A 116,412-nucleotide genomic window follows, 5' to 3' on the forward strand; every position below is an offset into this window, starting at 1 on the left:
CCCTATATAGGCTTAGGAACAAATAGGTAAATTTGAACCTTAAAAGATATTGACTCGGGTAAAAGTACCGTGGAGGCCTTTGTACTAAGAGTGAGATTACATTTTACCCCCTTACTCAAAAATTAGAAAATTAGTCCTTGTAAATTAGATAAAAGAGCAAATTGATCCTTCTATTGAAAATCTCATCTATTTCTACTGTTAAAAACTAGTAATTATATGTTAGAATGAGGTATACGTAGCATACCATATGTAAATGTATAGTTATTTCAACAGCTATATTGTTTTTAATAGTAAAAATGGATACAATTTTTAACAGAAAAGACTAATTTACTCTTTGATACGATGTATTGAAACTAATTTACTTATTTTTGAGTAAAAGGTACAAATTTAACTCCTAGTATTTACCTATTGACTCGTCATGTGCGTGCGAACAAAAAAGAATAAGCAACTCAATCATTATCATGTTTTAAAATATTAACTTTTTTGCACCTCACATGATAAAATCAGCATTTTAAGCATTAAAATTTATTACTATTTGAAACTTTACCTCTTTGGTTCAAAATTAAATGTATACAGATTAATTTGTTCTTCAGATCTGTCAAGCAGTTTAGCCAATCTTTTCCTACGTAAATCAACACAAATGGAAAAGAATTTAGCTTCTTACTAAGGAAGAAAGTTTCCATTCGATGTTTGCTCTAAGCAGCTTTACTTGGTGTAAACGCCAAGAAAACAAAGTACATACATATATCTTGGAGTGAAATGCCCGTATATCAATACCTTGTAAGTTATCACAAAATGATCATCAATGGATAATTCCAGTTTTTGCACAATGAGTCCCCACATCCACAAAACAAAAAGGGGGGTCATCATTTAGCAACCAACCAACACAAATACATGAATTTTGAATTCCAACTTGTCTTGTTGCTTAGCTAAAAAGTTCAGTTCTCGTGACTGATGCTTATGGTTCATGTTTTTTCTCTTATTAAAAAAAATTAAAATGATGGGAGTTTTTGTCTTATATTGAGTAATGTCTCCATACAGGCAATAAAGGTGAAAAATTATCCCAAAAGAATTTTTAATAACTTTAATGGAATCCCAGTATATATATATAAATTTCCATGAAAAGGAACTTTGTTTCCTTGAATTATTGAATGATGATGACGACGAGTTGTTAAGCTTGGTCCGTGAGGAAAAAGGTACGACATGATATAAGGAAATGTTCACGGGTTGGCATTGGCAATGCCATTGAAGTTACTGACATGGTTTTACTATTTATAAAGACAGATTCTTTCAGGGTTTGTGGTTATTTTTTCTAACCATATTAATTTTAGTGTTTGAATCTGTGTTCTCTTATCCCGATGATTTGAGCAGCTCGAACACCGGTCCGATTCTTTTGAAGAAACATTGGCAAAGGGTGTTTATAAAGGAAATGAAATCGTCACATGTTTGAATTCTCTAAAGAAAAACTAACCATACCCCATGTATTAAAGGAAAAGTGAAAGTTGTTGGAAGGGGCTATGTGAAACTTCAAACTATTTGGGGGGATGTGAATTGTAATTTGTTGAAGGTTCCTTAATGCTTTAAACCTCGATCTCTATTTAAACTCCTAGGACCCCTCTGCCATAAGCAAAAAACCAATATTATTTTTATGGTTTAATGGAGATGTGGACAATCCAAAGAAGAAACCAGGTAACCAAAATAAAACTCTTTCCATTGTAGTCCTTACATTTCTCTATCCTTCTGAAATTTTTCCTTTGCTTTAATCTGCAGGTTCTTGATACCATACTTTTGCTTGGAATAGTTCTGGTTTTGATTAACATAAATGGTGTTGAAAGCAGAAAGTACAGTGCTTCATTGATAGACTTTGGAGGTGTTGGTGATGGAGTAACATCAAATACAAAGGCTTTTCAAGCTGCCATTTTTAACCTCAGCCAATATGCATCAGATGGTGGGTCTTTACTCTTTGTTCCACCAGGAAAATGGCTAACTGGTAGTTTTAACCTTACTAGCCATTTCACTTTGCATATCCACAAGAATGCTACTCTTCTTGCTTCGCAGGTTACAAACTCCCCATGCCAATATACGTTTTATATATACATATACACATATATATATGTTGAAGTGCTACCCTAAACTTATGCCAGGATGAGAGTGAATGGGCTGTCATTGATCCTTTACCATCCTACGGTCGAGGAAGGGATGCCGATGGTGGACGATATATCAGTCTTATTTTCGGAACCAACCTCACTGATGTCGTGATAACAGGTACCGAGAACCGTAATCATCTATAACAACTTTATAGTTTCATTCAAGTACTATAATATGGACTGTATGTTGCAGGTGATAATGGCACTATTGATGGTCAGGGTGTTACCTGGTGGAACAAATTCCATAAGGGAGAGTTGAAATACACCAGGCCTTACCTTATTGAGATCATGTATTCAAATGAAGTCCAAATCTCTAATCTCACATTGATGAATTCTCCTTCCTGGAATGTCCATCCTGTTTATAGCAGGTTTATTTGCCTGCTTTTGTTTGCTAGTTTACAGTTTCATGTTCCTCAGTATGCTGATGTGTTTATATCGTGTTCTAACATTGCTTGTGATTAAAATGCAGCAATGTTGTCGTTCAAGGATTAACGATCCTCGCACCAGTAACTTCTCCAAACACCGATGGGATCAACCCAGGTGAGAAACCGGACATTGAACCGGGCTATATGCATTTGAAGCTTCTTCATTGGTGTTAAAAGGGTTCTTGTTTTTCTTCAGATTCTTGCACGAATACCCGGATCGAGGACTGCTACATTGTTTCTGGAGACGATTGTGTAGCTGTTAAGAGTGGCTGGGATGAGTACGGTATCAAGTTTGGTATGCCAACGAAGCAGCTAGTGATCAGACGGCTCACATGCATTTCTCCATTCAGTGCAGTGATTGCACTAGGCAGTGAGATGTCTGGCGGAATTGAGGATGTTAGGGCCGAAGACATAACAGGCATTAATTCCGAGTCGGCTGTTAGGATCAAAACCGCTGTAGGAAGAGGAAACTATGTCAAGGACATATATGTAAGAAGGATGACTATGAAAACCATGAAAATGGTGTTTTGGATGGCAGGGAACTACGGTTCTCACCCCGACAACGATTATGATCCTAATGCAATCCCTGTTATACAAAATATCAATTTCCGTGACGTCGTTGCCGAGAACGTAACCATGGCAGCTAGGTTGGAGGGAATTCCAGGCCATCCATTTTCTGGGATTTGTATATCCAATACAACCATCGGATTAACAAAAAAGCCAAAAAAGATTCAATGGAATTGCACTGAGATTGCTGGGGTATCAAGTAATGTTAGACCTCAGCCTTGCAATCTGCTGACTGATCAAGGGCCAGATAATGCCTGCAATTTCCCAGAGGACAGCTTCACGAGTGCCATAGTGTAAGTCTAGATGTGTTTATACAGAAAATTTGTGACAATATAAAGTCAAGATATTAATTTCTTTTATGTAAAATGAAATTACATAATTTATGTAAGAAACAATGATAACTGGAAGGCTCGAGTTAAAGAAGTATCTAAAATCAACCTAAAATAAAACCATTGATCAATACAACATTCATTATCTTTGCACTGAGCTCTTGAATTTCCATTACATATATCAAGAAGGAAGTTCTATGTCTGTCGTTGATAATATAAGAACCTAAAAGATCATCCTCCTTGTACTTTAGTTATGGTTCGACTCAACTGACAAGGACTCCCATGAACAATGAAGAACAATGTCACATAGGGAATTCTGCGGAAAGAAGCCTTTCCCAGTATATTTCTACATGGGAGATTGATTTCTCTTAATGGATTGGATCTGGATTGAATTTTACAGATTCCCTCCAAATAAGCTCTTTGATGTGATCTTCACTGCATGATAATTGCTCAAAATCGAAAATAAAAGGCCTGGCACAAACAGGTTCGTCGTTGATATCATGAAGAGATGCCAAGTATGGGTGGCTAAGTGCCTCATCAACTGCATAATAGATTTAAGAAAATAATCATAAGTATGTAGAGGTTGAAAAGTGGGGGAACCATAAAGAACTCTATTTCTTGGTTTGTACCTGTAATTCGTCGGTCGGGGTCAAATACAAGCATTTTTTCTAGCAAATCAACAGCACCAGCTGACATATTTGGGAACCTAGCTGAAAACTGTTGTTTCCTACACCGTGGAAGTTGTCTGACGTACCTACGGGCATTATCACTTCGGAGAAATCCAAGACTAGCGTCATCAGGTGAACCTATCAACTTTTTTTTAAAAAGAATTACAATTTTAAGAACATTAACGAACTGAATTTTACTAAATAAATGACAGCATTAAAAAGAAGGCCAGAGAGGCTGCTAAAAATATGCAAGAAGGTACACGATATATAACCTATGAAGACTTTGACACCATCAGGGTCATGCATGAGCAGAGACAATGCCTCTCTAGACTTATATTCGATAGGAGACTATGAGTCACTGATGAGAAACAGCAACCAGAGATGAAATGCTCAAAATGACTTTTAGGGAGAAAGAAGGATGTAAAACAAAATTTTAAAGCACGTCAGCCATTGTTTTGCATCTTGAAGCAATATCATAGATCACATAAGGCCATAGTGAGATTACGTCGGCAGAAGTTGACTACCTCTGTGATGAGTCTCAGTTGATGAACATAATCTTTGCCTGGAAATAGAGGTTCTCTCGTCATGATTTCACCAAGTATGCAACCAACAGACCAAATATCAATGGCAGCAGTGTATTCTGAACAACTAAGAAGCAACTCTGGTGCTCGGTACCATCGAGTGACAACATATTCTGTCATGAAATCTGTTTCAGATGTTGTTCTTGCCAATCCGAAGTCTCCAATTTTAAGGTCACAATTTGCATTCAACAGCAGATTGCTTGGCTTAAGGTCACGATGCAAAACATTGGCAGAGTGCACATACTTCAGCCCTCGTAACAACTGATATAAAAAGTACTGTAGAGGTTTCATTCAGTATCAGTGTCACGCTTTATGCATTGTCAAACAAAACCAAGGTATAGTAGACATGCAGAAATATTTCAATTGCAAGTAATAGATAAGTGCAACAAATTTCAGGGCAGAAATTCAGATTCTATTTCTTTTTTAAGGTTTCTGCATATATCTAGTCAACAGCTGCCATGCAGTATTGTTGTTTCCTCCATTTGATTTCAAAGCAATCAAGGTTTTCGTGGAAGAATGATAATAAATTTGTTAAAAATTCCATGCAAACTACATCAAGTCCCCCTATCTGATGAACCCTTTACAAGAAAGAACTAGTTGGTTAAGTAATTAAAGAAGAAAAGATATATCAGTAATATAAATGCCCCCCAAAACTGTTTCATTCAAACCTGACAATGATCGTCTGTCAATGGTTGATCAGAGCGAATTATCTGGTGAAGATCGGTGTCCATCAATTCATAAACAATGTAAACATCATTGAAGGCATCCTTTTTTGGTGGTCGAATGATGTCCTTGATGGCAATAACCTACAGGAAGAGAATTGATAATAGTTCCAGGCATGATAAACATACAGATGATTGCTACAAGAATAAACTGACTCGCAGTAAGTATGTTCACTTGTGCAGATCAATTCACTCAATTAGAGGGGACATATAGTTCCCATTGAACATGTCCTGTTTTATATGTAATTAAGAAGTTATTTGTTATTAAAATGCTAAAAGAATAAACAGTGTAATCATGTTAGCTCCAATTGCAAATCACAATCCCTCCCTTTGATTTCCAAACAAGCAATCCAGATATAAGCACCATAATTCATGAACACCAACATGAACGCTGGCTAATAAATAGCTTTCATGCTGCATTAGATAGCCAACTCATTACCAACAAGTGTTAGGTGCAGTAGTAAGGCACATTGCACTCCCAAAGGAGAACGCAAGTTCGAACCTTGGAGATGACATTATTGAGAACATGGAGCGTAAAATAGACAAGGAGAATACCCAACAAAAGAAAAAAGATAGCCATCTCATTAGTTGCTAAGACATTATCAATAGAATGCACATTGTGTTCCTAAGTACTACAATGTCAACAAAAGAATGCCAGAGAAAACAATGCAAGAAATGCAAAGGAAATGCAAACCGTGAGTCATAGAAACCAATTACTTATAAGCTCCATTAAAGGGGGAGCCGGGAAGTGGGAATACAAAAGATTTACTCTTTCTTAATTTCCTATTCTCCAAGGACATGTTAAAGAAAGGGATGGCAACATTAGAGCCTGTCTTACATTTTCGTGGTCCATATGACGAAGAAGCTTAATTTCTCTCAACGTCCTTTTGGCATCTATCCTATTATCGAATGCATTGCCAATCTTCTTAATAGCAACCTCCTCGTGGGTCTGTGAATTAACAGCAGCACTGAAAAGGACAAAAGAAATAGAACTCACATAATTCACCGCCACACTAACAAAGTATCAAAATGACGAGCCATATATGGAAACACAAGAAAGTTCTATAAGATGCTTTCCAGGCATAAGCAAAACATCATTTCATTGTTTTCTCTTCTTTTTTTTTTCCCTTAACTACAACATGGCAGAATACTCTTTGAAGCGTCCCAAAACCTATAAGTTCAAAATCTTGCTCTTAAACCACACTCACTAAAAAGTCAAATTACATATAACAGACACTTACAACAAGAACTATGATGAACATAAATAAATTAATTTATGCTATAAGATTAGATATGCTACCTATTTATTCATAAAATCAAACTGATTCTATCATGTGCCAACTAAGATCAAAGAAAGAAAATCATTAATAATAATAATAATAAAGGAATCCCCCAAATCATGCCATCTATTGAACAATCATTAGCCAGTGAGTTTAGCAACTACATCAAGGACAAACTTTAAGCTTGCTACGAAAGAATCTTAATTTTAGCTAAAAACCCAACTTCCCTAACATTAAAAATCAGCAGATTAAGAAGAAAGATATTTACTTAACCATAACTACACAAAACATATTATCCACAAAACCAAAACAGGAAGGGAAAAAAAATAACTTTTTTATGATTCAACAAAAGGATCAATTAACCAGAAAAAGAACAGAAACCCATCAAATATTTCAAGAAAAAACATTAAAACTAGTATAAACAAATAACTTTCGAAAAGAAAAAACTTACCAAACAATGCCATAAGCACCTCTACCGATTGGACGAAGAGGAGGAACGTACTTACTGGAAACCTCAAATAAGTTACCGTATACATTGTACTGAACATATTGACCTCCATGAGTGTGCACGCCCTTGATGTTACTTCCCTCTGAACTTGACTCTTTTGTACTTGCCATTTCCTTTTCAATATTTTAACCCCTTTTTTCCCCTCTTTCCGCCTCACCCACCTACTAAGCTTGAAACCAAATAATAATAAAAAAACACTCGTTTGTTTCAAAAACTGGGTTTGTTTTATTTCAGCGTTATACCTGAAGAAGCATTGTCGGCTACTATTGTTGTGTTTCTAATTACTGTTTGGTTGCCAAATATTGGGTTTTTAAGCTTTTTTCTTGTTTTCCTGGCTTTCTGAGATTCAGAGAAGAGTGGGGTTTTTTTGAAAATTTTTGTTTTTGTTTGAAAATCCGTGAAAAAAAGTAGGACTTTTCTTCAAATTTTCAAATAAATAGTTTTTTTTATTTTGTAAAAAGAATAAGGCTAATAGTTTTTTTTTTGGAAAAAAAAGGCTAATAGTTATTTTAGTAGAGAGGGACTGATTTTTTTATTTCTTTATTATCTTTATCATGCCAGTGATCTTGTGCCACGTGTACGGTTGCGTGTCATGTGTCCCGTACATTTCCTCTTTTTTTTTTTTTTTGAAGTAGTGTGCCATACATTTCATTAATTGCCAACTAACGCTCCTTAATTTATAATTAAGGTTTTGTTGACTTTTTTATTAATTAAAAATCCCTAATAAATTATAAGATAAATGGATTTTACCAAAAAAATACAAAATAATGCGCGAAGGATTAGAATAAAAAAACAATAGAAACTAAAATAATATATTAAAATATTATTAAATTTTTAGAAGTAACAAGTATAATTCGATAAATTTTTAATGTTTTATTTTAGTTTCTATTGTTTTTTTTTCATTTCAGTCCTTAAAGTTTTTTTTTACCCATATCAATACTTTAGAATTAATTTTTTGGGTGATCAAAATGAAATCGGCCTAGAAGTTTAGTGACAAAAATAAAAATGTAGACATAATTTGGCGTGTGCACTTCTAAGTGTCTCATTCAAAAGAACATTTGGGTAGGCCTTGAGTATGTTGAACATGTGTATTGTTTGGGGTTGCCTGCTAGATCTCGCGGCCCCCTACATACGAACTCTTCTGGTATATGCGAGTTGGGATCGTAAACTCTCCTTGATTCGTGCAAGCTGATATTACGAGCTCCCGTGACTATCCTTTCGTTGTATGACTCGCACATACCCATTTTGTAAGACCTTATCCGGGTTTCGGGTTGGTAATTATTGGTGTATAACACCGATAAGGGTTTAACGTTTGGATGACTTAGATGAAAGTATTGTCTAATGACAATGATGAAATTACAATGATTTTTTTAAATAACCAAAATGAAAGGGCTTTTAAATTTGAATAACCAACTAGATAATTTATCACATTCTTTGCTTAAATATGAAACAAGTAAAATTTTAGGCCCCTAAAAAATATATGCCCAAATCCCCATATATATATATATAAGTCATAATTAACTATTGAATAGAAGTTTGGACATTTTTTTTTATTTCAAGTTGAATAAAATTTATGTATATTTATTTATATTTTCTATATTATTAAAAAAATAAAAAAAAAACTTGTGACTTTAATCATGCTATATTGGCAGTTTATAAAAGAATATATTTTTGAAATTTATCTAGTTGGCATTGGCAATCAACTTTTAATCATGTTATATTATTCTAACTTTGAAGTTATATTATTAGTTTATAATTAATCATTATTGGTTTATTTGATTTTTTTGTTGTATAATTAATTTTGTACACGCCCAATTTGTAGGTCCAGATTAAACCAAATGACCCACTAAACCCAAACCTAATACCTAACCCTAACCCAATTAGCCCAATACCCAAAACAAAACAAAAAAGAAAAAGAAAAAGAAACCCTAAATCACCTAATTCTACTGCCTTAGTTGCATTGATAGTACAAATAGCACTTGCCTCCACCACCGTTTGTCTGCCATACAAAAAGAAGAAAAGACATTAAGTATATATATATAATAAAGTTTGTAAATGGCTATAAAAAGGCCATACTAAAACCATTGTAAAGGGAGAAGAAATTTTTTTTTTTGGAGCAAATACAAAAAAAAAAAGCATTTGACAATTTTTAGATCTAAGCACAAAAGAAAGCAGAGATCCAAGCAACACCAAAGAAACAGGAAAATAAAAGTTGAAATATCAAGAATCAAAATCTAAAACAAAAGGTGATATTACATTATTATTATTTTCTTTCTATTTATTATTTTTTTCCTTTTTATTTTATTTTCGAATTTGCTTACCTCTACATACCATATATCATAAGGACATAAAAAAAAGCAAAAAACGTACCTTCGGAAATCCAGCCATCGCGTGCAGTGGCCGGCGACGGCGACCGGCGGGGCATATGGCGGCTTGTTCACCGGACTTTAACTCTGGCTAGGGGGCGAGAGAGAGGGAATGAGAGAGAGCAACTGATTTCTTTTCAAATGAAGATAGCAGAAATGAATTTTGCCCAAAAACTTGGCTTTCATAGCCTTAAAAAACGGCAGCGTTTTGGGGTTCCCTTCCTAGACACAAAACGACATCGTTTTGGGGAGGGAACTCGCGATCCGACCCGCCTAGAAAGAGGATCCGCGCATTTTTTTAGCGGAAGGGCTATTTGCACATTTAGCCCTTCCGCTTTTTCATGTCTCTATAATCAAGTTATTGCTACTTTAAATTCGGCCCTGGAATATGTCCCGTTTTTCAATTTGGTCCTCGACCACGCATTTTTAGGATGGGGAATATTGTGTTTTCAGTACTTCTAGGATATGCGCATGCTGCAATTTGGTTGTTTTTCTTTTTGTTTTCTTTGAAATTCACCCCAAAATTCGTTTTTGCTTCGATTTTCGTCCCTCTTCTACTCTTTCTCATTATTTTACTTTAATTTTAATTTTATTCATGCTATTATATTTTAATTACTGTTATATTTTTGTTATACTTATATATATGTATATTATATATATTATATAGTATTATTAATAATTTTACTATTATTGTTTTTATTTTTGTATGTCACCTATGTACTCTATAAATATACATGTATTATGTTCCATATCACACATATTTATATATCAATATTATATTATGTATATTTCTTTTTTTTAAATACTATATATATATGTATGTATATATTTAGATATTATATGTATGATATTTATGTTATGTACATACTTTTAATATTATCATGTATTTATTTTTTTACATATATCTATGTAATATCATTAATAGTTATTTTTTAATATTATTATGCATATACTGTGTAAATATTTTAAATATTGTATTTTTATTATGTATATATTTTTAATGCGGATACATTTTTTATTACTCGTATATATATTTTAATATTATTTTTATTGTTATGCATATACTTTAATACTATATCATTTTTATTTTTATTTTTCATATCATCTTATGTTTATGTTTTTCAAACTATATCATGTATATATATTTATATAGTTATTAATAGTGTTTTTTTTATTATGATTATTTCTAATATGTATGTGTTATTTATTTACTTCTAATACTATGTATTGTATATTCTTACTACAATCATTATAACCATCACCATTATTTTTATTATCATATTATTGTCATTTTTTTATCATTCATTATTTCTCATCCTTTATATATTATTATTGTTATTAACGTACATTATTATTATCAATTTACTATTAATTTTACTTTTATTATTACTACTATATTATTTATTATTATCATTATCATTATTATTATTATCATATTTATACTTATATTTATTTTATCCTAATGTCATTTTTTTATTATTATATATATACATATCCTTTTACTACTGCTTTTATATACATATATTTTAAATATTATTACTATTTTTTATTTTTTTATTACCATTATTGTTATTATACTTGTATCTATATGTATTTTGTTTTAATACCATTATTATTACTACTTCCATTATCTTTTATCTCTAACTATTATTATTATTTTATATATATTATTATCTATATTATTATTACTATTATTCTTTATTGTCATGGTTAATATTTTATAGCTATTATTTTTATTACTAATATTACTATTGTTATATCTAGTATTATTTTTACTTTCATTATAATTACTACTATTATTATGGAGTTTTTAACATTTTTTAATTTATTCGGTCATTTTCAGATTAGCATTTTTACGAAGAGGGATCGTATTTCAATGTCTTTCAAGCTTTCATTTTTTTCGACACTAAGACACTAATTAATCAACTAGGTACCAATTTTTGGGCGTTGCGAGGGTGCTAATCCTTCCTCGTGTGTAACCGACTCCCGAACTTGTTTTCTTGATTTACGTGGACCAAAATCGTTGTTTAAATAAATTAAACCATTTATTAAAAACAACCACTTTTACAAGGTGATCCAATCACACCTAAAAAGATTTGTGGCAACTCCCGTTTTCATTTTTCTTCAAGTTGATACCCGTTTTCCAAAAAAATGGTTACGACAAATTTTATTTGATTTTTTTTGTTGTTGTAAAATTAATATCATTGTTTATATTATCTTTTAATATATATTGAGAGAAGGCAGATGTCAATTAAAAATGGGATAAATTTTAAAAGTACACATGAACGTAGGATTGTATATATGGTGTAACACCCTTAATCTGTATCCGTCGCAGGAATAGGGTTATAGAGTATTACCGGAGTTTATAGATAAATCGAGCCAAAAATTACTATTCACATTCGATAATAATCATATAGTCCCTTAAATGGACCCTCGAAGCCCAATATAAACAGTAGAAATGATTCAAGACTAAATCAGAAACCTTAAGAATTTTTCGCGAATTTACAAAATTTTCCTTATATACAATGCCCACACGCCCGTGTGGTCTAGAGGCACACCTGTGTGATTAGACCGTGTGGCTCACATGATCATGTTCCTAACCCGTGTAACTCTCTGACTTATAAGGCATGAAGAAATTTAGGTCACACGGCCAAATCACACGCCAGTGTGCTAAGCCATGTGGTTAATTTAATTTTCATAAATTAGGTGCAGTTTTCACACGGCCACGTAACATGCCCTTGTCCAAGGCCGTATCACCCACACGACTGAGACACACACCTGTGTCTCCGTCCGTGTACTCAATTTTGAGCATTCTGTTTTTCATTTTTAAGGTGCGGGGGACATACGGCCAAAACACATGCCAATGGGATAGGCCGTGTGTCACACATGGCCTAGACACACGCCTGTGTGTCTACCTGTGTGGACAAAATTAGGTCATTTTAAGGCCACTTTTCTCACCCTTACACAACCAACCTGCACCAAACATATTCATACAATAATATATATCAACCAAACAATCAATTCAAGCCAAAATCAAGTTTTATAACTATCATAAGCAATCACAAAATTCAATTTGCATAAATTCACTATTTTAACTTCATTCATTAATTATTATAAACTACTAATTCTTATATGCATAAAACATTTACTTATGAATCATTTATAACCTTGTTTCAAAATTTAACTCTTTCAATTCCTATACATGCCATATAAACCTTTAAATACATAACAAGGTCTACCGAAGATGATCTGGATAGTGTGCCTCGTTGTGATGATTCGATCTTCCAAATTCACTTCAATCTAAAAAAGATATTAACACACACAAGTAAGCTTATAAAAGCTTAGTATGTTCATAAGTTTAAAGTAAATCTTACCAAACATTATATATTTCAAAAATATAATAGAACATTTCATTAATATTTCCTGCCAATCACAATCTCAAATGATTAACTCACTTGATTAAGCTCAATATCAAAACTAATTAATTTCTATCACTTTAATTCATTTATCACTTACAATTTCTTATCAAATTTAAGAAACGTCTTACGGAATTGAGTACGTTGTTCACTTGATGCTTCATTTCACTTTGATCTTGCACACTTTCTATCATGGTCTTGCCATGGTTGCACACTTTATCACTTTGCCATAGCTTAGCTATGGTATTACACTTGCACATACTTATATAACTGCCATGATTTAATCATGGTCTTACGTTCACTTTCACTGTATCATATCTCAGTTATGGTCTTACATTTCACACTTTTCCATGATTTAACCATGGTCTTATCCGTCAATTTGTCACTGATCACTGATTGAATGTATTCAATTCTGCGTTTCCTTTAATTTGAATTTCCACTTCAACTTTCGCATTATCAAAATTTTCATAATCCAATAGCAAATTTTTATAAATAAAACATTATATAATTTATATACTAACAATTTATCATAAGAGTTCAACCATATGAACTTACCTGGCTAATATCGTTGAAGTTAAAGCAATTCAGAGACTATTCAACAAATTTCTCCTTTCCACGTTCGTCTTTGTATTCTTGATCTATAATATAGAATTTTTCCATTCATTAGCATTCATTTCAATTCTAGTTTACTTCAAAAAATTTTCCCTTCAATTTTTGAAATTACACTTTTACCCCAAAATTTATAGTTTTTACAATTTAGACCTTGATCAATTAACTCATTATTTGAGCTAATTTTTCTCAATTAACACTTTATTCCATCATTCTAAACTACTATATACCCTTTGGTAATCATAATTTCAACATCAAACCCTAATTATAAACTTTTTCACAATTAGGTCCTAAAAGTCATTTTCTATTAAAATCACTTAATAAAATTATCATATAATGAAATTAAAGCTTCAAATCCACGGTAATTTATCATAAATATTCAGAACTTATCCATGGAAACTTTCAATTTCACTCATAAAATCAAAAACTAATTAATTCAATAGTTGGACCTAATTGTAAAAGTCACAAAACATAAAAATTACAAAGAAAAAGCAAGAATTGAACTTAGATGGTGCAAAAATATGAAAAACCAGCTTGTTTCAGACCTCCTATGGCGTTTTTTCTGATGAATTATGAAGAGATCTCTAGATTTTTCAATTTAGTCACTTGTTTTATATTTAATTTTAACCAAATTACCATTTTGTCCTTAGTTCACATTGTTTTCTTGTCCATTTCTATACCCATACCGTCTAGCCCAAATTATTTGGGTCTAATTCCTTTTAAATCCTTCCTCATTAGACACTTAAGCTATTTAATCACTTTTGTAAGTTTTGCACCTTTTACAATTTAGTCCTTTTTAATTAATTAACTATTAAAATGTTAAAATTTTTTAACGAAACTTTAATACTAACTCAATAACACTCCATAAATATTTATAAAAATATTTATGGCTCGATTTATAGATTCAAGGTTTCGATACCTCGTGTTTGACCCATTTGACCTAATAAATTCTTTTAAATTCATATAATTCTCTAATTCAAAAATATTTCTAAATTCACACTTGACTTATTAATATCAATCTACTAAATTTTTAAACTTACTTGTTGGATTTAGTGAACTCGAATCACTGTTCCTGACACCACTAAAATTTAGGCTGTTACACATGAACTTTGATTTTGTATAATTTTATACATAGAATTTTGATTTGATCAAATTCTTGTAAATTATTAATACAATTATTGATATAACATCATTTTATGTTTATATATTGTATACATAAATAATTATATTTATACAATATAAAAATAAATAGATTTATTTATTTCTTTAAATGTGTAAGATTAAAACAAAAATAAAGCTTCAAGTATATATTTGAATCACAATTAGAGTTTCACGTGTACAATTGTACCAAATTAAAGTTCATGTGTATAATTACACATTAAATCAAAATTCATGTATAATTTTGAGATTTATCCCATCAAAAAATATGAATATGGTTATCCAAAACTCAAAGTGAGAGATGTTGAAGTATTAATAATGTAGATATAGATAATGATGAGATTTTGGAAGAAGTTGCAGTAGAAGAAGAGTTATTAGTTAACAAAAAAACACTTATGTTGGTCCTGAAGCTCACTATGAAGACAAATAAGTCGATAAATTAGATGATTCAATTCCTATGATTAGGGGTGTTCAATTGGTTAACCGATCCGAATTATCATTAACTGAATTAATCGACCATTTTAAACCTTAACCGTTAACCAAATCGAACTAAAATTTGTTGGTTAATTCAATCGTTTAACTGAATTAACTGGAATTTATATGTTTTTTATTTTTTATTTATGGTTAAAACAAGTATAAAACATATAAAAAACTAACCAAATTAACCTAAATTAATATATGTGGAATGTATATAAAAAATATAAATTTTCAGTTAATTAACCGATTTCGAACTAAATTAACTGTTAACTGAACTTTTAAAAAACTGTTAACCGACCCCTGACATAATTAATTGGGTTTTACCCAAAATTTGCACACCACTACCTATGACTAAAAATATTTGTAATCCAAGCCGACGGTTAGATATTGATACAAGCTTGAAAGACCTTTTAGTAAAAAAAGTTCTATTAAAGTTATTGATATAGATTCTCCCAAGGATAATTTGTCGAACGCTTTTCAACTACACGTTATATTCAAAAGTTAGTTTATTCCAAGTCTCGATCAAGATGACAGATCCATTTTCTGTACTATCTTAGTTTATTCCAAGTCTCGATCAAGATGACAGACCCATTTTCTGTACTATCAATAGGATTAATTATAACAAGTCACACACTCATATTCCGGAAATACAGAAACAAACAAATTTCGCGGTCGAACTACTGAAATAGAATGGGGCTAAAAAGTCCGAGAACTAAAAGTTTCACTTTTTGTATTGAAACGCGAGGCTTCGTGATTCTTGTGAATCTAATTCATTGAAATTCCATCCAATAAAACGAAAGAATTATAAATCTTCAAAATAATAGATACCAAAGACTTGGACAAAGTATTTTGTAGTTGTTATGATATGTTTAATGTTATGCTTAATACAAATAAACCAACTAGTGAAAGTACTCATTATTGGAGAAATATTAGTATAAAGCTTAAAAATATGAAATAAGTAATCAATATTACTAATGAGTTTATGGATTGATTTAGAAAACAAATTATTAAATCATTGATTTAGAAATAACTAATGCGTATATTATTAGGCCTAACTCTTAAACATCGGGAAACTCATATTTAAAGTGTCGAAGTTATAAGATTTCAAGCTTCACAAATAAAAGATGTTTTATTGAAATTAGTTGAAACTATTGAGGATCCTAAAGTCAAAAGTAAAGTTATGTTTAGCAACACAAGAGCTTGAAATTTTTTAGTTTTTGTTGAGCATGACTATTTGATATGAAATATTATTTACCGTGAACTCGGTTTGCAAAAATTTACAATAAAAATATATGCGAATTGATATAGCTATAAAAAAAATTAAAATATCTTCCTTCATTTTTTGAAAAATATAGGGAAGCTGATTTTCGAAATGCTATGACTTATACTAAAAAAATAATTATTAAGATGAAAATAGAGCCTAAATTTTGTTAAGAATGCGTTATTCATAAAAATAAGCGATTGGATGAGAATATTGATAATAAAACAATAAAATCTCCTCAAAAAGCTTCTAGAGTTGTTTATTTTTTTATACATAATAGATCAATCAATTTGTTCTATCCAAAATAGATTTGAACAATTTAAAATATATGAAGATATTTTTGGTAAAGTCACTAGAACATGAAATTTTGAATGTACCTTGTCTTAAACTTGAAAATTCACCGTTACTGCCACTCTACATGACTATACACGAGATTTTCACCTCATATGACTCATCTTTCAATTCTTTCAAAGTTATTGGGCCCTTTTTCTCGTTAGAGAATCTCCTCCCTTCTTCCACTCTATCCCGAAGAGTAACTAGAACAAATTTAGTCACGTTTTCGTGTTTCAATTGAACACTTGCCATTTTTTATTATTCTCAAAAGAGAAGATTTCTTTTACCAAACATCTGCAGATCCAATCACACAATCTTATTATAAGAACAAGAGATCTTTTTCGATCAATCTCTTTACCCCTCATGCTCCGAGAACCAAAAAGATCAATTTTTCAAGTTTGAATTTGTTATTTTGGAAACATAGAAATCACATTGGTATTGATCAATTAGATTTTAAAAGAAATTGGAAAATGACACTCCCATTGCATAATATTACATATATATATTTGGTTAACTATTCTAAATTCTGTTGTATCAGTTAAAAAATTTCCTCAAAATTAAAATTAATAAAATCTTACATAAAATCAACAATATCCCAACAAAAATAATTTTATATCACCCTAGAGAAATAAAATTTAAATATAATAGTTACTTAACTAATTTTAATTTCCTTAGAGAGCCACGTGGTAAACGTCGCCGTTTTGATCAATTTAGTAAATTTACCAAAAGAAGATTCTGGATCCACAGTGCTTCAGCTATGAATAAAGGGGCAAAACAGGGAAAACACTTAAGTTTAGAAAACGAAAGAGAATTCTAGAACCCCCGCAAAAAACCGATTCCAAAACCTTCCAGCTTATCTTCCCTCCTTATATAAATTTCACCTCTCTGTAAAAGCTTAGTTTATCATACGAATCCAAAGCCAAGTTTTAAGAAACAAGAAGAATCGATCGTAGTAATATTCTAGTGAGATCGCGACAGCATCTTCAATCGTGTGCTCGGTATCTCAATTCTTCTTTTCGCTGATCGTTTGATCTGAAAGTGATGGCGGACGTGCATATGGGAGGAGCAGAGTCGGAGACCTTCGCTTTCCAAGCGGAGATCAATCAACTACTCAGCTTGATCATCAATACTTTTTACAGTAACAAAGAGATCTTCCTTCGTGAGCTCATCAGCAACTCATCTGATGTAAGTATATATATCGTTTGTTTATTTTCTTCTTCTACCTTCTTTGTTTTATGTTTCTGTTTGCTCGCTGAGAAAAATATCAGAGGAAAAGAATTTTTATTAGGAATTTTTGCTTTTTATTTGATTACTGTTAGTTTCAAGATGTTTCGTTTTATTTTCGTACTTTGGCTTTTTAAATATGTGAAGTTTGAGCAGCAAGTTACCGACGTTTGTGTAATTTTTTTTTTCTGGCTATTGCATTAGATACCGAGAAAAAAAAGTGAGAATTCTGGTTTTAATATACTATTTTCTATTCTTTAAGTTTTTTTTGTTTTTACTGTGAGGGAGAAACCGATATATTATATCTAAGAATCATGATGTTTTGATTTATATTATTTCATTATTTTTCTCTAGATATATTTATTTACTGCTATTGTTTTATGTTTCTATTTGTTCGCCGAGAAAAAAATCAGAGGAAATTTTTTTTTTCTTACGGATTTAATTTCTCATTTTTTTTCGCGCCATTCATTTCATTTTTTTTCATAAACAAATTTTTAATGATACGTGAGCATCAAGTTTTATGTTTCGTGTGTATTTTGCTGGCCATTGTCTGCTTGGCTACGGTGAAAATAACGTAGAGAATTCTGATTTTGGTCTGTTGTATTTCTATTTTTGATATAAGAATCTGAAGAGTTTTGGTTTTGGTTTTTCATAGGCATTGGATAAGATAAGATTTGAGAGTTTAACAGACAAAAGCAAGCTCGATGCTCAGCCTGAGCTCTTTATCAGAATCATCCCGGATAAAACTAACAAAACTCTTTCCATTGTGGATAGCGGTATTGGCATGACCAAAGCAGGTATATAATTTAACATTTTGTTCGATCATTTCTATTGAACTACCTGTATTAATATATATGTTAATTTTCGTTAACATTGTTTTATTTAATCCATTCGAATTGGACTAGTAACTCAAATGTTCTTGCTCAGAATTGGTGAATAATTTGGGAACAATTGCGAGGTCTGGAACAAAGGAGTTCATGGAGGCATTGCAAGCTGGAGCCGATGTGAGCATGATTGGTCAATTTGGAGTAGGGTTTTATTCGGCTTATTTGGTAGCAGAGAAGGTGATTGTCACCACAAAGCACAATATGATGAACAATACGTATGGGAGTCGCAAGCTGGTGGGTCTTTCACTGTTACCCGTGATGTGAGTGGTGAACCTCTTGGCAGAGGTACCAAGATCACCCTCTTCCTTAAAGATGATCAGGTGAGTTGAAATTTGATGTCAGTTCTGTGGTACAATTTAATCTTTTTAAACATAGTTCTTGGTATTGATTTTTGTTTGTATTTCATATAATATAGTTGGAGTACTTGGAGGAAAGGAGGATAAAAGATCTTGTGAAGAAACATTCCGAGTTTATCAGCTATCCAATTTACCTATGGACTGAGAAAACTACTGAAAAGGAGGTCAGTGATGATGAAGATGAGGAGACAAAGAAGGAGGACGAAGGTGATGTGGAGGATATTGACGAGGACAAAGACAAAGACAAGAAAAAGAAGAAGGTTAAAGAGGTGACTCATGAGTGGCAACTCATTAACAAGCAAAAACCAATTTGGTTAAGAAAACCAGAGGAGATAACAAAGGAGGAATATGCATCGTTCTACAAGAGTCTCACAAATGATTGGGAGGATCACCTTGCGGTGAAGCACTTCTCTGTCGAGGGACAGCTCGAATTCAAAGCTATTCTGTTTGTTCCGAGGAGAGCCCCATTTGATCTTTTCGACACGAGGAAGAAGCTGAACAACATTAAGCTGTATGTCAGGAGGGTGTTTATCATGGACAACTGTGAAGAACTCATTCCTGAGTATCTGTCATTTGTGAAAGGTGTTGTGGACTCTGATGATCTTCCATTGAACATCTCTCGTGAAACGTTGCAACAGAACAAGATTCTTAAAGTAATTAGGAAGAATCTTGTGAAGAAATGCCTTGAGATGTTCTTTGAGATTGCTGAAAACAAAGAGGACTATGCCAAGTTCTATGATGCTTTCTCTAAGAACATCAAGCTTGGTATTCATGAAGATAGCCAAAACAGGAGTAAACTTGCTGACTTGCTTCGGTTTCATTCTACGAAGAGCGGTGATGAGATGACCAGCTTGAAAGACTATGTCACTAGGATGAAGGAAGGCCAAAAGGATATCTATTACATCACTGGTGAAAGCAAGAAAGCTGTTGAGAACTCACCATTCCTTGAAAAACTCAAGAAGAGAGGATATGAAGTGTTGTTTATGGTTGATGCTATCGACGAATACGCTGTTGGACAATTGAAGGAATACGATGGGAAAAAGCTGGTCTCTGCTACAAAGGAAGGACTCAAACTTGACGAAGAGTCCGAAGACGAGAAGAAGAAAAAGGAGGAGAAGAAGAAGTCGTTTGAGAACCTTTGCAAGACGATCAAAGAAATTCTAGGTGACAAAGTCGAGAAGGTTGTTGTGTCCGATAGAATCGTTGACTCTCCTTGTTGTTTGGTCACCGGTGAATATGGTTGGACTGCCAACATGGAGAGGATCATGAAGGCTCAAGCTCTTAGGGACAATAGCATGAGTGCTTATATGTCTAGTAAGAAAACTATGGAAATCAACCCGGACAATGGCATAATGGAGGAGCTAAGGAAAAGAGCCGAAGTAGACGAAAATGACAAATCAGTGAAGGACTTAGTGTTGCTGCTATATGAAACTGCTCTCTTGACTTCAGGTTTCAGCTTGGATGATCCCAACACATTTGCAGGAAGGATTCATAGGATGTTGAAGCTGGGTTTAAGCATCGATGATGATGACACTGGTGGTGCTGATGATGTCGATATGCCATCTTTGGAGGAAGAGGGCAATGAAGAAAGCAAGATGGAAGAGGTCGACTGAACAGTTAATAAATACGTAAACACTATAAAAATCTGTTCATTAGTACCTACAAAGCTCGTCGCTGAGTGTCGGATGCCGGTGGGTGTCTGGTTTTAGTTTTAGGGTTTAATGGGTGGTTTCATGTTGGGATGTTATATCTAGTATTAGAGCTTTTAATGAGTGTATTTTCAGTTTTCTAGCAGCCTAATGCTAGCTTGGGCTATGTCATTGGGGCAATAAAATGTTGGACCGTTTCAGACGTGGATTCTTACTTAATTTTTTTTTTGAGGTTTCAGTCTATGGAAGAGTTCAGGACATTGAGAGAGCAAATCAATCGACGCCACTATAAGCTCAATTGTGGAACGAAAAAGTACGAAACCCTACTTTTCAAGGGATATTCGTTTTCAACCGTGAGAGAGAAAGCTTTTGCTATGCACTAAAGTAGTGGGGTTTAACGTGTAATTGGATTCTTTAAAAAATTTGTTTCTTGAGGAAATCATATAGCAGAAACAAAATTTTCTTTTTGAAAAGAAAAAAAAAAACACACATCCAATTAAAGAAACCATATAGCAGAAACAACCTTTAAATACTTCATTATAATCCCTTAGAAACATTGCAATACTCGATTTCAACAGTATATTATCTTATAAGGCTCAAACTATCTCTAAATTATCGAATCATAACCCTATTAAATCTTTTACTAAGTAGAATAAACATCCAAATAAATGCACCTAATTACCTCACAAGAAAGTTAGTACCAAATGCTTAATCATTTAGCTTAGATCCATTATGACTAAACTCATTCTATTGTAACCTAACTATAAAAAACTTGAACAATTTCAAGGTTACTTCAAATTACACCATGAAAAAAAAAAGAATTCTTATTAATAAGAAAAACGGAATACTTCAGATTCTAACGACGCGTTGACCCTTTTAAATTTTAATTACTCCATTTTAATATTCAATAAACCACTATAAAATTGCATATTTAAAATTTATTAACTTTAACATAAATTAATCTCATACAAACTCTATTTTAAATACTTGATATGTATTTATATATAAACACTAAACAAAATTAATTAACTAATCCCTTCAATATAAATTGCATACTTTTGACAACAACTTAATTTTATCCAAAGATTAGTTTGTCAAAAATAATATAGTTGACTTCTTGAGGAAAGCAAAACTTCAAACAAAAGTAAATAAAAATAAGAATTTTCTGCATTTCTAGTTTGTTGTCTATTATCATCTCCAAATTCACGCAAAACAAAATGCCAAAGATGCCGATTTCATTATATATTATAATAATTAATGTTTCTTCCGAAATTGAGCTGCACAACTTCGGTATTTACTGTCTAATTGAAACAAAGAAAATCAATGCAACAAAAGCATCAAAAACAAGGGGGAAAAAAGAACATAGATAATCTCAACCATTTGACTGCAAAAAAGCACACCCCAAAATGAACTAGGAAGTGCCATTCAACCTAAACTGACAAACTCATGGAAGACCTGCACCGCTTGCGGAACTGGCACCACCATAACCTCCGCCTCCACGACCAAAAGCAGGCCTTGAACCAGGGCCCTGTGTATCCACAAGTTGGAAATTATATCAGTTTTAAGAAGAATAACCTCATTCATTTGGTCGATGCCTACGCATGACCACCAATATTGTTCAGCCACCTCTTCAAGTAAATGAAAGATCATTAGGGGTAAAAGTATCATAAAGGCTCTTGTACTAGGAGTTTGGATTGCATTTTGCCTTCTTTACTCGAAAAATGGACAAACTAGTCACTGTATATTATATTAAAGAGCTAATCCTTCTGTTAAAATTTCAATCCATTTTTACTATTAAAAACAGGCCCCTGTATGTTAGAATGAGGTACATATGGCACGTCATATGCAAATTTGATTATTTTGTCAGCTACACTAGTTTTTAACGGTAGAAATGAATGAAAGTTTTAATAAAAAGAATCAGTTTGCTCTCAATCTAATATTTGCTTCTTGTTTTAGTAGATAGGATAAAATGCAATTCAACTCTTAATACGAGGACCTCTATGGTACTTTTACCATCATTCAAGCAATCATGTTTGGAAGCTGCACTGTTCTAAGTGAAAATGAACTAGCTTCTCTTATGAAAAACTCCCATGACACTCAATTACAAGCTTATATTAGACATACATTCATTCAACAACTCAATTCCAAGACTTGCTTTTGATCAAATTCGAAACCGAGCAGGATTTAAAAGAACCATGGTAATATCAAAAAGCAAACAAATTATTCCACAATCCAACTATTGTAAACAACAAAAACCTTATACACAATCCAAAGATTGTCATTCAAATGCCATAACCATAACAAAGACACAATCAAGGATAATTGTTCAAAGCAAAACATTACCCTGAATGAAGGCTGATAATCAGCAGGCGCACCACCCTTATCACCGAAATCACCGCCTCCTCGTGGACCTCCACGGTATCCATCCCTGTCACCGAATCGCCTCTCACCGTCGCCAAAGCGTGGCGGACCACTGATTCATAACCAACAAAAACATTAACAAAGCTACTGATTCATTTGCATTTAAATCGAAGAGCAAAAAAGGAACCCCAAAACTATTACCGTGGGCGGCTATCAGAAGGACCCATGGGACGACCACCGCCGGGCCTAGTTTGCTTCTTCAAAGTAGCAGGAACAATCTCAGAGGGGAGATTAAGGTAAGTCCTTAAAAATTCAATGCCATCGTTGGTAAGGTACCAGTAATAATGCATCCAAGCAAAAGTTTCACGAACGTATTCCTTGGATTTGAAGCTTTGCATCAGCTTTATTACTTGAAGATTTGGAACATCGATTTCTGGGTGTTTTGCCAAGTTGTAATCTTTTTTGGCGTAGCAAACACCCTCTGATAAGAATACATAGAACCCAGATTTGTGAACCCAAATATGTAAATGAAATAACTGGTTAAATTGAAATTGGGGATGGGATTTTATTTGGGTTACCTTGAAAGAGGTACTTTGATATCTCCCTGCGGTTCCTTTCTGGGATGATCTAAAAAAAAGAAAACAATCGTATTAAAGACATGTTCTTGCAACAAATTTTCTGTAAAACCAAACACAATGTTAGAAACAGAAGAAAATCACCATGATTGCGATGAGATAAGGGGCGGCGGAGTGCTAAGATGAAGGCCTTTGTTTCCTTTAGTTCTCAGCTCTCTGATCGCTAATGACGAAGAATGGAAACCCTACTTTAAAGTTCTTATAGCGTTCATTTATTTGGGCTTGGGTTAGAGTCAATGATTTTGGAATTGAACTATAGTGGAATCAGTTAAATTATTGGTTCTTGGTCCGATCAGTCTGATCAATTCATCTAATCTTAATCGAACAGATTATTTAAAAATTTTAAAATTTTATTCATGTTCATTTATTTAAAATTATGTGTGTATATTCGCTTGTTCAATGTTTGCGAACAATTTTCATGAATGATAAACAAATATATATTATTTTTTAAAATATAAAATAATCAAATATAAATATTAATAATTATATTAATATATACAAATGGAACAATAAATAAACTTGTTCATGAATATAAAAGAACTATATAAATTTTATTCGTATTTAATTCATTTAATAAATGCTTTATTTATTTAATTTAATAAACAAACATAAATAAATAAAAATCGAACTGTTGATTGAAGGCTAGGTGTATTTATATCCCTAAGCTCAACATCTTTCAATTTACATTGGCCCAAGTTCCACATTCCAATAAGCATTATATATTTGATAATTTCTCTTTCATATATGTGTATATTTTGATATTTAAGAGAAATTAAAGGTTTAAAATATCAATCCTAATAAAAAAATAGGAATATATAGTGTTTTTGTTTGTGTGGTTTTCATGGAAATCAATTTCTTATTTATATGATATAGTTTCATGATTTGATGTATTAGAATTAGGTAAGTTCCCATGCAGATCAATATGTATCCTACTGTAGGGTGAACACGTGTTTCATGAGTAGGAGTTCACCTACGTGGTGAAGCGAACCCATCACCTACGTGGTGAAGCGAACCCATGTAGGCGAACTACATTGTGGTAAATTATATGTCAGCAAGTTGGACATGCTGGCTAGGTTGTGGGTTGGTATGGAAAACAAGTCGATTTGAGAGTCGGATAGAGATGAATACTGTAACATATAGGTAGGAAATTAAAGAGGAAAATGTTTGTTTTTTTTTGTTTTTTTTAATTGTAATACAATACAATAGGAGGAGGTTCTGATTATATCTGTCCTTTTTCAGATAATTTCTAGGATTACTCATAGTCACTCCTCAATCCATAAATAGGAGAATAATACACTTCAGTGCACTCGAACTCACATCCTCCTGCATTGACAACAATGTCCATACTAATTGAGTTAAAACTCAGTCGACTAATACCATTTGATTTTTATATTTTTATTAGTGAGTTTTACATTCCCTTAGAAATATATATCTTAAAATTTTATATTAGGAAGTTAAGAAAAAAATGTTTAAGATTTTAAACCCAACATATAAACAACAATCAATAAAAGTCATTTATTACTATTAAATCCTTGATTAATTGGGCATTAATTTGACATAATATTCTTGCCCATTGCTTCAAAAGAGTGAAAGGTCCAACACAACATACACCACTGTAAAATAATAATGATGATCATAAAAAAAAAAATCTCTAAACAATTAATAATTTCATTTGCTTCAACACTTGTATTAATTTATATTTGTGTGAAGATATATTTTTACCATATCTGCTCATTATAGGTTCTGATTATATCTATTTTTTTTACACAATATTTAGAACTATTCATACCTCCTCTCCAATCTATAAATAGGAAGATGATATATTTCAGTGCACTTGAACTTACGCTTTCTTACATTGACAACAATATCCATATACTAATCGAAATAAGACTCAATTGACCATAATTTTAAAATTCAACAACTTCAAAATTAATTTTTTTGAAAAATTTTACCATATTAAATGAAAAATAACAAATAGGGCATTGATGAATGATGAATATTGAGACAGCTTGTCTTTTCATTTTTCTTCTTTGATTGAAGAAGCAATTTATATATTAGAAATGATCCCTTTCCATTCCTAGGTGAAGAAAAGGAACATCTTTTAGTCATATCAATATATATATAGAAGGCCTTCAAGGTGATAATGGCTTCTTAATGGCCGACCATTTGTATTACAGTTTATGTTATCTATTAACCCTACTGCTCATCCACAGCTTTTTCCCTTCCACTTTTAGGCCTAAATATTATTCACAACTTTGGGATTTTAATCTCAATTATATGATTTTCTTTAATTATTCATTTCACGAATAGTATCATATAATTCAAAAATATATATAGTAAATATAAGTAGTCAACAATGAGAAAAAAAATTTTAAGGTATACGAATAAAAACTTTAGCCTGAACAAGAAAAAAATATTATAATCTGTTTGACAATTGATTTTATAACAACTTAAACACGATATATTTGGGTGAATTTAAATACCTAATTTGATAAGAAAATTAGTCTCAGGGGGTCCAAAATGACCGGCAAAGTTAGCAAGAAAACGAAACATCCACTAAAACTGAAAATGACAACAGCAAGTCCATTCTTAAAACATCAAGACAAAATCTTAAAAAAAGTTATTAACTAAAGAAAAATAATATAGTCCAAATCGAATCATGAACTCATTTATTATTTCGAAACATTTTAAAAACAGATCAAGGTGTCAATAAAAAGTCACCATTAAAGCCAACCCACTTTCTAATAAGCATAGTTGGTGGCTAATGGAAGTTCAGCAAAAGTAAATTAGGAACGCCTATCCATCACAATCCAAAAAAATAAAAATATTCACAAAATAAATATACAATTAAAAAAAAAATCAGACTTGAAGTGACAGAAATATAAACATGTCGATGGAAGATTAGATAAAGCAAAATAACAGTACTACGTTGTAGTATTATTACGTATGCAGCATTTGCAGCATTTACGAAGAAACATATGTCTATTTATGAAAATTATATGCTGACTTTGAACATAGTTTTCTGAAAGAAAAAAAAACAAACAATTTTTTTTTGTTGTTGAAAGCTATGATGATATCATGAAATTCTAAAAATCCAAAGAAAACTTCAATATATTGTGTGCATGTAGAGATCGTTATTGTTTTATATACAAAATGTGTGCAGTCAATATCAGTACCCAAATTTTCTATTCACCCAATATTAGTCATATATATATATATATATAATGTACATTATATGATAGGTTGTGAGTGAAATTTTTTGGATTTTATTAGTGGGTTGAGAGTTTGATATACATTATGTTTATTTCTATATATATTTATTATATTATATGGTATATTTGTTAAACCCTTCATTCACTTGTAGAATTTTAAAAAATTTCATTGGCGGTGAATCAAATAATTTTTCTATATATATTATGAATTATTATTTGATACACTAGTGGTGGTTTTTTTAACTCTACAAGCAGGATTAAGAGAATCACAAATGTCCTTAATTGACATTTACAAAAGGACGAATATTTGGTAATTTTTTTTTCCACAAACAACCTTAAAAAATTAACATATATATATATTTTTTTAAATATTTTTTTAAATATTTTACTATACTCGTATAAGGTACTTGTTAACTCCTAAAAATCTTCACTCATGGACCAAATATTTTCCCTTTAAAAAACTATATATATAAATGAGACACATGTTATCTCTTAACTCCGCTTGTGAAGTTAAAAAACTTCTCCGCCTGTGTATAAAATAATAATTCATATATTATATGATTCTTTAAGTGTAACCGTACAATAATTGTAAATATTAAAAAAATTTAAAAAACTCAAAATATATTAACCTCGAAAAAGTCTTGATCAACCGAGAATACCTTATATATAAAAAAAAATCCGAAAGAAATGAGTAAAAATTATCTAATTAGCTGTTACATTGCTTTTTATTCTTTCCTTTTCCATTTCTCCAAACACCGATAAGAAAGAAAAAAAATGGTGCATACTTAAATATGCAACATTCCCTCACATTTTCCACAAGCTCATGACCAATTAATAAAGTTAACAAAAGAAGCAAAAAAGAAAGAAAGAAAAACAAATCATCACCATTAATGATAATTTATAGAGACGAAGGGAAAGAAGATAGTGTAGTTCCCATATTTGATGATGATGAAGATGAAGGTGGTAATGGTATTGTTGTTCCTTCAACACTACCACCAATTTGTCCTTCAATAATATTATCCCACAACAAAAAGCTTGAACATTGTTGTGATTCAACCCATTCATTCAACTCTTGTTGTTGTCTCCTTAAGCTCTCAAGTGTCATTTCTCCACCACCTTCTTCATCCAAGCTAGTACAAGATTGGACTTCAATAGGCACCATGGTTTCCATATTATCTATCAATGGTGGCAAATAATTATTTGTGTCCATTGTGAAAGAAGTTGAAGGAGGGGGAAATGGGACTTGAAGTTGAAGCTGCTGGTTGAGATGATGATTATTATTATTCCAAGTGTTTGATTGAGCTTGTTCATGGAAAACCTCCCCTCTTACATTAACATCTTGAAGTAGTACCCCTTGATCAATTGGTGTCATTGTACTTTCAAACATAAATAATGGGGCTTGAGATGAAAATAGGGTTTCTTGTGTAGGGATTGGTATTGCCCTTGTTGTTGTTGTTGCCATGTCTTGGTTTACTAGCTCAGTAATGGAAGCTGTACCTTGCGTGGGCGGAACTAAAGTCTTTCGTATCTTCTTCTTGATCCATGAATTCCAATAGTTTTTAATCTCATTATCTGTTCTTCCAGGCAAGTGACTTGCTATATGAGCCCACCTGCAAATTCCTTTTGACATATCAGAAATTGAATAACGTGAAAAAGAAAATCAAATTTAGATGTCAAAAAGCATGTATTTGCTTGTGGAATTTCAACATCATGATATGGTCTTTCTAACGCCCTTTGAAAATGGTGGTGAAAACTGCTTTAGCAACTACTTAAGAAGTAATCATGGAGCTTGCTTTTAACTTAATTTAAAAAACAAAAATCTTGACGTTTACATAGAAAACTTGATATTGAAGTTTGCTTGTTCACTTAATTGTTTTCAAGCATCAGTGTCTCTATTCTCAAATTTTGAAAGTTCTGGCTAACTTAAGCACCGTGATAATAACAGCTATCACCATTAGGGAAAAAACCCAGGATCTATGCAACTTTAAAGTGGAAAAAATATTGAAAAAATGTGAAGATAAAGTGAAATGAACCTGTTTCCTACAACCCCATGGAGGCTAATGATCAACTTCTCTTCCTCAGGTGTAAACCTTCCTCTTCTTATATCAGGCCTTAAATAATTAATCCATCTCAGCCTACAACTTTTCCCACATCTCTGAAGACCTAAAAACCAATGAAAATTAAAAACATATTGCATGCATCAAAGCACTCACCAAATGAATCAATACACACACACATGTATTTACCAGCTTTCTCAGGGACTTCACTCCAACATCCATAGCCATGAGTGGTGATGAACCTAATGAGCTTTTCATCTTCCTCAGGGGACCAAAGGCCTCTCTTAACCTTTTGTTGATTGCAGCAAGAATGGTGACCCATCCTGTATAATTTAATATGGACGACGACGATGATGATAAATAATATCAACTAATCTTCTGCTTACTTAATTTTAATTCACAAATTAAAAGAAAGGAAAGAAATAGCTCTTTGGGATTTGCAAGAAATGGAGGCTGTTGCACACCCTCCATTTAAAAGTAAGGAGAAGGGGAAGTACAAAATGATGATATGCTGACATTGAAAACACCAATGGGGTCCAATTATTCAAAAGGGAGGGTCCCTAGAAATATTTTTCATCTAACCCTAAAACGACGTTTCATCGGCTTCTGTTCACTGAGAGTTAAATTTTTCTACGTAGAGTTGTATTACGTAAACCCATGTTACCATGTTTTCACGTACCCTTCCTTCAATTCTTCCAAAATCTTTTGCCTCTTTTTTTTTTTACTTTTAAAAATATATAATTTAATTTATATTAGAATAATATTAAAAAATCAGGTTGAATATAGCTTCTTTAACACTAAAATCAATTCTCTTTTAACAATATTTAATCTAATTGTCTTAATTTTTTACGTTAATTAATTAATTAAATTAAATTAATAATTATATAGCATAATTTACGGTTTAGAATTAAGAGTTTAGCGTAACATGACATGCTCAAGTATTTGAAAGATTACATAACACGTGTTAGAGTTAAAATTTAGGGTTTTAAAGTTTATAATTTTAGGTATTTAAATTTGAAGTTTAGTGTTTATAATTTAGATATTCAATTACATTTATTTATTAATTAAAGTTTTTTCAGAAATTATTAATTAGAATTAGAAAAACTTAACAAGAGTGTGTTTATAAATGAATTACATTATTTTAAAACAAAATATGAATTGACTTACTTAAAAGTAATTTTGGTATTTTTGAGTTTCACCGTGTGGATTTCTAGTCCAATCATGACGTATAAATTTTACTTTATTTCATAGGAGTATAACATCACGATTTTTAATTTTTTTTATACAATGTCTAGAAGGTTAAAACTGCCTATATTCCCTCCCGAACTCTTAAATAAGAGGACAATATGTTTCACCATATTCGAATTTATATCTTTTTGCACTAACAACAATATCAATGTTAATTTAACTAAAACTCCATATATTTTAGTGTGATTAGTAAAAGAAAAAGAAAGTCAATTATGGCCGGAAAAAGAGGTGACAGGAAAGCATTAAGATAACACTTTTGTGAATCTTGAGGAAGGTTTCGAGATGCTTATTCTTAGCAGATATGACATAATTTTACTATTAACCATGCCCCCACTTTACGATTTGCATCATACAACAATATTTATACCACTTTGGACTTCTTTTGGTGCTTTTCATGATAAATTTTCATGCATAAAATATAATAATAAATTGTAGATTGATATGGTCATCTCGAAAGTTTAATTCTTCATAATCATTTCTTTCTGATTTTTCTTTTCATCCAACATATGGCTGTTCATCGGACTATTTTGATACTTCTTTAGTTTATTTTTCTTAGTTACTAGTCGATTAACAACACATAAGAGAACATAAGATTTTAAAATGATGACATTCTGTATATATTCTTCACAAGCTTCGATCCATAACCTATGACACAAGGGCATAGCCATAAAAGAGTGAGAAGGGACCTTGGCTCCCTCGACTAAATGAGTAAATTGCTTTTTATAGCCCATTGCCAAAACTAAAAGATTTTAATTAAGCCCTTTTAAACTTTTGATTAAATTTGAAAAATATAATTTTAGTCATTTTAAAATTTTGATAATTTAATTTAAATATTTTTAATACAAAATATTAGTTTTGCCCCTCAAATTTTATAATCTCATCTCAGCCTCCTTAAACAAAATTTCTGGCTTCGTCCCAATTTACGTGCATGAGAGTTGGGCCTTAAAGTCATTTATAGGAGAAATAGATGAATTTTCATATATAGAAAACGTCAAGTTATTTTTAAAAATATATTTTTTACCGTAACTATATGTTCTCTACCTTCAAGTCAACAATATTTTGATTTCTCTTAAATTTCTCTAACTAGTCGTTACTTTGATGGCTATGTATATATTAAATTTCTCCAACTTAAGGACAATGTTCTACACACCTTAATTTTTTTTGTGCTCGACTTTCCATTTTTTTCTCTATTCAAACTTTAATCGTGATATGTAATGAATCTTATTGATTAAGTATAATTGGAGTACCCCAACTATTTGTTCTAATGAAGAAATTACGTTGTTAATTAACTATGTTGACTTTCAAATTATTATTTTTTAATTATTTAGGGCTTCTAACTATTCACAAGAAAGAGGATGATATCTAAATTTTCATTAAATCTCTTATGAAAGCAAGTAATTTAACACTTAAAGATAAATTCTAGAATCGAGTTATACATCTAAACTACACCTATACACACAAATGGGAATTTTGCAAATTTATATTATGAACTAATTGCACCAAATTATACTATTTATAAATCAAGAGTAATTTCATAAGTTGATAAAATGTTTAATCGAATAGTCGAAATTATTAGACCGTTTATGAAGAGAGAGATGTGGAAATACAAAGTTTATATATATGTAAAGAGATAAAAGGGAAATGGATTGTAATACAAGACTCTCATTCAGTTAGGAGACAATTTGAGAGCTTATGAAAATGAAATCACTTAATTTTGATTTTTCTTCATACTTACTTAATTATGGGGATAATACTTATGTATCATCCCACTATTCAAAGACATGACCTCTTTTCTAATTCTATCATTTTTTCTTCTTTATTTCTTTCACTATTCTTGATGACGCTTGCATCACGTAACTCATGTAATTCCATGTCACTTATTTTTACCAAATTTAATTTAGTTTTCTTCATTAATGGAGAAAATGACAAAAGACTAATAGTAGTTTATAGTAATCGTATATTATATCTGGATATGTTTAATTATTGGTATGAGTATTGTTGTCAATAAAGGAAGACGTCATCTTATTTATGAATTGAAAATGAATTATAAATAATTCTGGATATTGTGCTAATAAGAACAGATATAATAAAAAAAATACAATGTTTTGTTCTGATTTATGTAAAGGAAGAAATATTGCCCAATACTTAGGTAGTATGGTTTATGTCGCGTACTAATCTCTCTATTTGATTTGATGAGACCCATCGAAATGAATTCAAATCTCGTTTTGGAACAACATAACATAAAATTTAATCATAATTTTTGTCATCAATAACAAGTAAGGCTCTTTTCGATGTTTCAATCAAAATTTGTATGTTACTATTTATGTATTATTTTCAATTAAATCATTAATGGAAAAGGATTTGCATACCATCAAGTTTGCTTTTAAGGTTTCTTAAAAATAGAATTAAATGTGGAATGGTTTTCGTTCCTCTTTTTCTCCTTTTCATTGATTTTCTCTTCCTTTTTTCTTCGTTCATTTCATGTATCTTCTTTTTTTTTTGTTCGCAGATCTATCTTATGTATTTTTATTATTTTCACAAGTTATAATGGACAAATGACGTTGTCTATCGTCCATGAAACTCCATCGACCACTAACAATTTCTCTTGAAAAGTGGATGGCTCTCCTTCAGTTTCTTAATTTGTTTCTGTTTTAAGAGTATTTCAAAATAATATACGATTTCATAAGTCGGCTTGGACTCGTGTTCTCTTAACTTTTATATTTTTTTTGTTTAATTGTTTACCATTGTTTAATAAATCTTCACTTTTAGAAGTTTTTATCTGTTTTTGTAGCAAGTTTTGTAGTCTTGCTTATGCATGTAGTCTTACTTTTACAAGTGATTTTAATGATGATTTTATCGATATCATTATCATATTAAGTGTTTGCGATCACTTCAAATATGTTGTGCTTGAGTTGTGACAGACCCATTGTCAACATGTCATAATGTTCATTTGATACTAAGGTTGAAGCCTTTGTTGTGTTGAAATTAATGAAACTTGTCCTTCACCGTCTACAACTGGTGATTGTTTTTTTTTTTTGAATTGTATAATCCTACGAAATGAATTTTCCTTTTAAAGGAATAGAAATAAACAAAAAAATTTCAAATAAGTTAATCAACTTGTAAAAATTATGTTCAAAATCCAAAACTAATCATACAATAAGACGTGGTATTCATTTACTTATTGTTGCTAAGTTAGCATGTACGTTAAACGATGTTAAAGCTTTGTGGTACATTGATACATGGCAGAATAATACAAGTATCGCATTACACATTAGATAAAAGTTCAAGGGTCAACTAGAACATTAATCCATTTTAAAACGATTTAATTTTAACAATTTTTCACAAAAATTGCTTAATTTCCCCAACCCTTTCAATGTACCAAAATCAACACCTTTGAAGAATTAGATTTTGTATAGAAACATCACCAATTTTATCATACATCATTCTAGGTTACTTTGATATAGATTTTGATACGTTAAACTGTCCTTGTTCTTACTTCCTTCGATCATCCCCAAAAAAAGAAAAAAGAAAAACAACAATAAATGGCAAAGAAATAGCTCGTAGAAACTAGGGGGTTCAATAGTTAATTACCCAAATTTGTATTATACTCAATCATCGGCAGAGTGTAATGTACACTAAGAATGATTATTTAAAAAAAAAGGTTATTTTGTTTTTGCAATATTTCAGAGTATGTCCGGATTACATATTTACTCTTTTTGATATAATATATAGAGCTATTCATAGTTACTACCCAACCTATAAATAGGAGGATAATGCGCTTTAATACACTCAAACTCACGTCCTCCTACATTGACAACAATACACATACTAATCGAATTAAGACTCAATCAACTGTTGTTTTCGTTTTTGTGATACATCAAGGTTAGTTAGAACATTAAAATAAAAACTTTGAATATATTTCTGAATTTGTATGGTTAGCTAAGGTGTGAGAAACGTTTTAAATGTATACGTAGATGGAATATAGAAAAAAAAATTAAAATATGATCTTTTATGAAAGATATTAAGAAGGGGTTTTGTTGATTGATGTGAATCATCTCACCACATTTGATGTGAAAATAAAAAGAAAAGTTTATGAAAAGAAAAAACAATTGCTTGGATGCATCGCAAGCTAAGAAGCTTTGAAAGTAATATACGAATCATTTATAAAAAAGACCTTTAGGGGAAAAGGGAGAGATTGAAAAGCTTGAATATGATTATATGCTTAGCTTTAAGGAGGAGCAATGGAGTGGGGAAATGGGCCTACCATTGGGCAAAATTTAAGACCTTGTTTATTATAAAGCATGGTTTGCTTATGTTATTAAGTCATGGATGCAATGTCTTTGGTCTCTACCATCAACCATAAGCTTTTCCCTTTTTTTTTTCCTTGAATGTTGTCCTCATGGGTTTTTAGACCTCTCTTTGTCTTGAATCTTCACTATTATTTTATAATTTATTTAAAACATCTTCTTTGTGACATACAAAACTATATATATATGGATAAAAGAATACAATTGAGTTAAATTCTATATTGTAGGGGATAAACTCAATTAAACAATGAATCGAGCGAAGAAAATAATAATAAAAAATATCAAACACGCGAATTTTACGTAAAAAAACTTCTTAAAAGAGGACAAAAATTTATGGGCAAAAGGAGATTTCATTATAATAAAGAAGATGGAGATAATTAAAAGAAAACCCAGAACCCCACAAGAAAAATCTAGAGTAACTAAGGTCTATTTATAGGCTGAAATTCGTAGCATATATAACTACAACAACTCTAGGTTAATTACAGTTTAATTAAGAAAAGAAAAGTCAAAATAATTTTTGGTCAAAATAAGTTACATTCTCCCACGTATAGATTTTAATTTGACATAATCACTATTAGTTTCTTCGTTAAAGTGATGATGTGGGTTTCTTTTATTATTATTAAATCACATAATTAGAATCATAAGAATTCCAATCAACTATGTTCAATTAATAATAAATTTATATGGTAGTCGAATACTTAATATTATATTTTTAAAAAATTTCCATATCATCGTTTTAAAGGCAATAACTAATGGTGTTTTTAATTTAAATCTACTAATATCATTAAAAAAAAAGTTAGTTCTTCTAAATTAAAGTAGAACAAAGGTGCATGGCAAATTCCAAATCTCGTTTATCTTTGTGAAGATGAATACCATAATTATTCATCTATATATATTTATACTAAGTAAAAGTATCAAGGAAGCATTTGTATTTAGGGGTGGATTGCATTTCGACCCCTTTACTAAAAAAGGGTAAATTAATCCTTATACATTTTTAAATGTGTAAATTAATCCCTTCGTTAATTTTTATATGTTAAATGATGATGTGAAACATTAAATCCATGTTGAAAATTATTTTTTTATGAGTAAACTATAAAAATGGTCACCCAATATGCATTTCGTTCTATTTTGGTCACCAAACTATTATTTTTTTATTTAGTCACTAACCTTTTTGAAATTAAATATATTAGTCACTTTGAGCTAATATGAGTTTTTTTTTATTAATATAGTAACAAAATTAGCCCTCTAATGTATACACATTCTATCATTTTGATCCTAAATATAAAAAATTCAACAAATTTAGCCCTCAATGTTTACAAAATTTATCATTTTAGTTGTACTTCTAAAAAAATTCAATAAATTTAGCCCTCAACATTTATAAAATTTATCACTTTAGTCCTAACTCTAAAAATAAAAAAATACTTTAAAAAAAAGCCATTTTTAGCCCTTTATAACCCATCAGCCAATCCATGTGAAATATTAAAAAAAAAAGTACCCTCTTCAAGCCACTTGTATCAATTTCTTTTACTATAATTTAGGCTTCACATTGGACCAAACCAATTGATTTTGTACATATCTAGAGTAATTGGTTGCATTACTACCCGAACAAATAATGTTTTTAATCCCTTTATTTTCTTTTTGGTGTTGATTTTTTTTGTGTGCTTTATCCCATATTTTTAGAGATCATTTTCAAGTGATTTGAAAGAGGATACTTTTTTTCCTACTTTAATACCTCACAGGGGTTAGCAGATGGGTTATAAAGGGCTAAAAATGAATTTAAATTTTTAGAGTTAAGACTAAACGGATAGATTTTATGAATGTTAAGAGACAAATTATTGAATTTTTAGAATTAAAACTAAAATGACAAATTTTGTAAACATTACGGGCTAAATTTGTTGAATTTTATATACTAAGGATCAAATTGATAAAATGTGTAAACATTAGAAGGCTAATTTTGTTACTAGAGCAATTTAAAAAAACCACATCAACTCAAAGCAACTAAAATATTTAATTTCGAAAAGTTTAGTGACTAAATCAAAAAAATTAATAGTCAGGTGACCAAAATAGAATGAAAAGATAGTTGGGTGACTATTTTATAGTTTACCCATAAAAAATAATTTTTAGCAGGGATTTAATGTTCCACATCACCATTTTGTAGATAAAATTTAATAGAATGACTAATTTGCATATTTAAAAATGTATAAGGACTAATTTACTCGTTTTTCAATAAGGGAGCCGAAATGTAATCCAACCCCTAAGTACAAGGGCTTCCCTGGTTCTTTTACCATCTATACTATTATTTGAAGCTTCGATTTAATTGGTTTCAGTCGAGTCTTAACTCAATTGTAAAATTATCAAAAGCTCAATATTTTTATAAAGCAAAAAATATAATTTTAAAAGTATTTTTATCTTTTTATATACAATTTAAAAAAATACAAACACGTGATGAAATTTGAACTCAAAACTTTAAAATCTTCCTTATTCCTCTCAATTTTACCATTTCAGCAACATTTTACTTTTCATATAAACTTTCATAAATTTATTATAGAAAATTTTTAAGCCACTAACGTAATATATGATATATAATTATATATATTATAGTAATGGTATTTTTCACTCTTCATATGGTGCCCCCACCTTCAAGTTTATAATGGACCTTTTGCCTTATTTGGTGCACAGATTTACCCTTCCTGCCCTATCCTCGTATGGGTCCAATGTTCTTGAAATAGAATTTCAGCTCTCTCTCTCTCTCTCTCTCTCTCTCTCTCTCTCTCTCTCTCTCTCTCTCTCTCTTTCTCTATGTGTGTGTGTGTGTTTGTCTTTCTCTTCAACTTGATTTGTTGATGTAAGCACTTGGTATATTATCCTATAGCTTACATAAAGCTATGATGTTGAATTGGTTCAAGCCCATGTTCAATATCAATTATGATTAAAGCAGCTTGAAGTATATCCATAGATTATTTGGGTTGGCTTTTGAAAATCATAAAATTATTGTATATAGTTTAAAAGTAGGGAAAAGCAAATATTGGGTAGATGCATGGCATGCCTTGAATTCAACTTGCAACCCCCCTTCCCCATTGATATCTCTTTAAAGCATGCCTGCAATGGTGAGAGGGCTTAGGAGACAGAATGAAAAGTTGGGAAATTAGAATCTTTGGGGGAATTGAAACAAAGGAGGAATTTTATAGACTTAATTAGCTTTTGGGTCTAAAATAAATCTTGGTCTTTTGAATATACAATGATGATGACTCATTGACTTAATTGTTCTAAGAGGGGTATCTATGCTAATTGCTAAAGTTACTTTTATCTAATGACCTCGGTGTTAATGTCACTTTAGTTTCCCATATCACCGATTCATGTTTTGTGTTTGAATATAATAAAATTATAAACATAGGCTTTACATAAATCATGGAAATTTCACGGCATAAAGCGAATCTGATATTGATCGAGTTAAATCGGCTAACAACAAACTTTTTATTGAATTTGGGTAATTGTCATATACTTGTAAACTTAAAATTTCAGGAATATAACATTTCGCCATATGATCAACCATTTCATTATGAATTCTTGAAATATGATGAATTTTCACTCTCCACCTCTTTCTCAGGATTTGATGTAACAAACGTAACTCAACTAAACTGCTATTTTCTCCCCCACCAGCAAGAAGTAACTCCACCAGTAATGCATTACCACATTCAACCTCAATTTATCTAAACCCCTTATCTTAGCCCATAATTAGATATATATTGTAATTAATAATAAGTGTTGGTTGCAGTAATTAAACAAATTGCATTTTTAAAAACCTCAATTTATCTAAACCCCTTATCTTAGCCCATAATTAGATATATATTGTAATTAATAATAAGTGTTGGTTGCAGTAATTAAACAAATTGCATTTTTAAAAAAGAATGCAGGTTCAAATTTTAGAGATGACATTATTGAATGGAGCAACTACAAACTCTAAACATAAATTATAAAAGAAACATAAAGAATATCGAAAAAATTATATTATAAACTATCATGACATCAAATATAAAATATTAAATGATGCAATCCACCTTATTTAAATTGAGCTAAGTTAAAATCCAAAACCTTTTTTATTTTTAAATCCCAAGCCCAAACTCGTATTAGGGTAATAATGGGTTCTTGGTGTAAGCTCTTATGGTTCATTCTATAAGCTTAGCAATTGCACAATCATGTTGATTAGTTTTAGTCAAAGCCCATTCAAGTACCAACTCCCAACAACAAGATACAGTGGTGATGGTATTCAAAAACAAAACCTGTTTTATTTAGCAACTTTGTCATGTCTACCAAAAAAGGAAACTCTATTGCCTAATATTTTGACGTGTACAGCCCAAAAAAAATGCCTTGTGTATTGTATGTATTTTTTTAATATTAATTTAATTTACATTCATATTCAAATTTGTATTTGCTTGATTTATTGTTATCTTAGTTTGTTGATACAAGGCACAACAATGGAAGAGATAATGGTGGATCAATGGAGGTCGGTTCACTTGGAGAGGAGGAAAGTAAAAAAGGAACAAGATGACAAGTTAACTGAGAGTGAGAAAGGAGAGGTTTGCTCAGAGTAACTTTAGGGTTTCAAAAAACCAATCCTTTCTTCATCGTTGTAAGGGCATTTATAGGTAAGGTCCTCTTGCCCACAAGTGTGACGTGGTAGGATAAATGCTCAATCCCACAAAATGCATAAGAGATATTCATAGGCGTGATAGACGTGCATCGTGAGATCCATCTTATTATGCATTCAATTAGTACAAGGTTGTTACGCTTAAATGTGCCTCTTATTGTTCTGAGAGCATGTTCATGCCTAAGGAGTAGTCATTCTTAAAAGCGAGTGGTCTAGGTCACAGAAAGATGCCACTCCTCAAGTCTGGACGGGCGGTCAACTAGGATATCATCTCATATGAAATAAAAAATGAAGTATGAGAACCACATATGATGGTTTGATAGTAAAAGATGTTCATTGCCCCATGTATAGCCTAGATTGAGTCGCGCTAGCCGTGTTTGTTGATCGAACTTTGCCCTATTATTATAATTCACCAAAAATAAAAATACAATATAATAAATATTAAAAAATAAAAATTTATGGGACAAAATCTAAATTAATTACATTCACATTTTATAGTTGTCTATCTTAAATAACTCTTAATTAAAATCACATTTGATACAGTGTATTTAATTACCATTATCATAAATGACGTTTGAATATTTTATTTTTTAATGGCTAAGTCTATTTATATGTTGGCTAAAATAGGGAGACCATTTTTAAAGTTATTCCATTGTTTAAATTTACTCTCTTTACAATTTTTATATATTAAATATGAAGCTAGATTTTAAATTTTTTTTTATTTTAAGATTTTACTTAATTGAATTAAGGTTATGATATCAGAATTACAAAAAAATATATATAAAATTATAGAAAAATCTCGATCATTAACAATTGAGTCATTGGTTGGGCTTAAATTTTTTTTTTTATGATTTAGTAGTAGATTCATCTTGAAAAAAGTCTGACGAGCATAAATTTTACACTAAGAGTATGTTTGGTTGGGTGTATTGGCTATGCCAATACACCCCTAATCGGTGGGCCCACTTAATCCCATGTTTGGTTGGGTGTATTGCCCTAATACGGGCCTATTACGTTACGTACGCAATCCTCATTTTCTCTGCTTCAACGCTGATTTCCAATCCCTTCCAAAAGAAAGGATTAGCTAATCGGTGTCTGTTTTACCCTTCCCAGCAAAAATCGTTCTCTACCCCACCCTCTCCCTCTCCCTCTCCCTCCCAACATCAACAGAAGTTGCCACCGAACCAAACCTCCACCCGCTCAGATCTTTCGCCGACTTTCATCTTGGCATCTTTCACCAACATCAACAGAAGCGGCAAGTGCTTCTTCTCTTTTTTTACTTAATTTGGATTTTTAATTTTCTTCCTCATGATTGTTTTGTTGACAAAAAACAGATTTGTGTTCTTCAACTATGGTGGGTTTTGTCTGTTGAAATTAGGGTTTTTTTGGGGATAAATTATCAATTCTCCTGCATTATCATTCTATCTTGTATCCTTCAGTTGCCTGTTGAAATAAGTCTAGTTTGGAGTAGAAAGTTAAAAATGCGTGGATTAGGCTTCTGTTTTTTTTCCCTTTATTTCGCCATTCAAACTTCATGTGTGGTGAAGCCGTTATATAATGATAAAGTATGATTGAGTTTATAATGTCGTAATTACATGGTGGATTTTAATTTCTAAGCAAGAAGTTCTGTGGCTGAACTTTCTGTTTTGTCGTGGCCAAGCAGGAGTTTTAATTGTGAAATGGTCTCTGAGGATACTGTCCATGCATTAAAAATGAACAGCTGATTAATAATCTTGACAACTGCGGAGAACTTCTGATCTATTGCATTCTCATTTTTTGGAGTTTCTGTTTCATTAGATCAATTCATTTTATACAACTTTTCTTGCTTTTGTTTGAATATTTGTTTTATGCTGTTTCTCTTTTCTTGGATTTTAATTTTGATCTAAAGTCACTTGATTTTTGGATTTTAGTTTTGATCTGAAGTTACTTAAAAAGTAGCATCTATAATCTTCAAGATGTTCGATTTTCAGTATTTCTGGGTCTTATTATGGCTTGTTTGTCGAGAAATTCTAATGTGTGGTTTTGGATATAGGTTTAGTTGAGGCAAAAGTACCATGTAACCTTTTAGTTGAATGTTTTACATGTGGAGTAGTGTATAATCTATCATATGTTTTACACACTGCTGGGAGGTACTTAGTTAAGCGTTTTAGAAAGGCTCAGTGCCCCATTGTTGAGAGGCTTACAAACTCATTGATGATGCATGGCCGAAACAATGGAAAGAAACTTATGGCAGTCAGGATTGTGAAACATGCTATGGAAATTATTTATCTCCTGACTGATCAGAACCCAATTCAAGTCATCGTTGATGCCATTATCAACAGGTGGCCTATATGACCTTTAAGAATTTCCTTTTTCAAATGTATCACTAGCTGACTTTAATCTTTAAAGTAGCAGATGATGTTAATTAAAACATCTTCCAATTCTGGGTTATCTTTGTTGGATCAATCTTTGATAATCCTTGTTGATTTTTGATTGATATAACAGTGGACCTCGTGAAGATGCTACTCGTATTGGTTCTGCTGGTGTTGTGAGGCGTCAGGCTGTTGATATTTCTCCTCTTCGTCGAGTGAATCAAGCCATCTATCTCCTCACCACTGGTAATCGTGAGTCTGCATTCAGAAACATTAAAACTATCGCTGAATGTTTAGCTGATGAGCTTATTAACGCAGCAAAGGGATCATCTAACAGGTAAATAACAGCCTTTGAACTCCCGTGTTTGAACCTTATTTTGCTTTGAAACTAGGAACTGTCCTTGCAATCCCATTTATTTACCACAGCTTGCTTCATCATTCTCGTGTTGTTTGTGCAGCTATGCCATCAAGAAGAAGGACGAAATCGAGAGAGTTGCCAAGGCCAATCGTTGAGGAATTGGTAGGACTTTGCATAAACCATGGCAGTGGACACTTCTGTTTTTTATTCAGTACTTTATAAGTTACCTATTTTGTGTTCCGAACATAATATGAATGTTCCGTTATTTAAGTTGAGATGTTATTGAAGAAAGCATATCCTGTTTTGGTTATATATGTTGTACTTATTTTGCCATGGTTTGAAGCTGTTGAGTTCATCTTTGCTGCAAACAAAGAGATGAGAGTGCTTGATGTGGTTGTTTTGACCACATTAAATCGCCCTGCCTGTTGCTGATAATTAGTACTTAAAAAAGAGACAATTAAAGGAAGAAATCAAATTGAGTTTTTCCAATTATTGAGCAGATGAAATTATACAAGTCTTTCAAAAATATTGTTTTGAATTTCTAACCCAGCCAATAGAAGCAAAGAAAAAAATATTAATTGGAGCAATTGTACAAACTTCTATTTGAAGTTAAATACAAAGGCCGTAACACTATTGAAATCAAGCCTTTCAACCTGCATTAACAATGGAAGAGACTGCAGTTCATCAACGTCAAATTTTATATGTTTTATGAACATGATTCTCTCTATCTACAGATAAAGAAAAATTTTTTTGGAACTTTATACTACAAAAGTCGATTTAATAATCCCCGTTCTAATACTGCTTATGTTGTTTGGCTTGTTTCAGTTGGAAATATAATTTATTAGTTATAATTATTTTAAATTTTATTAAATCATATATTTTAATTAAAATATATTTAATATTAATTATTTCAAATTTTCTTTTATAGTATCATATATTATGATTTGAGTAAATTCATATAAGAATATTAATTATTAAGAATTTTATTAAATTATATATTTTAATTATAATATATTTAATAATAATTATGTTTAAATATGATTAAATTATTTATTATTGATATTAATAATCTTATTAAAATTTAAATAACAATAACAATAATAATTTACCAAAACAAATTTCTGCTAATTATAAGAATTTTATTAAATTATATATTATTAATTAAAATATATTTAATAATAATTATGTTTAAATATGATTAAAATATTTATTACTGATAATAATAATCTTATTAAAATTTAAATAACAATAACAATAATCATTTACCAAAACAATTTTATGCTAAGGGTATTCTAGTCATTTTAGTTTTTTCCATTATGCTATTACACCTCTATTCCATTCAACCAAACACAAGATTACTATTACGCCTCTATTCCATTACATTCAACCAAACAGTGGATTAGCTATTACACCTCTAATCCAATACACCTCTAATCCAATACACCTCTAATCCAATACAGCGAACCAAACGCACCCTAAATTGCCTAAACATTCTGGGTGTTCTTTTTTGTGTGTTGTTATTATACTTATTACATCACATACAACAATCTTGCTACTAGACTCAACTTTCGTATCTTGCATGTGTTACACATAATGCAAGCCTTGTCAAGACTCCACTAAGAAAGGTGGTTTGTCAACCTTCATGTCCTACCTAAAATCAAGTCTACACTAAGCTCAACCAATTTGATATGACCGTTGTCACTCACCGTTAATAAACTCTCCAATCTTATCATGTCAAGGAAGGGCATGCGGCATATAAAATTTTCCATTATTTACTCCCCAAATTTCGTAACTCGAGGGAACTCTTTCTTTTACTTCTCTCTTTTAATTAAACTCCACGTAATTTCTCTTCCATCAATTTAATCATTTATGATTTTCAGTTCACACGTATTAAAACACATCAATAGCAATAAATACCAATATCATAACGAAATAACATGCAAATACCATATTAACAACCTTACATGTGACATGACCCAAAACCCCAAAACTCAAGTAATGGATGTCACGTGAGATAGGACCTATGTGCTTCTAAGTTCAATATCAATTGCCACATTTTTGTCCCATATCAGTTTATGGAAGTTAGAGTGTTGTGCCACAGTTCTTTTGTTGCCACCAACCAACCATGTCCTACCTATTAATACTTCTAATTAATTAATCACCACACAACAAAACAAACCCTTTATATAACAATATAGGTATCTATAACTATGCAATATTGGACACCTATTTTACAATGTCAACGAACATATATTTTAAAAAAATACGTAAAAATAAATATTATTAAAAATACCGATCGAGTCTTAGTTCAATTAACATAAACATTATTACCAATGTAGAAAGATGTGAGTTCGAGTGTATTATCTTGTTATTTATAAGTTAAAGAAGAACTATGTGTCAAAAAAATTAAATATTATCCGAAACTATAATAAAATTAATGTGAAAACTATATATATATAAATATATGAAGTAGTATCTCCTTTGTTTTTCGGGTGATCTCATGACAATGAAAGCCAAAAGTGTAGTTGAATTACAGAATTTCATAAAATTCCGAGAAAACGCGTTTGTTTTTGCTATATATAATTTAGTAGTTGGCACGTCATGATTTTCATTAATCATCAAAATAATTACCATCCATTTTGTATTTTAATTAGTTTTTTTTTTTTTAAGTTTAGTTTATATTTCTTTTGATTTTAGCTTTACTCACTGTTACATCGCTTTTACTATTAACTGTTTTGTTTTTTTAAAATTGATTAAAATTTATTATTTTTATTTTTGAAATTCTATGAAGTATATAAAAACTGTCGAGTAAATTGTCATGTGAGTGCCGTTATTTTTTTTTTTTAAAATTCTTAAGTATTTACACTGTCGAATATGACATTAAGAGCCTTCAAATTAAAATTGTTTGCCCTAACTTTGGCTTAGGTGCCCTCACCTCATTTACTTCAACAGTCCGCAAATCCCAACCAGTAAACATTTCTCTTCACATCTTCTAATCTATGAACTTAATGAATGCCCTAATTTGTGTTTTCTAAAAAGCGTAGTTAGAGTCATCAATCATAAGGTTTAAAGTTTCAACTTCCTTCCTTGCCTTAGTAATTCAACAATAGGAACTTTACCAAATTTATCTAGCTCTTGCTCTAGTACCAAATTTTTAGTGTTCAATTATTGGTTTAGTTGTATTGAGTTACTACTAAAGAAACAACTAAAACTAGAAAAAAAACATGTAATACGGAACACATAAATTAGTTACACAATTTGGTACATTTTTCTAGAAAAAAAAAGTTGCATGACAAATCTCTCATCGCAAGTCTTTGCCCTACTAAATTAGAAACCTTCCAAACTTCGTACGTAGACAAGTGGCCACTATCCGAGTTTTTTTTTTTTTGGCATTATAAGAAAGTTGTAAATTTTAGTTTTGGTCCATTTATTATTAAAATTAAGATTTAACATTTATATTTTAATTTCTCATATAATTTAGTCTCAGTATTTTTATAATGTTATCAGTTAGTCCAAATAGTTAATATCGTTAACTTCAATTAAAATATTACTTGATCATATATAATTTGAATGTTTTAAGGGTCTTAAAGACGGACACGGTTTAGCCCCTATACTAAGTTGAAACTTGTGATTTAATCTATATATTTTAAATTTTGACATAATTTAGTCTCTCTGCTTTTATAATGTCATCAATTAGTCTAAGTAATAATAGTTAATATTTGTTTAACTATTTCAATCAAAATGCTAACACCAATTTTTCTTAGGAACACAATTCAAACAAAAAAAATATTTTATCATGACAAGTTTAAACGGGTGTTTTTAAGAAAAACTTCACATAATTATTTTCAATGTTATTTTTATTCTTACATGCTATTAAGTAATTTTTTTTTAATTTCAAAATATCACACTAGATAATTCAATAAAAATAATTTAACAGCGGTAACAACTAAATTTAAAATTTTAAATTAAAAAATAAAAAGACTAAATTCTTAAAAATAAAACTAGAAATTAAATTATAAAGTTAGTAGAAATCTAAAATATATTTTAACTTTAAATTTTTATTTTATAATTTAGCATAAACAAAAAATTAACTCTAGTATGATGTAAATATTTCCTTGTCCTATGCTAGCTCTGCAATGATACAGCACACTCATTGCTCTAAATGAAACCCTGAAGTTTCCAGAACTTTTTATAGTTGCAAGAGAGTGTATAGCTTTTGTCCTGAAATGTGCAATTAAATTTATTATTGGTTTATTGTGGAAATAGACAATTCAGCAGTTTTGGATTTTATCCGTATGTATGAAGAGTGAGATGGATTACGATAATGTTGTACTATGGAGCATAAAAGTTAATTGCTTGTGATTGGAAAATTGAGTTTGTGTTTCGTGAAGAGAATCGATTCAAATTAATTGAATCATAAATTACTTAAAATCGATAAAAAATAAAAAAATTATAGAAAAAATCAATAGTTGAACTAGTTTAATATTTTTTTTAATTTTATAAAGTTTTGATTATTTATTTAATTATTGTTGGTCTAATAGATAAATCGATCAAATCGATTGAATTGGAAACTAGAGGTCTAATTAGTTCAAGCACTAGTTCGATTATTAGAACACTTTATGTAACATTCTAATATTGTACCTCATTATCATCTAAATTATATTTTTTAAAATTTTAGAATTAAAATAAATTTAATTATCAAATTGAAGGATTAAAGTAAATAAAAAATACAAAAAAAAGTAAAATTAATTGCCTCGTTCAAAGAAAAAAAAATTATATTATCCTAATCATAAACTAAATAATAAAGAGTTCCCCCAATAAATTTGGTCTAAAAATTATTGGCCTAATTTTCAACCAAAAAAAAAGTTATTGGCCTAAATTATGTGATAATGATACATCAAATCGTGAGGAAATCCAGGCCGTCAAATTGCCAGTTAAACCCCCTTCTACTTGGACCCACCACATCATAAAAATCTCATCGTAAAATCAACCAATCAAAATCCTATTTATACTAAAAAAGCTTACGTGACGGCCGGCAAAGCGTTTTTCGTGAGAGAACGATGAAAATTTGTCAAAACATCAAGCGGCTGAATGAAGTGCAAACGTGCAGGCGCGTAGTAGAGAATCAAAGAGAATGACATGCAAGTGGGTCCCACCATGGAATGACCGGGTCAAAAACATTCTGGGTTTGGCTTTTCTTTATATATATATATATTTTTTTTATTTCTCGAAATATCAATCGGAACGATTTAATGATTAATTTTTCGTGTTTTTATAAATTTATTAAAAAAATAAATATTAACCATGAGTTTTAAAATTATTTTATATCAAAAATAAAAATTAAATCTTTAATTATTAATTAAAATAAAAGAAAATTCTTACTATTTTACCAAATTCCCGTAATTTATGTTATATTTATTTAACTATTAACGCTGCCCTGCGAATCAGGGTTTTCAATTTTTTATTTTCAATAATATATATTTTAGGGAAAATGAAGACTAGGCTTAGGCTTCGGCTTTGGAGGGCTGGACTTCGTCTCCATATGGCAAACAACTACCCGGTCCTACGCCACGCTCTAAATATACACTTCCCTTCAATTTATGCCACCCATTTTTTTTTTATAAATTGTATTAAATATAATTATTTTTATAAATATATTAGTAATTATTATTTGTGGTAGATATCTTAAAAAAATGGAGTTTTAACCATGAGATGTAATATGATAATTAATTTCCTCATTCCTTACTCGCATGATAAGGAGTTCGATTTTTGAAGCGATGAAGGGACTAATCATTATTATTAGTAATAGATACATTGATCTTGAAAAAAATTCAAATATTAAATATAATTATGTGATTTAATAATAATTTTTTGTAATTGAAAAATATTTTTAGCATTATTAATATATTTTATATTATTTTTTATAGTTTCGTATAAAAGATAAATATGATAATTAGATGTTAATTTTTGTTCCAATGCAATGAAAATTTAATTCACGTACACATTTAGTAATATTCTAATCTCAAAAGATGTCATATTTCTTGGTGTTATATACATTCTCATTGTGAAAATGTATACATACAAACTTGATATTTCTCTCTTTAAAGTTTAAAATAATTTTAAAATTATTAATATTTAAGTGTAAAAAATTATCGAATTTTTCTTTACTAAATTGAAATAAAGAAATATTCGATCTAGAGGTAAAAATTAAGTATATTTATCCACAATTTATTCTTATATCCCCTTCAACAATTTTGACTTTGTTATAGTTAGAAGTAAATCTAGATGAAGCCCAATGCTATTCCCATAAACTTTGGGTTTTATTGTGAAATTTTATCTATTTATGCAATAGGAAAAGCTTGTAGTTTTTTAGATTAAAGTTATCTTCTTTAAAGTCGATCGAGTCTTGGGTTTAGTTCAAGAATGTTTCTCAAAAGCGTTTTTAAGGAAAGTAAGTATTATGGGGGATAAGCTAAAATTTCCAGCTTCTCAAAAAAAGTACTTTTGAACTAATTTTTGATTTGGGAGAAGCACTTCTCCTCTTAAAAAGCAGCTTGTTTAGGAATGCCTTTATCCAAAAGTGTTTTTATCCCAAAAGTGCTTATTAGAAGTAATATTAAACACACCATTAGCTTGATTGGCATGGACATTATGCACCGAGACGTATTATCCTCCTATTTATGAGCTGAGAATGGGTTATAAGTAATACTAAACATTATGCCAAAAAGAATAGATATGACAAAAACCTCATAACCCTATACGATAGTACTCAAATCTAATAATACTAAAACTTACAAATAAAAATTGAATGTGATAGGATTGGAAACCTATGCATAATAATTGTGCATGATTAATCACTTTTTTCACATTTAATAAAATATTTATTAAAATTTAAAATACAATATTTGTACTATTTTTTTCCTAAATTGTCTTCTTGGCCCTAACTACAAAAATATAACTATTTATTTAAAATTTTACTAGAGAAAAATTATGCTATTAGTATTTATACCATGCGTAAATTATGGATTTAATCATTATACTTTAATTTAGTAATTTTAGTCGTTATACTTTTTAAAATTTTAAAATTGCAATTCTTACTAAATAGCAGTTGTTAAATTCATTAGGGATAATATGTGTTTTCCGAATCTGACAATTAAGTTCACTTTTGTACCTATTATTTTTGGGGGGTTAGTTTGGTATTTGAACTTGACAACTAGATCTATATTGATCGCTGAACTTGGATTTCATCAAGATTTGATTACGTGACTAGTGTTCTTGAAATATGATTGGACTAGTCGGTCAGATCAAGAACTAACGGGTATACTAGTCCAAACAAAATGGTTCAACCAATCAAATTGAAAACTGTTCGAAATCGGTAAAAATTGAAAACTAGAACAATAACCAATATTTAAGTAGGTTGAACTGGTTTAATAGTTTTTTTTTCATTTTTTATGATCTTAAATTATTTATTTAATTACTGTTGGTCTAGCAATTGGATTAGGAATCAGTTGTCTGACTCATTCAACCATTGGTCCAATTATTAAAGCACAATATATGATATTTTAAAATTATACCACGTTATCATCTGAAAATTTATATAAAGTTTTTAATTTTTTTTTCTTTGTAGATAAGGAAGCTAAATATATTTTGCCATAACAGAAATTATATCTGGCACCGACACTGTTTTGTAGAATCTCCATATCGATCATTTTGGGGGAAACATCATAAATTTTCAAACCAAGAGGAACATTTCTTCCTAATGCTGCCATGGAATCTACAGCTACATTCGTTGTGCCATTGTTAACAGCAATTTGACAATTCGTACTTTTAATTTTTAGATGATAGTGCGGCGCAATACCGTAATCTCATTAAGAATAATTCATTTAGATTTGTAAATTGAGAATAAAATAAAAGAAAATCATAAGAGTCAGTAGAGCTGATCATGGCCTGGGTGGCCTGGCTCGGCCCGAAGGCCCGCCTGAAAAATGGGAGGGTTTGGGTAAAAATATAGGCCAGAAAAATGGGTTTGGGCAAAAAAATAAGGCCCGTTTAGAAAAAGGATTGGGCCTCGGGTAAGATTTTTTACCATGGGCCCAACCCGACCCGGCCCGAATTATATATTAATATATATTTTATTTTATTTTTAATCATTTTAAAATTTTAATATAACCATTTTTTATTATATTGTCAATTTGTGTATTGTTTTAATAATTATTTTAGTATCATTTTTATTTGTTTTAATATTTGTTTTTATGTTTTTAAATATATTTGATTTATTATATTTTTAAATTTTTTTATTTAATGAAATAAGAAAAAAAATTAATATGGGTCGGGCCAGGCTGGGCTCGGGCTCAGTAATTTTATTTTGGGCCGGGCTTGGATAAATTTTTAGGCCCATATTTCGGTCCGGACTCAGGCCTAATAGACGGGCCTAAAATTTTGTTTAGACCCAACCCGAACCGGCCCGGCCCGCCCATGATCACCTCCATTAGAGTGTCATTATTTTGAGATTTTCTTTCCTTTTTTTTATAGAAAAATAATTATTTCTGACATTTTCCAAAACTATAGATAAAAAGGAATGGAGTGCAGAATCTGGAAAAAGGAATTAAAAAAAAAAAAGAACAGTGCGAAGTGCCGAGTCAGCGTCCCATAGAAGGAAGAAGAATCGGTCTCCGTCCCCGACACTCTACTTTCCATCATTTTCTCCCCCTTGTATATAAACCCCTAACACCCCTTTTTCTTTTTTATCCTAAAACGCCTCCATTTTTCCCTTCTCTCATTGTCTTTCCTTGATTCCCCAGAAAATATTCCGACAAAAATGCCGGCGACCGATTACCAAGCCTCTTTCTTGGGGCGAATCAGTATCAGGCGAAACCAAGTTATAGCCATGGACGGTAATCATGAGCAAGAGCTTCAAGACTTGGAGCTCTTCTCGAAGCATGTCTCTGAGCGTTTCGCTGAGCTTTTATCGTCACCAGACGATGTCCCTTTCGATGCCCTTCTCTCGATTTCATGGCTACGCAAGCTACTTGATTTTTTCCTTTGTTGCGAAGCCGAATTCAAGGGGATTTTAATGATGGGTAATGACCCCTCTCAGATCTCTAAACCCCCTCTCGATCGCTTGATCCCTGAATTTCTAGACCGGTCCGTTAAGGCTTTGGATGTCTGTAATGCGGTAACTAATGGGTTGGAATCGGTCAGGCATTACCAAAAGTTAGCGGAGATTGTTGTTTCGGCTTTGGAACAAAAACCCATCGGCGATGGACAATCGAGGAGAGCTAAAAAGGCCTTGACTTCATTGATATCGGCGATGAACGTTGATGATAAAGAATGCTCCGCTGCTAAAGCGACGGAGAGGAGTTGGTCGTTTAGTCGCCGTGGTGTTAGTAGTAAAGATCGTGTCCCGGAACATTTCAGGTCTGTTAGTAACCACGTGGCGAAGAATTGGTCGGCGGCGAAACAGATTCAAGCCATGACTAACAACCTCGTCCCACCGCGTGGGGCGGAGGGTTCCGGTTTGGCTTCCCCTGTTTATACAATGAGTGTGATTATGGTTTTCGTTATGTGGGCATTGGTTGCTGCGATTCCTTGTCAAGAGAGAAATGGGTTATCGGCGATTCATTTTCCGGCACCGAAGCAATTAAATTGGGCTCAAAGCATCATTGGGTTACATGAGAAAATCGGTGAAGAGTGGAAGAAGAAGGAAAAGAAAGGGACGGCGGGATTATTAGATGAGATGCAGAAAATGGAGAAACTGGGAAATATTTTGATGGATTTCACTGATTCTTTTCAGTTTCACGGAGATATAACTGATCAGAAAGCGGAAGAAGCGGCGGCACACGCGGCGGAATTGGCTGAGCCTTGTCGGAGAATGGAAGAAGGATTGTTGCCTTTACAGATGCAGATTAGGGAAGTGTTTCATAGGATTGTAAAAACCAGAACTGAGCTTCTTAATGCTTTGGACCAAGTTGGGAAATCATCACCGCCACTCTTGTAAAACCATGTCGGTCTTTGGTTCCGACAAGCCCTTGAAGTTAATACATTTTTAAGCTAAGTGGCTTTGATCTTCCCAGGTTCAGTTTTCTTCAGGGGTGTTTCCTGTCTCTATTTTGGCCCTTGAAGACTAGATCCGATGAGCCATACCAAGGTGGTTTTTTTGGGTGTAATTATGGTTTTAGTCCCTCTGCTAAAATTTGGTATTTTACACTGCACTTTAATTTGGTTATACTTCGAGTAGAGAGACCAAATATCAAATTTTAGAATTCTAAAGGGACTAAAATTAAAATTAGACCTTTTTTTAACAGTCTTCAGCCACTAACTCGTGGTGAAGCAAAAGCATTTCTTATGTGAAAATTATACCCCTTTGTTTAATATGTTAAAGACTTGTAATTTGATTTGATTAGTACATAAAAAGCTTTTTCTTTTTTCTTTTTTATCTTTCATATTTATTTATCATTTCGCCCATAAAAATATTATGAATTCGTTTGCATAAAAGTTTGAAATAAATTAATTAATTCATGTACGTTAAGTTAAAAAGTAAATCGAATTTTGTTAAAAATTATGTTTACTTATACCTTTCAAAACTTATTTCTATATATCAGTAGGAGGTACATGTAACATTATCTAATTATTCTTAATTATTCCATAAGTCATACTAGTATTTAACAGTAATAAAAATTTTAACAAAAATGATTAATTTATTCTTTAATTTTACGTGTAATAATTAATTTTTTAGTAAAAAATAAAATTTAATTTCTTGTACAATATCTCTAGGCTTTTTTTTTTCCTATTTGACTTGTTGAGTGTTTTCGTAAGCATCCCTTTTATGTAGGCTTATTTCTCTATTTATAAAATACGGTCTCTAAATTTGACGTATTAAATAAGTCTCATGACGTTAACATATATCTTATTTTAAAAACAACAATAACATGTGTCCCTGAGTATGATTTCATCTGTATGATGGTGCGAACTTGTATAGACAAATGCATTATTAAGGTAAAAAAAATTGAGTCGATCTTAACCGGATAACGTATCGGAAATGACAAAAACCACTACATGACACAAAGTAACTTTGGTACTTATACACCATTTTCATATGCTATTCATTGCATGACTTTCCTTTAAGCTTTCGGTTTTGATTTGCTTTTATTTTGGCTGATTTGGTTGGGAAGTGAGAAAAATTTATGGTTGCCAAGTGTCAATCAATTGAATAACAATCTCATAGGTTTATTTGAATTGGAAAAATCATATTAACGTTTATTTGATTGGCTGTTTTAGCAGTTAGCGCGTTTAAGCAATTGGAACCTGGGGATGATAATCAGCCAAACAAGGAATGAGTTGACTGTATTAGATTTGGATACTATTGCTGTGGTTATGTTAGATAAATATATATTAAAAAAATCTGATATATTTGTAAGATGTGGGACAGACATTTACAACCTTATACACACAACAAAACAAAACCTCAAACAAGGTTTGGTGATTATACAGTTAAACAGCTGTTTCTTTGACAAGTGTTTAACTCTCTAACTTGCAAAGTATGGTGCAATCTATAAAAATCTATTTCTGTGTTATATTTTTTCACTTAATAAAAAAAATTATAGACATAATTAATTATCCTAAAATAATCTATAAATATTACAAATTGTCCAATAAAAATATCAAGTCACGTTGCATTTTGTTTATTTTACTAAAAAAATAGATAAATTAATCTTTGTACGTTAAATTAAGAAACAAACTAGTTATTTTGTTAAAAATTTTATTTATTTTTATTGATAAAAATTGGTCATTGTATGTCAGCATGATGTACATGTGTAACTGGTTATTCTATCGACCGCACTAGTTTTTAACAATAAAAATGACTAGTTTGCTCTTTGATATATTATAGTGACTAATTTACTCATTTTTAAAATAAAGAAATAAAATACACTCTAATTCTTAATATAAGAACCTCCGTAATACTTTTATTTCAACTTTTTTTTCTCGTCGATTGAATCTTAACTTGATTGGCATAGACATTATTGTCAATGTAAGAGACGTGGATTCGAGTTCGCTGAAACGCATTATCTTCCTATTTATGAGGTGAGGAGGGGCTATGGGTAGTTCTAAGTATTATGTAAAAAAAATAGATATAACCAGGATTTATAATGAGATTGTTAAAAATAATAATAAAATTAAAGTTTTTTTTAATTTAACAAAGAGAATAAAAGTGATTAAATAAAATTATTTAGAATTAAATTGGAGCATTTAATTAAGAGGGTCCAAGCCACCTTTGCCTTTGCCCCTAGGTGGGGATGACAACCGTGTAAGTCGGTGGTGTTTTTTTTTCCAAATTGGATATGAATTTTATTTATACATATTTAGTCTATTTTCTCTTGAATTTTATTTAATATTTTACCACTCATTCCGAATTTTTAAATGTTTTATTATATTATATTATGTTGAGGTTCTCTTTTGGTCATCATCTCCTTTGAGAGCAATCCTTCCATATTTATAAGACACGGTTACCTGATATGATGTGCTAGAAGTCAATTAAGTGTTCTGTACATGACATGTTTTCTTAACTAGGTGCCATGTATATGACACGTTCCCCATTTTATGCTCAACACATACCCTTAGATATATTCATTTTATAGAAAGGTATTGTCATAGAGAGCGAACAGCGTTCGCGCTTCACCTAGCGAGGTGGTGAGGTTGATGGGATCAACTCGGATGATGATCGCCTTACGAGGTATCGATGGTGTTTGTGGTACTCACACATTATCTCCTCGTACTTAGTTGACAAGGTGATTTCGCGAGGTGGGGAGTGATCACACCTCGATATCTCGCGAAGTGGTGAGGTGGGACATTGGGTGTGTGTGGCTCACGCACCTCACGTGACATCGGTGACCTCGTGAAGTGGTGAGGCGTAGTGTGTGGACCTTGCGAGATGGGTCGAGTTTCAGGGGCCTAAGAACAGGTTGAATTTCGGGTTGTGAAGTACATTATATTTTATTAATGTCTACAAGATTAAATACATGTGATTAAAGAAGAACACTTGCTAAGTTGGTTATGATTTTACAATTAAGGTTCCAATTGTTTCTTGTGATTAGTGAACAAATTTGTTAAGAGAATGTAAATGGAACTAGAACCCTAAAATTTCTATTAGCTTCAATATTTATTGAAACGGATTTTGTCGTGGATGTTTAACTGTCGATGCTAGTGCCAGTGCTGATACCGGTGTCAATGTCGATAAGGAATATCAACTCAAGATGATTGATGAATTTGAGTAGGAGGAATGTGAGGATTTTTTTAAAATAACTAATGTTTCAATAATCGGATCAATGGTCAAATCAATCAAATCACCAATTTTCAATTTAACTAATTTGATTGGTTCAATCGTTGGTCTGACAATAATTAAATAAAAATATAAAATTGACTCAACCACCGATGTTTGTCACATTTTCTTATTTTTATTGATTCTGAACAATTTGCTTAGAAATCGATTTAATCATTATGTCCAAATTAAAATATTATCGGATTTTCGATCCAACCAAGCTATTCAGTCCAACACTTATAATCCTTGAAATAAAAAAGTTATTGGCATAATGATTTATGTGACCCTCCAATTTTACAAAAAAAAAGTCATTTTAACTTTCCATTTAACTATTTTTCCTTTTTAGCCACTAAATTTGTTTATTTTGTCAAATCACTCCAAAATGAATGAAAAAATTAGTCTTTTTTTAACTTTGCTAACATTGCATACTTGTGGATTGTCATGTGGATGACACATCATTATTTAATTAATTTTTAAAATTTAAAAATTCAAAAATTATAAAAACTATTTTAAAAATTAAAAAACATTAATATTATTTAAAATTTTATATAAAAATATTTTTTAAATTTGTAAAAATGAATTAAATACTAATAAGTCATTTATGTGTCAATCCACATGTATGCCATATCAGCAAAATTAACAAACGTTAAATAATAAAAATAATTATAAGTATAATGACTAAAAGAAGTAAAAAATTAAATAAAAAATAAAAATAAAAATTTTAATAAAGTTGAATGGCAAAAGAATCATTATACCAAGATTACTGGTTGAGGGTGCTATAAGTAAAGTACAAGTAACCGTGTTTAAGAGTTAAGAGTGAGTCAAAATAAATTAAAAATTATTTTAGTCACCATCAAATCCTTCTAAATTACTTTCAATTATCAACAAGAAAATGATAGTAGCTTTTGAAACAAGAGTATGATTTTTCCAACTGTTTTTTTTTTAATCCCTCATTAATTTCTTTTTGTTTACTTGTTCGAATACTGGTAATGTATAATTATCGAAATTATCCTCAACGTTTATAGGTTTTTGGTCATATGTCATTGACTTTTTTAGAAGATTTACGTCCTCAAAATTACGATTTTTCTAGAAATTAATCTAATTTTAGCAGGAAACTTGAGTTGGCCGTCAGTTAAACATCGATCAACGAAATAATTTATGTAGCGTGCAAGGATGAATAACCAAAAAAACTAATCCAAGAAAAGACAAACCAGATTGATGCTGCATTTCGTTCAATAGCTTCATTTAGTCAAGCAGAGTGGACTGTGCCCCTACATTAACCAAAGATCCTTGTTTGATCTTCTCTTCAATGACACAACCCATCTTCTCTTTTACTAGACACACCAACCATAAGAACTCAACGCAAAGACCCCACCTTTGCTCCACCGAGTCTGAGTTCCACCTTTGTTCCATCTTTTACAGATGGACAATTTAGCAAAGGGAAAAAGAAAAGGCCCGATTGGTCAGAAAAGAGAACCTTTTAGCCCCTCTCTCGCCTTCAACAACAAAAACAGGCAACAGCAGTGGTAACACTATATTTTTTTTATTTAAGTTTATTACAATGTAATTTATTTAGTAGCATTATTATTTGGTAAGTATTTTTTTTTTTAAATGTCACACTTAACAATTTAATAGTATCAATGATTAGAATATTTTGGAACAACATTACTGGTAATGTTGAAGTTTTTATTTTCGAAAAGCACTGCAGAAAGAAATTTGTTTTATCTCTTTTTTTCCTTCTTGAGTCTCATTCTGATTTTTTTATTTCAGTAAACAAATTGGTTTCCCCTAAATTTTTTTTTGAATTTTTTATCACGTTAACGTTGTAATGATCAAAGACGAAAATCATTAATCAAAAAGCTTAATTGATACAATTTGAAAGTTTGAGAATTGAGTGTGTTTTCTTGCGGAGAAAATTAATTAATTTTTTAACTAAAGTTTCGAGGCTTATATACCTATTTAGCCTAAAACAATTATAAATTATAAATTTTAAAAGGTCAACACATGTTCAATAATGTTAAAATAAAATCCAAATACAAGGACAAAGCCCAAATCACTTCAAGGCTTAAGTCTAGACCAAGTTTTAAGGGCCCCAAGGCCCAAAAATTTCAAGTTCCAGGTGAAGGTCTGAGGTTAGTTATTATTTGAATAATATTAGGATTAATAATTAATAACCATCTCTCTATTTTTAAATTGTTTTGTACATTGTTGATTAAATTTCTTTTCTCATTATTTATTTTAAATTCATTTATTAATTATTTTGAAATTTGTTTTACGTTTTAGTCATTTTAGTTTGCGTTATAATATTTTTAATTCACTGTCTTTGATTATTAATGATTAGTATTCAAGTTACATATGTTATGTGATTATTGCCATTGTGTATGGTATAATTAGTTTATTCGTATTTTCGTTATTGCCATTTGCTTGTATAATATTGTATTTGTGTTGTTATTACGTACTCTATGTTATATTTTTGTTTTATCTAGTTTAAATCATATCATACATTAACCCAACATACTTGCCCGACTTGGATCGCTTGATTTTTTTTTATTCCAAACAAATAATGTACGTCGTTCAAATGCCATATTCGCTACTACTCAAAAACGAAATTTTCCAAATAAGACAATGTTATGCATTTTGAGATATCAAGGAATTGTGCCCTAACTTACGGGGTTTCGATTTTCTCGTTATTTTTAAATAGCTAAATATCCTTTTCGAGTTTTAAAACAAACGAAACTCAATTTAAATTAAAAGACAACCTTGTGCTCGGAAATTCATGGTATTGTGTCCTAACTTACGGGATGTGATACTCCGATATCTCGAGATAAGGAAATCTTTAAACAAATCGATTTAAGTTAATTCAAGAATTTTAAAATCGGTATTAATAGAAAAGATCGTATTTCAAGTCCCTTCCCGATTTTTAATTTTCGACATTAAGACACTAACTAATCAATTCGGTACCAATTTTTTGGGCGTGTCAAGGGTGCTAATCCTTCCTCGCACGTAACCGACTCCCGAACTTATTCTCTCAAGTTTCATAGACCAAAGGCCCTGTTTAAGTAAACTAAAATTGATTTATTAAAACAAAGGTGATCCGATCACACCTAATAAAAGATTGGTGGTGACTCCCGTTTTAATTTTCACTTTCAAACAAAGTCGATCCCTGTTTTCAAAAGAATAGTTTCGACAAAAATGAATATACTACACTTAAGACACTAAATCCAACACGATCATCTTTCCATATCCTGTAATTATGCTCGCGGGGTTTAGAAGCATGTCGGGCTTCAATTAACGCGGCTTGATTTGCGTCAATTTATTCTTTCTTTACTTCAGTCTAACGAGATCAATAGAGTTTGTCGGATCCTCACCATTTTATGTAGTATTTGGTTTCATCATAATTTGCTTGTTTGGAAAGGTGAGGCTTATTCCCCGCAACATGTTGTTAATTTTGCAAATACCTTTACTTTGCAATGGTTGGAGGCTCAACCTGTTTTTGGTTCTACACAACCAGTTACTCATTAGTCAGACTTTACGACTCCCGGGTTGAAAAGACTATCTGTCGGCATTCTCAAATGTAATGTGGATAGTGCTTTATTTTGTGATAAGTAGTGTTCGAGTTTTGCAAGATCATTTGAGACATAATTGTGCCTTTGTTAAAGGGTTGGTCGACCATGTTATTATTTCTTGGGACCCTTATTTTATCGAGATATTTGCTATTCATGAAACATTATTATGACTCTGCGCTCAGAGGTTTGATAATATTATTATTGAATTTGATTGCCAAAGTATGGTGAATGCTTCTAATCTTCCAAGTATTGATATGTTTGAATTTGGTATTCTTGTTAAAGGCTGTGTTCACCCCAGTTCTCTGTTCTCTGATTTGTCTTTCTAATGGACAAAAAGGGAGGCTAATAAAGCAACTCATCACAATGCTAGAGTGGTTTTATCTTATGCTTCATTCTATGTTTTTGAGATACTTATGAATGTTCTTTTACTTATTTTTATTAGAGATGTTATTTCTATCGCTTATGAGGATGAGACGCATAGGTTTGGGTGTGCGAGGTAAGCTTGATGACTTGGGTTTAATTTGTCTCCTCCTTGTGTTTTATCCTTTCATTCTATTAATTTGAAGTGCGCTTTTACCCTAAAAAATTATCATGTATTAAGCATACTGGTGTGTAATTCCACATGTCTTTTATTTTTGGCTTAATATGTCATTTGGTACTCAAGTTTAACTTTTTTTTTCTTTCTAGTATGGTACTTGTGTTATTTTTGGTTCAATCTGATATATGTATTTGACAAAAGTAATATATTTTAGTACCCAAAAGTAATAGTGTTAATGTTTTGGTGTTTAATTCAGGTTTTAAAATTGATTTGATGGAAGTTAATTGCTAATATTATTAGTTTTAAATTTTTCATGATTTTGTTAATAGAATAAATTTAGCATTAATTGTGAATTTATTTAATTTTGCGTTTAATTTGTCAAACACAGTTCGATGAATGTGATTTAATTCCAGGTTTTAGAGTTGATTTGATGAAAATAAATAATTAGCTTATTAACTTTTATCAAATCAACCTTAAAACCCGAATTAAACACTAAAATGTTAGCATCGTTACCTTTGGGTACCAAAATATATAAATTTTGTCAAATAAAGTTATCAGATTGGACAAAAAATAACACAAGTGCCACCTTAAAAAAAGTGTCAAGCTCAGATACTAAATTATGTATTAGACCTTTATTTTTTGAACATTTTTGTCGTTGTTATTACTATGTCAAAGTAACTGTTAGTTGCTATGGTTAACTTTAATCAAAGGATTTATTTTATCAATTTTAATCGTTCAAAGATCTAATTGAATGAAAAAAATTCAAAAACTCAATTAATTTTTCGAATTATTTCAAACAGAAACCAATTTTATATAAGTCACAAATTTATGAATCACTGGTACATAAAGAAATTCTACTAGCTTAACTAAAAAAAATTGCATCTTTTCTCAATAAACAATAAGAATGAGACAACAATTTAGATTAAAATCATCTTAAAAATGTGATTTTTAGGTACAATAAAATAATTAAAAATTAGTATAAATTCTCATGCTTTGTGTTAGTTTAATTATTTATTTGTGTTAAATTATAAAATAAAATTTTGAAAGTTAAAATATGCTCTAAAGTCTTTATATGCTTTGTATATTTACATTTTCAGTCTCATACTTTTATTTTTAGGAATTTAATTCCTCTATTTTTCGAATTTAAAAATTCAGGTATAGTTGTTGTCGTTATTAAAACTCTTTAATTAAAATTACCAGAGTGCCATTTTAAAATTAAAAAAAAAACTATATCCACTTAGTAGTCATGTAAACTATAAAAATAATATTGAAAATACTAATTGGAATTTTTGTTCTTAAAAACACTCGTTTGAACTTATTATGATAAAATAATTTTTTTCGTAGCATTCTTAAGAAAAATTGACGTCAATATTTAATTGAAATAGTTAACAAAACTAACTATTTAGAGTAACTAATGATATTATAAAGTAGATGAACATAATTATATGAAAAAAAAATTGAGGAATATATATTAAATCTCAAGTTTTAGCAGGGTATAAGAGCCAAAATTGAAATTTGACCATTAACTTATAATGTAAAAAAATAAAATAAAAACAAGACAAACTCAAAAGAAATAGAATCCATGTGTTAGTCTTTAAGACTTTTAATGCATTTATATTATATATAATCACATAATATTTTAATAAAAAATTAACAACACTAACTAATTGAACTAATTAATAACATTATAACAATATAAAAGACCAAATTATGCTAGAAATTAAATCATAATAAAAATGTAATGGCCTAAATTCAAGGTTATCGGAACAATGGTTTCATAATCACAAATCCGATTTAAAGAGAAATTTATTTCAATATTTTTGCATGAAAATTGATATGATAGGAAAGTCGTATGAAAATATTGATAGAAAAATTTTACCGATTTAGTGGTTAGTTAGAAAAAGAAATTATTGAAGAAATTGGATAAAAACAAGATATCGGGACCTCTATCTTGTAAAACCAAGTCGAAAATAATTTTATAAATATTTATAAAATGTTATTAATGTGGTATTAAAATTTCGTTAGGAAATTTAATGTTTGGGTAGTCAATTAAATGAAAAGGACTAAATTGTAATAGGTGTAAAAGTTGCTAGAATGATTAAATAGCTTAAGAGTCTAATGAGAAAGGATTTAAAAGGAAATTAGACCCAAAATTTATTTGGGCTGGACGGCAAGGGTATGAAATCAGCAGAAAAATTGATAAATTAAGGGTACAATTGGAATATTGCAAAATTAACTAAATAAAGCTAGGACTGAATAAGAAATATCTAGATTTCTCTTCATTTCTCTTCAATTCCAGCAGCTAAAAACGCCATAGGAGGGTTCTCTAAGCTGGTATTCCATACGTTTTGCACCAAGTGAGTTAATCCTTGCCTTTTTCTTGTAATTTTTGTGTTTCTAAGACTTTTACAACTAGGTCCTATTATTAAATTCATTAGTTTTTGATTTCATGGATGAAATTGAAAGTCACCATGGTTGAGTGCTATAATTTTATGATGAAATAGAGTGAAACTAAAGCTTTAATTTGTTTATGAGATGATTTTATTAGGTAATTTCAATAGAAATTGATTTTTAGGACCTAATTGTGAAAATGCTTGGAATTAAAGTCTATTGCTGAAATTCTGATTCCTAAAGGTTGTAAACTAGTTTAAGGTGATGGAATAAAATGTTAATTGAGAAAAATCATCTCAATTGAGAGGCTAATTGAGTAGGGACGAAATTATCATTTATTAAAAGCTTAGGGGAAAATGGTAATAAACAGCTTGCACAAAAACAGTTTGGACAGCAGTAGTAGACTAACTTTGAAAAATCACCATAAATTGTAGAAATCGAATTAGAAGATTACAAAAATATGAAATTAAAGCTTATTGAGTCTAGTTTCTCATAGAAGAAATAGTGTAAGCAATAGATTTGTAAATTTTGAGATATAATGAATTTTGTGAGATAAGGTCAGAATGAATTCGGGTTCCCCTGTTTTGAATTTGAAAAATCATAAAAAATTTAAGAAAAACAATTATGGGCTTAAATTTATATGTCTAGAATCCTTAATGAGTCTATTTTTAAGAGAAACAAACTAGAACATCATTTTAATTCTGTAGGAAGAGATAATTAATTTTTAATGAAGAAGGGTCAGAACTGTCTACAGCAGAACAAGGGTGACTTTAAAGAATAAACTGTACTGATTGGCTAAACCAAAAATTCTGAAAATTTTATGGTAAGAAGATATGTGAGTCTAGTTTCAGTGAAATTTATCGGATCCTAATTTGGAGTTCTGTATCTCAAGATAAAAATAATTTAGTGACTATGACTCAAGTAGACAACTTTGAATGAACTATAAATAATAGTTGAATTATAGAGAATGTTGCATATGAATATGAAATGTATTAAATTGATAATTAAATTTATTTATTTAGATCTAGAAGATTCAAATAAGAAGCTAGATCGAGGAAAGGAAAAAGTTCGAGATTAGTAGATTTTTACTGTTTACAAACAAGTATCAAGGTAAGTTCGTGTAACTTAAATTATATTCTTAAATGCTTGAAATGCATGTTTTTGATATGAATATGATTTGAATGTTCATTATATGGAAATTTATGAAACATTGATATATCTGATAAAATGGGAAGAAATCCCGGTTGAATGAAAGGAAAATTCGATGGATCTCTGAAAAGGAATTGACGGTAAAAAGGATCTAGCCCGGACGGGTGATCCTATCTTGATATAGCCCTCCCGAAGAATATGTGCAAAATGGATTTAGCCCGGACGGGTAATCTGAATTAGGGTCTGAATTTAGCCTGGACTGGTAATTCAGATCCAAGCTCATTAGAGTAATTGTCGTTGTAGGGGATTTAGCCTGGACTGGTAATCCCGACAATACTCTATGAGTTTATATTGCAAGGGATTTAGCCTGGACTGGTAATCCCGCTGCAAGGTTGAGGTTCGCGGGAGTGTGCTCTCTGAAATGGATATGTGCGCACATGAATATGAATTGACGGACCCGGAATTGTACAATAAATGTGTACCTCTGAAAATCCATCGAAAATTCCGATAAATTCAACGGGATAAATATGGAAAAATAACAAGGAAATGGAAATCATGGTATTGACGAGCTCATCAATCATGGTATATATATTATTGATACATGGAAATTATTGTACTAACTTGAATGTTGAGTTTGTGCATGTTAGGGTAATAATGCATTGAATGGATATATGAATGTTTATTATATTGTATTGAAAATATTAGGTAAGTATAATTCTTGTTACATGAGCGTACTAAGCACAAAGTGCTTACCCCGTTTCCTTTTTCCCTGTTTTGTAGTGTTAAGAGCTCGAAGGTCGGATTTGGTCGGAGACACATCACACTGTCAACCTCAGGATTTCGATATATAAAGAAACTTTATTTTGGAAATCAATGGCATGTATAAGCTAACAAAGTAAATGTTAACGTGAAATGAATGTAAAGTTAGCCATTAGTATGGTTAACAAACCTGGTGTTAGATATGTGATGACGTTATCTTATAAATATGCATGAATTTATCTTGAAAATATGTTGAATTGAATTGGTTGATTTGGATTGGTCTCGATATAATATTGCAGGGAATGTTAGATATCTGTAAAGGAATTATATTGAGTTTTTCCTAAAAAAAAAATTTGTAAACTCCGGTAATACCTCGTACCCTATTCCGGCAATGAATACGGGTAGGGGTATTACAAAAAATACCAAAATTGAAATTTAACCTCTAATTTATTATAAAGGGGGGGGGGTTAGCACCATTGCTATGGTTAGACCTATTCATGCCCGCTCAGGCCTGAAGGCTCGTTCGAATTTGGGAGGGTTTGGACAAAAAAATTAGGCTAGAAAAATGGGTTTGGGCAAAAAAACTAGGCCCATTTTAAATATGGTCAGACTCGGGCTTGATTTATATTATGAAATTTAGAATATATTAAAAAATATACTAAATATATAATATTACTCTAATGTAAATATTAAAATAATGTTAATATGACTATATAAAAAATTCAATAAATAAAAAATATATAAAATTATTAAATATTAAAATAAAATAAATATTTTAAAAAAATAATATGGGCATGCTTAAAATGAGTTTAGATTAGTATTTTGCAAATATGGATGGAATTGGACAAAATTTTAAACACAAATTTCGGGTTGGTCTGAACTTAGGCAAATATAAAGTATATTAATATTATACTTAGACTCAACTTGAGCTAACCCATGAACACCTCTAATATCGGAATTAGAGTCAAAACAATGGAATTTTATAGATTTAACTCTTTTGAAAATGGTCTCATAATAATTAATCTTGAAAATTAATAATTCAAAATTACAACATCAGTATATGAAAATTAATAACTGGTTACTGTACATCTTCTTTGCCTTCTTAGACAAGGAATCGGTCAGACTTCAAAGTTCTACTCCTTTGACAATTGACTTTTATATATATATATGTATATATATTGTCTTCTTCTCTGTCTTACAATTTGCTTGTGTTTGTTGTTTCAATTTATATTATTGTTTAGTTTCTTAGTCTGGTCTTGAAGTCTTCAATGAAGGTGAAGTTTCCTTTCCTTAAATCTTTTTCATCAATTGGCTTCTAACATAGAAAAAATATTTTGTTTATTGCTATTTGCTGTTTTAATATTGGATTTGTTCTTACAGAAAGTTGTCTTGAAATTGGATTTACATGATGACAAAGAGAAGAAGAAGGCCATGAAAGCAGTTTCTGGTCTATCAGGTTCTTATAATGTAAACCATCTTTTTATGTTCATGTCAATCAAATACTACATGGTTTAATTGTGGTTTTTTTGTAATGAAACATGTGTTTGAAGGTATTGATTCGATTTCCATGGACATGAAAGACAAGAAAATGACAGTGATCGGGGATGTTGACCCTATTAAAGTGGCGAGCAAGCTTAGAAAACAATGGCACACACAGATTTTAACAGTAGGACCTGCTAAAGAAGAGAAGAAAGATGGTGGGAAGAAAGATGAAGGTGGGAAGAAGGATGATGATAATAAAAAGAAAGAAAGTGAGCAAATAGCTGAGCTTATAAGAGCTTACAATGCTTACAATCAGCACATGGCTATGTATTATCGGTCTGATGAATATCCCAATTCCTGTATTATTTGCTGAATTGGTAACTAAGGGTTTGTAATGTTTATATTGCTATCTGTGAATCAAACTTTGAAGATTTCAACATCAAAAAATGGAATTTTTTTTCAATTGTATTATCAACTAATCCACAATAAGAACAGATTAGCTATGTTTTTTCTTTGGGGGGTTTAAATTAAAGGGATGTGGGCCATTGAATTAGTGTGGTACAAAATAATTTGACTTGGGATGAGAAGGAAAAAGGAAATTGGTATGGTGATTATTATTGTTTTGCAATTGGGAGAGTTATCTCTAGGTTAAGTCAAGATCGGATTTAAATTAAGTTTAAATAAAGGGTTTTTAGTTTTCTTTTTTTTTTTGCTCAGGACTAATTTAACCCGAAATATGGATTTGATATTTTGTTCAAATTAGATTTTACATAAAATAGGATAATTTGAATCTAACTCACCCTGTCAAAAAATGATTCTATAGTTTTCCCATTATATCTATATGATCTCCTGTTTCTCTCTTGCCAAACTAGGTAAATCTTTGCATTCCAAGCAATCTCTAGTATAGATGCTAATAAGCTTTTAACCTTTCCTCCCAAGATGCAAACATACTAGCTTGCAGTTTTACAAGACTCCATAACTAGATCCTATAATTCTCTTGAATAGGAACAACACACAAAAATGTGTTCCTTATCTCCAAATCATCATGATAGAAAATACAATTTTTTTTTCAAAGTATCTATTGGATCGAACTCAATAATTAATCTTTCGTATTCTGTAAGCTCATTAAGGGTTAGATACTGACAATAGATTTTAAAACTGCTCCATATCTCGGATGAGAATTAAACATTGACTATTGGTTAAGATAGGAAACAAACTCTAACCTATAGCACTCCCTGCATGTCATTTTGATGCATAAAAACACTTACATACTTCAGAAGTCACAAATTTGTAGGTAGATTTTTGAAAGTTATTAAAAGTAACACGAAAGTTTTTATATTATATTTTAAATTATATTTTATTTTTATTAAAAAATAAATAAATTAATTTTTGTTTGTTAGATGATTGAGTAAAATAGTTTTTTTGTTAAAATTATGCGATTAAATGCTTATTTTGGTATTTTATATATAAGGTATAATAACAAATTTGGTCTTCAATCTTTACATATTTATTTAATTTAACCGTCTTTTATTGAAAATAAATTAGAAAGTTTTGAAATCAATAATACTATGAAGGTAAAAAAAAAACTTTAATAATAATTAAAAATAATCAATTAAGCTAATTTAAAATTTAAAAGTTATTAAAAAATTATAAAAATTATAAACAAAATTACTAATTTTTTATTTTTCCTGTTGTACGACTAGAGTATGAAAAAAAGAAAAGCAATTTCAGGAAAAGTTGGTTGGTGTGATCGACGTTGAGAAGCGGACGTGGCTTGATATGGTGATCGCTGATAACAACGGTGAAGGATGAGTCGGCTTGATCTTGTTGGTCTTTAATTCGGATGGTTGAATAAGGGGAAAGGATTGTGGTGATGAACAGGAAGGAGCTTTGGGTGTACATGCGGTCGATAGCATGGTAGCAAATTTGTCCTTGGAGTCGGTGTTGCTGGTTCGGAGTTCGGAGTCCACCATTAATGGACATTGATAAAGACCCAAGAACAAGGAAAAGCCATGGGAGAGTTCGGCTTGATATTCCCTGAAATTATCGTCAATTTTCTTTTTTATAAATTCTAATAATTTTTTTATAAATTTAATTTAAATAAAACAGTTAGGGTGAAATTGAATTAATATATAAAGATTGATAATTAAATTTATTATTATACCTTATATATAAACATCAAAACAAACATTTAATGGTGTAGTTATCCTTCACTAACAGTGGTGGCATTAGGGATAGCTTCTATCTCTTTTTATCTCTTTTGTGATAAAACCTTTTCTTACGTCACGGGATTAAAAATTTAGTTTGACAGACAACACAAAGGATCTCGCAATTTATACATATATTTCAAATTCTTTATACTCACTTGAAGTCATTCAGCTCAACAAGATTGACTTATTGTTTGGAAGAGACTTAAAACTCATCTACTTGGATACTGGTTAAAATGTAAACACTCTAGTAACTTGTATTTTTACTAGGATAATTATTGTAAATCATAAAGGACAAGAATGTGTAGAATTTAAATCTCTTAGAAATCTCATATTATAGATAGATACTAATCTCAATCATTGATGAAACACAATCTGCACCATTGGATTTAAGGGAGCTCAACTATAAATAGAGCTCTCCCCCTTTATTTGTAATCACTTCTGGAATTAAACATGTAACAGCCCATTTTTTTTAGGGTTGATCGGAACAGTGGTTTCGGGGCCACCAAATCCGAACGAGTAAGTTGGTAAATATTATATTTAATATTTACGAGTTAATTGTGATTTTAAAAATGTTTTTGATATTGTGATTTTTGTTTTATAAGTGATTTATTAAGTTCAAGTGGTATGACCCTAAGGTCAAGTGGGTTTAGAAAATGAGGTATCGGGACCTTGTTTCTATAAACTGAGTCATAAATATTTTTATAAATATTTACGTAGTGGCAATAAGATGGTATTAAAGTTTCGTTGAAAAATTTTATCGTTTCGATAGTTAATTAAACAAAAAGAACTAAATTGTGTAAAGTGCAAAAGTTGTGTTCTATAACCTAAAGGTATTAAATAGATATAGAACTTAAAAGTTGAAGTCCTTATTTGGTAATTAGCCCATTAAAGAGATAGTGGGATATGATGGCTTGGCATTTGGTGTAATAAATAAAGTGTATGAAGGTTAATATTGTAAATTGGTTAAAAATAATAATAAAATGAATATAACAAAAGAATCAAGGTGTCATCTTTTTCATTCTCTTTTTACCAGCCGAATATGAAGGCTTGAGAAGCCATGGAAGAAGCTTCCAACTTTCAGCTAATGCATGGTAGGCATTTCTAGTCCCGTTTTTAATTATTTTTATATTTTCGGGATCGTTGTTGCTTAATCTATCTAATGAGGGGACTATTTTGCAAAACCATTGAATAGTTTGATATTTTCCATTTATGAGTATAATAGGGCTTTGAAGTTTAATGGAAGAATATGAGTCGTTGATAGTTAAACACTTTTTGTTAAGTGAATTTTTGTGAAATTGACAATTAATGGCTAAATTGATAAATGTGAAAACTTTATGGTTAAAATGTCAAATAAATGAAATGTGTGGGCTGCTAGAGACACTAGTGATATTCGTCTATAGTAGAATTTTACTCAATTTCATGAATTTGCATTTTTATGATATAGGGACTAAATTGTAAAGAAGTTGAAATATTAGGGGCAAAATTATAATTTTTCCATAAAGTGAATTATGGACTGTTTTGATACCATGAACATTTGGCTAACCTTAATTATGGCTAAAAATGGTTAATTTGCATGTTTTGAGCTCAGGGACTAAAATGAATAAAATTAAAACTTTAGGGCTAATTTTGTAAAAATGACAAAAATGACCAAATTGTATGAAATGAGGTGTTTTAATGTCTAAATTAATATACTGAATGAAATTATTAATTTAGATCAAGATCGGGTGGAAAATCGAGAAAAATGAGAAAATTACCAAAATGCCCCTGAACTTTGGTATCTCTACAATTTAGCCAGGTAAGTTCGTATGCAATAAGCATTGTTAAATTGATATTTCTAATGCTTTAATATTGTATAAATTGTATATACGTGAATATTTTAATGTCTGACGACATATCGACAAAATGTAGCACTTAGTGTGCGGGGCAATCAAATATGGTACTCAGTGTACGAAATATTGAGAATGGCACTTAGTGTGCGAGATATTGAGAATGACACTTAGTGTGCAAAATATCGAATGATTCAAAGGGAAATTATAAATTGTGATTGAATGATTAAATAGAGCAAAGTGAACAGGTATACATGCTATATTATATGAATTGTTTATGAGACGACTTTATAATCGTGATATTTGGGCTTTGAGCCTAGCAAGCTTTAAGCTGGTGAATAATATTATCGGGTTTAAAACCTAGCAGGCTAAATGCCGGTGATTTAATAAAAGTCTAAGACTATGAGACCTTGTGTTAAATCGGCAATTGAATTTGTTCAATGCATTAAGTTGGCCAGGTATGTGATATATTCTTATGCATGTTAGATCGATTGGAATTGAATCATGAGTGTGAAATGAGAAGCATAGGTGAAAATGCCTATGTCATATATGTGAGTAAGGGCAAAACCATCGTAAATTATCGATAAGGGTGGACTATGTGCGGAATCATCTTATAATTGCTAATTTGAACGGTTGTGTGCGAATCATTGAGCATGATGTATTGTATTGAGATTATGCTTGAGTGAAATTATAGATATGTGATGAAATTGATTGGTGATATACATGTTTAAATAATGTGAATGCAAAGAATGTGTGAAAGAGTAAATTTGTAATAAATCTGCTTGGGACAGCAGCAGTAACGTGATTTTGGAAAATCACCATAAATTGTTGGAGTTGAGTTAGAAGCTGAATAAATTATGTAATTAAAGCTTAATGAGTCTAGTTTCTTATAAAATAAACCGTGTAAGCAAAAGAATTGCTGATAATGAGATATTTGAAGTGGCGTGGGATAGAGTCAAATGACTTCAGGGTCCCCTGTTCTGTTTTTAGAAAATCATTATAATTTGTACAAAAATTGTTATAAGATAAAATTTATATGCTTAGACTCCTTAATGAGTCTAGTTTCAAATGAAATCAAATATAACATATTTTTAATTTTGTACAATGAGAAATTTGATTCGTAGTGAAGAGTGGTCAGATTAGTCAAACAGTGAAACAGGGGAAACTTTAAGAAAAATCTGGTATTGATTGGCCAAACCTAAAATTCTGAAAATTTTATGGATGGAAAATATATGAGTCTATTTTCAGGGAAAATTAACGGAAATTGATTTGGAGTTTTTTAGCTCCAGTTATAAATAATTTAGTTACTATTGCTCAGGAAGACAACTTGTAGTGAATTTGTGATTATGTTGTGAACATTGATAAAACTTGTTAATGAGTTGCTTATTGTTTTCTTATGAACTTACTAAGTGTAAAGCTTACTCCCCTTTTCTTTTCCATATTCCCTAGGGTTGCCAGGTTAGATCGGGTTGGAGGCCGTCAGAGATATTATCACATTCTCAAGTCTACGCTATCGGCGTAAGTAAATCTTAGTGTTTCGAGTCATGGCATGTATAGGGTTGTAAAGTTGAGTAAGTAAATGATACAAGACTAAGATATTGGTAAATATTTAATAATGCCTCATGAATATTTTGGGCCTTGTAAGCCCGATTAAAGGATAATATATGTGTGTATGAAAAGTTTAAAATTGATCAAAAAATTTTACGGTCTGGTTTTATATAAATGGATGAGTTTAAATCTGGTAGCACCTCGAACCCTGTTCCGGCGAGGGATACGGGCGAAGGGTGTTACAAAACAATATATTTGAGAGCATTTACTCAAACACCTTATGTGCATTACTTTCTTGAGGTTTTTCTGTTCGATTTGAGTTCCTTCGTAATTTCCTTTGTGAATTCTAATTTTCGAGAGTTAGATTGACTTAGGCGGATTTGAAGTAAAGAAATTGCCTAAAGCCATACGGTTTACGAGACTTAAGCTCCAGCCTCGTGACACTTGTACTAGGATTCAAATTGCATTTTGTCTCCTTTACTTAAAAATGGGCAAACTAGTCCCTGTAAATTAGATTAAAGATCAAATTGATCCCTTTTATTAAAAATTCCATCTATTTGTATTATTGAAAACTAGCATGGTTGATGAAATAACAAAATAGTGACATGTGATGTGCCACGTATACCTCATGTTGATGTATAGGGATAAATTTTTAATAGTAGAAATGGATGAAATTTTTAATAAAAAGGCTAATTTGCTTTTTGATCTAATGTACAATAACTAATTTGCTCATTTTTGAGTAGAGGGGTAAAATGAAATTTGATTCCTAATATAAGGACATCTATATTACTTTCTCCCAACTTAAGTAATGAAGAAGAGAGAGATACAAACTTCAACGTCCCATAGCTAACTTTTGTTGTCCATAAAAATTCAAATTAGAATATCAAATTCCAAATTTCGCACCAATGGCCTAGCTTTCTCTCTATAAAATACCCCCAATAACATTGTTGTCATAATCGGATTAGACCAGTTGGTTGGATACGGAAACTAGCCTGGTTTGATTCGAAATAAAGGGTTGGATTTGTTGGCCTAGAATTATGTTAAAAGAACTGTTGAACCGACAATTGAACTAATTAAGTTGTTTTTCTCTTTTTTAATTTTTTAATTTTTAAATAATTTATTCAAGTTCAATTAAATCGAATAAATCAATTGGACCAATCAAATCAACCAAATCAAGAACTAATAATTTGTGACACCAATTTACAGTTGTCAAACCAATTAAATTTGTTCATTACAACAAATCATATCAAAATTTACTATCTAATCACCTAAACATAAACCAAATCTAATACATGATTTCCTATTTCAACAAATAAGTTCAAGTTCTCATACCTTCCAAATTTCGTGAGTCAATGGCAAGTAAATATAATTATATTAACTTAAGTGATAAAAATAAAAGGCTTAATTGAATAAGGGGTACTTAAATTAATGGGTTTGTTTGAGTTAGGTACCTAAACTATTTTTTGGTTGATTCGAGTAACTAAACTTTTATTATGCTACTAAATTTGGTATTTATCGTTAGTGCCACTAAAAAAAACATGTTAGCCAATCAAATTTTGTCATGTCATTATCTCACTAAAATATAATTAAATAATAGCGAGCAGACGGTAGGAGAAAGGGAGAGCGAGAGGGACAAAGCTAAGCGGAAGGGAGGCAGTGGATGGGGTGGGGAGGAGATGAGAGGTAATTTTATTTTATTTTATTTAATATTAATTTAATTATTTTTATTTATATAATTTTTTATTTAATTATATTTTAATGAGATAATGACATGGTAAATTTTGATTAGCTGACATGTTCTTTTTTAACGGCGCTAACAGTAGGAACCAACTTCGATAACAGAATTAAAGTTTAGGTACCAAGCTCAACCAAAAAATAGTTTAGATACCTAACTTAAACAGACCTAATAGTTTAGGTACTTCTTATTGAACTAAGCCTAAATAAAATGACGTATCTTTCCTAATAAGCAATAAAAATTAGAAGACATAAGATAAAAAAAAAGTTCCCTATTAATCATAGGGGTTAGGTGAGATGGCAAAATCGAGAGTTGAGGTTTGGATGTTGTTCACTCCTCGAGTCTCCAAGATCTACTAATACTTGTTCATGGAATAAACAAACTGTACATTGAGCGATAAAACTAAGTGGTATTTCCATGGTTCAAATCATATAAACGAAAACAATAACATGATAAAAATAAAATTAATGCAAGTTCAAGTTTCAATCATTTCAAATTCACCTATTCATGTTATATGTACCTGTTCATACACTATCACAATTGACAAATAAATATAACATATGATGTATTACTTTCTCCTAACAACAATACATTTATTTCCATTTCAACTCATACCATTTATTTCATTATCCTATTTCCATATTGAATTTATTGATTCGTTTTGTTTCTATATCGACCTTTCATATTCGTATAAACTATTTTGAGTGATCTTTCCCTTCTGTCTTTAGTCACATTTCACATATAAGCACATGTAATACCAATTCATATTATCTTTTCAATTCAAATATCATTTATCAAGTTTGTATTTTATAATCCCTATTAATCGACCATGGACTTAGGATGGATACACGGATCATCCGACCATCACACTAGTATGACACCTAGTGGCATATCAAAATGTCTGAAGTATAATTTACACCCAGTTCTCATCGGTATAATCGAAATAAAATGTGTACCCAGCACTCATCGAAATGTTCGAAGTAATTTGTGCCTAGCGCTCATCGGTATATAACCGAAGTTTAACCCGTACACAATCTAATCTTATGGCATGCCAACTCTATCTAATTTTGCCCAAGATAGTTAATAGTGTAATCAACAAATCAATCCATATATATTCAATATCACATATCCTAGTTCATACCATTTTCATCATCATTTTGTATCACGAATCATTTATCGAGTTCATAATCTATTTGTTTATGTTATGCACATCTTAATTCAATTATCGACATATTATCATCAAATACGAATCAATTCATATGACAAGTATAACCTTACCTCAATAGCTAACTTGCAACAAACATGTATATATGTATAATGAACTCCAATCATAAAAGTAAAAACCGAGTTTTCATCACTCGTCTTTCCCTTCTCCTACAATGACTCAACGTTTTTAGCTACGTTCAATAATTCAATTGTAAAATAATGTCAGTTTACATCCCAATCACATTAAAATACATAGCCATATTTTTCATTCTATTCATTTTAGTCATATATCCGAGATACTCATATTTTTCCGTATCTAACATCGGACCAAAATCTGATTTCACATTCTTTCATTAGGAACCCTATACTTTTCATCTTCAGCATAATCTCATGACAATTTTCAATTTATTCAATTTAGTCTCGAATTTTATAAAGTTATCTAATAAGTTTAACTTACATTCTAGTTTAGTCCTTATCATAATTTAGATTTACTAAGTATCAATTTTTTTCAAATCAAACTCAAACTCAAAATCATCAATTTCATTTTAATGACAACTTGTTAAACATCAAATAATTGAACAAATTAATATATGAGCTAACTAAATCAAGCTCCCATAATAAAGAATCTATAAAAAATTAAAAAAAAACTTAGTTAACTTAAAGAATTTTAATGGTGGAATGATGCTCGAAACTTTAAGTTTTTCTTTTCTTTCTTTCTTTCTTTCTTTCTTTCTTTCTTTCTTTAATGGTGGACGATGGAGGAAGAAAGATGAATGAGTTCATCTTTCCACCCCCATTATATATATACTTTAATTAATGTTTTAATTAAACTAAATTCTAACTAATTAATTATACTTAATATAATTTTAAAGTAAATGGAATCATCATCACCTTCCACTATATCATGGATAAATTTGGTTAATTAATCATTTTGGTCTTTTGGATAATTATTATTTAGGTCCCTAAGTATTTTCTAACTTAAAATTCAATAGCGATTGAACTTTTACAATTTAGTCATTGAGCTTTAATTAATGATTTTCTTGATTAAAGTACTTAACCAATATTCGATAGATTTTCATAATAACTCCGTAAATATTTCTATTTCACCTTTACGGACTCGATTTACAAAAATGAAGTTTTGAAATTGTATTTTCTGACATAGCCTAAAAATCGAGTTGTTACATGTGTAAGCCGTCATTGGGTAAGTTCAAATGTAATATTGATGGAGCTGTTTTCATAGACAATAACGCTATTGGTTGGGATGCACTAGTACAGAATAATGTGAGTGACTGTGTTCATGGTTTCTAGTTTTACGAAGAGTGTTTTAGACTCTTACAAGGTTGAGACAAATAATGCTCGCAAAGTTCTTTCTTGGCTTAGATATTGGTAGGCAGATAATATTGTACTGGAAACTGATAGTTAATGCCTTTGGCATGCTCTTTCTCGTGGTAATTCTAATGCTTTGGATTTGAGTTTGGGTTTGTTACTTCAAGGTTGTTTTCAGATTAGTTCTGTTTTCCAATCTTTGTTGTCGAAACCATTTTTTTATATTTCGAAGTAAAAATGATTGATCGACTTTTTGAAAAGCGAAAATGGAGTCGCCACCAATCTTTTCTTGTTTAGATGTGATCGGATCATCTAGAAATTTGGGTTGTTTTAATAAAACATTTTGGTTTGCTAAAACAATGCTTTTGGTCTAAAAAAATATGAGAAAATAGGCTCGGGAGTCGGTTACGTATGAGGAAGGATTAGCACCCTCGTTACGCCCAAAATTGGTACCAAATCGATTAAATAATGTCCTTTTGTCTAAAATTAAAAATGTTTTTGAAATGTGGTTCTTTTTAATAACATTTGAATAACCTGAATCCTTTGCCAAAAATCTTATTGTTTCGACGTTCGAAAAATTATAATTCGAAAATAACAAAAGGATGCCCAACTATTTGGTCCAACGAAAAATAGATACCCAGCACAGTAGGGCATGATTCCTCGAATTTCCAAACATTGACCATTGCCTCACCTTAGAAGATACGAGTGAAATTCCGAAGAGACATTCGATTATTTTGAACAAATGGGAGATTGCAACCCAACACGATAGGGCACTATTCCCCGAATTGCCAAACATCGAACATTTCTTTCATTTTAAAGAGTTTTTAGAAAACGTGAGTGAAATTCCAAGGGGATCTTCGATCGTTTTGAACAAATGAAAAAGCGCAACCCGGCACGATAGGACACAACATTTCAAATCCTCGATACAAGATCATTTTATAATTTCCAAAACTCATGCATTTGAAATTTCAAAAGGATATTTAGTTATTTAGGTTAAACAAGAAAAATTGAAACCTAGTAAGTTAGGGTACTATTTTCTTGAATTTCCTAAATTCGAAATATTGCCTTATTTTTAATTTTAAAAAAACATGGACGAAATCTCGAGAGAATATTTATTTGGTCAAACAGAAAATCGAAACCCAACACGTTAGGGCACAATTTCTCGAATTACCAAACACGAAATATTACCTCGCTTTGAAATTTTATTTTTATTTTTTAAAAAGGAGTGATTATGAAAACAAACTTGCAACGTATTTATTCGATTCATTTGAAGCAAAGAAAATGAAATGAATAATTTCAGGCAAATAGGTTGATTTCAGGCAAATAGGTTGGCAATCTCAATCATAATATAATACATGGGGATGCAAAACAAAGTAACAAATATGGAAAACATATATCAATAATATATTATACAAATTTTTGAAAAGTGCAAACATGAAAATCGAAACATGCCCAATGATAATAATCTTACCACATACACTATTTAACGTTTCTAACTAATGATTAAATAAATATCTATTTTAAGAAAAATATTTTAAAAGGTAATAAAAAATGTTAAAACAAATAAACTTGAAATGAACAATTTAAAAGTAGGTAAATTATATATAAATATATATATACATAAACAGATAATACATGCAAAAAATTTACAATAGATTGTAAAATAAATAAAAAATAAAAATAAATAATACATAAAGCATATAAAGTTTAACATATAAATGAGCTTCAAAATAAGTATTATAAGAGAAAATTTAAAGTAAGTGTTATGCAAAATAATTTAAAACCAAGATTCAAAAAATGTATATATATATAAATATATATAATATATTATGTTTATAGCAATAGTAATGTGTACCTATATAAAATTTTAAAACGAATAATGTACATATTAGCAAGCTGTAACATAAATGAATTATATAAATGCAACCATGTAAGAATATACAAAAGAATATACGAATGACATACTATATAATATAAATTAATAATTATACAAAATATTTTGAAACAAGATTTACTTACCAACAATTAACAAGATACATAAAGCGTAAAACTTAATATAAACATTGTATAAAAAATAGTAATATAGGCAAGTGTTTGAAATAAACAAAGTACAATTTAAAATTGGGGAACAAATGGTATACATAAATAGATTTAAAGGGAAAAATATACACATGTTTGCAAGGGAATTCAAATAAGTAATTCAATTAAATTATGCATATATATATATGTATATAAGATAAAGAAAATAAAATAAAATAACAAAAATGAAAAATGAACAAAGGGAATACAAGAAATTAAAATTCACCTTTTTTTTTTGCTTTGGATTTTTTATCTCTATGTGAAAATATAATTTTTTTTTTCTTTTCCTCCTCCCCTTTACATTTGGTTTTATGATGGCTTTTATAGCCTTGTTACAACATTTTTTTTTATTATTTACTATCTTTTCTTTTTACAAGTGGTAGACAAAAGAGGACTAGGGCGGCACTTAGGGTGAAGAGGTTAAGTTTTTTTCTTTTTCTTCATTTTTTTATTTTTTTATTTTTTATTTTGAGTTGTATTTAGGCTTAGGGTATTTTTAATTTTAGTTGAGTTTTAATATTTAGGCTGTGATTTTATTGGGCCCCGGGAAAGTTTGAGTCTTACATTTGTCCTCTCATGCGACCTACTCTGAACATGTTATTTGCCCCTCTCTTACTACAAATGTTTTATTTCCTGATTATACTAATGTTTCAGGTGGAAACGAGAAGAGACATTCGAATGGATTGAGTAAGCTTATTGGCTTTTGGTATAGATAGTCTTCTCTGTTCTGCTGATTTTGTTTGGTGGATAATGACATTTTAAGTTTTCCCTTTAAAAAATAATTAATATTAAGAGAATCTTACTTAAATTTCTAATCTAGATTAAGATAATTAAATAATTTTATAAGTGATTGCGGTAATTAATTAATCAAATTTTTTGTTCCATGAGAAAGATCGTGAATGCGGTAATTGTGGTTGTGGCGTGGGTTGGTCATCTGCATGACAATTTGGTGGGGACAATTGGGTGCAAATGTAAACGTGGAATGAAGTTATTGGAAGACAGATAGAACCGCAGATAAAGTAACCGTAGGGAAAAGTCAAGCAGAGGGAGGTGTGGGCTGATGTCCCCAACTATTTTAGGCGGAGAAATCGATCAAGTACTGACAGTAACTCTAAGCCTCGTTTCCATCGACTTCTTCTCCATATCAATCTCTCTATTTTTCTCCATTCCCTTAACACTCACTCTCTCTTTCACTTCACCTCATTCTCTCATTCTTCTTCACCTCATATTCTTTGGTATCTTTCTTTCCTGCTTTCCTTCTCTGTGTTCTGATGCCTAGCTATGTTGTGCGCTGACTGTGGCTTAAATGGGTTTTTGTTATTGCAGGCATTTGTCGCTATGGCATTGGATTCTTCCATGACTATGTGCAAATCCGTCACCTCAACCCCTGTAAATTTCTCTGCTTTTTGGAATCAGTTATTTCTGTTTTTGAACCTTCATTTTGTACCTTCTGTTGGATGCTTAAATGGTTTCTCTAAAGAACTTGATTTCGTTCTTTCTTCTGTATGGTTTTGGAAATTTGGGTCTACTTTCCTGGATTCCATTCTGCTAAAGCTCCAATCTTTTCAGATGTTGTTAAGCATAGACATGCCTTCCTTTTATTTTCAAGTGTTGTTAATATGTTATTGTTTTCCAATTGAAGGGCTTATTCTTGCGGAGAAATACAAGTAGTAGGAGTTTCCAATGTACCTTTAAGGTGGGAACCAGGATCAACTTTCCTAGGCAGAAAGCTCAGGTAACCCAAGTTAGATGTAAATCCAGTAAACGTGGAGGACCGTGCACATGCCTGCTGAGAATCCTGGTGCAAATAGAGAGAAATCGCTGTTCGGTAATCCGAACTGCTCATGAGATGGGAATACCTTGTGTTGCTGTTTACTCAACCATAGATAAGGATGCACTTCATGTAAAATTGGCTGATGAATCAGTTTGCATAGGGGAAGCACCAAGCAGTCAATCGTGCGTAGTCATAACTTAAGCCTCTATGGGATTTTAATCAGCTTTTATAATAATTGCCTTAGCTTCTTCCAACGATGTTTATTGTGAAATTTTGCATTTTTACTTCCTACATTTATGATTTATTCAGTTTTATCAGTGATAACAGCATAATTTTTATGTTGAACTGTCTTTGTTCAGGTATTTATTGATACCAAATGTCCTATCTGCTGCACTTAGCCTGAATTGTACTATGCTTCATCCGGGATATGGTTTCCTTGCTGAAAATGCAGTTTTTGTGGAAATGTGCAGAGATCACAGAATCAACTTTATTGGGCCTGATGTAAGTATTCAACTATTAAGTCGTTTATTGTTTTTCTAATTAATTGGAATAACTAGTTCAGTGTGGCTTTTCATGTTCAGAGTTAATGAATGTGAATAATACTTTTGTCTGTATGATGGATAAGATATTGATATATAGAATTGCAACCTGCTCTTTCTAATGAGGCCGATGAACCTTAGTTTGGTACTAAAATGATACCTTATAATGACATTAACTATATGCTTACTAAGAAGCTTCCAGAATATAGAAGTGTTTTCAGGTTTGAAATGGAGACTAAAAGCAAATTTTGCTCTAAACGTATCACTACACATTTCTGTTAGTTATGTTTACATGCAGTTCATAAATCTTTTATGAGAGGATACATCCTTTTTCTTTTTTAATCTGTTGCTGTTGGCTTTACTGCCAATTTTTTACCCTACATTTTCACTTCTGGTGTTTTTGATATAGAACATTACATTGGCTTGGAGGACTGATGTTTGGCAGAATCTTATGGCTTAGTTTTGTGTGTTTATTTTAGTCTCTTCTCTTTCTTGCTTATAGCATTTAATCAAAATTGACCAATACAAAATGAATTATCTGTTGCAAGCAGATCACTAGACATGGTATCCTTTTTTGTGGCTAGATTTTTTCCCCTTTTAATTCGTTTTGGTATTAAAATGCATAGTGAATGACTAAGTTTATGTATGTGATGGTCTTAAAGTAGACACTGTTGTTATTCTTTTAGCTTATTCTTCTAGCTTGTATACCTTTTGGTTTTTTTTCTCATCCTGGTTCCTAATTCGAAGAATGAATCTTGCTATGCTTTGGCAGCCTGACAGTATTCGTGTTATGGGTGACAAATCAACTGCCCGAGAAACAATGAAGAATGCAGGTGTTCCTACTGTTCCTGGAAGTGATGGTTTGTTACAGGTATTATATTTGGCGAATTGTTTGTATCAGTATATGAAACTTCAAACATAGCATTTATACGATCAATTTGCAGTTCCATGGTTAACTTTCTGTTTATCATAGAGTACAGAGGAAGCAATCAAGCTAGCACATGAGATTGGCTTTCCTGTGATGATCAAGGTGATTATTCTACTCTCTAACAATAACAATCAACATATGGTCTATTATCAGTATAATTTATTGTCTGAACATGGAAATTTGGCATTTTTCTAGCTAACATAGATTTTGTTTAGAAAAATTGTTTTGTTTTCCAGTTATTTTTTTTCCTTGTTTATTCAATTAACTGTTCAAATGGAAACAGATCTACTGGATGTGCATGTTGTCAGAAAAGCAACCTGAAAATCTTGTTCATAGGAGAATTGACACCCATGTAAAGCAGAGTTCATTTTTTTCTTTAGAAAAGATTTTCTTGGTTTTTGAATCCTTTCCACTTATAGAGTTGACAAACCTCACTTTTGCTCAGGTTGTAACTTCTTTAAAATCATTGCAAAATCTGACCTCTTATTGAACAGTTTTTGAACATAATTAGGATTTAATTGTTGCAAGGCATTTTAGTGGTTCAATTGTGTTTTTCTATTAAAAGATGCAGCAAGAATCCTGCATTCTTTTACTGACATTAACTGCCAAAATGAAGCTATGAAATATGATTTTTGAATGTCAAGAGGATATTGTTGTTTGTGAAGCTGCATTGAAATTTGTCTTATCCAGTAACCTTTTAATAATTTACATGTTTTGTTGTTTCTTTTTTATTCAAGGCCACAGCTGGTGGTGGAGGGCGTGGAATGCGTCTTGCTAAAGAACCTGATGAGTTTGTGAAGTTACTACAGGTATTACTTGAAATATCAATTGCTCCTATTTTGGTTGTGACATTTCTCCCTTTAGAAGCTTTTAGTTGTGTGTCATTTATTTAATTATGTCAATTACATTTGGCTCATGAGTCGCAACTTCTCTTTCTTTTTACCTTATGTGGACCCCTGTCATACCACCAAACTAAAGGACTCACTAAAGAGTGCCTTCATTTTAAGAATGGTATTTAGCAATCTTGTCCTATAGGCCCAAATCCCCTTGTTAGGAATGGTTAAAGTCACTCGGCAGTATTTTGCTACTCGTGAAGGAAGCAAACCTAAAAGCCACTGGAAGACAGCAAAGTAAAAGAAAAAAAAAAGAACTTAGCTCTCTCCCTCTCTCTATCTCTCCCCTTTCCCTCCCTTCCTCCCCCCCTCCCCCCTTCTCTCTCTCTCTCACACACACACACAGGGAAACCCTATAACTTTAAATATTGTTTTCTCAAATCTTTAGTGCTTCTAATCCTATCACATCTCTTCTAGATTTCATTTACTAAATAGAAAGAACCTTTGTTTTCTCTGGAAAGTTTCTTTGTTCTACTAAATAATTACTCTAAGACTTTTTGACATTTTGCATCAATTCTCAAAACAATATTTTATATACTTATGACATGAAAATTCAGCTTATTTTACATGTATATCATAAAATATTAGTTAGATCTCATGAATTAATAAATTAATGTTATTCAAAAAGATTGGAGTATGCAATATCTAAATGAAATGTATGTACTCAGTTTTTATTTGTTTTCTGCATCTTACAGCAAGCCAAAAGTGAAGCTGCTGCCGCATTTGGAAATGATGGAGTTTATTTGGAGAAGTACATACAAAATCCCAGGCACATTGAGTTCCAGGTAATTACTCCTTGCTTGTATAATTTCCCATTTCTTCATGCGCTGAAACTACTCTTAGGAATGTAATTCTGGAGAACTAGAATGCTTTGTGCTCTGTTATGGCTAGGATGTTTTCTTGGTAACGTTATATAATTTGTAATATGTAAAATGTTCTGGGAGAAATGCTTTTATTTCCTTCTGCTATCATCGATGGCCTTGTCTGTTGGAAGACTTATGGCATTAATTGGGTACTGACCTATGGTTAAGCTGCACTGCCTTGTACTTCATATTCTCTGCTAGAGGATAGACTACATGCTAGTTTTTAATTTTCTCTCACTATTTTTATGGTTTTGCAGGTTCTCGCAGATAAATATGGTAATGTTGTTCACTTTGGTGAGCGCGATTGCAGTATCCAGGTACCATTACCATGCTTACTTCCTCTCTATCTTAACTACATCTTGTCTCCTCAAACCAATTCATAAATAAATCAATTTTAACCATAAGTAGAAAAGAGTAGGGGTGAGAACAAAATGGGTCAACCGATTAAACTGAAGTGAATTGTACCTAGTTAACTGAAATTAGTCAGCTTTGTTGGTTTTCCGGCTTATTTGGTCGTTTTTGGCTTTGAATTTGCAAACCAAATGAACAATTATTTTTATCTAATAAACCCTAACATACCCAATACCCAAATAAAATTCAACACAACTCAACTAAAAATATAAATCTAATTACCTATATAAATTCCCAAGTAACCCAACCCAAAAACTAAAATTAGAACTTTTAATCAATTTAATTAATCTAAAAGAGAAATATAATGTATAAATATGTACATTATCTCAATAAACTTTATAATTACGGTGGTAACTTCTGTTCTTTAATAAAAAAAGAAATCTTAAAAAGGAAAAAAAATAAAAAAGCTCAATACCAGAAAAACCAATCAAACCAAACTGAACTTTGGCTCAGTTATTTGGGTCTTGGCAATAGAGTCGGTTGGTTTGGTTTAACTTTAATTGGTTAGTCAGTTTATTCGTTATTAATATATGGAAACCAAACCAACCAAATGCAATGGAAAAAGGTTACTCAACTTGAATGCTGAAGTTCAATGGAAGGGCAAAACTATATGTATCTAGTCGTTTCGATTTTTTAAAGTTTCTCCCTTCCTCCAATTCTTTGTGATGTAGGACATATTTGAAAAGCCTTGCCTGGGGGTTGGAATCTTAAGACTTCTGGCTCTTGTAAGAATTAGGGTTAGGATTTAAGGAATCAAATTGGGTTTGAATCAATTGAGTTTTTTCTTGAAAGAATGGAAAAACTGAAGAATGGTTTGCTCTAACATTCCGGGAAGCAAAGACAATAGGAATGAGATATTAGTGGTTAGTTGAGGTGTTTGGCTGTTGGAATTAGGGTTGAAAGTTTTAGAAAGGGATTATACTTTTGGATGAATAAAGATGACTGGTTCTGGACTTCCATTCCTAGATAAACCAACATACTGATAATTTTAATTATCAAAACCGTACTGGAATCTAAAAATCTCTATTATGATGGTTCTAGTCAAGGACTAAATCTACTAGAACTTGGATTCCTACTTCAAAGTTTAAACTAGTGAGAAAGTAATAGGAGAGCACATGAAATGCAATGACTCATTATAAAAGCTTGTTGTTGATCCTAGATTCTATTAGATTAGGATGCCTATGGGAAACTTTATCCTGTAAAAAGGGAAGGTTTTGTTTGGTTGTAACTTTTGCTACTTGGTTTTGACACAGAGCAAAAAGTACATTTGATTGTAAAGGTAAGCAAATTTTTGAAGAATTAGAAGATAAATTTTAATTTCCATTAGTAACGAAAAACATGATTTTACCGTTAATGAAATGACTTTTTTTAAATTGGGGTTTCATTTAGAACTCTACTCATTATGAGTAAATATATTCTTCTCTTTTAGTTTCATTTAGAACTCTACTCATTATGAGTAAATATATTCTTCTCTTTTAGTATTCTTTTTTTTATATTTTATACTAACTTTAGGAAAGTAACATAAGTAGCCAAAGTAACACCTAAATGGAGCCTAAATAACAATTTAGACTCAAGGAAAAACTTTCCGGCTAGATACCCCCGAGGAAATCTGAACTTGACATGTTAGCCCTTGGATGCATAACTTGGAAAATTATAAATTTTCCTCTACAGAAGAAAGTAGCTAAAGTTTTAAAACTGAAATCATAAACATGAAAACAAATTAGTTTAATTTTGTATGGCATTATCAACTCTGATTTTCAAACAGATCTATGACCATTTCCTCTTGGAAATTAAAGCATCTTAGTCGTGATCATTGCCTCTAAATATTGCTTCCTTCTCTTAAACGGTGCAAATATGATTACAAGGTGACTGGTGACTATTACTCAAATATTTGCTGCAGTATGTGGATAAGCTAAATATACCAATCTTTTGGCAGCAGAAACATTATTTTCCCCACTTTCCTCTTGATTGTCAATAGAAAGATAACTAGATTATTGATATTAAATGTTGTTTAATCTGACTTACTATACAGAGGCGTAATCAAAAACTTTTAGAAGAAGCGCCTTCTCCAGCATTGACTCCAGAGTTGCGGAAGGCCATGGGTGATGCAGCAGTTGCTGCGGCAGCATCTATTGGTTACATTGGTGTAGGAACTGTTGAGTTTCTTTTAGATGAAAGAGGTTCCTTCTATTTCATGGAAATGAACACTAGAATCCAGGTTAATAAGGACTGGGAACTCTGATTCATGAATTATCTATTAGTGGATTAATTAGAAGCACTACTAATCATGTATTTTCATCTAATGAACTCAGGTGGAGCATCCTGTAACAGAGATGATTTCCTCTGTTGACTTGATTGAAGAACAAATTCGTGTAGCTATGGGAGAAAAACTTCGCTACAAACAGGTATGAAATGAAATGTTTCAGCTAAAAGTTTTGGAGCATCAAACACGATTGTATTCAACTGCTCATAAATAATGATTTGCAGGAAGATATTGTGCTCAGAGGGCATTCAATTGAATGTCGTATCAATGCAGAAGATGCATTTAAAGGGTTCAGACCTGGGCCAGGTATTGCATATCTATGTTTAGTGTTCATGTGTAAATTACTACTGCAGTAGGTTCATTTTTGGTACTTGCTACCATCAGAGCCTTTATAGTGTTGCCTTTGAAAGTTTCCATTATGCTGTACTACAAGCTTTCATATGCTTATATGAACATTAAAGAATATATTTTGTACTTTTTGCTCTTCTTTTATGTTTTAAACTTTTGAAGTTTATACTCATAATTCTTACCTCAATTTCTATAGGATGTGCTTTTCAAACAACCAAAAGAATAGGAAATTGAAGGACTTTGTCTATAGTTTGATATTTTAAACACTTAGTCTGCATTCTTAATGACAGGGAGAATAACATCATATTTGCCATCTGGAGGCCCATTTGTTCGAATGGATAGCCATGTTTATCCTGATTACGTAGTTCCTCCAAGCTATGATTCATTACTTGGAAAGGTTTGTAATATCTGTCTTATACTATTAAGATTATGTATATATGAGCAATTCAATGCAAACTCATGAGGTCAAAAAAAGTTATTATGGAAGAGAAGGGAATTCTTAAAACTTCGTTTCAGGAAAGAGTAATAAGAATACCATAGTTTGTCGTTATTTCAAGGTGTATATGGTAAACTGAATTATCTTTCAATTTTTGCTAAGGTTATTCTTAACATATTAAAATATAAACATTCATGTTTGATCTTTGTGTTTGAAAATGACCATGCTTATGAGTCCACTTTTCTAGCTTTGACATTGTTCTAACTATTTACTCTGTTGTAGCTTATCGTATGGGCTCCAACAAGGGAAAAAGCAATTGAGCGCATGAAAAGGGCTCTTGATGACACTGTAATTACAGGTACTTGGTTATTGACTAATAGTTTGCTCCGATTTGTTGTTTTTTATCATTTACATCTTGGTCACATACATTAGGTTGAAGAAACCTTTAACTAGAAAAAAGTGATTCTCAGCGTCTCCCAATGACCATAATCAGTGTGGTTTCTGTTGGTGCTTCATGCATGTAACTGAATATGTTTGCACCCAAAGGGGTTGCTATAATTTCTTTGTTCAGTCTGGTTTTGTTACCCAGCAAAACTCTATCCCCCAAAGAATATCCTAATCCATATTCTTTTTATTGTTTTGTTTTAGGGGTTCCTACAACTATTGAATACCATAAACTCATCCTTGATATTGAGGTTGGTGGTGCTATTTCCTGTGTGTTGGATAATATTATACATCAAGGTTCACAATTTTTAATCTAACGTGCAACACTTTACAGGACTTCAGAAATGGAAAGGTTGACACTGCTTTCATTCCAAAACATGAAGAAGAGTTGGCCGCGGTACTTGCTTTGCTTTAACCTCTCCCTTATGTAGATAAGTAGTTCCAAAATGCAAAGAGCTTAAAGATTTTGTTGTGTGCCTGCAGCCACAGAAAATGGTATTAGCAACTGCTGCCAAAGAATTGACTAGTGCGAGTGCGACCGCTTAGAAGGGTTAGTATTCTTCTTGTTTAACTTCTTCAGCATACTGGTATAAGTCATATAGCAGTCAGCTTGTTGGAAATGTTGGTAGGTGATAAATCATTCATATTCATTGGTGATTCGTGGACATGGGGTTCATCAAGATCCTGTTGTTCAGCTGACATTCTAATACATCGTTTATTTTCCTTGTGTTTTTTCAACCGTGATGTGTTATTCTTGAAACGCAATTAATAATTTTCTTCATAGTGGTTGGAATATACATCCCTAAAACCCGGAATTTGATATATTATTAATTGAAGTTTCAAGATTTTATGGATACATTTTTCAAAATGAAGAGGAATTATATTTTTACAAGCTATCATTGGGATATATTAAAATGAGTACAAAAACTATACTAAGATTTTCCTTTCCTACATACGATAAGATTTAAAGCTTGGTGAAATAAGTTCTCTTTCAGAATGGAAAAGGAAATATCATCTATCTATTTGTCCTTAGAGATGCTGAAACTGAAACGTAAAGCCTCCAAAATTCTGCCAAGTTGCCCATTCTCCTTTATTTGTTTGTTTATTCATTAAGTATGATGCAGTGGTAGTAGTTATGCAGCGGCGACCTCGGAAAATAACACGTGTGGGGCAGGCTGGGAGCAATCAAGCGCACATATTTGTTTGTGATCATCACTTCTAATTTGCTTGTCACGGCAATCCGCGCTGCAAAATCCTTCCTCCCCTCTGCCCAATCCAACCAGATATTTTATTCATGGCAGAAAATCAACACCCCATAAGCATTATGTCATCACCATTATTATATGTCAAAAAATATCTCAAACAATTGGGGGTCATAAATTCTCATTTAAGTGCTATGTGGGTCAAATAAATATCCGACTGACATGTAGGCCTCAGTCTCCAAATATTTACACTTCTCCTTGAGTCCAACTACAGCTACCAAAAAGGTTTTCCATCTAGAAGACTCAACAGAGATAGGCTGCACTCAATAACTGATATAAAATTGACATCCAAAGAGATTTCATAGCCAAAACACTCCCAAGACAATTAAAAGTGATTGAGCATATTCATACTGAAACATGGAACCACGAAACAGCAACCTCCAAATTTTATGACATTTCAATCTCATCTTCCATTGGAAATAGTAAAAATTCACATGATCATATGGAACAAAAGGAATGGCAAAACCAAAATCAAGCATATCCCCAATGGTGATGGTTGGTGATGGTTGATAAAGCAGAAAAAGTTAGCATACCAGTAGTGACTTCAAAGATACAGCAAGAACTATAATACATCTACAGTGTTCAGGTCTAGAACAAATTTGCCATTCATATTTGTTATCATAGCACAGAATCGTAACACAACTTCCACTAACACATTTGCACAATGGCTGCTACTTACAGACAGCTTACTATACAATCCCAGATGGCGGAATCTAGGGGAGGGGAGCCACTGACTTCAACTACCGTCCATGTAGGATGTATACTAGATATGACCAACCAGCCATCCTACCTCTTCTACGTTCTTAAAGCCCCCCATTGACAGAATTACTCTGATTTGGGGCTAGAATCAATCCCAGTTTAGGTAGATTAGTATTTCCAATAAAATCACAAACACCATTGGATCTTAGATATATTTACAACAGACAAGAATGAACTGTAAAGCTCTAACCAAAAGATTAATTTCTATTCTCTACACAGAACGGGGAATAAAAGGATTTGCACCCCAAGAAAACAAATACAGAATCACATCCAAGTAATCATCAGATCATTTTAAGCATCAATTCAATTAGAAGGGGAAAAAAAACTCAACTGGAAAACATCATCAAGAATCAAAACTTAAAACTTAAATCAATTAAAAGATGAAAAAAAGCGAGGCCAATACCTGTACATGAAAATATCCAAACCATGTAGTTCCTTCTTGCAAAGATGACAAGAAGTCAAAAAGCCATCACTCCAAAATTCCCTCTTGAACTGACCCATATTGTTTTTCCTAGGCGAAGGAGCAGCAGTAAACCCACTGCAATTCTTGTTGTCATCTCCAAAACCGAACTGATTCTTGATCAAATTATCGCCAAAATGAGAAATTACAAAAGTGTCGTTGTCAGATAATTCATCAAACTTCTCGGAGTTAAAGCCACCTCCGAAACTGGGAGCTGCTTTAACAGATGAGACTATAGGTATGGGGGTGGATCTTGGGGATGGAGCAAAACAAATAGATTGGTGTGTATGGGTTGAATCAGTCATAGCTGCTACTATGCCTAGCCCAACTACACCATATTGAAAGTTGCTTGGGGGTTTAGTGGGGTTTAGACAGAAAAAAGAGTGCGATAAAGAGGTGAAGAGGTTGAGATTGATGGCGGGTCTCTTTTTTCCACAAAAATTATGCATGTTATAGGAGAATTACAGCCCCTAAGATTGTTGGGAGGGGATTAAATTCATGGGGTTTGTTGGACCCTAATCCCCCCAAGAGGAGAGAAACGAAAAGTAGTGAATCAGAAGTTAAGAGACTGGGTTCTGAAGAGACAGAGAGAGAAGAGAGGATGGCATGGCGTTGTTGTTTCAATCAGCGCTCCTTGTTCTGTTTATCTCCCTTTCTCTACACTCTTCTTCCCTCCTCTTTCTGGGTTCGCACGCCCAATATAAACAGTTTGCTGCATTAATCCACAGGGTAAATTGCACTAATACTCACCTAAGTTTCCTTTTTATCACGAAATGGTCACCCAATTATCAGTAATTTTTTTTGTTACTCAACCATTCAATTTTATCTTTTTTTTTTTTTACTCAATTATCTTGCATTTTTTTAGTTTTCCACCTACTGATAGAAAAAGATAAAACTTTTCATAGTTGGGTGACCAAAAAAGAAATTTACTAATAATTAGAGGATCATTTTATAACTTTTCATAGTTGAATGATAATATATATATTAATAATTGAATGACTACTGATGTAATTTACTCGAAACTATAATATACCTATAACTATTTATAAAAGTGAATATACGTGACAGGCCCCTCTTCGATAAGAACTTATTACATTAGCCATTTATTATTAAATGTAACCATTTAGTCCTTATACTATTAAAAAATTAAATAATACTAAACTGAAATAGAGTTAACATGTACCGTTTAAAATATGTAATTTATTGTTTAGCAAAGTTAATATTTTTAAAAGTTTTTATTCAGTAAATGAAATATTTTGTTTGGAATTTAACTGTAATTAAATAAAATTTTTAGGACATTTTTTTTATATAGTAAATGTCAACACCGATTTGGATTTATTTGATTTTTTTAATAGGACAGGGATTAAATTGATCTATTTAATAATATAGAAAGTAATTTGATTTAGTCCCTATAATACAAGGATCTTTTAAGTACTTTAACCATTATAAAAGTAAGGTCATAAGGGTTTAATTTCATGACACGTTTACTACCTCCTCTTTTATTTTCCTTTTGCCATTAAAAAGATAGTGGTAAATTTTCAGTTTTTGGTCCTTCAACTATGATCACATTTGGAATTTAATCTTAATATTTCAGTTTGACATAATTTAATCCTCTACTTTTACAATAATAATAGTTAATTCAAATGGTTGTTTTCATTGACTATTTCTATTAAAATGCTGACATAATATCAGTGTTGTCTAAATCGGATCGATTGGACTAAGAACCGGTCGAGGTATCTGTCTAGAGAGAGATAAAATTGATTGACTCACGAATCAGTGTGGATTGGTTGAATCAGGCTAAAAAAATTAGGTGAACGATTTTTATATTTTTAAAAATTTTAAATAGTTTATATGCTTTGAACGAATTGGATCTAGAACTAGTGACTTGATTGATTCAATCACTGGCCCAATTCCTAAAATATTAGTTAAGATTACAATCAAATTTGCTTTTAGAGGGATAAGAATGCCATAAGAATGATTGTTTATACTGAACCAAATGGATCAATAAGTATATCGGTCCGAAGAAAGATATTTAATTGGTTGACGATAAAACCAGTTTTTCTTTATTTTGGGCCAAACCAAGAAAAAGAAAAGCCCAACTCTATTCCCTAAAGTAATCCATGTGTGGGCTCAGCTTCTTCGGTTTTTAAACCTAACCCAATGGTCCCAATATAGTGATTGGGAGTGACTCAGCGTTGCTTACAGAGTTGAAGTATGTATTGGAAGAAGAAAATTAATTTTTCGCATTCTGTAAGTTCGTTAAAAGAGTAAATGATAGTCACGAGTTTTAAATGTCAAGTCTGATTTTTAAAGTTTCGGTAGTAAGGTATTTCTTATTTAACACGTGTTTAATAAACAATTTTTTTTGTTTTTTTTTTAAATTATATAACAATTTTCAAATTTCAATATTGGTCTCTATACTATACTTAAATTTGAAAATTAAGATCTATACTTTAATTTTTTTATATAATTTAGTCACTCAAATTTAATAATATTATTAGTTAATTTAAATATTTTATTTTGATTAAAATGTTGAATGAATTTTAAAAAATTATTAATATCATTAAAATTTTTTATTGAATTTAGGTCTATAGACAAGTGGGTTCAAAATTGTCAAAAGGATTGCAAATTTATGTTTTTGGGGAATAACCAATTGTTTTTTGTTAATTAATTTTTATTTGATTTCTCGGTTTAATTTTGGCCTTAATTAAATTAAAATCAATGCTAAATTGTCGTTTCGAATCTTTTTTAAGTAAAAGATGGCCTTTATTAATTAAAAGGGAAAAAGAAAAACAGTTTCGGAACTGAAACGTTCTATCAAAGCTACACCATCTCTTAGTAATTATACACACAAATCGAGTATGCTTTAGCCTGTCGATTGGCACGCTTTCATATCAAATATGCCAAAATCTCTCATTTTGGTACCCTTTCATGCCTAAAACACAGTGTAACAATTTCAAAGTATGCTTTAAACCTTCATTTTAAACAATCATAATACCAAACTAACTAATATGCCACAATAGGCATCATTCCACAATAAAAATACCGAGTACGCTAGCATGATTATAGGTCATTCAATGCCATCACTAAGCATACCAAAACATGTACTAATACAATTATGCACATTAACTTTACAAGTTTCAGCATTAAATTAGGTTTAATTAACTTGGCCAAACTCCTAATTACATGCCACAAAATCGAGTAAAGTGATCTTCAAGCTAATTCGACCAACATGTTCTGCAATCCAACAACTACAAGGAAAGAAAGAACATCGGTAAGCATAATGAATACTAAGTAGCTTCATAAGAAATTAACTTAACTTACATTGACATTACAACTATTTATGTAATTGAAACACAAAGATGAATAACACGGCATTCCTTTGTCAACCTTACACATTCATATACAAATTCATCACAACACCAATTAAGTTAGTTATCAACATAACAATTCATTTCATATTCATTCGTTTTCAATTGTTTCATTTTCGTATACTTACCATTTTTATATTTAGGCTACTCACACAGGCTTCAGATCAGAGTTACTGTACATGCTTTACCTGATGTTGCCTGCACAAGCTTCAGAGAGTTCACAACACATGTTGAATCTCAAGCCATCGGTAAAGGATAATTCAATGCTACTCACACAAGCTTCAGAGAATTCACAACACATGTTGGATCTCAAACCATCGATCTTGGAGTCCTTAATTAAACACCTAATTTTCTTTGAACCCTAATAACATTTACCAGGTTCCAATTAATACCATTTCCGTTTCCATAATATTTCAATTTTTCTAACTTCAGTATTTACGTATCATTCAATCATATTTCATTTCACATCCATTTGATTTCATATACTTGCTTGTATTTATCATATATATATCATATTTTACGATTTAATACCTTATATGCCAAACTAACAATCTTTTTTCAATTAATCTAAGTTAATATATACTAATTATAATTAAAATATAATTAAAATAACTTAGTAAATTTCATATGAACTTACTTGATAAAAATGACAACGGGTAAGGTGTCGGAGACTAATATGCAATTTTTTCTTTTCCTCAATTTTCTTGTGGTTGGTTCAATTCCCGATCAATTGAAGGAAATAAAGTTTTGAAGCTTGAAACCTATTCTCCCTTTAGTTTCGTGAGAATGAGAAAGATTAAGCAAAAAATGGTTTCCTTTTCGTTTAATTTTAGTTTATATATTTTAATTAACTTTAATTAATCACTAACTATTCTAATTAAACTTAGTTAATTTAATCTTAATCCATATTAAATTAAATTAGTGGGTATCATCATCCACCACTGAATCTCTAATTAAAAATAACCAATTGCTTAATTGGTCCTTCAAGTTCTTAAAAATCTATAGTGATTAATTTTTACCACTTTTATAATTTAGTCTTTGTACTTTAATTAACTATCCAAACGACAAAACTAATGTTTCAAACTTTAATTAAACTTCATACTAACATTGTAAATATTAAATATTAATATTTATGGATTTGATCATCGAAAATGGGGTTCCAAAATTACTGTTTTTAACACTACTGACTTTCGAGCTGTTATAGCTGTCCATTTTAGAAAATTGTCCTCAAAAAGTTTACTTGAGAATAGATTAGGGTACTGTGATTTCATTGCTTCTTCCTGTTCACATGTTGCCTTCTCTAAATCGTGTCGATGCCATAATACTTCCACTAATGATACTCGTTTATTTTGCAGTTCTTTCACTTCTCGAGGTAAAATTTTCACTAGTTCTTCATTGTACATCAGATTAGGCTGTAACTCTATCTCGTTGGGAATATTAATTTATGTTTAAGTCTATCTCGTAGTTCTTAATTTATATGTTAAAACTCAAAACACAATAAACATATTTTATAATTAAATTAAATAGTAATGCATATATATTAATTACATTTGATATTCAATAGTTTTAGTATCATTTGATTTTAATAATATTTACATAATTGTGAATGTTGTTTACTATTTTATTGTGAAATATTATGTCTAAGGCAATGAAGTATTAAAATAATAGTCACTCTAAGAACTATGACTTTTAACGACGTTTTTTTTATCATGACTGTTTATGAAAACTCATGAAAGGTACGACTTTTCTTGACTTTTTTAGTAAACGTCACAGAAAGTTGTTGCAAATACATTAGAGAAAGAAATAGTAATGTAAAATATTGATTTAAATTATAAGATCGAACCAGAACAATATATATAATTTGAAAAATAAAAATTAAAAATAAAACTGGATCAAAATTGTGTACTTGTAAGTGGGCAAAGATTTGACTGGTAGTTGAGGCTTATTTTTACAATTTTCTTAAGACAGATTTAACCGCTCATTTGATGCTGGAGATAAAAGTAGAACAAAACTTTAACAACAACATAACTAATACAATTCAAACTCAAACCACACTTAAGACAGTGAATACCCTAATCATTAGACCGAGACACGAGTTCATATAAATCTATATATTAAATGAGTGCCTATCAAAATCTTTCAACCATTGCTTCGTTGAAATGAAGGCTGAACTCGCATGTTATCACAAGCATACTAGAATTACTCTGGAAAAATAATTTTAAAGTGATTACCGTTCTGATTAACCAGTCATTTTAGAACACGTTTTAAAATTGCTTATTTTCAGTGCATTGTTATATAAAGAGGATATCAGGTGGTGGCACTTGATTGGCATACGAAGACTGTTGGATTAATTGGGTAACACGGTGATCAAACCATTTGCTACCAAATTTATTGTCATTTACTCACTCAGACTCTCTACTCTAAACCCCTTTATAAAAATCCCACTAAACCTATGCATCCATTCATCTTCCTCATACCAAAAAAAAAAAAAAGAAGCCTCTGCACTGCAGATCACACCTCTTTGGATATCTATTGCTTGCTCTGCTCCTTTCAAATGGTACGTTATATCTTTTACATTTTCCATCTCTCTCTCCTTTCATCTACACACACATAAGTTCATTTCGAAAAACGACGCACTTTCGTTCTTTTTTTATTATTATATATGACTCTTCCACTTCTCATAATTTCACAAAACGGCTGTTTTACGGTTATCTGAAACCGGATTTCCATACTCAAGGCTGTTTTCCGGCGATATTTGATCATTCTTCTTCATAGAATATATATTCTCTGCTTGATTTATAGAATAATACAATATTGTTTGTTATGTTGATATCTGTGCAAATTTGAAAAAGGAAAAAGACGCGTAAAGTAATGGCATCTTTTGTTTTCCTTTTCTTTTTCTTTATATATTTATAGTAGTTAAATCGATCTGAGAAAAGCTTGGCTTAAAATGCAAATGATGTTAGCTCTCTTTTTGGGGGGGATGGAGGTGGGGTGTTTGTTTAAGTTTTTCGTCAGCTAATTTGATGGGTGAATAATGTTAAAGGATGGGAATCCATTTTTGCCTAACACTCCACTTCAAACTAGTCCAGGGATTTGGTTAACCCAATGATTGCTTGCGCCAATTTCTCATTTATTTTATATTCCCAAAGCTTTTCCTATATTTTAATTTGTTTCTTCTTGCATAGACTTTGTCCAAAATGTTTTGATCGGTTTATTAACTTAAATACAAGGTAAAAAAGAAGACGAAATAATAGCTTCGATTTCCTACGTCTTTATTTTTAATGGGTTAATTTAATAAGTAGTCCTCCAAGTATACCTTTTTTAAAAATTAGGTACCTAATTTTTTTAATGGGTTAATTTAAAGTAGCCCTCGAAGTATACTATTATTTCTATTTAAAAAACTACTTCAACTGATAAAAACTAAACTTGTCACATATTATTTTTAAATTTACTTGAAATTAAAGGTCTATTTTAAAATTGAATTAAAATTTGTTATTTACCCCTCTTCTTCAAATTATCCATTCTTTTCTTTCTTTCTTTTTTTTTTTCATTTTTCTTTGTTTTTATTTTCCATTAAATCTGGGAAAACCAAAAATTGTCATTAAAAAATAAAAAAAATTTGTGATGGACCTCAGATTTAATGAAAAAAAAAGAAAACAATGGAAAAAACGTGAAAGAAAAGGTAAGGAACAAAGCATGAGTTGTTTGAAGAAGACAAGTAGAGAGAGAATGAAACTAAAAACAAATTTATTTTAATGTAAACATAATTATTGTAAAATTATAGTTTAAATATTTAGTTGGATTAAAAATATATTTATATATTTAATTTAAAAAATATAGTTTAAAGGTTATTAATTAAATTATTTTCTTTTATTTGTAAATAGTTGGAGAAAAGAATTCTATATTTCTCAAATTTGGTTGATTGTTGGATATATCATTCTTTGAAAAAAAAATTATCAAATATAGCTAAAGGTTATTATTGGCTAATTAATTTATTAAATTAACACATTTAGATAATTAGGCTTAAATAATGTTAGTGATATCAATAATTGTTTGGTGTAGTAATAAAGCAAATTACACTCTTAGATAGAGAATTTGAGTTCAAACCCTTAAAATGAATTTTAATAATAAAATTACACTTTGATCCTCTTAAAAATTATAAAATTTGATTTAATCTTTTTTATAAATTATTAAAATAATAAAATTATATTTTCTTTATTATAAAAATGTATAATTTAAATCCAGCTTTTTTATTTATTTTTTTTATTTTTTTGGCTTTGCTCTTGACTTTACCCATACCTAAAAATTAATGTTAGTTATATTCTTTTAGGTTATGCAACTTGATCAAACTAGTTTTTGATTTTAGAATTGGTCAAAGAATCATTATTGATTTCAGATGTACAGTTGGGCCATTTATCAATTAAGTACATAAAAATGACTTCTTTAGGGTTTTATCTTTATTGGTTCGAAGACTTTTTTAAGTAAGGTAACTTGATCAAACTAAGTTTTTATTTCTAGAATTTGTCAAAGAATGTATTCTATGTTCATTAATCGCGTAGGGCTGGGAAGAATTTTTTTTAAAAATATACCATTTAAATACAACTTTTTTTTTTTTTTGGCTTCCCTCTTTTAGCTTTACCCAAACCTTAAAAATAATGTTAGTTAATATTCTTTTAGGTCAAGCAACTTGATCAAACTAGTTTTAAATCTTTAGATTTGGTAAAAGAATAATCTATTTGGTAAAATAAAGTTAGGCCATTTATGAAATAAGTACATAAAAATTTATTGTTTTTAGGTTTATTTTTAGAATTTGTCAAAAAATATATTCAATGTTCATTAATTGCGTAGGGCTGGGAAGAAAATTTTTTATGTAAATTTTTAAAATTTTAAATTAATAAAAATAAAATTATACTTTAATTTTTTTAAAAATGATAAAAATTTAAATTAATTTTTTAATATTTATAAAAAATATAAATTATTAAAATAATAAAATTTTATTATTATTATAAAAATTAAAATTTAATTTCTGTCTATAAAAAAAATTAATTGTGCCATTTATTAAATACATACATAAATTTCACCTTTTTTAAGTTTTCCTTTTTTTTGTTCGAAGACTTTCTTTTAAGTTAGGTAACTTGATGAAACTAAGTTTTTATTTTTAGAATTTGTCAAAGAATAATGTATTCTAACAGAGATATAAAATTAAGGTAAATTATACTTAGTCATTGAATTATAAATAAATTTTTGTTTTGATAATTTCATTAAAAAAGTTATAATTTGGTTATTGTAGTATTTAAAAGTTTTCATTTAAGTCACTGAATTATTAATATGGCTTTTTATTGTTAACACAATCTGCACCAATCGAAAGTTGTATTTCCCTTTTATAGTTAAATTTTTCCTTTAAAATGACTTTGGGCATCATGAATTTACAAACTAAAATTTATATAATTTTTTCTTTTTATCTTTGACACTAGTTATCAGATCAACTTAGATTTAAGGCATATTATTCTATTTGTTGATAGGTATTGATCCATCATACTAACTGTTGAATTGTCATTTAGAGTTCGTTAGCAAAATTTTTCTTTTTAAAAAACTTAACAGCCAAATGAATTAAATAAAAATATTTAAATAGTTCAGTGTTTTAAATATTTTTTTTGAATTATAATAATATAATCTATCTTAAAATAAGTTGTGATAAGCTACAAAGCCACTTGCCTATATTAAGAAAAAGCCACTTTTCACCAGTAGATAATGTATTTCGATGTCACCGAGACAGTAGTGAAATTCCTGCGACCGTACTAATTTATCGTTTTGTTACAACTATATTAGAAAAGAAAATGTAAAAAATATATTTAGGAAAAAATTATATAAAAATTAAATGACTCATTGGTTGAAATGGTAAAATTAAAATCTTGAAAATTATGGTATTTTAAGTCTAAGTCTACCATCTCGAGGTCTTTTACAGATTTTATATAAATACATTTTTATAATTAAATTCAAGGTTTTCATAATTGAATCAGTTGCAAATTGATCAAACTATCGGTTCTTGGTTTGATCGCTTTTTGTTTGATTGGTTCGTTCGATTCAATTGAATAAATTATTATAAAATTATAAATTTTTTAAAAAAATAGAGAAAATCAATTCAACTAATTTTTTTAGTTTGGTTTAACTAGTTCATCAGCTCAACTGGTTTGGATCGATCCATGGATTAATCAATCCAATCCTTTATTTTGTATCAATACCTCAATTAATTTTTAATCTAATTGATCAATTTAATTCTTAAAAAAAGATCCAATTTGATTACTAATATTTATTCTTCTTCTGCTTCTTTTTCAAAAAGTCTACATTTACGGCAACAAGGCTTTAGTAGTTTTGACGATATTAATTATAAGATCTTGAGTGTCCATGCTTGAGTTCCATTATGTGCATTTATGCATGCGTAAGTTCTTCGTTTACATTTTATTTTTGTTTAAGTTTCACAATATATAAGCCTTGTTTAAATATATTCCAGTTCCTTCATTTGTAAATTTAGTGATTTGATTTTGGTGGTAATTATTGATAATCGTTGTAAATTCTGTCAGTGATTTGTATTGATGAACTATTGATAACCGTTGATCTGGACAGTTAAGAAGAAGCGAGGATGAAATAAAAATAGTTCTTACAAGACCATTATCATTAAATGGTGAACTAGAAGTTGATTACAAGGCTCCCAATTTGATCCAAAGGATATTAAGTCTTTTCAAGAACGTACGCCCAGGCTCAGATCTCACTCATTTTAAGGTTCGTCAAACTTCAATTTTTGTTTTTATTTTTTTAATTTAAAAGAAAATAAATTAGTCAACAACATATTAATTAAATTCATAAGACTGTTTATGCTGGTATTATTTTCTTATTTGCAATTTTATTATTATTAATAATTTATTAAATAATCACTAGCCAATATGTGCTTTAATTTCTTACTGTTTTAAATAATCATTATATATTTAAAAATAATTATAAATTTGATATAAATTGTGATAATTAGACATTTAAAAATTAAATTAATTAAAGGGTTGTGCTAATTTTAAAATATATTTATTACTTGAATATTCTAAGTTATAATTATAATAATGATTTAAATTAAAATTATTAGTTAAGAATGATTGATGTAAAAAAAAATTGTGCTAATTTTATTGATGTAAAATAAAATTAGTACTTAAATAAAATTCTAAATATTAAGGAAAGAAATGAATTCTAAGAAGTAATAATAATAAAAAATAATTAAATAACAAATTATGTGATTGTGCAGCTGCCGCCTCAGTTCAACTTTCCCAAGTCACATCTTCAATGTTATGGAGAAACAGTGTACTGCAGCGGCAGTGACATGTTGAGGCGATGTAACCAGGCCGACAACTCCCTCGACAGATTCATGTCGGTTGTGGCTTGGAGCATTTCCACGTTACGCCCGCCCATATTTGGGGTTGCCCCTTACAACCCCATCCTCGGTGAGACTCATCATGTCTCGAGGGCTACTCTCAACGTCCTCCTCGAACAGGTAGCTTGTTTCCATTTATTGCTCCCCTCTAAGTCTTTTTTATTGCATTAATTATCTTATCTCTCATTTTATTGAAACGACAAAATAACATTGATGATTTTATTTTACAGATTTCTCATCACCCCCCAGTTTCTGCTCTCCATGCAACCGATGAGGAACACAATATTGAACTCATTTGGTGTCACCAATGTGTCCCCAACTTCAATGGTTTGGTCTTCTTCCTACACCCATTTTCTTATTTAGAACGATTGGTGGGTCTGGTGTTTAATTAATAAAAACAATATTGGTAGGTGCGTGGGTGGAAACTGAGGTGCGAGGGAAGAGGCAACTTAAGCTCCTGAGTCGAGGAGAAACATATGAAATGAACTCCCCCAACCTCTTGATAAAATTTCTGCCACTGCCAGGAGTGGATTGGGCTGGAAACGTCACAATCAGGTGCAAAGAAAACGGGCTTGAAGCTGAGTTACGATTTGGAACCAAGTCCTTTTTTGGTCTTAGAGGAAGTCATAGATCAGTTAAAGGAAAGGTCTATGAAACAGCAACCAGAAGGACTCTTTTCCAACTTAATGGTCATTGGGATAGGTATTCAACATATATATTATTTTTAAACCATCTCATGTATGCAGCTGTTCTAATTCTAATGATTATTTAATTCAGAACGGTGACAGCGAAGGACAATAATAGTGGGAAGTCGAGGGTGATATACAATGCAGAAGAAGTATTTTCAGGGCTGAAAACCCCTGTCGTTAAGGATCTGAAGGTAAACTCCTTGATGAATGAGAATGAACAAATTTGCATTTCTGTATTAAAAGGATGATGATGGATTGTTGTATTTTGTGTTGTTAGGGGGTGAGGTCAACAGAATCGGCAGCAGTGTGGAGTGAGCTAAGCGAGGCCATAATGAGCCAAAATTGGGAGAAGGCAAAAGAAGCGAAGAACGCAGTGGAGGAAAAGCAGAGGGAGGTCTTGAGAGAAAGGGAGTTGAAAGGAACAACATGGGTTCCCCAGAATTTCAGTGTGACTTACACCAAAGATGGTGGTTGGGAATGTTCACCTATTCAACAATGGGTTCCACCTGCTCCAATTGTTCTTCCTCTTTCATAGCCTTATTTAACAAATATTTAAAGATCAACACTATCTTAAGCATCACCTTATAGTAAAATTCATACCGCAGCTGGAATCAAACCTGCTTCTGAACAACATTATATGCTTATTCATGTCATATAATATGATAAATGCAAGTTATATGATAAATGTCATATAATGAATTTTAAAGGTTGAACTAACAATAATAAATTAAGTGTACAATTATTATGAAAAAATTTCAAAATTTTTAATATTATATTTCTTGCTTGGATATATTATATTGATTTGGATAAAGAATGTTATATTTATTGATATCAAAGCTTAAATTAGTCGATTTTGGACTAAACTAAGAATATGGATTGAACTTAAATATTTGTCAGGAAGAAAATGTGGTATGATTGTATTATGAAACAGTAAAATAAATTATAGGTATTGAGATATAGGTATTAAATAGAATTGAGTTATGACGGTGAGAATGAAACGTGTGAATATGGATATGTGAGATAATTTTACGACGTGATTATGTATATTTGATGTGATTTGGATTTGAATGGAATATTAAAATGATATTATTATGTGAAAAATGTGAAATATAAAATGACTAAAGAAGTTGATTCAAATAAAGTGATCCATCGAGTGATTAAAGTGGTATGTGAACAAATAATCTAGCAGGACTTAACAAGATCAATTACGGAAAATTGAAAGAGGGATGGGAGTTCAGGTGGATATCAAAGTAGTGATATGGAAGTACCGTAGTGTTCTTGGAGTACCGTGATTATATTGGAGTATTGTATTATTATCAAAGTACCGTATATTTTGAAATATCGTACATTTGGATCAAAAGTCCTTTGAGATTCACTAATGGTTGCAAAAGTGATAAAAAGTCAGTTGGAAATCGTAAGATAAAAAAAATCTATTAAGTGTTAAAGGAATAAAGTCAAATAATATATATGAGAAAGTAGAGTAAGATAAAAATCTTGATGTCACTGATAGTTGTATTTTAAAAGATGAACAGTAAAATTTATGAGAAAGTAAGAATTATTAATCAAATAGTAATAGTAGAGTTAACTTAGACATTGGGAAAATAAAGTATGAATGGAGAATTTTTAGTAAGGACTAACTTGAAATTTGGTGAAAGTTTGAGGATTAAAAGTGCAAATTTATTACAAGAAGAAAAGGTGCTGTGACAAATAAATTTTTGTTTTTTATGAATGTGGAATAGAATTATATTGATGTGTGGAGTTGGAAACCAAAGTATGCACCAAGTTGAATAAAGTGAAAAAGTTAAAGGGTTAAAGTTGATTTTACCATTTTATGCGAAAAGGATTTAAAAGCAATTTTTCCATGATTAGATTCCAACATAATGATTAGTTTGGAAAAAAATATATATATTAAGTGATAATATGGGAAAAAGAAAAGAATGGTACTAGTATGGAATTTGGATGAATTTTATTGGTTCGTAAAAATTAATGGTTGGAAGTTAAAGAAAAGGAAGAAGAAATTTGGACAAGTAATCTAAGGTGGTGGACGGCAACAATGAATTGATGACATCTACTATGACACCACACACTCTATTTGATTGCCGAGTTCGAATGTGAAACACCACATTCATTGCCAAAACAACTTGGACTAGTTTTCTTTCATAAACAACACAAGCATCAAGCATCAAGCATTTAGCATTTTTTATATTATACAAAACCGTTCATATTAATTAAAAATAAATTCAAGTAATTTTAAACACTTTAGAAACATTTTAAATCGAGTTGTAGGTGTTTGGGGATAATTGAAACTAAGTTCGAGTCATTTTAAACACTATTTTGCCACATTTGTGTCAATAGAAGTCCTTACCACAGTTCATTTTTTGCTATTGACTTATTTATATTGATACACCTGTCATTTGTATCGATAAAAGTTTGTCAAAACCCAAAAATGACTCAAAAACACACCTAGTTTAATCCAAAATAATACCAAATCATTTCTAAACATTATGGAACATTATAAACAAGTTCTAAACACCATTTTAACATACTTTTAACACATTTAAGCACATGATCTCAACCAAGAACATAACATCACCAACTCAAGCATCAATTGCACTTACTTGGTATGTAAGAATCATCAAAAGCATGGTACAAACGGAGTAATATAGGCATGCATACTATCATAATCTTAAGATTACATATCATACACAACTTCATACTTATATAACCACACTTTATTTACAAATCTCAAGTATGATAGGTACCAAAACGTCAAATTGAACCCCAACCAAATTATGACAGTGGGTACATGCCAACCTCAACAAAACATATAAAATAACTATACACACTTTGTTGAGTCGAAATTGAATTATAGATATTGTCAACTGTCGAAACCATCTTTTCGATTTAGGAAAAAATGAGGATCGACTTTTAAAACCTAGTGTGGAGTCGCCACCAATCTCTTGATTTAGGTGTGATTGGACCACCTATTAAAACGCTTTATTCAATGAAAAATAAATTTGGTTCATGTAAAAAATAAAAAAACGGGTTCGGGAGTCGGTTACGCATGAGGAAGGGTTAGCACCCTCATTACGCCCAAAAATTGGTACCAAATTGATTTGATGCTGTCCTTATATCAAAAGTTTTAAAAGAAAAGATTTTCCGAAGTATGATTTTTTTTAAAAATGTTTGAATAGCTCAAATTAGCGGTAAAAAATCTCTCGTTTTAAAGATATGTGGTTTCATACCCAGTACGATTGGATACAATCCCTTATACCTTTAAGATGCGATTGAATTTCGACTTTTGAACAATTCATACATTGAAATTATAAAAGGGTATCCAAATATTTGGTCCACAGGAAAAATCATACCCAGTACGATTGAGCACGATTTTTCGAATTCCCCAAATATTAGATATTGCCTTATTTCAGAATTTTTGAATAACAAGGAAAATTGAAAATTTGCTCAAAGCGCTTTTATTTTTCCTGAAATAACAACGAAACAACTAATATCAACCAAAATATTGAAATTTGAATCACGATGCAACAATATAACAAAAAAGTTATAAACATAGATTACCATACGAAATATTATACAAGTAAACAAAAGAACAAATTACCATGATTTAAATAATAGTGCAAAAGGTTAATAATCAATATAAAACAATAATACATGAAATAACATGAAAACTAAAGCGATACATAGTACACAAAAACAAATGGGAAATAATTTGAAAACTATTAAATATATGAAAACTTACAAAATGAATCAACACATGATTGGATTTGAAAGGATGCACATATATAAAATAAGACTAAGAATATGTGAATGAATATGAAAATAAATATTGTGAAAGAAGTAATTTGGAGCTAATAACATGCAAGAATATTTTAAAAACTAAACCTATATACCTTAAGGTGTTAATATACATACAATGATAAAAGTCAATAAAACAATATATAATGAAGATATAATACCATAACCAAGGATAAACAATATACATGGAAGATGAACATACCAATATACAATCAAACTATATGTATATGAAAGAATCTTAACTAACAAAGAAATAATAATATATGTTTTTTTTTAAAAGAATGAATTATGTATATAATAAATTTGAAAGGAAATACAAGTAAAAGTTATATAAAATATCATGAAATTAAAATATAAATTATAAGATTAAATTAACTTTATCATAAGCTATATACGTAATATATTTTAACAACATAATTATATAAATAGATCTCTTTCTTTTTAAAAAAAAAACTATATATTTAAAATAACATGACCAACTATTAATAGTTTAAATGATTCATGAAATATGTGAATTTTCCTTTAAATAACACAAAATATTTATAACAAAATATAGGAATAGGTTTAAAAAAACGTATGTATAAAATAATATAAAATTAATAGTATACTTGGAGTAAAGACCCTAGTACAAACGATGCATATACAAGAGGATAATAATATAAGAAAATATTTGAAACAAAGAAAGTATATAACACCCAAAATTGGATTCAAAAGAAACAAATAATATATATATAAAATTTTAAAGAAAAATTATATGAACATGTTCAAAAGAGGATTCAAGTGAGTAATTTGACATAATATATATATATAAATATCAATGCATATGAATGAATATTACACAAATATTTTAAATATAAATTTACGTAAAGAGAATTTCAAAACCATGACTTATATAGTAAAACAATTCAACAATATATAGAAAACTAAAACAAAATGGAATTTAAAAAATAATTAAAAAAACATGTTAAAATAATAGGTCAAACAAAATAATAAATAAATCCTAAAAATATAAAACCTAACTTAATTGAAATAAAATCATAATCAAAAGGATAATCTATAAATAAAACAAATCATTAAATCAAAACTGAGGATCCAAATAAAACACGCACAAATGAGCAAGGACTTGGAACGAGGATATACCAAATGTTAAAACGCAGTGTTCAAATAAGTACTAAATCGTAACAATATGAAAATCTCAGGGAAAATGTAAAAAAACAAATAAATCCTAATTGAGACCTAATTAGAGATCAGTGCAGGAGGGGAGGGCTATGTGCGTAAATATTCCGTCAACAAGGGATCCATTGGGATTGGCTTCACACGGTACCGTTTCATCTTGTTTATAAAGAAAAAAAAACCTAAATTACTAACAAAGGAGAAAAGACAGAGGCGTTCTAATTTTTCCTTCTTCATTCGGCCAATCTCCATAGCCCCTTATTCTCATATTCTTGCTTCAATTTGAGCAGTGGTGCAGGGGAGCCATGGAGAACCTCGAGGACTCTGTTTTCAATTTCGAAACACCGTCCCTACTTTGATTGCGACGAAGAAGACGGGTCTCGACTACTAAGGTAAATACCTTTTTCTTTTATTTTAAAATTTCCTGTAAACTTAAAGAAGAAAAATGCAGAAAAGAAAAAAAGAAGACTATCAAACTGAGAATCACCTTTTCCCTTTTTTATTGCTTTTTTTCAATCCCCTTATATCTTTTTTAGAACCCCCTATTTACATCGTCTTTATTCTATTCAAACTTTTTACAGATTTGCATGTGTAATCGGAAAAATAAAAGATCCCCTTTACACCTGATTTCATTCCGTTTTTATAGCCGAAAATAATAAAATAAATAAATAAATAAAAAGAAAAATCCAATTTCATTGCTGTAATATGTTATCCTTTGCAGTCAATTTGTTGTGGGTTGTTAGCCTGTTGCAGGTATGAATGGAGCTAGCTGGATGATGGCGCACGTGGGGCTGGCACGGAGGCAGCAGCGGTGTTGGAGGCTACTGAAAGTTGCTGCGGCGCAAGTGACCTAGGTTTTCTGCCGAAAATTTCATTGGTGTTTTGGGCTTGGGATATTTTGGGCTGTTTGGGTTAGTTGGGTTAGGTTTAGGTTTGGGCTTGTAATGGGTATTGGATCTCAATGTTTGTAAAAGGGACATTGGATTTATTTTTGTTGTTTTATTTTATTTTTGGTTTTAGTTTTGGTGTAGGCCCGGGCACAAATTGGGTCTTACATCGACCTCTCTAAAACCTCGAGATTTGATTAACACCTACGCACAAAATTAAACAAACAGTCTGCTGAGCAAAGGAACTCAATAGTGCTAACATGATTTGAATTAAAGCACATAAACATAAAACAATGTGACATAACATTAGTATCAAAGTTTAATTATCAAACTAATTCAACATAACACATTATGAATCTTAATTCGAATATTAATGTATCATTGCGCCGTCTAAGCTTTTCATCTTGATCTCATATTTCGACATAACATAAAGTATAATTACTTACCTTGTTCACGACCTGAATTTTATCGTTATCGAAAAAATATATTTTTGGGTCTTCATTTTTGAAAAATAAATTCGTAAATATTTATTAAAAATATTTACAAAGTTAATTGAGTGGTTAATTAGAGTTTAATGAAGTAAATTAGATTAAATTAAGGATAATTGGATAAAAGGATTAAATTGAATGAAGTGTGAAAGTTTAATAATAGAATAAAGAAAATTGAAAGGGCTAAATAAGTAAATAAGCCAAAAAGAGTGCCAAGTGTATGGCAAAAATAAATACAAGTGTAATAAATATAATACACACATTTGTAATACATGATTGTATTTACTTATTATTTAAGTAAATATTAATGTATTTATTATTATTAAATTGATATTATATGATAAATAAATAAAAGTAAGACAAATGTGTGGTAATGATTGGGTACAAGTGTATTAATAAAAGGTATTTATTAATTAAATAATTATATTATAAGATTTTTATGTGAAAATTAAATAAAAGTTTACAAATGTATGGTGCATATGGTGACATGTGTAATACTAATATACATACAATTGTAAAATACATGTACATTTACTTATTATATAAGTATATTATTAAATTATATATTAGTATTAAGTAAAATATATTTATATAATGAATAGGTTAAAGAAAGACAGAATGTAATAATATATCTGTATACAAATGTAAAATAGATATTGGATATTAAATAGATATTTTATTATAGCTATTATTAAGTTATTATAATATATATATAATAAAAGGAATAAAAAGAAAAAGAATAGAAAAAGAAAGAAAGGATGAAACGAAACAGAGAAAAGAAAGAAGGAAGGAAAAAGGAAAGAAGAAAAAAGGGAAAAATTGGGATTTCAAGGTTTGGAAGTTTAATTGGTATGTCAATTTAGCCCTTTTTATTTAATTTTGATGTTTTAAAAGTTTTGGAGCAAAATTTTGATGAAATTAAGTTGATATTTTGAAAGTTATTAGATTTCTAGATAATGTTCATGTTGAGTAAAATGATGAAATAAGGGTTAAATTGATAGAAATTCAAGTTAGAAATGAAATAAGGATTGAATTGTAAAGTAATTCATAAGTTTTATGTTGTAGAGACTAAATTGATGAAATTTCGAAATTAAAAAAATATGCTGGAAATTTAATAGTTAAGTATGAGTTTGGACAAAATTTGAGTTGAAATGAAGTATGAATTGAGATAGAAAAAGTAAGTGAATTTAGTTAAGATTAAATTGAAATTAAAGTAGAAATTGAATAGAAATTGTATTAATTAGATATAAATTAGTAGTGAATTAACGAATATGAATTGTTTTAATTCTCATAGCTAACGTTGTCTCGGGAAATCTCGGCTAGGCAAGGAAAAATGGCAAAGACAACGGGAGTTAGCTCGAGAAAATACGGTTTGTATTTCTATAATCTGAACTTAATACTTAAATTGTTGGATTTATTATTTTCAGATGATTATTTGAATTGGATTGAATATTGATTATATTAAATTAATTTATGAATATATGTGAATGTTTGAATTGAAATGAATATTGATGTGGAAATTGAATAATAAATATTTGTTATATTGGAAAATATATGTAGTTGGAAGTGTGATGAAATTGATAGAAAATTGTGATTATTGTGAAATTGAATATTTATTAGTGAAAAGTGAATGGAATTATATTGAATTGAAAAAATATAGTTAATTAATTAAAATATGAATTAATTGAAAACTGGAAAGTGAATTAAATACCCTATTAACTAGTCGGGTTAGTCGAATATAGTTGGCATGCCATAGGATATGAAAGAGTACGGGTTCTGTCGGCTTACTGATCAGGCACTTATGTGCCGACTACTGTTATTGTTACTGTTACCGTAACTGTTACCGATTCGGCACTTTGTGTGTCGGATATTGTTACTATTACAGTTCCGGATTTGTTCCGATGAGGTACTCTGTGTACCATACTGTTACTGTTACTGTTACTGTTATTGTTCTGGCTTTGGCCAATGAGACACTATGTGCTGTACTGGTGTGTTGGTTGGATCCGTGTATCCGTCTAGGTCCGAGTCATGTTAATAGGGGTAAATAAAGGAACTAGAAAGATCGACTGTTACTGAATAAACTGTATATCTGATTTTACTGAATAATTGACTGTTACTGGATAACCGATCAACTGATTGATACTGAATAACTGATTATTATTGAATAATTGATTGTTACCGACTGTTATTGAATAAATAATTGTTCTGATTAGCTGATTGTTAATGAATATTACTGATTGATTAATTACTATTGAAAAATAATAAATGATTTTGAATTTAAAATAGACCAAAACATTGGTTGGAAAGTGAATGCTTGAATACTCATTGAGTTTGAATAGTTCAATATATATATATTAATATGTTTTGTAATTGTTTAAGTGTTCAGATTATAGAAATACCACTGAGTGTATACTCAGCTTACAGTTTGTTTCCGTGCGCAGGTTAAGTTAAGGCTAGATCATTGAATCAGAATTCCAGGCCGATCCTGAATTCGATGAGGTAAAGCATGTTGAGTATTGGTAATGGCATGTACCTAGTATGTTTTATGAGAGCCATTTAGGTTGTGAAAGTATTGATAAAATAAGTAAATTATGATTGGCAATGGTATATAGTATGAATTTGAAATTTGAAAGAAAAATTCGTAGTAATTCTCATTTAGTCCCAAATTGATTTTACTGTTCATATTGGACCGCGGGGGCCCATTAAAGGGACGTCATCTTAAAATTATGATGAGTCTGAACGTTTATATTTAATTAATGTCTGTATTGTACTGTACTGATTGGTAATGTCTCATAATCCTGTTCCAACGACGAGATGGGGTTAGGGGTCGTTACAATTATCATGCCTTGTGTTGTTATTTAGCTTTCATATTACTATGAGGCTATCAACAACATATGAGACAAGTCATGCTTTCATTCATAAAAGCACGGAGCCAATAACTAAACATCAATTTAAACATAAAATAAGAACATATTAAGTTAGCACAAATCGAAAACGCTAGTAGTCCGTCGCCTTTTCTTTTTCTTTCACCTTCAAGATCCCAGCGTCGTCTTTAACTACGTATGATAAATCTATTTACGAAAATGGTATTAATACACAATCAACAAAGACATAGTCATTAATTCAATCATGAATGTATATTTTACAATTTGGTCCCTTAGAACCTTAACATCTAAAAATTCAACATCTTTCGATTTTCTAGACCAAATTTGAATATGATTTCGCAAATATACTACAGGGACCTCATTCTATCATTATTTACTATCAACCCTTGAAATTCCTATCCCATACATTTAGGCCCCTACTAGCACATAATTTACCATATAATCTAAAACCCAACTCATGTTCACATCAACATCATCCTCTATACTTCTAACATGATCTCTACTCATCCAAATTTATACAACAAAATATATTATGATTTCAAGGTCCAAGTTCACTCAATTTCAACTATGGCTATGTAACACCCCGAACCCGAGACCGACACCGGAGTCGAACACGAGGTGTTAACAGACTTTAAACCCCTTATAAAAAAATATTTCCCAGACACTGCCAATCTGCGTACTAGTCGCTTTAAAAATCATATCTTGAGTTTCACAACTCGAAAATCAGTTTCGTGATTTTTCCCTGAAACTAGACTCATATACCCATCTACATATTTTTTTATAGAATTTTTGGTCAGGCCAATTAGTACAGTTTATTAGTCAAAGTCTCCCATGTTACAGGGATCGACTACCCTGACCTTTGCGCATTACGACTTGGATATCTCCTTGTACAGGGCTCCAATACTGATTCTGTTTGTTTCTATAGAAACTAGACTCAGAGAGGAATCTATACATATATGGTATGACTCCTAATTATCTCTGGTTAATTTATAATGAATTTCCAAAGTCGGAACAGGGAATCCAGAAACCGTTCTGGTCCTGTCTCACTAGAACCTGAATATCTCTTAACATACTGTCCGTATGATTGTTTCGTTACTTTCCTATGAAAGTAGATTCATCAAGGTTTGTTTACATAATTTATTCACTATTTAATTCCATTCCTACTATTTTAGTGATTTTCCAAATCTACATCACTGCTGCTGTCAGCATCTGCCTTTAAGGTAGACTTTACCTATTTCATGGTTTCCATGATTCAACTAGCCCTTTTTGCATAAATAGCACAATTTATGAAAGTGACTAACCATCCCCGTGGCCAATCCTTGTCAAGCATATCCACACCAAATGATTATAACATTATACTCAAACACATATAAGCCATTTTCGCATGTCTATCCAAAATTTATACAAGTCCAAAGGGTCCACGACCCACAACAAACGGGTAGTCCTATACATGCCATTTCGAAGTTCAACCAAAATTGTACCAAAAGGGGGGCTTTGATAGTGTGGGCGACTTTGACTTCAAGATCCCGAGTCCGATAGCTGGAGAACCAAATCTATAAAACAGAGGAGCAATGAAACGGAGTAAGCAATTTCTGCTCAGTAAGTTTTGAGCAAGGAATTCCAGCACAACAAAAGTATAGCATTCATATAGCTAAACGGATAATTTCATATGCACAAATTTACGATATCGTACTTGCTTCACATTATCAACCCTTATGTACATACACAAAAAATCAACTCAGCCAAAGGCCGGTAGCTCGTTTATCAACTGAGCGAATACTTATTTGTAAGGGCTCAACTAAATTCAAGCACATATGAAACATACCTCAATGTTGGGATGTTTCGAGAGTATTAACTGGAACTTTACAGCAAGTTCATTCGTTCCCAAATCACGTACCTTCGGAATTTAACCGGATATAGCTCCTCGTTCAAATGCCTTCAGGACATAGCCCGGTTATAGTAATTCGCACAAATGCCTTCGGGACTTAGCCCGGATTTAGTAACTCGCACAAATGCCTTCGGGCTTAGCCCGGAATTAGTATCTCGCACAAATGCCTTCGGGCTTAGCCCGGAATTAGTATCTCGCACAAATGCCTTCGGATCTTAGTCCGGATATTGTCACTTAGCACAAGCCTTCGGGACTTAGCCCGGACATCATTCAAATAACCATGCACATTTAACAATAAATCATGGCCCATTCGTATTTCATTTTCGTTAGCAAAACTCAAACACAAGACATTTATCATTCTTGCAAATTCGGCTCAATAGCCACACAAAGAGCATGATTTTAATTTGCTTAAAACATGATCTAATCACATCATAATTTAAGCTCTCTTACTCAAGAACTTACCTCGGGTGTTGTCGAACGATTCCGATAGCTATTCGACCACTTTTTCCTTCCCTTTATCGGATTTAGTTCCCCTTTGCTCTTGAGCTTAATTAAACAAATAAATTGATTTAATCATTTGAGCATCGAAAAGAGGAACACAAGACACTTAGCCCATATTTATACATTAGACATTAAAGTCACATATGTACGGAATCATGAATCAAACTCAACATTTTAGCTAATTTTTCCCCCTTGGCCGAATATGCATGTCTATTTTGGGGCCGATTTCAACACTTAATACATTCTACAAGTATGGTCACTTGTATTGACTAAACACCCTTTTGTTTCAAGTTCAAAACTTGGCTAATACACACATATACACACTAGTAAAGCATCCTCTCCCTTTCCATCAATTTAACACATGCATTGCTCATTAACATGCAAAAGTTATATTCGGCCTTAGCACACAACTTGCTAGCCGATTCTTCTCCATTTAGCAACCAATGCACATATGTGCTCACTCAAAAATGCTAAAAAGGAGGTTCAAGAATCATCAAGCCACCATCACATGCATCATTAACAAGCTTCATATTTAGCATGCAATGGCATTAACACAAACTCCACCTAGGCCGAATCTTAACTCATCCTCATGCCTCATCACCACAACATCAAACATCAACCAAGAATGATGCATCCATGGCCGAGTGTCATTTCCATCACATAGCAAGATTTAGACCATGGGCTAGGTAGAACTCAAGCTAACAACTAAAACATGCATGCATCTCATGGAACATCATCAAACATACCTTAGCCTAGCTACATGCATGGCCGAACCTCTTCAACCTTTCTTCTTCCTTCCTCCTTAAAATTTTTGGCCAAGGATGAACCAAAGGATGAGCATTTTTTTTTCTTTGTTTTTTTCTTTCTAGTTTCGGCTAAATGAAGATGAGAAAGGATGAACAAAAATTTTCTCCTTTCTTTTCTTTAGCTCACGGCAATGGGGGGGGGGGAAAACAACTACACACATTTTTTTTTTTGTATTCATCATACTCCTTTTCATTTTTTTATGCCCATGCCCCTTATTTTATTTTTTTCCTACATACCTCACTAGGCCAACATGTTCCCATCATGTTTCCACCCATAGCATGGCCAACCACTAGCTCAAATTTTGGGTAATTTGACATGCAAACCCATCATTTTCACAACATGCATTAATAGACCATTTTAAATTAGTCTATCATATTTTCACCATGTCTCATATCAATCCCTATTTAATAATTTCTCATGCAATTGGCAAAATTGGAGAATGAAACTTCCACATACTCATGTACACACATAATAAGCATAGAATATGGAAATCAATTATTTTTATGACTCGGTTTTGTGGTCCCGAAACCACTTCCCGACTAGGGTCAATTTTGGGCTGTCACAACTCTCCCCCACTTAAGAAATTTTCGTCCCCGAAAATCTTACCGGTAAATAGGTTTGGGTATCGTTCTTTCATCGAGCTCTCGGTTTCCCAAGTAGCTTCCTCGATCCCGTGTTTGAGCCATAACACCTTCACTAACGAAACCCTTTTGTTTCGCAACTCCTTCACTTCACGAGCTAGGATATGCATCGGCTCTTCTTCATAACTCATATCGGCTTGAATTTCAACCTCTGATGGGCTAATTATGTGCGATGGATCAGATCGATAGCGTCGAAGCATCGAAACATGAAAGACGTCGTGAATCTTTTCAAGCTCAGGGGGCAAAATCAATCTATACGCAACCGGACCAACTCGTTCGGAGATTTCGTACGGCCCAATGAATCTCGGGCTCAACTTGCCCTTACGGCCAAACCTGAGTACCTTTTTTCCAAGGCGAAACTTTAAGGACCACTTTATCTCCCACCTGATATTCAATGTCCTTTCGTTTCAAATCCGCATACGATTTTTGACGATCTGTGGCCGCTTTCAGACTTTCACGGATTACCTTTACTTTCTGTTCAGCATCCTTAATCAAATCAACTCCGAAAATTTTACTTTCACCGAGCTCGGTCTAAAACAACGGTGTACGGCATTTACGACCGTACAAAGCCTCGTAAGGTGCCATCTTAATACTTGATTGAAAGCTATTATTGTAAGCGAATTCAATCAAAGGTAAATACCGTTCCCATGAACCACTGAACTCGAGGATGCAACATCTCAACATATCCTCAAGTATCTGAATTATCCGCTTAGATTGACCATCGGTTTGAGGATGAAAAGCAGTGCTAAAATGCAGCTTGGTACCCAAAGCTTCTTGCAATTTCCTCCAAAATCGCGAGGTGAATCTCGGATCTCTATCCGACACGATAGAAATAGGTACCCCGTGTAATCTCACAATCTGAGAAACGTACAATTTAACTAGTCTATCCAATGAAAAATCCATACACACGGGGATAAAGTGAGCCGACTTAGTCAGTCTATCAACAACAACCCAAATCGCATCCTTCTTACTTGTTGACAATGGCAGTCCGGACACAAAGTCCATTGTGACTCGATCCCATTTCCACTCGGGTATCATGATCGGCTGAAGTAATCCTGAAGGCACTTGATGTTCCGCTTTCACTTGTTGACATATTAAACATCTCGAAACAAAGTCGGAGATGTCTCGTTTCATACCATGCCACCAAAACCAACGTTTCAAATCGTTGTACATTTTCGTACTCCCCGGGTGACTTGACATTCGGCTACAATGGGCTTCGTTCAGAATCATCGAAATGAGTTCCGAACTCTTTGGAATACACAAACGACTTCTGAACCTCAAACAATCATCATCATCAATTTGAAACTCCGATTCCTTGTTCGGAGCACACTCAGCCCGTTTTGCAACCAATTCATCATCAACTTTCTGGGCTTCACGAATTTGATGAATCAATAATGGTTTGGCTTTTAATTCAGCTACTAACACATTGTCGGGTAGAACAGACAAGTGCACATTCATCGCTCGTAAAGCAAACAATGATTTCTGGCTTAAGGCGTCCGCAACCATATTAGCCTTTCCCGGGTGGTAATCAATGACAAGCTCGTAATCTTTCAACAACTCAAGCCAACGCCTTTGTCGCAGATTTAAGTCTCTTTGAGTCATCAAATTTTTGAGACTTTTGTGATCCGAAAATACATGGCACTTCTCACCAAATAAGTAATGTCGCCATATTTTTAAAGCAAATACGATGGCAGCTAGTTCAAGATCATGGGTCGGATAATTTTTCTCATGTGGCTTTAATTGTCTCGACGCATAGGCCACCACTCGAACTTCTTGCATCAATACGCAACCCAACCCAAGTAGGGATGCGTCACTATAAATGACAAACTCTTTGCCTGATTCGAGTTGCACTAAAATTGGAGCTTCAGTCAAATAAGTTTTTAGTTGATCAAAACTTTTCTGACATTTCTCCGTCCATTCGAACTTAACATCCTTTTGAAGTAGCTTCGTCATTGGTGTGGCTATCATCGAGAAACCTTTGACAAATCGTCGGTAATAATCGGCGAGTCCCAGGAAGCTCCGAACTTCGGTAATATTTCTTGGAGGCTTCCAGTTAAGTATGGCTGAAATTTTGCTCGGGTCAACTCGAATACCCGATGCGGATACCACATGACCCAAGAAGCTAACCTCTCTTAACCAGAACTCACACTTACTAAACTTAGCATATAACTGCTTATCCCGCAAAATTTGCAACACTAGCCTCAGATGCTCAGCATGTTCGGTCTCATCTCTTGAATAGACCAAGATGTCATCAATGAACACAACTACGAACCGATCCAAATATGGTCTGAAGATCCGATTCATCAAATCCATAAATACCGCAGGGGCATTTGTGAGCCCAAACGGCATCACTAAGAACTCATAGTGACCATATCCCGTTCTGAAAACAGTTTTGGGTATGTCCGAATCTCAAATTCGCAACTGATAATAGCCCGATCTCAAATCTATTTTTGAGAACATTGAGGCTCCCTTCAGTTGGTCGAACAAATCATCGATACGCGGTAACGGATATTTGTTCTTTATCGTCACTTTATTCAGTTGACGATAGTCAATGCACAACCTCATGGTTCCGTCCTTCTTTTTCACGAACAATACTAGTGCACCCCAAGGTGAGAAACTTGGTCGAGCAAAACCTCTATCCGTCAATTCTTGCAACTGAGCTTTCAACTCTTTTAACTCGGTTGGTGCCATACGATACGGAGCTATCGAAATCGGCGTAGTCCCAGGTACAAGCTCAATACCAAACTCTACCTCCCGAACAGGTGGTAAACCCGGTAATCCTTCAGGAAAAACATCCGGGTATTCACAAACCACCGGCACAGATTCGGGTTTCTTGTCTAATTCTTTGTCATCCAGTACATACGCAAGGTATGCTTCGCACCCTTTTCTTACATATTTCTGGGCCAACATTGCTGATATTACAGCTGGCATCCCCTCCAAGTCCGTAGACTCAACTCGGATTACTTCGTTATTTGCGCACCTCAAATCAATAGTCTTGCTTTTGCAATTCACAACCGCATCATGCGCGGTCAACCAATCCAAACCAAGAATAACATCAAATTCATCACACGGCAAAAGCATCAAGTCCGCCGGAAAACAGGAACCTCGAATTTCTAGGGGACATTTCTTACACACTTTGTCGACAAGCACGTAACGACCCAAGGGATTTGACACCCGAATTACGAACTCAGTAGACTCAATAGGT

The 116,412-nt window shown here is 31.1% G+C and overlaps 9 protein-coding genes, 2 long non-coding RNA genes and 1 pseudogene across 20 annotated transcripts; 9 read left to right on the plus strand and 3 right to left on the minus strand.

Moving 5' to 3' along the window:
* Nucleotides 1-1,332: 1,332 nt before the first annotated feature.
* Nucleotides 1,333-3,546, plus strand: LOC107963803 (probable polygalacturonase). Its single transcript, XM_016900278.2, has 6 exons — nt 1,333-1,689; nt 1,771-2,058; nt 2,145-2,265; nt 2,341-2,515; nt 2,617-2,687; nt 2,769-3,546. Exons 1-6 carry the CDS (start codon nt 1,657-1,659, stop codon nt 3,434-3,436), a joined length of 1,356 nt encoding a protein of 451 aa, XP_016755767.1. The 5' UTR covers nt 1,333-1,656; the 3' UTR covers nt 3,437-3,546.
* Nucleotides 3,547-3,554: 8 nt separating this feature from the next.
* LOC107963804 (mitogen-activated protein kinase 4) lies at nt 3,555-7,727 on the minus strand. Of its 4 annotated transcripts, none has more exons than XM_016900281.2 (7): nt 7,470-7,727; nt 7,171-7,396; nt 6,278-6,407; nt 5,386-5,523; nt 4,661-4,993; nt 4,098-4,281; nt 3,555-4,009 (listed from the first exon to the last, which is right to left on the minus strand). In XM_016900281.2, exons 2-7 carry the CDS (start codon nt 7,335-7,337, stop codon nt 3,837-3,839), a joined length of 1,125 nt encoding a protein of 374 aa, XP_016755770.1. In that variant the 5' UTR covers nt 7,338-7,396; nt 7,470-7,727; the 3' UTR covers nt 3,555-3,836. The 4 variants fall into 4 exon arrangements, with proteins under 4 accessions (XP_016755770.1, XP_016755768.1, XP_016755769.1 ...); XM_016900279.2 differs by having other exon boundaries at nt 7,171-7,388; nt 7,470-7,645; XM_016900280.2 differs by having other exon boundaries at nt 7,171-7,391; nt 7,470-7,642.
* A 9,949-nt stretch (nt 7,728-17,676) lies between these two features.
* On the plus strand, nt 17,677-21,165 carry LOC121223765 (heat shock protein 83-like; annotated as a pseudogene).
* A 1,016-nt stretch (nt 21,166-22,181) lies between these two features.
* Nucleotides 22,182-29,707, minus strand: LOC107927078 (transcription factor MYB106). Its single transcript, XM_016858047.2, has 8 exons — nt 29,418-29,707; nt 29,205-29,334; nt 28,073-28,781; nt 24,044-24,076; nt 23,903-23,951; nt 23,526-23,805; nt 23,307-23,436; nt 22,182-22,491 (listed from the first exon to the last, which is right to left on the minus strand). Exons 1-8 carry the CDS (start codon nt 29,548-29,550, stop codon nt 22,408-22,410), a joined length of 1,548 nt encoding a protein of 515 aa, XP_016713536.2. The 5' UTR covers nt 29,551-29,707; the 3' UTR covers nt 22,182-22,407.
* Nucleotides 29,708-41,307: 11,600 nt separating this feature from the next.
* On the plus strand, nt 41,308-42,447 carry LOC107942795 (40S ribosomal protein S5). The gene is made up of 3 exons (XM_016876513.2): nt 41,308-41,749; nt 41,913-42,116; nt 42,238-42,447. Exons 1-3 carry the CDS (start codon nt 41,622-41,624, stop codon nt 42,290-42,292), a joined length of 387 nt encoding a protein of 128 aa, XP_016732002.1. The 5' UTR covers nt 41,308-41,621; the 3' UTR covers nt 42,293-42,447.
* Nucleotides 42,448-50,746: 8,299 nt separating this feature from the next.
* On the plus strand, nt 50,747-52,563 carry LOC107927156 (protein ROH1). Its single transcript, XM_016858168.2, has one exon. The coding sequence runs from the start codon at nt 50,956-50,958 to the stop codon at nt 52,132-52,134; it is 1,179 nt and encodes a 392-aa protein (XP_016713657.2). The 5' UTR covers nt 50,747-50,955; the 3' UTR covers nt 52,135-52,563.
* Nucleotides 52,564-65,055: 12,492 nt separating this feature from the next.
* On the plus strand, nt 65,056-65,744 carry LOC107927081 (heavy metal-associated isoprenylated plant protein 39). The gene is made up of 3 exons (XM_016858050.2): nt 65,056-65,129; nt 65,236-65,311; nt 65,406-65,744. Exons 1-3 carry the CDS (start codon nt 65,124-65,126, stop codon nt 65,708-65,710), a joined length of 387 nt encoding a protein of 128 aa, XP_016713539.2. The 5' UTR covers nt 65,056-65,123; the 3' UTR covers nt 65,711-65,744.
* Nucleotides 65,745-78,317: 12,573 nt separating this feature from the next.
* On the plus strand, nt 78,318-88,454 carry LOC107942796 (biotin carboxylase 2, chloroplastic). 6 transcript variants are annotated; one of them, XM_041106154.1, is made up of 18 exons: nt 78,319-78,502; nt 78,594-78,656; nt 78,910-79,223; nt 79,401-79,542; nt 80,353-80,451; nt 80,554-80,610; nt 81,246-81,317; nt 82,097-82,186; nt 82,522-82,581; nt 84,708-84,893; nt 84,988-85,080; nt 85,163-85,244; nt 85,577-85,683; nt 86,005-86,080; nt 86,371-86,417; nt 86,501-86,563; nt 86,650-86,716; nt 88,110-88,454. In XM_041106154.1, the coding sequence occupies exons 2-17, from the start codon at nt 78,606-78,608 to the stop codon at nt 86,710-86,712; spliced, it is 1,602 nt and encodes a 533-aa protein (XP_040962088.1). In that variant the 5' UTR covers nt 78,319-78,502; nt 78,594-78,605; the 3' UTR covers nt 86,713-86,716; nt 88,110-88,454. The 6 variants fall into 6 exon arrangements, with proteins under 6 accessions (XP_016732003.2, XP_040962088.1, XP_016732004.2 ...); XM_016876515.2 differs by lacking the exon at nt 88,110-88,454 and adding an exon at nt 86,796-87,613 and having other exon boundaries at nt 78,326-78,502; XM_041106149.1 differs by lacking the exon at nt 88,110-88,454 and adding an exon at nt 87,291-87,613 and having other exon boundaries at nt 78,326-78,502.
* Nucleotides 86,244-89,499, minus strand: LOC107942798 (FCS-Like Zinc finger 14). Of its 2 annotated transcripts, none has more exons than XM_016876517.2 (2): nt 88,591-89,499; nt 86,244-86,643 (listed from the first exon to the last, which is right to left on the minus strand). In XM_016876517.2, exons 1-2 carry the CDS (start codon nt 89,094-89,096, stop codon nt 86,532-86,534), a joined length of 618 nt encoding a protein of 205 aa, XP_016732006.1. In that variant the 5' UTR covers nt 89,097-89,499; the 3' UTR covers nt 86,244-86,531. The 2 variants fall into 2 exon arrangements, with proteins under 2 accessions (XP_016732006.1, XP_016732005.1); XM_016876516.2 differs by lacking the exon at nt 86,244-86,643 and adding an exon at nt 86,970-87,432 and having other exon boundaries at nt 88,591-89,431.
* A 4,842-nt stretch (nt 89,500-94,341) lies between these two features.
* LOC107942794 (oxysterol-binding protein-related protein 4C) lies at nt 94,342-100,897 on the plus strand. The gene is made up of 7 exons (XM_041106170.1): nt 94,342-94,575; nt 98,646-98,801; nt 99,310-99,555; nt 99,666-99,762; nt 99,846-100,137; nt 100,213-100,315; nt 100,402-100,897. Exons 1-7 carry the CDS (start codon nt 94,471-94,473, stop codon nt 100,657-100,659), a joined length of 1,257 nt encoding a protein of 418 aa, XP_040962104.1. The 5' UTR covers nt 94,342-94,470; the 3' UTR covers nt 100,660-100,897.
* Nucleotides 100,898-105,071: 4,174 nt separating this feature from the next.
* Nucleotides 105,072-106,198, plus strand: LOC107942793 (uncharacterized). Its single transcript, XR_001695916.2, has 2 exons — nt 105,072-105,502; nt 105,854-106,198. It is a non-coding gene; the product is annotated as an uncharacterized lncRNA (long non-coding RNA).
* Nucleotides 106,199-107,216: 1,018 nt separating this feature from the next.
* Nucleotides 107,217-109,187, plus strand: LOC121223776 (uncharacterized). Its single transcript, XR_005921127.1, has 3 exons — nt 107,217-107,334; nt 107,780-107,855; nt 108,927-109,187. It is a non-coding gene; the product is annotated as an uncharacterized lncRNA (long non-coding RNA).
* The last annotated feature ends 7,225 nt before the right edge of the window (nt 109,188-116,412 follow it).

This window comes from Gossypium hirsutum, chromosome A03, assembly GCF_007990345.1.
Source record: "Gossypium hirsutum isolate 1008001.06 chromosome A03, Gossypium_hirsutum_v2.1, whole genome shotgun sequence".
NCBI lineage: Eukaryota > Viridiplantae > Streptophyta > Magnoliopsida > Malvales > Malvaceae > Gossypium > Gossypium hirsutum.

Coding starts and splice junctions, on each gene's coding strand:
- LOC107963803 (XM_016900278.2), top strand. CDS start 1,657: ATGGAGATGTGGACAATCCAAAGAAGAAACCAG. Junction 2,059..2,144: donor CTACTCTTCTTGCTTCGCAG/GTTACAAACTCC, acceptor AACTTATGCCAG/GATGAGAGTGAATGGGCTGT. Junction 2,516..2,616: donor GTCCATCCTGTTTATAGCAG/GTTTATTTGCCT, acceptor ATTAAAATGCAG/CAATGTTGTCGTTCAAGGAT.
- LOC107963804 (XM_016900281.2), bottom strand. CDS start 7,337: ATGGCAAGTACAAAAGAGTCAAGTTCAGAGGGAAGTAACATCAAGGGC. Junction 6,408..7,170: donor GGTGCTTATGGCATTGTTTG/GTAAGTTTTTTC, acceptor TGTCCTTTTCAG/TGCTGCTGTTAATTCACAGA. Junction 5,524..6,277: donor GTCATATGGACCACGAAAAT/GTAAGACAGGCT, acceptor CTCTTCCTGTAG/GTTATTGCCATCAAGGACAT.
- LOC107927078 (XM_016858047.2), bottom strand. CDS start 29,550: ATGGGTCACCATTCTTGCTGCAATCAACAAAAGGTTAAGAGAGGCCTT. Junction 29,335..29,417: donor TGAAGTCCCTGAGAAAGCTG/GTAAATACATGT, acceptor ATTGGTTTTTAG/GTCTTCAGAGATGTGGGAAA. Junction 23,437..23,525: donor CCTTCTGATAGCCGCCCACG/GTAATAGTTTTG, acceptor GTTATGAATCAG/TGGTCCGCCACGCTTTGGCG.
- LOC107942795 (XM_016876513.2), top strand. CDS start 41,622: ATGATGCATGGCCGAAACAATGGAAAGAAACTTATGGCAGTCAGGATT. Junction 41,750..41,912: donor GTTGATGCCATTATCAACAG/GTGGCCTATATG, acceptor TTGATATAACAG/TGGACCTCGTGAAGATGCTA. Junction 42,117..42,237: donor GCAAAGGGATCATCTAACAG/GTAAATAACAGC, acceptor TTGTTTGTGCAG/CTATGCCATCAAGAAGAAGG.
- LOC107927156 (XM_016858168.2), top strand. CDS start 50,956: ATGCCGGCGACCGATTACCAAGCCTCTTTCTTGGGGCGAATCAGTATC.
- LOC107927081 (XM_016858050.2), top strand. Junction 65,312..65,405: donor AGCAGTTTCTGGTCTATCAG/GTTCTTATAATG, acceptor ATGTGTTTGAAG/GTATTGATTCGATTTCCATG.
- LOC107942796 (XM_016876514.2), top strand. CDS start 78,606: ATGGCATTGGATTCTTCCATGACTATGTGCAAATCCGTCACCTCAACC. Junction 79,543..80,352: donor TCAACTTTATTGGGCCTGAT/GTAAGTATTCAA, acceptor ATGCTTTGGCAG/CCTGACAGTATTCGTGTTAT. Junction 85,245..85,576: donor AGGGTTCAGACCTGGGCCAG/GTATTGCATATC, acceptor TCTTAATGACAG/GGAGAATAACATCATATTTG.
- LOC107942798 (XM_016876516.2), bottom strand. CDS start 89,096: ATGCATAATTTTTGTGGAAAAAAGAGACCCGCCATCAATCTCAACCTC. Junction 87,433..88,590: donor TTGGATATTTTCATGTACAG/GTATTGGCCTCG, acceptor TGGATTGGGCAG/AGGGGAGGAAGGATTTTGCA.
- LOC107942794 (XM_041106170.1), top strand. CDS start 94,471: ATGCATCCATTCATCTTCCTCATACCAAAAAAAAAAAAAAGAAGCCTC. Junction 99,556..99,665: donor TCAACGTCCTCCTCGAACAG/GTAGCTTGTTTC, acceptor TTTATTTTACAG/ATTTCTCATCACCCCCCAGT. Junction 100,316..100,401: donor CTGTCGTTAAGGATCTGAAG/GTAAACTCCTTG, acceptor TTGTGTTGTTAG/GGGGTGAGGTCAACAGAATC.